General features: G+C 40.5%; 1 protein-coding gene across 1 annotated transcript; it reads right to left on the reverse strand.

The window, feature by feature from the left end:
* Positions 1-5,923: 5,923 nt before the first annotated feature.
* On the reverse strand, positions 5,924-121,155 carry LOC149202321 (urease-like). The gene is made up of 9 exons (XM_089399945.1): positions 120,971-121,155; positions 102,982-103,119; positions 102,810-102,901; positions 40,072-40,201; positions 39,765-39,923; positions 38,598-38,768; positions 38,240-38,374; positions 6,402-6,473; positions 5,924-6,304 (listed from the first exon to the last, which is right to left on the reverse strand). Exons 1-9 carry the CDS (start codon positions 121,145-121,147, stop codon positions 6,083-6,085), a joined length of 1,296 nt encoding a protein of 431 aa, XP_089256071.1. The 5' UTR covers positions 121,148-121,155; the 3' UTR covers positions 5,924-6,082.
* Between the last annotated feature and the right edge of the window lie 23,024 nt (positions 121,156-144,179).

Below are 144,179 nucleotides of genomic sequence, written 5' to 3' on the forward strand. Positions count from 1 at the left end.
TAAATTTTCATTGTAAGACATGTAACTGTATATTGAATTGATGTGGGATATGAGATGGTTTACAAATGAGAATGAAAGCTTGCTTATATACCCTAGGCAAGTGCCCTTTCATGAATGGTCATGTCTCTAAGACATGCCTCTTTATTACTAACTAACTAACCATTAATTAATTAATTATTAATTATTATTATTATTATGATATTTATTATTTTTACATCAATTATATTCATAACATTGCCTCTCTCTTCAAGAAGCTTTGTCCTCAAAGCTTACTGAGAATATCTTCTTGTCTCTGAATTTTCATCTTCGTTGATACAAGATGATACGATGCTCTGAGTGATAGAAAAATTGTTGTACTGAGAACGAATCGGACCATCCTAGATTAATTTTCTGTGGATTCTTCTGATCTTTGGAAATTTGTGATGAATAGTTATCATAGGATTGGATTTTGCAAACTTCAGTATTCTTGGGAACATAAATTTGTTGTTTATGTTCTGAGAGACACTGGTACGTAGATTGATTGGAAAGTCTACTCTTGTGATTTAGATGTCGATAAATAGTTCTTTTGGTTGGACTTTCCCTTATCATGTTAGTGGTTGTTTCCTGGTTCCTTTCAGGCATTGTTGTTGTTGAGTTGGCTACTGAATCATCACTTGGAATTTCCATTGTTTGAACTGCAACATCTGCATAAGCTTTAACTTTTATTGGTTTCTCATCTTTTTGAGTTATGATATTGATAGGATCAATATTTGTTCCTTTATCTTCAAGTTGGTCTGAAGGCTTCGATGCTTCTTATTGTGTAAGTCGTTCAAACTTGTCATTTAGTGACTTCTTGTCACTTTTAAACTTCTTTATTTGCGTAAGTAGAGCTTGGTTATGATTCCTTAGACGTAAAAGCTCTTCGCTTTCTGGATTGTTGGTTTTATGTTTATTATTCTCTTCATCTTGTAAATTTTCGATTTGTTCTAATAATGTTTGATTACGGTTCTTTAAACGTAAATTTTCCTCTTCTTGTTCTGATAAGTGCTTCTTGAGTTCCTTCTTTGTGGCTTTAGCTTTTTTGACTTGTTCGAGTAGTTTTTCATTGTGCTCTCTGAGGCGCAATTTTTTTTGTCTTTACTGGTGATGACTTCTTCAAGCTCCTTTTGTTTTTTCTGATGGGATCTCTTGGAACACCAATTTCGAAATCTCCTTAAGGTTTTGTGATGAGTGTGTTCTTGATTCTAACTTTATGGTCATATCATGGAATGTGATCATCTTCTTCTTATAAGGGAACATCATAATTTTGTTTTCAATGTTTAAAAAAACGTACCAAATTCTTTAAACCAAGGTAATCAGAAAATTATGTCAATCTCTTCTCTAAGCATAGTTGATAAGAGGCTTCTTTATTCTCAACTATATTTGATCGTGAAATTAATAATTGATTTGCTAAATTCACATTAATGTAATTTTCTTGATGATTATCGTTGATAGTGATATTAATATATTTTCCTTGGATATTCCCTTTAACATACATAATACATAACATGGGATCATGCCACATTTACAAGAGAATCTTCCATTATTTTCAAATTAGACTTCATTCTTTTCTCTTTAATGATTGACTCCACCAATGTAACCTTGTAATCTTTTATGTAGCCACGATTTTTAATATAATCCCTTGAACTTTGTACTTCAACTTGTCTTTTAACTTCTATAATAATATTTTTTCAAATATAGAATTATAATATTTTTTTATTGTTTAATGGCCAAAGCCCTGAATGATGAAACTGACGAAACATAGAAACTCCAACTTCATGTAGCGAAACACTTCAATTGTGATGACAACAAGGTTGACGAAGGATTAATGGCCAAAGGCCGGATCAAATTGGTTCTCTTCAGCGGTTGAACATCTAGAGGATCGAACAATTTTGATACCAATGTAACGAACAAGGTTTGTACACTCAGAGGAATGCTCTGATACCAATGTAATGACCAAAAGTCATATACGCAGTGGAAATCTTTAAAATACTTCAAAGATGTAAATATCCATTGTAAGACATGTAACTGTATATTGAATATTGTATATTGAATTGATGTGAGATATGAGATGATTTACAAATAAGAATGAGGGTCTACTTATATACCTTAGGTAGGTGCCCTTTCATGAATGCTCATGTCTTTAAGACATGCCTCTTCATTACTAACTAACTAACCATTAGTTAATTAATTATTATTATATTTATATTTATTATATTTTTATGAACTATATTCATAACATTGCCTTTCTCTTAAGACACTTTGTCCTCAAAGCTTACTGAGGATATCTTCTCGTCTCTGAACTTTCATCTTCGTTGATACAAGATGATACGGTGCTCTGAGTGATAGACAAAATTGTCATACTGAGAACAGATCAGACCATCCTAGATTAATATTTTGTAGAATCTTCTGATCTATGGAAATTTGTGATGAATAGTTATCATAGTACTAGATTATGCAAACTTTAATATTCTTGGGAACATAAATTTGTTGTGTATGTTCTAAGTGATACTGGTACATAGATTGATTGGAAAGTCTACTCTTCTGATTCAGATGTCGATAAATGGTTCCTCTAGTTGGACTTTCCCTTATCATGTTAGTGGTTGTTTCCTGATTTCCTTTAGGCGTTGTTGTTGTTGACTTGGCTATTGAATCATCACTTGGAATTTCCATTGTTTGAACTGCAACATCTGCATAAGTTTTAACTTCTATTGGTTTCTCATCTTTTTGAGTTATGATATTGACGGGATCGATATTTGTTCTTTTATCTTCAACTTGGACCGAAGACTTCAATACTTCTTCTTGTGTAAGTCATTCTAACTTGTCATTTAATGACTTCTAATCACTTTTCAGCTTCTTTATTTGCATAAGTAGGGCTTGGTTATGATTTCTTAGAAGTAAAATCTCTTCGCTGTTTGGATTGTTGGCTTTATGTTGAGTATTCTCCTAATCTTGTAAACTTTAGATTTGTTCTAATAATGTTTGATTAAGGTTCTTTAAATGTAAATTTTCCTCTTGTTCTGATAAGCGCTTCTTGAGTTCCTTCTTTGTGGCTTTCGCTTTTTTGATTTGTTCGAGTAGTTTTTCATTGTGCTCTCTGAGGCACAATTTTTTTTTGTCTTTATTGGAGATGACTTCTTCAAGCTCCTTTTGTTTCTTTGATTGGATCTCTTGGAGCACCAATTTTGAAATCTCCTTAAGGTTTTGTGATGAGTGCATTGTTGATTCTAACTTTATGGTCATATCTTGGAATGTGATCATCTTCTTCTTATAGGGGAATATCATAAATTTTTTTTTTTAATGTTTAAAAAAACGTACCCAATTCTTTAAACCAAGGTAATCAGAAAATTATGTCAATCTCTTCTATAAGCATAGTTGCTACACCAAATTGAGATACATACTCATATTCATCAATTATTATTTGCAAGTTTTTAATTTTGTATTCGACATCAAAATAAGAGGCTTCTTTATTCTCGATTATATCTTATCCTGAAATTAATAATTGATTTGCTATATTAACATTAATGTAATTTTCCTCATGATTCTCGTTGATAATGATATTAATATATTTTCCTTGGATATTCCCTTTTAATGTACGTAATCCATAACATGGGATCATTCCACGTTTACAAGAGAATCTTCCTTCCATCATTTTCGAATTAAACTTCATTCATTTCTCTTCAATGATTGACTCCACCAATGTAACATTGTAATCTTTTATGTAGCCTTGATTTTTAATATAATCCCTTGCACTTTGTACTTCAACTTGTCTTTTAACTTCTATAATAATCTTTTTTCAAAAATAGAATTATAATATTTTTGTTTGTTTGTTTAATGGCCAAAGCTTTGAATGATGAAACAGAGAAAATCCAACTTTGTGTAGCAAAATGCTTCAATTTTGACAACAACAAGGTTGATGTAGGATTAATGGCCAAAGGTCGGATCAGACTGATTCTCTTTAGCAGTTGAGCATCCAGAGAATCGAACAACTATAATACCAATGTAACGAACAAAGTTCGTATACTCAAAGGAATGCTCTGATACCAATGTAACGACCAAAAGTTGTATCCGCAACAAAAATCTTTAAAATACTTCAAAGACGTAAATGTCCATTGTAAAACATGTAACTGTATATTGAATTGTTGTGAGATATGAAATGATTTATAAATGAGAATGAAAGCCTGCTTATATACCCTAGGCAGGTGCCCTTTCATGAATGATCATGTCTCTAAGACATGCCTCTTCATTACTAACTAACTAACCATTAGTTAATTAATTATTACTTATTATTATTATATTTGTTATTTTTATATGATGGTTTTTAAAGGCAACCATGGTTCATTGTCATTGAGTGGCCGCTACATCCATGGGCAGTAATCCACACAGATCCATCAAAAACAGCCTAATATATCGGGTGCAACCCCAAGTGCATCGAGGATATTTAACCTTGTGACCTCCCAATAGACAAGGTACTTAGCAATGAGGGCTTGACCAATTAAGCTATCCCTTGGGGCTATTATTATTTTTATATGAATTATATTCATAACATATCTTTTGCCTGCATTTATATCAATATATGAAACTCCACATTGTGGTGTATAAGTTTCAATAGTTGACCCATGAGGTGTAGAATAATTGGTTTTTGTGGGGTTTAGTTCCTACCAAGTCATTGATTCAAATCTCATAGAGAGTGGTTGAGGGTAGGAGCCACTATCAGGGATAAAAGTTATCCCACTAGACATCACACAATCCGGGTGACAACATTCCACAAGTGGATAAATCATTTTTCCATTCAAAATATATAGAGACTGACACTAACCTAAACTCAACTTGATTGGTAAAGACTTAAAAAAAAAAAAATTCAAATCCTCAAAATGTGAGGATGTTGTAAAAAGTGCTACATAAAAACCAATGACCTTCTGGAGTCAACTTATACCTACCTATAAGGTGAAATAAAAACCATTTTATTAAAAAGTGCTACATAAAAACCAATGACCTTCTGGAGTCAACTTATACCCACCTATAATGTGAAATAAAAACCATTTTATTTATCATTGAATTTAAGAGATAAACCCTTAATTCATAAAAATTTAAGTGCTCTTTATTTGTCATCATTGAAAAAACTCTCACTAACAAGCTATAAAGAAATGCAAACATAAATGGTCAAAGCCAACTTATACCCACTTATTAGGTGAAATAAAAACCATTTTATTTATCATTGAATTTAAGAGATGAACCCTTATTCATAAAAATTTAAGTGCTCTTTATTTGTCATCATTGAAAAAGCTCTCACTAAGCAGCTATAAAGAAATGCAATAAAAATTTAAGTGCTCTTTATTTGTCATCATTGAAAAAGCTCTCACTAAGCAGCTATAAAGAAATGCAAACATAAATGGTCAAAGCAAACGCCATATATTTGCTTGAACAACCATTCTCATGCTATGTAAACTGATATTATATTTTGACTTGCCGTGTTAAACATAACATATAAACGCTTCTTTGAGGTCAAAATAACTTGTAAATAAACCAAAGAAAAAGAATAAGTAGACAAGGATGGATGCATATTTAACCACAAGTCCCTCCAAAATCCAGTAATTATAGGATATATGGGCTTCATGTAAACAGTAAAATTATATAATTAACAATTATTCTTAAGCTGTGTCGTTAACTTAGCCTCTTAGCGATTAATTACACGTTACAAGATAACAGTGAATAGGTCTTGTGTTTTTCTTGCACCATGAATAACCAAATCAATGCTAGGACAAAAATAGATACAACGGACAAAATTTAATGCATAAATATTTACTGGCAATAAATTTTTATAAGTAGATTATATATCGAAAACTTGACCTTCTAAACTGCATGGGAAAAAGGGTAAAAATCACTATGAATCCAAATATTCAAATAAGAATCCAACTTAAAGCAATAAAAAACATTCATATGAAAGAGCCGATACAACATTTATAAAATACACTTCGAAGTGACTTGTATTTCCTGTTATCCAACTATGCAGAAGATATTGAATTTTTGCTACATTATTTGTGTGACTAAATACCTTGAAAACTTAGAAAAGAAAATAATTCTTTGACAAAGGAAGTGTAGTAGCAGCTGCACAGTTTAGGGTCTCTCCATCTGCGGTAACTACGAAATGCTCAGGATCAACTTCAATCTTAGGAGTTGCACTATTCAATTTCATGTCCAATTTGGTCAAGCTACGGACATTTTGAACTGCTTCAACTCTCTTTTGAAGTCCATATTCTTTTTCAACTCCAGCTTCTTTGGCAGCCTGCTAATATTGAAGACAGGCAACAAATGTTTAATCCCATTTCAAGCAGCCAAAAAACGCATTAACTTTGAGTTTCCAAAGGATATGCATAGTTTACCTTGCTTACGAAGGCAATTGAACAAGAACTTCCAGCCTTTCCAAAGGCACCAAACATAGGCCTCATCAAAACCTGGAAGCAAAGCATAACAAGGTATTAATTCATGTATTATCTTCATAAAATCTCTAAAATATCTCCGAGACTCCGAATGTTACATATGAGATTGACTGAAAGGTTGCGGAGAACAAGACGATATTGGTCCTTGCATTTATTTTTTGTAGGTAGTGAAAATATATTTAACTTAAAATAGAAAAAAAACCAGATTCATATCTTCAGGCCTGCAATACAGGCGATGGACGTCTCAAAATCACAACGTGATTTATACGAGATACAGAAATGGCAATGAACATAATATCTGATGTCAAAACGATTGATGTGTCCAGGGGCTTAAAATCATATTACTGGTTTGTTTGGTTGTCATTTGAACTGCTAACCTATAGCAAATAGTGCTTTATACCAATATCAACTAGTGCTTTATACCAATAGCAACTAGTGCTTTATAGTGGACCCATTCACCGTCAATTCAAAGCTTCATGGACTAAAATCATATTACTATTACAATTCAATCTCATGTACATTATTTCAAAGCTTCATGGACTAAAATCATATTACTATTATAATTCAATCTCATGTACATTATTTCAAAATGGCACTGAATTGCATTACAAATTTGCTGTTGAAACTGCAGTTTTGGAATACTCTGTATCGGATAAGCAAGAGGCCATCTATCTTCTGTTTAAAAAAAAGGGTGGGACGAAGATAACTAAGGATGGAAATAATCTTCTTTGCAAGGTTTTGAGAAGAAAGATCTATATAATGAAATTAAAACTGGCACTTGCAGTGGCAGTGCTATATTGCGGCAGAATGTGCAATCCTTCTAAGAAGTCCATGAATGCGAGGCTTTAAATTGGTGATTTCTATTCACTCTATCCCACTTACAGATTCTTGAGTATAGCTATGATGCTCAAAAATTCCAGCATTTAGCAGTTAGCACCCAAGAATGAATATAAAGCGAAGTCAAGATCTGCAGTAAAAGCTCAACTTGCTTCGATACCGACTCAAGCTCCGTGCACATTCCCTCTGATAATACAACTTATGTCATCATAAGGAAGCAGCCATCCACCATGGAAACTTTAAATGTCGTTTAACTTTCATACATAACATATATTTTTTATAGTCCAGCGGGTTATTTTCTAGAGGTTGGGTGCTTTGAACTTCATACAGTAGATCTTATGGTTGATCTACTAGGCTGGCTTCCTTGATGTTTATAATGGATCAGTGGCTGCAATCGATGCCCGACAGCTTTACACTGGCTACCATATAGTATATATAAAATAGAGGAAGTGTGATTTCCCAAATCAATGCTGACAGCATTACACTGGCTACTACCATATGCAAAATAAAGGAAGTGTGATTTTTCAATGTGATTTTCCTTGAAAATGTTTATCCTATACTTAAATGTGTATTTGGAAAAATAAATATATCTTACATATTACGTATTATCCAAATGACTGTGTTTAATACAATCATGACTTATTTTATGAAATGTGTTGTCTGAAAAACAAGAAATATAAACATTCTTAACCATTTTTTAATGGGAAGACAACTTGTTGAGGGTGTACACTGTATATGTTTTTGCTTCTTTTTGGGTACAGTTTTCCTATGAACTAAAGATCACTATACAATTAGAAAATGAATCGAGAGAAGTATAGTACAATCGGTTGAACACACTTGCATGGTAATAGTATCAGTACATGAACCGATTTTGAATATGCTGGAGTTTGTGCTTGAATCCTTATATCCCGGTTCTAGTAGTCATCTTGTAAGCGTATACTCTCCAGATAACTCTGCTTTGTCTTTATCATTTTTTTCAGTGTGTTTTTATTGGAGTCGTCTAACGAGGCGGAGGAATTGCCTGGACAGTCAAAAGTGGCTGGAATCTGAGCAAAAAAATTTCAAAAAATCTTGTAGAGGCAGTCTTTGAATCGTGTTTTTGATCGTGGAAATAGATTCAGCACCATCAAAAACGTCTAGAACACCTAAAATTTTGAAGTTTAACAACTATAACTTGGATTTACAAAAATCCTTACCGGATTTTCTCTAAATATGACCGGAATTTCTGTAACTTTCCGAACAACTCCTCTGCCTCATTAGACTACGCGGTTTTTATTCCCCTCAAATTGTGCGGTACAAGTGTGTTGTCAATGCTTGTTGCTTTGTGATCCTAGTGATGCTTGTTGATTGGGCTGCTACAAGGGCTTGACTTATCTGCTAATTGAATGGATTCCAAGTAAAAGGGGCAGACTATGATATTATTTCTTTTGAAAGCTAAATTTGGCATCTAGAGGAAGTTGTTTACTGCTGACACTGGTTCACTGCGTAACCGCAGAGAAGCCTAACAGAACTGGCCCGATATACTTACCCAACCCAAATGAGAATCCACTGTCTTGTATCCTTCTGTTCCTTTTCCCAACTCTTCGTCACTATATGCAGTGATTTTGTCTTTTTGAAAAAAAAACCAAAATTCTGAAATCTCAGCTGAATTAAATTCTGAAATCTCAGTTGAATTTAATAGTATATAGGGTCGTCCAAGCAATTTTTTATTTTTATTTTTATTTTTATTTTTTGAAATTTAATTTTTTTCCATTTAATTTGGAAAACAAATATTATTATGTTTTGTAATTAAACTTAGCCTTTCGTAGTAGCCGTTAGTATAACCTAGTTATCCAGTCAAATATAGCCGTTTCCCAGTGAAATTTAACCATTTGAGATCCTGCTCTCTCTATTTAACATGCAACTATGATTTGGTTCTTCAACTTGTCCTGACGATGAACCACACTTGTGGGTTCGAAACGCGTCGACAAATAAAATATAATGTAATTTTTGCTGAAGACTACACTCATAACCCTGATATAGATCACAGAAACCTTAATTCAACAAATATTACCATATTTTGTAACTCATATAGTAATCTAATGCAATACAGAAATGATCTCAAATTTTAATAATAATGCAAAACGGAATTAATGCATTATTGATTTTCATTTACAAAAAGGAGTTCTTCGATTAGAAATTGGGTGCATCATTTGTATTGGTTAAATCTTTTTATTTACCACACCAACAATATTTTTTTAAATTTCTTTTTATTTACAACAACAACAATATTTTTTTTTTTAAATTTTCAAAATCTTTTAGTCGTTCTGCACATTTCATGAATGCTGTTTGGAGTAAATGGCACTAATATATTATTCACAATTTATGCTTGTTGCTTATGGTAAATGTGGTTGGTGTATTGGTGTATAGATTTCACCTCATAACCTTTATTAATTGTTACAGCTTTCACACATGGTAAGTCAAATCATTTTAGCCAACTCTCATAGTATATCAGATATGATATATTTAATGCATATGCCGATTTTGTAATTTTTTTAATTGGTCTATTTTAGAATAGGGTTTTGGAATTTTTATTTTTTAAAAAATAAAAAATTATTATAAATGATCTAGATTTAATAATTTGAAATTTTTTTAATTGGTCTATTTTAGAATAGGGTTTTGGAATTTCTATTTTTTATAAAATAAAAAATTATAAATGGTCTAGATTTAATAATTTGAAAATATTCTGTGTATACATAATTGAATTCACGAAATTAAAGATTTCCAAACACTTCCATTTTCTACCACTACTATTATGCTGTAGTCACAAATTCTTTTTAGTGTTACAAATAGCATATAAATATTTTGATTGCCTATTACCATTTATCGACCATTTAATTTATATGACTGGCATATAAATATTTTATTTTGATTGCGTATTAACATTTATGAACCATTTAGCTAATTTATATCGCTGTGCCAATAAATATGTGATTATAAAAAAAAGAATTGCAAACTTGCATTCTGCCATTGGTTTTTGTTTTTTTAAGCAAGCTTGTATTTAACTATTTGTTTGGTTTTTTAAACCACATAATGAATCCGTAACATACCCTCTATAGGGTAGGGCACCCACGGTTTGCCAAATTTTTTAGTCGACGGATTCAAACTTCAACAGCCCAACTGGCTCAAACACTGTTAGCAAGCTTGCTTGTGGCTTTTTGAGTTCAAGCTTTCTCTCACGAATTTCCTCACTACACTTTGTAAATTTGGCAGTTAAAGCTGAATCCACGAATGACGTTTCCAGCGCAGAGGGTCCGTGGAAAGGCATCTTCGTTTTTGCTTACAAAGGGCAACTTCAGTGGCTTGAGCCACTTTTGACGATCACGGCTTCCTTATTCAGTAGAGCAACCCTCCCCGCATCGGACTTGACTCAGTGCTTCATCCCGCAGGCTGAGCACTTGCACCTGCAAGGTTGAACACTTGTTATTGGCTCTCGCTGGCTCTGTCCTTGCCACTATAGGCTTGGCTATTGCAAGATGACCTCTATTTGTCGCGTTTTTCACAAGCTTTGCAATCTCCCAAGCCTCCTCTTTAGGCCGTCCTTGTTATGGCTTGGATTTCGACTCCAAGATGCCCCTTGCGGCTATCATAGTCGTCCCGCAACTTGGGTTTTCATGCCGTTGTGATCACATCCTCTTTGGACGTGACGTCCTTCACGCATCACCTCTCTTCTTCAGTGCCGTATACCTCCACCGTGGCACTGTGCTGATCATGTGGCTCTGCACTGGGCATGTGCAGACTAATTATTATTTATTTAATCATTATTATTATTATTATTATTTATATTATTTTGTATATATTATATTCATAATACTATACCCAACCATACACTGAACTCATCTTTGACTCTTCCTGCGTGGACCTTTTCTATTAAATCACATTGTCATTCCCTTCTTCAGGCGCAACTACAAAGGTATTTTATGTTGTGTGTAACCTATTAAAGAAAAATGTTGCTTTCTAATTGTGCACTCCTATATGGGAGTTGGTGTAAATATTTTGCAAGAGGCTTTAGCAGTTGATCTTCAATGTGCAAATTGAAGAAAGCCCTTGTTGGGGTGAACCTAAAAGCCCCATGAAAAGCCCTTGCTGGGGTGGAGGAACACCCAAGCAAAAAGAAGGCCAGGTACATGTGGAATGATAAATTAGGGCATTACATTTGTTATGGATGAAACGGGCTCTAATGAGACAGATTCCCAACTTGAAGAAAATTGCTTTTAAACAAAAACATTTATTGTTGAAAGTGTTGGTCCTAACCCAGTGAAAAAAAGGTCATTTATTGGAGTGCTCATGTGGAGAAGAGAAGAGGTGCACGCAGGTTCAAAAGAGCCTTGCGAGGTGTGCTTTAGCTTGAGGCACTTCCATGTGCCCATATGTGGACTTGTCGAACTCTAAAAGGTCATTTTATTGGAGTGCTCATGTGGAGAAGAGAGGAGGTGCACGCAGGTTCAAAAGAGCCTTGCGAGGTGTGCTTTAGCTTGAGGCACTTCCATGTGCCCGTATGCGGACTTGTCGAACTCTAAAGAAGCATTATGGAGGAGTGCCCTAATTAGGGCTTGTTTAAGGTAGACTCGTATAAAAAACAAAGAACTACTTCGAGTGTCCATGTGTATTATTTTCTTTATCCTCAACATTTTGGGCTTGATAGCTCAACCCATCATTAGGGGACAAGTTCTCAAAGAAAGAATGAGGCAATGACCAAATGTAAATAGTAGAAAACCAATGCATATTATTTAAAAATCACAAGTCGTCTTGAAATATTGGCAGTTGCATATTATTTTACAACGGTGTTGCCTTTGCTTTTGATATGGTTTATGATGAGGCACCAATTCCTACTTAATCTTCAATCATCATCTTTATTGTTGTTAGCAGGGTGCTTCTTTATTTCCATGGCCTTTCTTTTTGTGTAATGATCAATTTTTGCAATAAACCTAGCTTTATCAAGGCAAATATGGTGTTTGGCGTTGTTTGAGTGCTCTGCGAGATCTGATTTTTTGTGTGTGTCCATATGAGATGTTAGTGCCATGTTCTTTAAACCTAATCTGAAAAGTCCTCTCAATTTCACTGATGTAAATCTTGCCACAATCACAAGGGGCAAAGTAAACACCTTTTGATTTCTTTGCCAAATGGTGTAAAAAAAGATGCGAAGAATATTTAAAATGTTTTTTTCGCATTCTCTAGGAAATGAACTCAGGCCTTTGAGTCTCTACCATATCTAACATTACTTGCCAATGCATAGTACCTTACACCCTTTAACCAAACAGTGTTGCTCAAAGGAAAAATCACATCCTTCTTGTGTCAGCAAAGTGGACCCTTCATTGAAAAAGGCTTAATTATAAGTTTAGAACTGAAGCAAGTACTTGTGCAACATATATCCTTAATCACATTCATACTAGGGTTGTTAGGAATGTAACTATGAAAGAAGCTTGGAGTGATAGGGTGTCCATTGTAGCTCATTTCATGGTTTTTGGATATGATGCTTGGGCCCACATTGCATATGAAAAGACAAAGATGTTGGAGCCCAAGAACCTCAAATACATCATTATGGATTATAGTGAGGAATCAAAGGCTCACCACTTTATGATTCTTCTATCAAAGACATGATCATTAGGAGGGATATTGCATTCAAAGTGAAGACCTTTACTTCAGGTTTTCTTCTTCTTGTATCTTTTGATTATCACGATCTTGTTTTACTTGATGATTTGTATGGCCTCATCCATATGTTTATACCAATGGAAAAACTATTGAGAAGCATCTCATGATCTTCCCCCCTTAACTCCATCTTCTTCAAAGAACAAAATTTGTCTCCCTAGAAACGTGGACAGTTGCATACTATTTTACAATGGTGTTGCCTTTGCTTTTAATATGGTTTATGATGAGGCACCAACTCCTACTTAATCTCCAACCATCATCTTTATTCATATCAGAAGGTGCTTTCTGATTTCCACGGCCTCTCTAATCTATCTTTTTGTGCAATGATCAATTTTTGCAATAACCCTGGCTTTATCAAGGAAAATATGGTGTTCAGAGTTGTTTGAGCGGTCTGCGAGAGCTGATTTATTTGTATGTCCATGTGAGATGTTAGTGCTATGTCTTCAAACCTAATCTGAAAAGTCATGTCAGTGTCACTGATGTAAACCTTGCCACAATCACAAGGGGCAAAGTAAACACCTTCTGGTTTCTTTGCCAAATGGTGTAAAAAAATGTGAAGAATATTTAAAAGGATTTTTTCACGTTCTCTAGGAAATGAACTTAGGCCTTTGAGTCTCTTTGTACCATATCTAACATTACTTGCCAATGCATAGTACGTTACACCCCTTAACAAAACAGTGTTGCTGAAGGAAAAATCACACCCTTATTGTGTCAGCCAAGTGCACCCTTCATTGAAAATGGTTTGATTGTAGGTTTTGTACTGAAGCAAGTGCTTGTGCAACATATATCCTTAGTCACATTCGTACTAGGCTTGTTAGGAATGTAACTATGAAAGAAGCTTGGAGTGATAGGGAGTTCACTGTAGCTCATTTCAAGGTTTTTGGATATGAAGCTTAGGTGCACATTTCATATGAAAAGACAAAGGTGTTGGAGCCCAAGAACCACAAATGCATCATCATGGATTGTAGTGAGGAATCAAAGGCTTACCATTTTATGATTCTTCAATCAAAGACACTATCATTAGAATGGATGTTCCATTCAAAGTGAAGACTTTTACTTCAGGTTTTCTTCTTCTTGTATCTTTTGATTATCACGATCTTGTTTTATTTAATGATTTGTATGGTCTCATCCATATTTTTATATGGTCTCATGATCTTCCCACCTTAACTTCATCTTATTCAGGGAATGCAATTCATCTCCCTAAATGGGTTACAAAAACCCTTGTCATTGTAGCTCTTAATGTAGGTGATCCTTTGGAGCCTCAACAATCTCGTGACAATAGGAAAATGACCAATTTTGCTCTTATGTCAAGAGTCCTAGCCACTGATGATTCTTAGTCTTATGCAAAAGCTCATAACAACCCAGAATGGGAAAACACTATGGTAGATGAGTACAATTCTCTAATGAAAAATTAGACTTGGGAGTTGGTACCTCTTCTCACAGGGTATAATATAGCTGGATGTAAATGGATCTGCAAAACCCAGTTCTTCTTGGATGGTAAAATTGAGAAGCATAAAACTCAGTTGCTAAGATGTTTTGCATGAAGGTATTGATTACACTAAGACTTTTGCCCCTGTTACCAAGATGAATACTATTCACATCATTCTATTGCTTGTTGCTAGTTTCCGTTGGGATATTCATTATAGGGATGTCAAATCAGCTTTCTTGAATGACAATATTCTTGAGGAGATCCATATGCAATGACAACAAGGTTTTTTAAGGATGACACTTCCAAACTTGTTAGGATATTCCGACACATAGGATATAGTTAAGTTCAACTTGGTCTAGTATAGAGTTAGGTAAAGTGTCTTTCTTTACCGTTGTACATTTTGTAACTTACAATCCGACGGTCACAATATGTAGTGATCCGACGGTTCACTCTCACCTCGGTATTACCGACACTTGATCCGTGGCTTGACACCCGATTGGTCCATGAGTTCTATTTAAAGCGCATGGAGGGTCATTGTTCGGGTAATCCGTGCATGAGAGAAGCTTATGTAAATTTTCATTCTTTGATTAATAAATTGCCTGTAGTACCCACGTTGGGACAGGCCGTGGACTGTTTCCCTCCTTGCACTTTGAGGGTTTTAACCACGTCAAAAATACTGGTGTATTGATTTGAGATCTGGTTGTGAGCGGTGTCCTTTTGGTGTTCTTTCTGAGGAACTTACCCTGTAAATTCCTACAAAACTTGTGTGTAAATTGAAGAGGTCATTATACGGGTTGAAGAAAGCCCCGAAGGCATGGTATGAAAAAATTGATAAATTCTTTCTTTCTAGTAGTTTCTCTTGTTATTTTCGTATATCTCAAACATGTCCATGATGAATTATTTATAATTATATTCCATGTAGATGATTTGACTCTTACAAATAGTGGTTTGGACACAATATTAGACATGAAGAGGGACTTATGAGCAACTTTACCTTTTTGCTTATGGTATAATGTAGCTGGATGTAAATGGATCTACAAAACCCAATTCTTCTTGGATGGTCAAATTGAGAAGCATTACACTTGCTTAGTTGATGAAATTTTTTACATGAAGGTATTGATTACACTAATACCTTTGGCCTATTGCCAAGATTGACATTGTTCACATCATTCTATTGCTTGTTGCTAGTTTCCATTGGGATATTCATCAAAGGGATGTCAAATTAGCTTTCTTGAAGGGGGATCTTCATGAGGAGTTCCACAGGGAACAACGACAAGTTTTTTTTAAGGATGGCACTTCCAAACTTGAGTGTAAATTGAAGAGGTCCTTATATGGGTGGAAGCAAGCCCCCAAGGCATGGGATGAAAAAAATGATAAATTATTTCTTTCTAGTATCTTCTCTTGTTATTTTGATCCTAACCTATATCTTGAACATGTCCATGATGAATTATTTATAATTATATTCTATGTAGATGATTTGACTCTTACAAATAGTGGTTTGGACATGATTCTAGACATTTGGACATGATAATAGACATGAAGAAGGGCTTATGAGCAACTTTGAAATGAGTGGTTGTGTTTTTTCACGTTACTTTCTGGGATTTGAGTCTTGTAATCGATGTTAATAGTGTCATTTCACAATCAAAGTATGTTCTTTGATCTTATTCAAATGCTTTACATGGAGAATTGGAATTATGGTACCCCATTTCAAGTTGGAGTTGGCCAGTTGTCAAATGTACCTCACCATTAATCAATGGAATGTTGTATTGTCAAATTGTTGGGAGTCTCTTGTATTTAACTCATAGCAAACCCCCCATTAACTTTGTAGTTCTTTTTCTCAATATATGCAAGACCTTAAAGAAAGCCACTAGCTTGCGATATAGTGGATTTTGAGATATGCTCATTGTACTTGTCAATTTGGTATTTAGTGCTCTCATTGGGGAGAGAGGATGTTGGTTGGACACTTGATTTAAATTGGACTGAAGATTAGTAAGTTTGAAAGTCCACTATTGGTTATGTTTATTTTCTTGGCTTTAGTCATTTTGCATGGTCAAGAAAGAAACAATCAACAATTTCCCTTTCTTCCATTGACGCTGAACACTAAGGTCTTGTCACTATTGGGAAGGAAGTTATATGGATTTAGGCATTTTTGGAGGATCTTGGACTTTGTCAAGAGCAACCAGCATCACTTTGTTGTGAAAATCCAGGTGCCATTCAAATTGCTTGTAACCCAATGTATCACTCAAGGACACTTGAGTTGGCTTGGAGACCATTAGGTTGTGAGAATGTTCATATAGGGGGGTGTACCTAGTGGTGTACATGGCTTAGGAGAAGTGATGGAGACCATGTGGGTTCATGGCAGAGGAGGTGTGGTAGCTATATCATCGTACAGCTTGACTCGTGTACCCTTGGAGTGAAATAATTCACTTATGTGAGCCTATATGTGGTTATTGAAGGTTGCTTGTAAGGGCATGGGTCCACATTGTATTGTTTGCCTCCCTCACCTCCCATATATATAATATATATATAGAGGAAGGAGAGAGTTCTTCATCAATATTCATCATAGCTAATTATGCCACTCATGTTAGAGATTTGATCAAGTGGAGTGCACTAGTCATCTTCTCTCGCTCTCAGATCTTCATTTGTACTTAGTCTCTTTGTTTTTTAGAGTTCCTAAGGTTTCTTAAACTTTTTGGAGCATTTTGAAGTCTAGTGGCAGGCCTTCATTCCTTGGAGAATTGGGACTAGGGATTTGAAATGAAATCGTAGGGTGTATTTGGTGAAGGAAAAGAGGAGGAGGTGTGTTGCCTTGGAAGACTTGTTTGAGTGTGATTCATGCATGTTGAAGCTCCTTGGTTGAGTTAAGGTTTTCATTGTTTTCCCTAACTAGGGTCTTGAAGAGCTAATGGATTGTACTAGTCTTGTGATAAGGCTATGATATGCACAACAACTTCATCTTTTGCATATTAATGAAGTTTTCAGCTGTCCAATATTTGTGTAAATTGCAGATTTGATTTTCAGCCATTTATGTTTTCCATGATTTATAATTTACATCTATATATGTCTCACTGATTTGACATAAGTAAAGGACAATTATATCAAGTGATTTAACATTGCGATTGAAGAAGACAAGGGCTGTTTTACCTATTTAATTACCACTGTAAATAAGTGTTTTCAGAGCTGGTTTATGCATGATAATATTGCCCTAGAGGGCTGAAACTTTTCGAACAATCTAGCATCTTTTCTTCTTGGATTGTCTGGAGGTTTGGGTTGCTAAAGATTGAAATATTGTCAATTCACACGGTTTAGATTGAAGAAACCTTTAGTTAGGAGGTCGAATTTCTGAATTCTGAATTCCATGAAATTTAAACATAATGAAGACCATAAGCACACATACCAGCGATGCACCACCTCTTTAAGGTTTTTTTTTGATATAGTTAAAAGGATTAAGTTGTAGAGCACTTTGATTGTGGAAGTGACAAGTGACAATGTGGACCATGTCAAACATTCCGACCAATCAAAATAGGCCAGTGCCTATCTGGCAGGTTTCTAGCACATTCCATGAATATTTTATTCATAGGTTGGTTAGGATTGAAGCATAAAAAAGTAGGGCTTCATTTGTAGATTGTCATTTCAGCATGAGAGAAAACCTTAGAACAATTGTGGTGACTGCTGAGGAGCTATTTTGAGCAGATTTGGAGATTGATCTATAATTGTTAAGGGTTGTTACATTCAAGTGAGGCTATTATTCTATACTTACTGCTTCGTTGCTGTTCATGATAGTCTTGACTCTTGACTAGCAAATGAAGTGCTGAAGGAGAGACCTGTTTGTCCGCTTCACAACTGCACTGATATCAGATCTGGATATGTAATGTTTATGTCCATTATTCAATAAAAGACTATCCTATTACTTCATGTTTTCATGTGTGCCATCATACATTTGATGCAAGTACTTAATAACTGTTCAGGTATATACGTTGGTGCATTTGTACTTCACTGTATATTGTTATTGCAGGCCAGTTATGACAGGTATAACAACACAGATCTGTGGGTTGGCTGAAGTTATTTTGTCTTGTCTCCATGTTCTAATTGTTTCATATAGCTCTCGACTCCATACCCATTGATCAAGGCATTTGTCTTAAAAAAGTTACCACCAAAATATATTGCGAAAAAACCTTTAAATTTTTCTGTTTTGCCAATCTGAAATTTGTTCCAGGGCTTAAATGGCAGATTGGCAATTCTAACAGAGAATCCCCCCTGGTGCTAGAAAAGAACCAGCCTAAAGAGAGGGAAGCAACCACCGGGTGACAGTGGGTAATGCTTCTGTGCCTTGTGAGAATTCTATCAATAATTGAAACCTTGTCAATAAACATAAACTCAAGAATACTCCAAACACGAAGTCTTTTTTTTTCACATTTGGCCATCTTCCACTTCCATTGAACAACAAGAGTAAGCTCAATACAAAAGGGAATGCCCAAATAATGAATGATCTCCCCAGGTTTTATAATCTTCCATTTATGATTAATCCAACTAGGTGGCTCATCTTGGCCAATAAGAATCACCTCCAACAGCTTCTGCAAATTTGTTGAAGTAAAAAAATGGCACCTTCCATAGATTTTTGAATTGATTCAAGGGCTAAAGTTGAGTCCTCCACAAAATGGACATGGAAAAGTTGGTTGCCACCAGATAAAGAGATTCTTCTGATTTTCCCTTGCACTCTAGTTACCTCCAACAAATAAACTAAAACATATGCTGCAATCACATAGAGATAAGAAGAAATATTGAAACCTTGCTAAATAAATTGTTGTGGAAGAACAAGATTGAAAAGTACCATTCACACTAACTGTTGTCGAAGATTGCACAGAGAGAGTCCCCACTAATCTATGATAGAGGAAACCAAACCTCGACTAATCCATCATGTTAAGGATGAAGTATCATTCAATCCTATTATAGGCCTTATCAAAATCAATTTTCAAAACAAGAGCTTTTTGACCAGTCTTTTGAGCCCAATCAAGACTTTCCTAGGAAGTTCTAAGATCATCCAGAACAAATCTTTTCTTAATAAAACCAGTTTGCTCCTTTTGGAGTATTTGGGAAAACAACAACCTAATCCTCTCAAGCAGTTCTTTTGCTATGATTTTGTACGAAACATCGAAGAGAGTGATTGGACAGCCACTGCCTACCGAATTCCGTTTAACACCTTTTGGGATAAGCTTGATAAGACTTGCATTGAGAGGTTCTGCATGATGCCATTGCTGAGTGTGATCCCTTATTTCCTGACACATCTTCAAATATGTCGGGCTAACCACATGCCGCATCGTCTTGTAGAATTCCACCAAGAGAACATTAGGGCTTGGAGATTTATTCTTGAGGTATTTCATAGCTGCCTTGAATTTGTCCTACTTGAGTTCCCTCGAAAGATTCACTGATGCAGGAGCATCTGACCACGCTGAATCAAAAGTCAAAGTTAAAGTTGTGAAAGGGGAAACGTGGACAATCATTGGAAACCGGGGCAAATTCGGTTTAAACATAGCAAATTTGGTGGAATTGATAAGTCTCGAGAAGACTTAATTTAATGTAATTATCTGCCATGTATGTGAATAGAGAGATTTAGGCAATTTGTGAGAGGAAATCGTGGATCTGAGATGATCCACACTTATGTAATTTCCTATATAAAGAGAGTCCGTATTGTGAGATAAAGGGAGCATAGACAGAGAGTGAGAATACAATGCAGTCGAAGGAGAATTTGTGCCTAAGGCTGAAATAACTTAGATTGTAATCTAGTTTTGTATATATATAATGGAAATATTGTGTGAATTTCGTGTGTCTGTGTTTACAGATATTGTGAGTTAAATTCCGTGTTACGAGTTTGTTGATTGACCATCGATCACTATAAGGATCGATGGCGATCTAATGTTTATATGGTATCATAGATTGAGTGCTGTATGGAGTATGTGAGTGCTTTAATGAGTATGGTAGAGATAGACTATGTTTTAAAGCGAATTCCATAAATACACAGAGGATCAATGGTGTAGGCAGAAAAGAACAGGAACCATCAGATCATTTAGAGAGGAATCCGGAGGAGCCATCGCAGCCATCTGATGGGCGAAGATCTACGGTCATCGTGTGGCATAAACACATGGGCATTAATTAGTGGAAGAGAAGTTTTCGTAAGCGGAAGCGGATTCTCGCGTAGCCTCAAAACCATAAGTGGTTTCCAGAAAACGTACCCGATGAGGTTTATGAACCATATCTTAATTAGTTGAAGTCCGCAGGTGATCAGGACTGTCCGTTGAATTCTCGAAACATGCACAAGCGATAATTTAGAAATCGGACGCGATGAGCATTTATTCAACGGGCTTAAACCCTCGTTGAGATCCGGCAATCTGGACCGTTCGTTGCAGGACTGATCGGACGGTAATCGCGCGCGAACATGTGCGGAGGTTAATGGCATTTTCAGACCCGATGTGTTTATCAACGTGGGTTAATTTTATTTGAGATCCAGTCTAAAGTGTTCAGAGTGGGACCGACATTCATTGATGGGTTTTCTTTGTATTTCTGCTGTTTGGTTGTATCTGGGTTTTAGGGGAAGTCCGCCTATTATAGAGCTTCCGACGTAAACGTGGGCCCTTAACCCACAGGTCCACATACAAATTAAGCAAAAATGCAACTTTACTGCATAATTGCAGTTTTGTTTCCATCATTAGTGGTATCAGAGCAGGGAAAGGTTTCCTGTGAGAAGAAAGAAGATTTTATGTGCGAAAGAAGGAGGTACAGTTATGTTGAAGATTTGTGAGTTTGTGGTATTTAGAAGAAGGTGAGAAGATTGTAGCAACCTAGAGCATAGAGTGCTCCAATGGTTCACAGAAGAGAGAACTGGAGAGATGCCGAAAGAGTAAGCCAGGAGAGAAGCTTGGTGAGGTATCGTGTAGCAGAGAAGACTGTTACTGCAGAGGTTTTGTTGTAGCTCACAGAAAGATCATGAAGGCAGTTCCATTGAGTAGGTGGGTAGAATTGCTAAGGAATGAAGGAGAAGCATATGACCAGGAGGTCATAAATTTTTGTACCTTGAGAGTCTGATGTAGGAGCATCTGACCACGCTGAATCAAAAGTCAAAGTTAAAGCTGTGAAAGGGGAAACGTGGACAATCATTGGAAACCGGGGCAAATTCAGTTTAAACATCGCAAATTTGGTGGAATTGATAAGTCTCGAGAAGACTTAATTTAATGTAATTATCTGCCATGTATGCGAATAGAGAGATTTAGGCGATTTGTGAGAGGAAATCGTGGATCTGAGATGATCCACGCTTATGTAATTTCCTATATAAAGAGAGTCTGTATTGTGAGATAAAGGGAGCATAGACAGAGAGTGAAAATACAATGTAGTCGAAGGAGAATTTGTGCCTAAGGCTGAAATGCCTTAGATTGTAATCTAGTTCTGTATATATATAATGGAAATATTGTGTGAATTTCGTGTGTCTGTGTTTACAGATATTGTGAGTTAAATTCCATGTTACGGGTTTGTTGATCGACCATCGATCACTATAAGGATCGATGGCGATCCAATGTTTATATGGTATCATAGATTGAGTGTTGTATGGAGTATGTGAGTGCTTTAATGAGTATGGCAGAGATAGACTATGTTTTAAAGTGAATTCCATAAATACACAGAGGATCAACAGCGTAGGTAGAAAAGAATGGGAACCGTCAGACCATTTAGAGAGGAATCCGGAGGAGCCGTCGCAGTCGTTTGATGGGCGAAGATCTATGGTCATCGCGTGGCATAGAAACATGGGCGTTAATCAGTGGAAGAGTGGTTTTCGTAGGCGGAAGCAGATTCTCGCGTGGCCTCAAAACCATAAGTGGTTTCCAGAAAACGTACCCAATGAGGTTTATGAACCATATCTTAATTAGTTGAAGTCCGCAGGTGATCAGGACCGTCCGTTGAATCCGAGATCGGATGAATATCGCGTCGAAACATGCACGAGCGATAATTTGGAAATCAGACGCGATGAGCATTTATTCAACGGGCTTAAACCCTCATTGAGATCCGGCAATCTAGACTGTTCGTTGCAGGACTGATCGGACGGTAATCACGCGCAAACATGTGCGGAGGTTAATGGCATTTTCAGACCCGATGTGTTTATCAACGCGGGTTAATTTTCTATTTGAGATCCAGTCTAAAGCGTTTAGAGTGGGACTGGCATTCATTGACAGGTTTTATTTGTATTTCCGCTGTTTGGTTGTATCTGGGTTTTAGGGGAAGTCCGCCTATTATAGAGCTTCCGACATAAACATGGGCCCTTAACCCACAGGTTCACGTAAAAATTAAGCGAAAATGCAGCTTTACTGCGTAATTGCAGTTTTGCTGTCATCATTTACTCTCCACTAAGTCTTTAACTTCCAAGGAACAACCTATTTAACAATCTCCATAGAACTGTCATGCCAAGGATTTGAGCCTACGGAAGTGAAGATTCTTTGGAGACGTTTGTGAAAAATATGTTGGATTTCCATCACACCCTTTATATGGTTGCCAAAGGGATCTTGCAAAACTAAATCCACTAGGATTTATGCATTCTATTTAGGTGCTTAAAGTAGAATTTAGAAGGCACATCCCCATCAACTATCCATTGCATGCACCCTTTAATCCTAGCCCCTTTTGCCTTACAATCTTGAAATCCTTGGAGTTGTGCTTTCAACTCATTGGCTAACTGTTGATATAGTTCCATTAAAATGGTCTAATTTGACCTGTTTTCCATGCTTGTTGAAGCTGATTCCAAACTTGGTTTTTTAATTGTCTTTCCTAAAGGCGTATCTTTCCCTAACCCATAAGAAAATTTAGTTGTGCATTGTATGACTGTTCCACCATTAATATAAACATTAAATTTGCATTCAACTCAAAACATAAAAGACTACTCTACTCTTTTGTATTTTCCATTTCCAGCTGAGATAAGAAAATAAGATGTAAGCACACACCAATAAATGAGACACTTATTTTTGGTCCAATAACCCTGGAAAAACCCACAAGGGGAAAACCAGTCTTCAAGGAGGATTCAATTGCTTTTTAAGGAAAATAATTACACAGCAAAATATTGACAGACTTATCTCCCTTTTGCAGATGAGATATTACTGCCCTTGTAGCATGAAAATTTTTGCCACACAGTTGACTCTCCCAGCCACTAATTCTGCCTCTGTTCTCATGCTGAAGGTGCCTTGAAAAACAGGTCAAACACAGCAGATTCTTCTTAGAAAAATGAATGCTTCCATTCAGACCCTACAGCCTTGGGGTTCATGCTGAAGGAGCCTCTAAAATTGTGCTACATTCCATGAATTTGCAGCAGAGACTGTCCTTGGAATTCATGCTAGAATTCCAGTCTATATCTGTGTGCCCAGCCTGCTGACAAATGGCCTCAAAATCTGTGCCTGGAGACCTCCTGTAGCAGCCTCGAAATCTGAGCCAGCAGTCTGATTTCTCTACCAGGAAAATCGGTCTGTCTAAAATTTGTGCCAGCAGATTTATCTCTCCCTCTTCCTTGGGATTCGAGCTCCTTGCTGAAAATTCTCCTCCTGCAATAGCTGTAGCAGCCTCCTTGTTCTCTCCTCCTCTCCAAAACTCTCATGTGAAGAATGAATGAGAGAGTCACTTCCTTTTTCCATTTGTCTCTTCAAAATGAAGATAACCCTAATGAGATCTAATGGCTGAGATTAAATATCAGCTCATTAGATCAAGGGTGGAGATCATTCCCTCTCTTGACCCTTCTTACATATGTCCCCCTCAATTAATGACACCCTTGTTAGTTTTTGTAGCAAAAAATGATGTTCTAGTCTCAAGACTTTGTGTAGAGGCTAAAACACAAGAGTTCTCCAAAACCCAGAAATCATTTATGGAAATTCCACCTAGAGATGACTCAATTAAATTAATTGACCATAATTAAAAATTTCCTAAGTCTAACTTAGGAAAAATGGTTAATTAATAGGACTTAATTGAGAAATGTGTGAATCATCTAGAAACTCACATAGATCGACTAGGAAATAATCTTAGCCATTGAATAAGATTTAATCTTGGCCATTGGAGCCCCAACTGGAGATTATAAGAAGAGGTCGATGGGTAGATGGAGAACACACACATTGTAGATACTCAGTGATCTAGACAGTTCAATACTCCAGTGTGGGTGATTAACAGGAGAGATTGAGTAGCAAGTGTCAGAGGGGTAGAGATAGTGATACGAAGGAAGATTTCCAATTTCGAAGAGGCAATAGTAAGTGACAAAAGTATTCCACGGTGAAGCTAGCGCAAAACAACCGCAAGGTTCACAAGGACTTTTCTAACGGGTCACAATTAGGGTCGCACAAGTTTTCCTAGTACAGTCGGGAGGATCACGTGGTTTTTCCTACCACAACTGTGTAGATTGCCAAAAGAAAAAACAATCTGCGTAGCGGTTTGTCAACCAGTTTTTAGAGGGAGGCAAATGTGGGGGTTTGTTTGTGGAGGGAGAGAATTTTCTCTCCAGATATTGTTGTCAGATTCTTGCTGCTTGGATAGTCAGCTGGGCTTCCAAAGATTGTACTAAGAATTCATTGTTGTATAATAAAATAAACCCTCGGCTGCTGCATCGATTTTCCCACATTGAGTTTTTCCGAGGACATTTGTCCAGAAATAATGGTGTCATTATTTTTGTGTATGTGCTAGCATTTCTCAGTTCATATTTTTGCTTCCATAGTTAATTTTTATGCTGAAAAAATTACAGTGTGAATATTTCGTTATTTTGTTGTAAACAAAAGAAATTGTATAATTAATTTAACAATTAGAAGAAATATTTCTAGTTGTTGCATTTCAAGAAATTTTCACATGGAATCAGAGCGATTTTGATCAAACGAGGAAGCTCAAAAGCGGAAGAAGAAATTTGCTGTTCAGAGGGAGAAGCATGACAAATTTTTGGGGGTTGCGCAGTGCCTAGCTAGGTAGTGCGAATTGTTGGGCAGTTCAAATTTTCAGTGCAGTTTGGCAGAAAAATTTGGATTTCCTATTTGAGTGATTCCAACCGGCAGAGAGGGTAGCAGCTCAATTATTTTCGCTGAGCAAATTCCTTGTTTTGGCGCATAAGTGTTTTGCAGCAGCAGAATCAACGCTGGGTGGAAGAGGAAGTGCACACACAGAGATACATTACTCTCAGAGGGTTTCTAGCGTAGAAATCCAAATTTCTAGTTGTAGTCGACAGTAGCTACAAATAGATTTTCTCACTCCAGAAGGGAGTGCGAATAACAGATTCAACAATTGAGTAGGTGAAAGAGAGAGTTTTTGTTCCAATTTTAGAGATGGCCACAACTGGGCTTAGAGATCAGGATAGGTTGGAGGGAGTCTCAAACTATGTCATCTAGAAGGCTAGGATGTCCTTCCTACTAAATGAATTTGGCCTAATGACCTATGCAGACAATGTTGTGGCACTACCAAACGATGTAGATTAGCTGAAGGAATACATGAAAGAGATGGAAAAGGCGAAGCGGATGATCTTAGATGGATTCTGTGACCATATAGTCTCGCGAGTCGCATATATCGACCAAGAATACAACCAAGGAGATGTGGGATGTGCTCTCGCTTCGCTATATCAAAATCCTTCCGAGCAGCAGAAGATGTTCCTGTAAGAGACGCTGAGAAACATCAGGGTGCAAAAGGGTGAAGGCATAGATCCCTTCCTCACCAGAATTCAGGAAATCCAGGATCAACTTGCAGTCATTGGGGAGGCGCCTCAACCTACAAAGCTTGTGTGTTTGGCCCTAAACAATGTCTCAGAGGAGTGGCAAGTCTTTGTCCAAAGCATCTTGGGACGAGACACATTACCTCGGTGGGATAGGATGTGGTTAGACTTGCAACAGGAGGAAATAAGGCAAGCTCTAGTAAAGAGCTCCATCAGCGGAAGTAGTAGTAAGGGTTCGAAGGGTGAGAAGAGGAGAATGTGGCCCTTGCATCAAAGGGTCCCAGTCAAGCACAGGGGGAGAAGAAGAAGAAGAAGGACCTATCTAAGGTCAAGTGCTTAAGGTGTGGCGAGTTTGGCCACTATAGTACTCAGTGTTCTCTTAGGAAGAAGGACAAGCAAGAGAAGCAAGACTAGGTGGCAACATCCGTAGAGATAGACAAGTTGTTCTCCAGGCTAGAGGAAGATTTCGCCATGATTGTAGCTATACCTCCAAGAGTGAGGTGGGGTGATATGGAGCTGTAGTCCCAGAGTTGCGCAAAGGTTTAGGCAGGGTCCATTGAGGTGTCTTCCTCATGGATCATTACCTTGCTACATGGGCCCACAAGTTTCAGTAGCAGGATGAATCAATGTCAGTGATGTAATCAGATTCTAGAGTGATAGTTACAGTCAGGTGCTGAGGAGCGCAGAGCAGGAGGCTCAGTAGCAGAGTCAACAACAATGCAGATTCCTCAATGGACAGTGCAAAAGCTAATAGTAGTCAAATGCTCAAGAGACAAATGCAACACAGAGACACAATTGATTCAATATTTCAGATGCTTCTCAGTTGCAGTAGCAACAACAACAATTGAGAGGGAGTTGTAGTGTTGGCAACAGTATAGCAGTGTTAGCAGCAACATAGATGCAACATTAGAGTTGCACAGTGGTTGGTGGGAAATGGTAGGCAGTCACAACTTATGGAGGATGATGCAAAGACAGGGTGTTGGAGCAGTTCAACACTAGAACACTTTCCTCGCTAAGAGGGAATGTTAGTTTTTGTAACATCAGATGGTGTTCTAGTCTCATGACTTTGTGGAGAGGCTAAAACATAGGAGTTCTCCAAAACCCAAAATATTTTCTAGAAATTCCATCTAGAGATGGCTCAATTAAATTAATTGACCATAATTAAAAATTTCCTAAGTTTAACTTCGGAAAAGTGGTTAATTAATAGAAATTAATTGAGAAAGGTGTGAATAATCTAGAAACTCACACAGATCGACTAAGAAATAAACTTAGCCATTGATTAAGATTTAATCTTGGCTGTTGGAGTCCCAACTGGAGATTATAAGAAGAGGTTGATGGAGAACACACATTGCAGATACTCAGTGATCTACACAGTTCAATACTCCAGTGCAAGTGATTAGCAAGAGAGATCGAGTAGCAAGTGTTAGAGGGGCAGAGGCTGATTTGGAGGAAGATTTCCAGTTCCGGGGAGGTAACAACAAGTGACAGAAATATTCCACGGTGAAGCTACCCTAGAACAACCGCAAGGATTGCGTAGATTTCTCTGACGCGTCGCAATTAGGGTTGCACAGATTTTTCTAATGGGTCGCAATTAGGGTCGCGTGGGTTTTCCTAGTAAAACCGTGAGGATTGTGCTGGTTTTCCTAGCACAACTGGACGGATCACAATAGTAGAAACGACCTGTGTAGGGGTTCAACTACCAATTTTGAGAGGGCGACAGAGGCAAGAGTTTGTCTGTGGAGGGAGAGAATTTTCTCTCCAGATACTTTTGTCAGATTCTTGTTGATTGGATAGCTAGCTGGGCTTCTAAAGATTGTACTCAAAATTCATTGTTGCATAATAAAATAAATCCTCATCTGCTGCATCGGTTTTCCCAATGGGACATTTGTCCAAAAATAATGGTGTCAATATTTTTGTGTGTGTGCTAGCATTTCTCAGTTCATATTTTTGCTTCCACAATTAATTTTTATGGTGAAGAAATTGCAGTGTGAATATTTCGTTATTTTGCCGTAAACAAAATAAACTGCATAATTAATTTAACAATTAGAAGAAATATTTTTAGTTGCTGCATTTCAAAGAATTTTTAGAACTCCTAGTCATTGTTAATATTTTTGTACCATGTGCACTTTTTCTCTCATAAAGTCACTTTAATAATAAAGTGTACCTTGTACTTTATCATAAAGTCACTTTATGACACAAGTGACATTGATATTAAAGTACATAGTACATAACCCACTAGCAGTAATTATCCTCCATGACATTAATATAACTCATAATATCACATGACAAAAAGACACTAATGTGTCATCCTAGGCCAAAAGGATAAATGCACTAGGAAACACCTCCAAAAGGATTAATATTAAAGTACATAGTACATAACCCACCAAAAGTAACTCTCTTCCATGACATTAATATAACTCATAATATCACATGACAAAAAGACACTAATGTGTCTTCTTACGCCACAAGGATAAATGCACTAGGAAATGTGAAAATTCCTACATTGAAGGAACCCGTACTGCAACAAATATGAATCTACTTCACCTACTTGATTTTTAACATACATTAACCAAGTTATTCTTCTGAATACTGAAGCAAATTAATTCTACAGCCTACACTAATTAAATATTTGATTTCATGAAACAAAAAATAGAACAAAGAACAAGATACATAGGACACACTTATTTTTGGACACAATAGTCCCCGGAAAAACCCAATGCGGTAAAACCGGTGCAACAATTCTGAGGGTTTATTATTGTGCAAGAGAAATATCTGAATACATATCTAGGATGCTCATCTAGCAATCTTTTACAGAGAAAATACTAGCGGAAAATCTGAGTGAATTTCACCTCACTTCATCTGGCAAAATTCTGGTTGATCCAGCACAACACTGGCTAACCCCGGCTATTTCTATGCTGGCTATACGTCAGCCCTGCGTCACCTTCTCTGCCCTCTGCGTCAGCTCTCCTGGCAGTTCCGATAGTTCCCGATAGTTTCGGCTGTTCCGACAGTTCTGGATTGTGTGTGACAGGCGACTTTTTTGCGTCAGCTCTCCTAGCTACTGCGCTGCCTCTGCATCAACTCTCTCAACAGTTTCGGCTGTTCCGGCAGTTCTGGATTCTATGTGACAGGCAAATTTTCTGCGTCAGCTCTCCCGACTACTGCGCTGCCTCTCTGCAAGCTCTCTCCGCCTCTCTATTCTGTATTTTCCGGAAATTCCTCTCGGATTCTCTCTGCCCCTCAACTGCAAGATCTCCCCAATTGTTTTTCCTCGTAAGAACTTCTCACCTCAGAAGATCGATTTCCTCAATCTCTCTGTGTGTTTTTCCAAATGAACCCCAAGCCTCCATTTTATACTTTTTCTGTTGAGTCTTCAATGACCAAGATTAAAACATGACTTGATCCACCTTCTAGATCATTCTCACCCATATTTTGATTAATGCACATTAATATTTTAATTTCCTTAAGTTTAGACTTAGGAACTCCATTAAAAGTATTAATTATTTTAATAAAATACAATCTGGGTGGAATTTCACCAAATGGTTCCTGGGTTCTCTAGAACTCATGTGCCTTGGCCTCTCCACCAATTTTCAAGGCTAGAGCACTTCCGATGCTACCAAAAACTAACACTCCCTCTTAGCGAGGAAAGTGCTCTGGCAACAATGTCCACCTGGATGCTACTTTGTTTCTAAAGCACGTCATTTCTGCACTGCTACTGCCACCAACACTATTAGGACCACGAGCTGGGTGCGCTCATGTGCAATGAGCGACAGTGGGAGACAAACTTTGGTTATGTGTGACAAGTCGAGTTTGCGACGACGAGTGGGTGTGTTTGGTTAAACGCGCCTCGATGAGTGTGCGACGAGTTACTTGGAGAGTTGAAAAACCGAGATTGGGAAAATCGACTAAGTATGGTCACATGCGACGAGTTTATATGAGGTGTCGAAAAACCGATGAGTTGGTGGGCCGACACATCATTTGGTATTTTCATGGGCGGATTGTGTGGTCGGCTTGGGCAGGCCGACCCACCTTAACCATGGAGGACACATATATGAGTGGTGACTTGGTGGAGGAGGCATCAATCAAAGTTCAAGTGAACAAGTGTGGAGCAACACTTGGGTGAGCAAAGGACGAGCAATAGAAGAGTAGGCAAGGTGCAGGCGGACCGAGGGCCACAATACCGAGTCGAGACAAGATGAAAGGAACGAGTTACAAGAAATTCGTGTGAACTGTTATGGGCAGGTCTACACGGCGGGCGGATAGGCGAGTTGCAGGTGGGCGCTCCTGCCCGACCTGACAGGCAAGTTACAGGTGGGCGCTCCTGCCCAACCCGGCGAGCGAGTTACAAGTGGGTGCTCCTGTGTGACCCAACAGGCAAGTTGCAGGTGGGCACTCCTACTCGGTGAACAAGTTGCGGTAGGTGACCCGACAGGGTGGGTGCTCCTGCCCATCGGACAGGTTTGCGTTGTGGACGAGCTGTTGGTGCAACGAGTTGTGGGCAAGTGCTGAATTGTGATGAGCTGCGGAGGGACGACCCGCGGTGGGCGCCTCTGCCCAAGGGCGAGCTGCCCGACACGACACGGGCGTGGGTCACCCTGAACAACAAAAGTGGGCGCTACTAAACGAAAGGGCGACCCGACACAAGCAAGTTGAGTTGTTGAAAATTGGAAAGCTTTGTCAAGGTGAAATTTGGGGTTTCTTGGCAAAGGCTGAACTTGTAATTGTATTTGTAAAATACTGAATTATTATTATTGGGAAGACTCTAATGTGGGAGTTGCCCCTCCCATTAAAAGAAAGCATTTCCATTGTGCATATCTATGATATGATGATGATGAATGTTATTTCCGCTGTGTAAATGATGAATGCTTAGTAGAAGTAAAGAAAAAGAACTAAGTGTTGAATGTTAGGCATGGCCTGTACTCATAAATATTGGTGAAAAGAAAGTGGGTAGCGGTGCCGCACCTGCCTATGTGCAGTTGAAAGACCACCACCAGGATAGGGGCATGACAATTGGTATCAGAGCTGATTTGGAAAACAAGGTGAAACAAATACCATTGCACTTCGTGACAGATGGTATCAGAGGTTGATTCAGACGAATCAAGATTTGCAAACTGAAGTGAAAACTTCATGACAATTGATATCTTTTGGTAGCAGTTGGTATTGGGTTTTGAAGCTGATGATCGTTGAGGGTAAAGCAGGTATTGAAGACTTGCCGAACGGATGAAGATGGTCGAAAGAGCATTTCAAAAACTTGAAGACATGACAGATTATTGGAAAGACGAGACGCAGAAACGTTATGAAGCTCTTGTGCAAGAGTGGGAACTCTTGATACACATGGGGGACAAGATAGTGGACATGCGGAAGGACTTGGGTAATCTTCATGGAAGGACTATTGAACTCGATGAACTTGATGAGAAGATACGACAGGGTGATCGAAGACTCCAAGAACTCATGGATGAACGAGTTCGACTAAGGGAGAAAAGCACCATGTTGCAGGCAAAAGTCAAGGGACTTGAGGACGACATTAAGAGGGACTTTCTTGGTAGAAAGCCCATTGTGATAGAGCAAGATGAGCTCGATTACATTGACAGACTTGGGGACTATCACCAAGACATGAAGGAAGATGTTTGGATGATTGGGTCACTTCGAGTGGAAGAAGTCAATGTGTGCCAAGTAGGTGCACTTAAGCAAAATGCGATGGAGGAGAAGCTTGATGGAGCTCAAGCTAGACCAAGATCGAGTTGCTTAGATGAACCGAACAGAGGGTTGAAGTACCTTAAGAAGGAAGTCAGGTCAAAACATAAGTCGAAAGACTCTTCTGAGGTTGAGTTATTGAAGAAGGTTGCAGAGATAAGACGCAAGATCAAGCCTAGAGAGGATGGAGATGCCTTAAGGCTGAGTTTTGTGCAGGTAACCGTACATGGCAAGAAGTTTGCTGCATTGGTGGACACGGGGGCTACTCATAGCTTCCTTAGCAGGAAAGAAACAACATCTTTTGGGAAGAAAGCTGAAGTGGGGAGAGAGTCGAGTGCTTTCAAAGCAGTGAACTCTACCATGAAAGCTGTGACAGGTGTTTTGAAGGACACTCAGGTGAGAGTGGGTTCATGGTTTGGAAAGTTGGACTTGAGGGTGATCGACTTGGATGATCATACTATGGTGCTGGGGCAGGATTTTCTGAAAGTTGCACAAGCCATACCAATGGTGGACCGAGATATTCTCTTGATTACAACTGGAGGACAAACTATGATGGTTCTGATGAATAGGAGGAGTTGCTTGGGATATAGACCAAGGATTGCTTTGATGGCTTTGTATCCAAAGGATCTGAATGTGAAGCATGATTATGTGGAGCAAAGGGGACTTGGATGTATGACTCAAACAACGAAGGAAAGGAAGATAGTTGACTTTGTTGTGAGAGCTAGAAGGAAAGATGAAGGTGGAAAGGCAGTTTCACACATCTTGAGGCACTTGACAGATGCATCTTCTATGAAGGGTCTTCACCATGGAGTTGCTGATGAAGGAAGTTCAAATACTTCTTCAAAGGCAGTGGTTGGGGAAGATTATGCAGGTAGAGATCCAGCTGGCATAGTGGATTTTTGCAGGTATGCCATGGGCATATATGACTTTCAGTTGACGAAAGACAAGCTTGAGAAGCTTGGATGTACACATGAGGAGGTTGAAGCTATGCACAAGTACTTGAGGACGCAGTATCAATCAGATACATGGGTGGATGAGAGTCAGGGAGGAAACTTCCTGGCCCTTCTTTCTAGATAGACCTTGGAGGATAGGTGTGTGCAGGTCCTTGATATCTAGGAGGATTGCACCACCCTTACAAGGGGCCTTGGGGATGAGGCTTCTTTTCTTGACAAGTTGATGATGCTTGGATGAATGTGACTGTATGACAACACATTGGCATTAGCATCATGGGAAGCATGTTGCAGATGAGATGATGGACTATGTCATGGACCTGAGCATGGCTTATTTTCACATTGGAGATGGATTCTTGATCGAGTTGAGATTGTGACAGGATGCTGAGAAACAACCAACGGTGACCTGAGGAGGTTCATTCTCATGGGTTGAGCGCTACAGTTGGATTAGCTACCCAACTAGTTTGATGACATGGGGGCATGCAGTGCACCGAGTTTGTGTCAGATAGATGTCTTGGTTACCATTGAGATGTTGTGTTGGATGGAGTATTATGTAGTGATTCACATGATGACGATACATGATGAGGTCAGACACGATATATGTTGCAGCGATGGCATGTAGTCGAGTTGGAGGGACCAACCTTACATGATGGGGCAGCATGTAGATTTGCGACAAATGTGGATTGATGATCATGGATTGAGGAGACTTTCTGGAGTCATGAACCTTGGTGGTTTATGCGATGATGGAACAGAGATGGGCAACATGGACATTTTGTAGATGTTGGAGCTAGCGACAATTTGCGATGATGTATGATGGCATTGTCGAGGATGACAACTGTTTAAAGTGGGGGAGTATGTCAGGTCCCAGGACCATGAGCTGGGCGCGTTCATGTGCGACGAGCGACGGTGGGAGACAAACTTCAGTGATGTGCGACGAGTCGAGTTTGCGACGACAAGCAGGTGCATTCGGTTAAACGTGCCCCGACGAATGTGCGATGACGAGCGGATGCGTTTCGTTAACACACCCCGATGAATGTGCGACGACGAGTTGCGACAATGCGACGAGTTACTTGGAGAGTCAAAAAACCAAGATTGGGAAAATCGACTAAGTATGGGCACATGCGACGAGTTTATATGAGGTGTCGAAAAACCAACGAGTTGGTGGGCTGACGTGCGGAGCCAACGAGTTGGCAGGCCGACGTGCGAAGCAGACGAGTTGATGGGCCGACACATCATTTGGTATTTTCATGGGCAGATTGTGTGGTCGGCCTGCTAAGGCCGACCCACCTTAACCATAGAAGACACATATATATATGAGTGGCGACTTGGTGGAGGAAGGATCATCGAAGTTCAAGCGAACAAGTGTGGAACAACACTTGGGTGAGCATAGGCAAGGTGCAAGCGGACCAAGGGTCGCAATACTGAGTCGAGACAAGACGAAAGGTACGAGTTGCAGGAAATTCGGCAAACAATTATGGGCGAGTCTGCATGGCGGGCGAATAGGCGAGCTGCAGGTGGGCGCTTCTGCTCGACTTGACAGGAAAGTTACAGGTGTGCACTCCTGCTCGACCCGACAGGTGAGCTGTAGGTGGGTGCTCCTGCCTGGCGGATGAGTTGCGGTAGGCGACCCAACAGGGTGGGCGCTCCTGCTCGACGGACGGGTCTACGGTGCGGACGAGTTGAAGAGAGCTGCTGGTGCGACGAGTGCCGAATTGCGACGAGCTGTGGAGGGAAGACCTGGGGTCGGCGCCTTTGCCCAAGGGTGAGCTGCACGACACGACACGGGCGTGGGTCACCCTGAACGACAAAAGTGGGCGTTGCTGAACGGAAGGGCGACCCGACACGAGCAGGCCGAGTTGTTGAAAATTGGAAGCTTTGTCAAGGTGAAATTTGGGGTTTCTTGGCAAAGGCTGAACTTGTAATTGTAGTTGTAAAATACTGAATTATTATTATTGGGCAAACTCTAATCTGGGAGTTGCCCCTCCCATTAAAAGAAAGTATTTCCACTGTGCATATTTATGATATGAGGATGATGAATGTTATTTCCGCTATGTAAATGATGAATGCTTAGTAGAAGTAAAGAAAAAGAACTAAGTGTTGAATGTTAGGTGTAGCCCGTACTCATAAGTATTGGTGAAAAGAAAGTGGGTAGCAGTGCTGCACCTGCCTATGTGCGGTTGAAAGACCATCGCCAGGATAGGGGCATAACAAACACTGTGATGCTGCCCATGACATTGCCACTGCTGCATTCGTACTACAACTCTCTCTCAAACGCTGCATTTGCTATGTTGCTATCATTGCCACTACTAACATTGCATTCTTACTGCAACTCAGTTGCTGAGAGAATCAACTAAAAAACATCCAAAATTAACTGAACTTAACTGTGTTCAACATAATACAATGAATGTTGGAATCTAACTGCTACTAGTCTTTGACCCTCTGAATCTTCTGCGCTGCTGCTGACTTTTGCACTGCTGCCAACCTTGCTCTACGTTGATCAGTCTCTGGTCCCAAGCTACTGCATCTGTCCTCCAAACAATCCACTGCATCATCTGACACTAAGTCCATCTCGCTACTGCTGAATCTTGGGCTCCCGTAGCAAGGAATTGATCCAAGAGGTGGACTCCTCAAGGATCCTACCCACATGTAGTCCTCTCGACTACAACTCAATATCGCCCCATCTCCCGCCTAGAGATGCGTGGGCACTCATGGCAAACTCATCCTCGTCAATCTTTGCTGAAGCAACCTTAGGATCATGTTTCTCATCCTTATCCTTTTTCTTCAAAGGACACTGGGATGCATAGTGGCCCATCTCGCCACAACTGAAACATTTCACCTTCAAAATGTCCTTTCGCTTCGGCTTCTGTTGTCCCTTCGATGCTAGAGCTGCATTCTCCTCCTCCTCCTTCGTCTTTGTGCCACTCCCACTGCTGCCACTGAGGTTGACCTTCACTAGGTCCCTCCTTAACTCCTCCTGTTGAAGATCCACCCACGTCTCCTCCCATGAGGGTAGTTTTTCTTTGCCCAATATGCTTTGGACAAAAACTTGCCATTCATCTGAGACTCCATTCAAGGCTATCCTCACCATCGTGGTTGGCTGAGGAGTGGACCCCATTGCAGCAAGCTGGTCTCTAGTGTCCTAAAGACGTTGAAGATAGAGGTTCACCCCTTCTCCTTTCTGCATCAAGGTTCGCTGCAACTTTTGCTCTAAGTACATCTTCCACTGTTCGAAAGAGCCTTCATACAGAGAAGACAAGGCTTCCCACATCTCTCGGGCTGTATCCTTGCCTTGCAAATGTGAGACCACATGATCTTGAACTCCATCGAGAATGAGCCTCTTTTCCTTCCCCTGCTCGGCCTTGTACTTCTTTTGATCGTTGTCAGCAGGAACAACTACAAAACTATTGACATAGGCCTCGAGATCATATTCCTCTAGAACAGCTAAGATTATGGTCTTCCATATGACATAGTTGGAAGCACCTTCCAACCTGTCCTGATCTTTGAGCCCATGCGATGCCATCTCACCCAACTGTCGAACTGACTCCTCTAGTCACTGCTTAGTACTGCTTAGCAAGTGAGAAATTCGAACTTTCTGGCGGAAAGTTCTCTGAGGAGAAAATTCCCCTTCTACGTGTCTTCGTTCTTTTCTAGCGGATTTCTACCCCGACAGAAACTGCACCCTTCAAGCACTGCGCTAAGGCTCTGCGTCACTCCCTCTGCCTTTGCAAACTCACGAACTGGAAATTGTACCTCTTTGTCGTCTCACTCAGAGAGAGATTTCCTTTGATCTTCTTCCGACAAGGACTGCACAATCCCTTCAAGGGGATTCAAATTGCTGCCAAGTGCAACTTTCGGCTTCACTGCTTAGCACTGGATCTGCTCTTCCTGTTTCAAAATCAACGCTCTGATCCCATGTGAAAATTCCTACACTGAAGGAAACCCTATTGCAGCAAATCTGAATCTACTTCACCTATTTGATTTTTAACATACATTAACCAAGTTATTCTTCTAAATACTGAAGCAAATTACTTCTGCAGCCTACACTAATTAAATATTTGATCTCATGAAATAGAAAATGGAGCAAAGAACAAGATACATAGGACACACTTATTTTTGGACACAATAGTCCCCGGAAAAACCCAATGCGGGAAAACTGGTGCAACAGTTTTGAGGGTTTATTATTATGCAAGAGAAATATCTGAATACATATCTAGGATGCTCATCTAGCAATCCTTTATAGAGAAAATACTGGCGGAAAATTTGAGTGAGTTTTACCTCACTTCACCCAGTAGAATTCCGGCTGATCTGGCACAAGACTGGCTAACCTCGACTATTTCTGTGCTGGCCCTGTGTCAGCTTTGCGTCACCTTCTCTGCCCTCTGTGTCAGCACTCCCGGCTATTCTGGCAGTTCCGGCAGTTTTGGTTGTTCTGGTAGTTCTGGATTCTTCGTGATAGACAAATTTTTTATGTTAGCTCTCTTGGCTATTGCGTTGCCTCTGCGTCAGCTCTCTCGGCAGTTCTGGCAGTTTCGGCTGTTCCAACAATTTTGGATTCTGCGTGATACAACTTTTCTGCATTAGCTCTCCCGACTACTGCGTTGCCTCTCTGCAAGCTCTCTCTGCCTCTCTGTTTTGTATTTTCCGGAAAATCCTTCTCCCGGATTCTCTTTGCCCCTCAGCTGCAAGATCTCCCCAATCGATTTTCCTCTTGAGAACTTCTCACCTCAGAAAATCGAATTCTTGAATCTCTCTCTGTGTGTTTTCAAATGAACTCCAAGCCTCCATTTTATACTTTTCCTGTTGAGTCTTCAACGACCGAGATTAAGTCTCTAATCAACGACTAAGATTAAAACATGACTTGATCTGCCTTTTAGATCATTCTCACCCATATTTTGATTAATACCCATTAATATTTTAATTTCCCTAAGTTTAGACTTAGGAACTTCATTAAAAATAATAATTATTTTAATAAAATACAATCCAGGTGGAATTTCACCAAACAGTTTTTGGGTTCTCTAGAACTCACGTGCCTTAGCCTCTCCACCATTTTCAAGGCTAGAGAACTTCCGATGCTACCAAAAACTAATAGGAAACACCTCCTTGGTACCCCTCATTTTTCAACACTTCCGAATTTAACATTGTTGTATTTTTCAAATAAGTCTTCTATATGGAGTACGTGTTAGACAAAAGACCTGAGGTGAGTCATTATGTTGTCGATTTTGTTATAACATACTCAAACTTTTCTAGTTACAAAAATCACTTTACCTTTGAAAACATAAAAACCTGAAAGATTGATTTTGACCTTCCCCCTAACTAACTAACATATGGGATTCAATGAAAAATCATCTCTATTAAGTGACAATGTGAATGGGTGTGTTAAATCTATGAAGGTATACAAGAAAAGTCATTTTGTCAATAAAGGATCACCAAACCTAAAAGTTCATTCACACAATAAGTAAATAAAAAATTGAAAGTCACAATTAGTTACCGGTTCAGGGGTTGAGATGCTTGCATTGGGATCTCCCATTTGTGCCCAGGCAATCACACCACCTTTAATAATCATTTCAGGTTTTGCACCAAAGAACCCAGGGTTCCATAAAACAAGATCTGCCATCTTTCCAACCTGCATGGTTTTATATTAATAACTATAGTTATCGAAACACTTGTAATGAAGGACTATACTTTTTAAAGCAAGAAATTCACTAGAAGAGAAAATATAGTCCTAATTAAAAACGAACGATAAATATAGCATTTAAGGTAAGCTACTTTGAAACATTGTTTAATAGCATCTACTAATTTGTGTTTACAAAAGGTGAATACACAAATTATGAAGAATGGTTTTGTACCTCAATTGAACCAAGAATTTGAGAGATACCATGAGCGATAGCTGGATTGATAGTGTACTTTGCTATAAATCTCTTAATTCGGAGATTGTCATTCATATCAGACATAACTTCTGGGAGTTGTCCCCTTTGTAACTTCATTTTATGAGCAATTTGCCATGTACGAGTTATAACCTGCACAATAGATCATTAGTAAATGGATTTTCTCTTTCAACAATACACCCTTCAAGTAACATAATTTCATTTTAAGCTATTTGAAAAGAGATTAATAAACAAGTCAACCTAGACTAAACTTCAAGAACACATTGTACAACCACTTCACAGAATGTAGAATAAGGATAGTGCATAAATTATTTTCGTTTTAGAAAAGGAGATGGTTGTTACATGTTATATAGGTCAAATCTAATGAATATTCTTTACACTCTCAAGTTCTACATGGTATTTGAGATTTTGGAGGATAGTTTAAACTTTAGACTTAGGAAACAGTTCATATAACTCCAAAAAGGCCCAATAAAGACAAGCTAAGTAACACAAATTACACTACAGTTTCAAACCCAAAGAGGAACAAGTGAAGAGGCTCCATAGTCGGAAAAATTCACAGGAAGACAAATAAGGGGTTTGGAGGTAAGTGTTTGGTTATCCCTCCATGAACCCAAAGAAATTGAGAGCATATAAAATGTCTCAAAGGCTCATTTTTAGAAGTAACGTATTTTGAAGATATAGTGTGCACAAGAATACCTGTTTATGTCAGGCAGTTGTAACAAACATTTCTCTCAACTTATGATAGCTTATTGCATTGCATTTAGGGTGCATTTATGATTTCAAATTAGAAATGACATTGTAAGATTGTACTTGAAGGTCTTAGTTGTTCTGTTTCCTCTTTCAAAAGATGTATTCAGATGAGGTATGTGCTCAAGTCATTTCTAAAGGATACTTGTTAGAAATAAAAGAGATATATCAGCTTTGGCTTACTCTGAGACTGACTTTATTGAAACCATAAACCTGATAAGGCAAAGATGATTTTCTTTATCTATTCTCCTTTTTACATGTTTTTTTAATGTTATATAAGAAGTATTTCCCTAAAAGCATCTCGTCTATTAAAATAAAATTCTAATTTTAAATCTTAATGGAAATGCAGCAAAAATAACTAGTCTATAGTGACTCTTATACCTCTCCTACACGACCCATAGCTTGAGAATCAGAAGCGATCATACTAATAGCTCCCATATCATGTAAAATGTCCTCAGCAGCTATTGATCCTTCTCGTATGCGTGACTCAGCAAACTTGACATCTTCTTCATTGTCTTTGTCCAAGTGATGGCATACCATCTATGAGAAATGTAGAAATTGACTATTTAGTCAAATGAATCTCTTTTTGCATCGTTCCACCTATTACTAGTTTAGAATAGTGAGAATAAGCATATACAAATGATGACCATAAGATGTTATTCACTTAAAGTTTGACCATGAAAAGTACCAGCATGTCCAGGTGTTCATCAACAGTGTTGTGCGTGAATGGATTTGTAGGATTAGTTGAGGATGGAAGAACATTCATCAAGCCACAAACTTTGATAATATCTGGAGCATGACCACCACCTGCACCTTCACTGTTTAGACAAACTTAGTTAATAATAATTACAGTGCATCAAATTAGTACCATTCTCTAATAGTGCTTATGCTAAGTATTGAATATTATAAACTTATGTAAAAAATTGGATATATGTGGATGTGTGTGTGTGTATGTCCACTACTGGCCATAATTTTAAAATTTGTCAATGGGATTATCAAAAAGTGCAAAGAGGAGTGAGCGTTGGGAGTGGTAAAGCATCTCTGAGAGTTATAAATGAAATAAGACGTTGCAAAGTGAAATAAAAAACAAATACAGTTGAGCCCAAGGAAGCCCAACGTAGAAAAATGGCCAAGGGTCTGCAAGACATCAAGGAAAATTAGTAGCATGCTCCAACATAATCACTCTTAGGAACCTATGTCAAAAATTGGCTGTATGTATGTGCATGTGTCTAATTTCAGGAGAAAAAAGTCACATTACTTCATATTACTTCAAAACATTATTACATCCAAAGCACTACATTTCCAAGATGAGAAATAATCAATCATGTAAAGAGTTGCTGGAGGACTCTTCATGTACCAAGATCAAAGCTAAATTCTCTTTATTCCTTAGGAAGCCTAATCCCGAAGTCTTCAAATAAACCTTAAATAAAATCCAAGAACCAATTCTCACATTGCGTATTCTAGACAATAGTCCATCATGAATCATAACAATCTTAAGAGGCAAAACCAAAGCCATAATATAAAAACATATCCTTAGAATAGTACCTTTTGAAGCTGTTTGGATAATCTCCTTAGTAATAGAGAGACTGCTCGTTAAATAATCATGATGTTCTCTTGATTCTAGCTCCCCGAGTATGGGAGTTGGGAGGCTAAAGATTCAAAGGAATACATTTTATCTTCTTACCTTTACTTCAATTTGTAACTTTTGCACACAATCTTGCTTGATTTGGGAACCAACCCTGGCATCATCTGAAGGAATAGATCCATTATGAACCATTGAGAAGGACACATGGGTCACACAACCATTCATAACTAAATTAGCTGCAAAACCAACAAACATAAGATCTTTCCCATCAACCCTTTGGACTTGAATTCAGCCTCACATTTTTTAGATGTAATGAAAAAAGGTTGACAAAAGAGGAAACCATTGATTGGATAAGGTGATCTCCATTGAGTTGATAGTGCTGGAATATATCCAACTCCACAAGAAGCACCCAACCATTTGCTTGAGACATATCCCCCAAAATAACAATGAGGCCATCAAGTAACCCCTTGACATCATCTGCTAAAGTCGACACTATTGTAGACATTGCTTGGAAGGCATGAGTGCTTTTAATAAGTAGTGACAAAGCACCTAACTTGGTCCATCTTCAAAGTGTCCATCCATCGAATAGAGAGATTTATGTGCTAATTTAGGTGATAGGAATATAGATCCAATAGACTCAACATTGAATTACCCCCAAGATTATTACACCCACCTAATTATGGCCATGGGAGATTAAGCGTCAATTCTTCCTTCAACATCCCTCCTCTTCATATATGCCTCTACCTTGAAAGGGCAATCCCAAATGTTGTGTCCATAAAAATGATATTTTATCTAAATCTGGAATTTATTTCCATTCAGAATCTCCACAAACTATAGTAATCATGTTTGGAATGCCACCATTGGTGTCCATAAACATCAACAATCTCAACATCCAGTCACAATTTAAGGATTCCAAGGCTAATTATGAAATAAACTTAGGCCTTCCCCCACACCGTGAAGTATCCTAGGGTTCCAAAAATGCAAGGAGAGACCTATAAGACAAATACATGTATAGTGGTGAGCTGTCAATGCCATGTTTGAGTTGAAGTTCACATTGTAAGGTTTTAAGCAGTGTTGTGAAAATCGCGATTTTTATACGAAAAAATCGCCGGTATTTTTTTTTGCCGATTTTTACTGAAAAAATCGCGATAAAAACGAAGAAATCGCGATAAAAACTTAAAAAATCGTCAGGGGTCGCGACAGCATAGTTTTATAATGCTTTTTTGGGTTTTTTCATGCAATTTTTTTTGAAAGAAACAAATAATTTTTGAGTGGGGCAGCTTAATGATAAAGTCTAGGCCCTAGTATGGATATGCTATTCATGGTAATGTTAAATTCTTAAAGTAAAAGTGAAATGAAAATGAAGATTAAGGAGAAATGTCACTTTTACTTAAATTTTTAACATTACCATGAAATGACTCAGGATGTTTGAGAGTGGTTCCAGCCTCATTGGATTTCATATGGAGAAAGTAGAATTTTAGATTTCATTTAAAATCTAGCAGACTTATCAGTTTTTCAGGATTTCAGGATTGGGAGATTGTAATGTTTCCAGGTGACACCACCTGCCCGGGCTACCCCTGCCACCAGTAGAGGACGTGGTCTACCTCCTATAGCTCCTACTTCTAGTTCTTCAGCTTCCAGAGCACATCAGACTCCACTGCCATCTCCACCAACACAGGCACCAGCATCTACATCTAGAGGGAAAGGGAAAGCTGTGGCATTTTCTCGCAAGAGGGGCAGAGGAAATCAATAGGATTAGACTTTCATTTTATTGTATATGACATTATGACATGATGAGATACATTATCATATTTTTTGTTGATATTTTGAGGTTGAGTTGGGATTCAGGAGTCAGGACTTACTATTCAGGACATGATTCAATGTTATGTGTGATTTTAGCACTAGAAATGATATTAAACATCTTATATATTAGTTTTTTTATCATATTTATGTGTCAATGTATTTATTTTATGTTGTAGATGGTTTAGATATTAAAAAAATTGAAAAAAAATGAATATTTTTGTACCAAACGATTTTTTTCCGATTTTTTCCCGATTTTTTCCGATTTGTTCCCCGCGCCGATTTAATCCCGATCGCGATTTTCACAACATTGGTTTTAAGGTCATATTCAATCCCTTGTACAATCAAAGACCGCCCAAGAAAACATGTTTATTTGAAGAAGATTCAAAGAGGAATACGAAAAAGCCTTTGTTAAGAGGGGATGTGTGGATCTTATTCTATGCTATTCCATACCAAGTCGTACCAAGCTGTGAAACTAGAATTGAGAGTGATAACTTCTCTAGATAAAGTAACCCATTCGGGCTCTCTACGACTTTGAAATGCCATCCAAAATCCACTCAGTACTAGTAGGCACTGAAATCGATTTCTCACTATCACTCATTTGAATACATTTCATTGAGCATCTAGGAGGGGAGCTTGGGGCTTGAGTCTTTTGAATGGATCCCCCACCACCAATCTTTATAGTCTATTGGATGCCATCTTGAGATATTAAGTCCAAATACCCTTTGATTGAGATGATTTATTGATACCTTTAGTGGTCTCAATTATACCATCACTTCGCTTTTCCAAGAGGTGACCCTTTTTTTAGAAACCTAAACCTCCCTCGCCATCCTTTTCCTTCTCCATATTTCATTTAGGAATGATATATTTTCTAATGTGACTAATAACTATCAAAAAGTACAAAGAGGAGTGAGCATTGGGAATGTTAAAGCATCTTCAACTGAAATGTAAAAGAAATAAGAAAGTACAAAGTGAATGACAAAACAAATATCGTTGAAACTTATAATGCCCTACCTAGCAAAATGTGAGCAAAATAGCCAAGGGTCTGAAGGGCATCAAGAAAGAAGCCCTAAATTAATGACATTGTCAACCACCAACTATCCTAAGAAAAAAGGATGAGAATAAGTGGTGATTATATTCTTGATGCTGTTAATTTTAGATAACAATGGTATGTTCTATGCTTGCAACAATTACTTCAATATCTTTTATTAGCCCAATGTCAATTCCACTTTAATTTCCAATAGCAATCACATAAACCATTATTTCACATTGACAGTAACTGTAGATAGAACATAAACAATAAATGCAGAAGACAAGACAAGAGAACACCAATATTTGGCTAAAGCCAGGGAAAAACCCCAAGATAGGGAAAACCCTTAATCAATCCTTCTTATTATCAAATATCAAATGTTCAGCAGAGAGAGAATGTCCAATAGAGTACAATGATGAGAGTCAAAGTCAATGTGACTTGACTTTCGTAAATTACCCAAACCAATGAATATTTGATCAGTTTGATGAAGGATTACAATTCTGAAAAGTCAACAACAGTCAACTTGCCCTAACCAGTCAGCAGTCAATGGTCAAAACAACAGTAAAAAAAATCAACAAATCAGCGGTCAAACCCAGTCAAATGATGAAGTCAACCTGTGGTCAAAACAGTCCTGCAACTCTGTGGTCAACCTTCGTCAAACAACTCCTTTTGCCTCGGTTTCTGTGCCAGATAACATGGCCTGTTTGGACAGACCTATCCCTGGTCAAAATGTAATCAAACAGTCCCTTAAGGTCCAAAGTCAACGCTGGTCAAAGTCTCCTCAAGAACAGAAAGTCAGCGCAAGTCAAATCAACTCCAAAACTTGCATGTGTGGAAGAACAGGATGCCTCAGACTTGTATGACCCAATCAATGAAGGAGAGAGAAGAATATGTTGTGTTGATAATGTGCCAAATGAGGATGAGGGTCTTCCTATATTTATATGCGATGATGGGGGTTCAATTTGTCTAATTGACCCCAAGCCGACCTTGAACAATTGTGTTCTCGTGGTGTTAAAATTGGCAACTAGGGCCAAAATTCCACTTCGGACAACTCATTTGATGAAGGTGATGATTGCATTGTATTCCTCTTTTTGAGTGGACCAAAATTGACATAACGATCACTAAATTTGGATAAGGAGAAATATTTATTTATTCAAAAGAAATTTTATAAGACACGACCTTATCAAGGTGGGAAAAATTGAAAAAATGAAATTTGAATTTGCCTCCTCAAGTGCCCAAGTCGGCCTACCATGAAGGATATAAGTAGTCTATTCAAGATACCTCATCACTCATATTTTTTCTCTGAAATAGCCGCAGAAGGAAGATGACCCCAGCGAAGGAGCAAAGGCAAGGTTGACGTTATGGTTGGGCTGTTTGATGGGCTGAGTTTCTTAGGCAGGAGGCCGAGTATGTTAAGGGAAAGTCTGGGCTTATTTGAGGGTTGTTCTAGGCATATCTTTCTCCTATTTGCAGGTCCAAATTATCCTCGAGGCAGATCACAGAGCTGGAGTGTTTTTGGGTGTGTTTCTATGATGTGTAAATCTCTTCTAGGTTGACCGCATCTACAAGAAGCCCCTCTCAAGCAGGCCGCAGTCCCTCCTATAGCAACAGTAGGTTTGGATTCTTGTTTGAAGTGGCCAAGAGGCCTAGAAGACAGTTCTGCCTAGGCTGCAGTCATGAAGGATCAGCGAAGGTGTTTGGAGCCTGTCACGAGGGTGAATGCAGAGGTTGCAGCCGTAGGTTAGGGCTGGCATGTTGCCCTAACCAGGTCTATCATAATCTCAGAGATTTGCCTAGCACAAGACGGATTTTGGGCCCATCATATTTAGCAAAGAAAGCCACATTATTTGATCCAGCTCCTTTAGAAGATTATCTTGTAAGTACTGTTGACCACTGATTAGGGCAGAACTTGTCTGCTACTGTTCAAAGGCAGAATTGCATACTTGTCTGGGCAGTTTCTTTGACGTTTTGACATTGGCACGGGTCATCATTTTGGCAAGTCAGTTTTGACTTTGATTGTACTCTCTCTCTCTTTCTCTGCTGATCATTTGATTATAATAATAAGAAGAATTGATCAAGGGTTTTCCCCATCTTGGGGTTTTTCCCTGGCTTGAGCCAAAATCTTGTGTCCTCTTGTCTTGGCTAGTCTCTTACGCTTGATGTTTATGTTCTTTCTTCAATTACTGTCAATGAGATAATGGTTTATGTGATTGCTAAGAAATAAATGGAAATGAAAATTGGGCTCATAAGGAACATTGAAGTAATTGACCTAAGCAAAGAACATGTTATCTAAAATTAACATGGTATCAGAGCTCAGGTAAGGACAAGCCCAAGCAAGAGTGAAAGAGAAAACAATCACCAAGAGAAGTCTGTTGACAAGCCTCCTTGATCTCTTCTCCCTGCAAGTCTGAAGGTAAGTCAAAATGAAGTAGAATCCTCAAGAAAGAACTCACATACTTCAACAGAAGGAAGGACGGATTCCTATATTTGTTTTTGACTCTGGCAGTTGCTAAGTTTCTGTGTGATATTTAGCTGTAATGATCTTACAAGGCCAAGATTTCTATTTATCTTTCTGGGCAACCTTGTGCTAGACCAGGACTGTTTTAAGACTCCTACATTTGGAGAATATGCAAGTTAGAAGGCATGGAAGGATACAATATTTGTTGGTGACAATGAAGCAACCTCCATAAAGGATTTGGATCTGTGATTCCTTTAAGTTTCAGAAGGCAGAAAATAAGGTCACTTTCCACAGAAATTTAAAGGAGGACATTTCAGCCCTATTCAAAGGAACCTCAAAGCTAATTTAACAACCCTCTCCTGATCGCACTTATTGGGAAGTATTTCGATTTCTGCATCAAAGGTTACAGTCTCAGTTTATCTAAGCAATGAAGCATCTAGTGCACAGTTGTGAATAACAGCGAAAGAAAGACCATCAGATCTGCATCTTGCTTCGATTTTTTTTAATGCTCTGGTATGTACATTAAAATCATTATTGAACAAGTAAATATATCAAAGTTTTTGTGAAAGGACTGTTCTCGAGTATTGCAAGGCATTCAAGGCCTTCCTATTCGACCATCAAATCAACTCTAGAAGAAAGGAAAATTTATAAGTGTATGGTCCAAATTCTATGACATTGTTCATATGATAGCCTGTAAAGGACAGTCCTCAAAAGAATTAAAATTCTGAGTTTACTCCTACGTAAATATTTAATCCAAAGTTGACTTTGCTGAAAGGACATTTTGAGCATGAATCTGTACTCAACCTTCTACACATTCCTGAGCGTGAGGCCCAAGCTACTCGTCAAAATTCTAACTAGAAGCAACCTAGATCTCCTGCTCTGAGCTCATTTCATCTCAAAAGAACTTAACCCGAGTCTCTGTTATAAAGAAAGAGGAGCCGAGACTCCTATCATATTTTTCTTGCATAAAGGAGACCTAGATCGATCTCATAAGTGTTTTTAAGAAGGCTCATCACCTTGATCTCAGTCTTGGATCATAGCATAAAAGGTGTTAAATCATCTATACATATTATGTACGCTGACCTGTGGAGACAGTATGAGCACCTGGGAGATGAGATCCATGATGTGTTCCTTCATCAGTGTCGTAATCAACACATATATAGATTCACAACTTGAATCTCTTATGTCAGTCAAGCCGACCTATGAAATTTTATTTATTTACAGTGGCAATATTGTTAATCTATATTAACTCCCTTCAATATAGTCATCAGTAATATTTGGTTACATTGAAAAGGAAGAGATCTATAGGTATCAAGCAGTATCGATCCTTAATCATTTTTTTTGAAGAAGAATCAGTCACTTATCCTGAAGCCCTCTAGTAGCATCATTAAAAGTAGCAGACCTGGAGGTGTATGTTGATTTGGGGTAGCATCGGATGTGCTCTAGCCATGAAAATTGGTAGAGGCTAAAGCAAATGAGATCTCCAAGACCCAGAAATGGTTTGGGCAGATTCTAACCGGTTTGGGAGATATTAAAATAATTAATATTTTTAATGTAGTTCCTAAGTCTAAACTTAGGAAAAATAAAATATTAATGGGTATTAATATAAAACTGGGTTAGAAGGTTCCAAAAGTCATGGATCAAGCCAAATCTAATCTTAGCTGTTGATTAGAGATTTAATCTCGGCCGTTGAAAGACCAATAGGAAAAGTATAAGAAGAGGCTTGAGGGTTAGTTGGAAAACACACTAAGGGAGATCAATTAGTTCGATTTCTGGAGTGGGGTTAGTTGAGAAATTCGAATTAGTGGTCTGGAGAGAAGCAAGAGGCAGCAAGTATGGAACCAGAAAGTCGGAAACAACACCAGAGGACCAGCGCAGAGGTTGGAAAGGCAGACGCAAAGTTTCTTAGACAGACGCAGAGGCAATAGACTGCGCAGTCACTGGAGGGCCTGTGTGGGTGACATAGAGAGGCCCAGTGCTGACACAGAGAGGCAAGAGCTAACACAGAGGACCTGGGAGCTACGCAGAGGTCAGCTAGCCTGACGCTGAGACTAGGAGAAGTGTTGGAGAATTTTCTCTCTGTTGGGTAAGCCAGTTTGGCACCCAGTTGTACTGAAGAATTGTTGAATAATAAAATCCTCCCTTGCTGCACCGGTTTTCCCACATTGGGTTTTTCCAGGGACTGTTGTCCAAAATATTTGTGTCGATGTGTTGATTATTGTGCATGTGTTTGTTTCTGTATTATGGTGTGATATCTGCAACATAATTTATTTTAATGTTTACTGAAGGATTTTCATAAGTAACTTATTGGGAAATAAGTAGGTAAAATAAATCAGTTGTTGCAGTGATGAGATTTTCACATGGTATTAGAGCAAGTAATCAGAGACAGGAAGGGAAAATCAATTATGGGTCGAGACCATGATGCAGAGGCATCTACGTTAGGAGACTCGCACAGATTTTCAGAAAATTGCACAAGAGAAAGTAATTTTGATTTCTCTATGTTGGCTTCCATGCTGAAAGAAGAAGTGGCTTGTGTGACTAGCTCTGCATCATCAGAGGTATGGTATATAGACAGTGGAGCCTCTTGGCATATGACGGGAATCCGGGAATATTTCTCAGATTATCGGGAGGAGAAGATGAACTTTCAGATCACCGTGGGGAACAAGGCAAAGTGTACTCCAGTAGGGAGGGGTACCATAGTTTTTCAAACTGAAACAGGAGAGCGGTTCCGTGCTACCAATGTGCTGCATGTACCAAGATTGGGGATGAACTTACTTTCTGTGTCGCAACTTCAAGGAAAAGGCTATGACGTCTTCTTCATCAAGGAGAAAGTATACATCAAACACTTGAGCTGGAAAAAGAAAGTGCAGATCGGGATCAAAAGTAACAGGTTGTACAGACTACAACTAGAATCACCAATGGCACTAATAGGCAGTCATGGAGACAAGGATTTGAATGAACTATGGCATAGAAGAATGGGACATTTGCACCATGGGGCTCTGAGAATTCTCAAGAGCACTGTAACAGGAGTTCTGGATCTTAGTACGGAACGAGATGATGTATGCAGAGGATGTGCTCTAGGAAAGTATGCCAAAGCAACATTTCCTAGAAGTAAAAACAGGGCCAAGAGTGTACTAGGATTGATACACTCAGATATCTGTGGACCCATGTCCACTAAAGCTCTTAGTGGTGCCGAGTACTTCCTTACCTTCATTGATGACCACTCAAGGAAAACTTGGATTTATTTTCTGAAAACCAAGGACGAAGTTAACTGTCGATTCAAAGAGTTCAAGGTTCTGGTGGAAAATCTGACTGGGAAGAAAATAAAAGTTTTGCGTTCAGATAATGGTGGAGAGTTTGTCGATTAGGACTTCACTGATTTTTGTGCTAAGGAGGGCATCAAAAGAGAGTGGACAACTCCTTACAATTCGGAGCAGAATGGAGTAGCAGAAAGAAAGAACAGGACTATTATAGAAGCAGTTAGGGCCATGATGTATGATCAGGATATGCCAAAATTCTTGTACGCAAAAGCATGCAACACAACAGTTTATGTTCATAATAGAACTCCTCATCAAGCATTGGGCAAGATTACTCTAGAGAAAGTCTTCACAGGGAAGACGCCTGAAGTCAATCATTTCAGCTTAGCATATTGCCGCATACCCAAGGAAAAGAGGAAGAAGCTGGATCAAACTGCAGAGAAAGGATATCTAGTCGGATATAGCGAGAACGCTAAGGCATACAAAATCTATCTTCCAGGGAGTAGGAAGGTAGTAGTTTGACGAGATGTGAAGTTCATGGAGGATAGGGCTTTCAGAAAATCTCGAGAAATGCCTTCCGAGGAGCAGTGAAAAGAGGAACTGTTGGTCAAACCTCTTCAACCAACGAAAGAAAAGAATTCTTCCTCGGGCCAGGAAGAATCACAAGATGAGGAGGAGCTAATAGAAGCACCTGCTGGTAGAGGAAAAACGACCAAGGAACTTCGTCAGATTCTGCGAGATGCAGAGGACTTCATTGGTGCGCTAAGGAACAATAAGAGGGAGCGAAAACAGCCAGATAGATATCAGACATTAGTAGCTCAGGATGGGGAGTCTGCTAGTTTTCAAGAGGCAGCTCAACATCAGGTTTGGCTAGATGTGATGGTAGAGGAGTACAACTCCATAATGGTAAATGATGTCTGGGAGGTACTATCAAGACCTCATGACAAATCAGTGGTAGGTTCGAGATGGATCTACAAGATCAAATACACTGCAGACGATAGTGTTGAAAAATACAAAGCCAGGTTTGTGGCTAAGGGGTATGCTCCGAAGAGACCTTCGCCCCAGTAGCCAGGTATACATCTATCAGAACCGTGATATCTCTTGCAACACAGATGGGGTGGGAGATTCATCAAATGGATGTCAAACAACATTTCTGAATGGAGTGATAGAAGAAGAGGTATACATTGAACAACCAGAGGGCTTTGAGACATATGAGAAGAAGTCTAATGTATGTAGATTGAAGAAAGCCTTGTATGGGCTGAAACAGGCACTTAGAGCATGGTATGGTCGAATTGATGACTACTTGCAGAAAATGGGATTTGTCAAGAGTGACGCAGATCCAAATCTCTACTATTTGGTTGTAGAGAATGAGCTTCTAATTTTAGTATTATATGTGGGTGATCTCTTCCTGATAGGATCATCCAGGCTCATCGGGGACTGCAAGAAGAATCTAGCCACGAAATTCAACATGAAGGATTTGGGACGAATGCATTATTTCCTGGGGTTGGAAGTTTGGCAACAAAAGGGGGAGATCTTCCTTGGGCAAGGGAGATATGCTACAAAAATCCTGAAGAGATTCAGGATGGAGGACTATAGACCCATGGCTACTCCAATGATCACCAACTAGAAAAAGATTGATGCATCAAAAGACAAGGATGTTGATCCCACCTTATACAAGCAGCTCATAGGGTCCTTGATGTATCTGGCCAATACCAGGTCGGACATTTGCTACGCTGTCAACACCCTCAGTCAGTTCATGGTGGAGCCGAAGAGGGCGCACTGGGCAGCAGCTAAACATGTTCTCAGATACTTACAGGGAACAGTCGATTATGGACTCTTGTACACCAGGAGTAAGGATATCAGATTTAGTGGATTTATTGATGCAGATTGGGCGGGAAGTTCAGTGGATCAAAAAACTACCTCGGGTACTGTTTCAACATTGGATCAGGAATGACCTCCTGGTGCAGTAGGAAACATAAATCCGTGGCTCTAAGCTCAACAGAGGCAGAATATATGGCCGCAAGCACAACTTCGTGCGAAGCCATATGGCTTAGAATACTGCTTGTGAACCTATTCAGAAGAAAGATGGAGGCAACCAGGATCATGTGTGATAATCAGAGTTGCATCAAGCTCTCTAAGAATCCAGTGTTTCACGATCGGTCAAAGCATATTGATATCCGATGTCACTTTGTCAGAGATTGTGTCCAACAAGGAGCTGTACAGTTGAGCTACACTCCTACAGGAGAACAGGTGGAAGACATCCTTACCAAGGCCCTTGGAAGAACCAAGTTTGATTATTTCAGCGATAAGATGGGGATGATAAAGAATCCATTTCAGTAGCAGAAATGGGTATGATGTTGCAGTGCAGTAGCAGTCAGCAGTAGCACGATGCAACATGATGAGAAGAAGTTTGCAGTACAGATGCAGTGTTGGGAAGAAGGACCAGTAGCAGCACAAATGCATAGGGAGTTGCAGTGCAGATGTAGTGTTGGAAAGACGGACCAGCAACAACACAGATGCAGAGGGAGCTGCAATGCAAATGTAGCAGTGGCAGTGATAGAGCCATGGGCAGCAGTACAGGATGCAACAGTGCAGAGGATGTTGGGCAGGGAGGCTTAGCATCGGTACAGGTACCGATGCTGTATGATCAGAGTAATACTCAGTGTTGAGTATTACTAGAGCACAGTCCTCACTAAGAGGGAGTGTTGATTTGGGGCAGCATCGAATGCGCTCTAGCCATGAAAATTGGTAGAGAGGCTAAAGCACATGAGATCTCCAAGACCCAGAAATGGTTTGGGCAGATTCTAACCGGTTTGGGAGATATTATAAAAATTAATATTTTTAATGGAGTTCCTAAGTCTAAACTTAGGAAAAATAAAATATTGATGGGTATTAATATAAAACTGGGTTAGACGGTTCGAAAAGTCATGGATCAAGCCAAATCTAATCTTAGCCGTTGATTAGAGATTTAATCTCGGTCGTTGAAGGACCAACAAGAAAGGTATAACAAGAGGCTTGAGGGTCAGTTGGAGAACACACTGAGGGAGACTAGTCAGTTTGATTTTTGGAGCGGGGTTAGCTGAGAAATTCGAATGAGTGGTCTGGAGAGCAGCAGGAGGCAACAAGTACAGAACAGAGAGTCGGGAACAACACCAGAAGACCAGCGCAGAGGTTGGAAAGGCAGACGCAGAGAGGCAACAGACTACGCAGTCACTGGAGGGCCTGTGTGGGTGACGCAGAGAGGCCCAGTGCTGACGCAGAGAGGCAAGCGCTGACACAGAGGACCTCGGAGCTACGCAGAGGTCAGCTAGCCTGACGCTAAAACTGGGAGAAGTGTTGGAGAATTTTTTCTTTGTTGGGTAAGCTAGTCATCCAGTTGTACTGAAGAATTGCTGAATAATAAAATCCTCCCTTGTTGCACCGGTTTTCCCACATTGTGTTTTTCCGGGGACTGTTGTCCAAAATATCTGTGTCGATGTGTTGATTCTTGTGCATGCGTTTGTTTCTCTATTATGGTGTGATATTTGCAGTAGAATTTATTTTAATGTTTATTGAAGGATTTTCATAAATAACTTATTAGGAAATAAGTAGGTAAAATAAATGAGTTGTTGTAGTGATAGAATTTTCAGTGTATAAATCTGTGGACACCTGAAGGTTGTTTCATCAAAAACCACCTCGCTTGCTTTCCTCACATTATATAGTTGATAACCTCAAGAAGTTTGTTTGGATCGTCCACTGGCCTAAGAAATAAGTCAAGTTGTATTGCACTGTGTCATTGATACTAAGCTAGAACAAGTGTTCATAGTCTTTCATCTTCGTCATTCAATGTCAAGCACTAGAACCTGGGGGGCAGAGGTCAGTTTCTCTTCATCAGTTTAAAGTGCATTCTTTGCAATAACACTGAATCCTGGAAGTACTTCAGTACATCAGCAACCATACATATTCCAAGTATATTGATAATATATTTAAATATCTTGGCATAATTTGGCCCATGTTATCTATTGCTTGGATTCTCTTTGAGTATGGCATAAGATGTTAAGATCAGTGTTAATAAGGGCTAGGACTCTGGATCTATGATGCAGAAGACACCTTGGCATAATCAGCCTTGGAATTCAGAACAAGTCCCTTGATATCTTCATTCAGTCAGTCATATCTGTGATATCAGTAATAAAGTTCTATTGATACACTGCTGTTAGTGTCTGTCAGTTGAACGGGCAGAGCATGTGAGAATCTTTAGTTGTGCATTACTGAAGTTTGATAATTGGAAGTTTGCTGAGTCAGTTCCAGCATGATAATATCTCATCTTAAAGATGAGGAGCAAATTAATAAAAGGGCTGGATGTCCAACTGGAGCAAGAATTCAGAGGGAGCTATATGGATGACTTTGCCACATGGACCAAAGGAATAAAGTCAAGAAAAGTAGCAGGTTGCAGATAGCTCAATGATTATGATGTGGGCTAAGTCACTTTCCCAATATTTAGAGGGAGCCATGATCGAAGATGCAGATGATGTCCCTCTCGTTTAAAAGTTAAGATGGATAACTCAGCCTTGATACACTATTTCCTGCACTTAAAAGTCTGATGTGATGGAGAAGCTGTTGATCCCTGGTATTCCTGATAATCACCTATCATATGCCTCGCTATCAAGACTCTGAATCAGTCTATGAATGAGCCTCATAAATGGATAACTGCTTGTTGAAATATCTCTATTATCTATGATTGGAAATACACTGCTGAAATTTAAGATTCCATGGATGCTGGCTCAATTGACAGTATGATGAGTAAAAAGGGCACACCTAGTGCTATATTTTCTTGATTCTGTTGCTTTAGGAGCACAATTGAGGTTGAATGTATAAAGCAACATGCATGATTTATTATTATTGATTAAGGAAGCTCTTTAGTGAAGTCATTTAAGCACGTGTTGGAACCTCTATTGTATATTGCAATAACATGTGTGGGATTTGTGTTTCAAGGAATCCATGTTCCTCGACCACTTCATCCATGATTAGCACTAGGTACCCACTTTATTTAGAATATGGTAGAGCTAGGAGAAATCAAGCTCCGTCATTTCAGGATGGATGTGTAGGTTATCGACACCCTCTCAAAGCTTCTTGGTAATGTTTATCTTCCTTCAGAGAGAGGCAATGTTAAAATTGGCAACTAGGGCCAAATTCCACCTTAGGACAACTCATATGATGGAGATGATTATTGCATTGGATTCCTCTTTCGGAGAGGTACAATTTTGATATAAGATCATCTCATTCTGACAAGCAGAAATGAAATTATGAATTTATTTCTCTTATGGACAAATTGTCAAGGTCGGCTCCAGTCAAATGTACGCTCATGAAGCCCAGTAGATGTGTCTCTTCACCCTCAACGAAGTGTATAAATAAGAGAGACCTTTTCCTCATTTGGACATCATTTCATCACATCTTATCTCTCTTGATTGGGCTGTACAACAATAGAAGCATCTCTTCTTCTTCACACGTGTGGCAACTCCTTCTCTCTCTACTTCGCACGTGGCAGGGGGTTGAGTTTTTCTGGGTGAAACAGGTCGCAGATTTCAGGGCGTTGACCAATGTTGACTTTGAGTGATTTGACCAGTGTTGACCTTGATTTTTGTGCCAAAAGATTGATTTTAGGAGGCCGCATTTATTGGCACAAAAATCAAGGTGTTTGGGGACAGTTTGACCAATGTTGAGTTCAGGTTGACTTCTGTTTTTACCATAGAAAATTACAGTAAACTTTCTCTCTCCTTTGACTGGGTTTGATCGAAGAATTTGAGCAGATTTGAAGGTCGAATAGCACTGCTGTTTGGAGGATGTTTTGGGGCAGCTTTGACCATCATTAACTTTCTGGTTAGGGCTGATTTGACTGCTAATTTGGTGGATTTGTTTTGGGCTTGTATTTGTACTCTCTCTCTGCTGAACTATTGAAGAATAATAAGAAGATTTGATCAAAGGGCCCCACATTGGGGTTTGTCCCTGGCATCCGCCACATCTTGTGTCCTCTTGTCTTATGAATATGATTTTATGTTCTATCTGCATTCACTGTCAATGTTTGTAAGTTAATGTGATTGCCATTGGATATAATTGGAATTCATCATTGGGCTGCTAAAGGAACATTGAAGTAAATTGTCTTGAGCATAGAACATACCATTGTTATCTAAAAATTAACATGGTATCAGAGCTGAGGTAAAGACAAAGCCCAAGCAAGAGTGGAAGCAAAACAATCACTAAAGGAAGTTGTTGGACAAGGACTTGGAATTAGTCCCAATGACGACTACATCTTTCTTCAAACCCGAGGACAAGCTTAAGGACAAGTCCGACTATCATGCATGGAAAATGACTAGGGATTTGACTTTGGAAGAAAATGATGCCATGGACTATGTCAAAGAAAGAATAACCAAGACTCCTTCAAGTGCATCTGCGGCTGTGCAAACCAAGTACAAGAAAGGTGAGGTAAAAGCTAAGAAGATTATTGTTGATTCTATTCATAAGCCTTTGGTTGCATATATTTCTGATTTGGAAACATTTAAGGAGATATATGAAAGGCTGGTTGGGATGTTCAAAGTGAACAATGCAAATCAAATTCTCTTTCTCAAAAACACGCTAAAAGATATCAAGAAGGATAGAGGAGAATCCATCCAATCCTATTTCATGAGGATTACTGGGATCAAGAATGATCGCCTATCTATTGGAGAAATCACTGGTGACTGGGAACTCTCTCTTATTGCACTTGGGGGCCTTACAAGAGATTGGGATGTGTTCAACACCACCATTCTCAACAATGACAAGATTTTGGGATTTGAGGAACTATTGGCCAGATGCACTCAAAAAGAAATAAGGATGATGGAGACAAGCTCTCAAATGGAAACAATCCTATTGCCTTCTCCGTTCATTCTAGAAGAAGGAACAATGCTGGTCCAATGAATCAAGGACAAGGGTTCAAACTGGGATTCAAAGAAAGAAGAAAAGGAAGGTGGTTCAATTGTAATAAGTTTGGCCACTTTGCTAGAGAGTGTCCTCACAAGAAGGATATTCCAAGAGATGATGACAACAATAACAACAACTACTTCAAGGGCAATGACAATCAAAGGAACAACAAGTTCAATAACAAAGCAAAGAGGAATGCTCCCCTTGCTCAAAATGGAAGTGGTCGTCCTCCCAAGAAGTCGAGAAACTCCAGGTAGGATGAAGTTAATGTTGTAAAGAAAAATTAATTTTATCTTATTGCCGCCCTCTCCACCGCCTCTCCTCTCGATACATTGGACCATTAGTTGATTGATAGTGGTGCCTCAAGGCACTTCACTAGGTACGAGGAAGCCCTCTCAAACTTGGTTGAAAAGAAGACAAATATGGAGATCATACTTGGGGATAATGCCACTTATCCTGTGAAAGGAATTGGGACCGTTACTCTTCACTTAAATCAAGGTCAAACCCTTCACTTACAAGAAGTGCTATATGTACCTAATTTGAAAAGAACTTGGTTTCTATCTCTGCGATGGAAGACAAAGGTTTTAAGGTGCCATTCATTGATGGGAAGGTTCGTCTTTGGCAAAGGAATCCAAGAGATGCATTCACTCTAGGATTCAGGGTTGAAGGTCTCTATCAAGTTGGAGGAAGTCTGTTGGGAGCAATGATCTGTGATACCTCTCTTTAATCCGAATTATGGCACTGAGGATTTTCACTTTCATTTCAAAGCCTTACCTGATGTAAGGAAGATGGTCAAAGGGATGCCTGAATTCAACTTGAATCATGAAGGTGTTTGTCAGGAATGTGAAGCTGGAAAACATAAAGGGGACCATTCCCCTCAAGTGAGACTCAAACCATTGATATTCTTCAATTGGTCCATTCTGATCTAGCAGGTATGATGCCCATTACATCTTTGGGTGGATATTTGTGGATGACTTCTCTCGTAAGACATGGATCTATTTCTTAAAGAAGAAGAACGAAGCATTCAAATGGTTCCTCTCCTTCAAAGCCTTGGTCGAGAATCAAACAAGGAAGAAGATCAAAATTTTGAGGACCAATAATGGGACCAAATATGAGTCTAATGAATTCAAAGACTATTGCAGAGAAGCTGGCATTAAGAGGGAGACTACAACTGCTTATACTTGAACAAAATGGTGTTGCCGAAAGGAAGAATCGTACTATTATTGAAGCTATCCGGGTTATACTTCATGATCAAGGTCTTCTAAAGTTCTTATGGGGAGAAGCTGCCAACACCGCTTGTGTATGTCCAAAACCTATGCCCACATCAAGCTTTGGACTTCAAGACACCTGAAGAACTATTCACTGGCAAGAAACCTAATGTTTCTCATTTTAGAATTTTTGAATGTCTCGTATTCTTTCATGTGCCAAAAGAGAAAATAAGCAAACTAGATGCATCTGGGAAGAAAGGAACATTTGTGGGCTACAGTGAAACTTTGAAGGCATATAGAATCTAGGTGCATGGTCAAAGGGAAGTGGAATTAGGTTATGATGTCACTTTCAATGAAGAATGGAAGTGGAATTAGGTCATGACGTCACTTTCAATGAAGATTCTGCACTTAGAAAGATTTGAGATCTTCCTATTCCTAGGAAGGCCAATGCAGAAAAGTAGGATGAATTTTTGTCTGACAAACCAATGCTCGATGTTGAAGGTCCGATGGATCCCATTGATCCACCTCCTAGTGAGCCCTCTACTACAAGGAAGAGGCCCTTGTGGCTCAAAGATACTCTTGAAGATGCTAAGAAACATAGTGCACTGAGGGGGACATTTCGTGAAAGCAAGAAGCCAATAGGTACCAAGGGTACTTAGCTTCCATGAGTACCATTGTACAATCTGAGCCTTGTACATTTGAAGAAGTCGTGAAGCAACAAGTTTGAAAGGATGCGATGAACGAGGAGTATTAGTCAATCATGAAGAATGATGTTTGGGATGTGGTTCTTAGACCCAAGGATAAGTCCGTGGTCACTTCGAAATGGCTCTACAAGATCAAACATGGAGTTGATGGGAGTGCTGACAAATCCAAGGCCAGATTTGTAGCTTGAGGCTTCTCTCAAAAGAAAGGAGTAGACGAGAATGAGATATTTGCACCAGTTTCCCGATATACCACCATCCGTTCGATCATAGCCCTTGCTGCCTCACAAGGATGGAACCTTCATCAGATGGATGTAAAAAATGCCTTCTTGCATGGTTCGCTTAAGGAACAAGTATATGTGGAACAACCCGAGGGGTTCGAAGTTCAAGATCGTGAGACACATGTATGCAGGTTGAAGAAAGCCCTCTATGGGTTGAAGCAAGCCCCTAGGGCTTGGTATGAGAGGATTGATAGCTATCTTATGAAGTTGGGATTTACAAGAAGCGATGCTGACCCGAACCTATACTTCAAGGTTGAAAAGGACAGACCTCTCATTTTGGTCCTTTATGTGGATGATCTCTTTTTGATAGGTGATGACCCTCTCATTCATCAATGCAAGAGGGAGTTGGCTTCCGAGTTCAAGATGAAGGACCTAGGGCTGATGCATTATATCTTAGGGTTGGAGGTCTGGCAAAAGGCAGGTGAGATTTTCCTTTCTCAGGGAAAATATGTTGTGAAGCTACTTAAGAGATGTGGAATGGTGGACTGCAAGTCTGTGGCTACTCCGATGGAACTCAACTTTAAGAAGCTATGTGGAAGAGCTGTTGGGCCCAAATTGGCGAACCCTATTGAGTATCGTCAACTTGTGGGAGCTTTGATGTTCCTGGTCAACTCCTGTCCTGACATATGCTTCGCTATGAACACGTTGAGTCAATATATGGTCAAGCCTCATCACATTCATTGGATTGCTGCCAAGAATCTCTAGAGATATCTCCGGGGCACTATCCACTATGGACTGAGATACACTGTTGGGGATTTGAGGCTACATGGATATTCAAATGCTGACTGGGCTGGCAGTGGTGGATCGTAAGAGCATGTCTGGGTGCTGCTTCTCTTTGGGGTCTGCTTCTATATCTTGGATGAGCAGGAAGCATAAATCGGTTGCACTAAGCACCGCCAAGGTCGACTACATTGCTGCGAGTATGACCTGTTGTGAAGCAGTCTAGTTGAGGAAGCTCTTCAGTGAGCTATTTGAGCACGTGCTAGATACCACCGTGATCTTCTACGACAACCAGAGTGGGATTTGTCTATCAGAGAATCCCATGTTCCACGACCACTCTAAGCACATTGATATCAGGTACCACTTTATCCGAGATATGGTACCACAGGGAGCAGTTAGGCTCCAACACATCAAGACAGAGGCGTAGGTTGCAAACATTCTCACGAGGCCTCTTGGGAAAGTCAAATTATTAACCTTCCGAGAGAGACTTGTATTCGTGGAATGACCCTCTTATGAGGGTCTCGTATGAGTTGGACACAGAGCTCTGGGAGCTCTTAGGGGCATGGGGTACTTTTTGGAGCTAGCTATGAGCGATCATAGGGTGAGTGGTTCACCTTCCCCTAGTGGTGCGTTGGATACAGGGTGAGTGGTTCACCTTCCCCTAGTGGTGTGCTGGATACAGGGTGAGTGGTTCACCTTCCCCTGTGATACCCCATTATGGTTGACATGTGTGTAGGGTGAGTTGTTCACCTTCCCCTACCTAGACACATGCATGTAGGGTGAGAGGTTCACCTTCTCCTAAGATTGACATATGCATAGGATGAGTGGTTCACCTTCTCCTATGGCATATGAGCAGGATGAGTGGTTCACCTTCTCTCGCTAATGCCTCGGTACACATCCTACCCATAAGAGTCCGAGACTCATGGGAAGTACCTCTCATCTGGCCAATGAGTTGGGAAAAGCTGGTTAGGGACCATAGCACTACTGATAGATGCATTGTGTATTGCCGTACTCCCTATGACTAGGATGCATGGTGTTCAACAACTTAATTTGGGATTAAGGACTGACTTTAGTCAATGGAGAGTGGTATGATACACTCTCGATCAATTCTTCATTATTACTTCATGGTTCAACAGAGCAGAGTAGGGCAGTGATGGCATGATGGTACATGATGGCATGATGATGGATTGGCAGGTGGAATTCTCCCTAGTTGAGAGGGAGTGTTAAAATTGGCAACTAGGGCCAAATTCCACCTTAGGACAACTCATATGATGGAGATGATTATTGCATTGGATTCCTCTTTCAAAGAGGTACAATTTTGATATAAGATCATCTCATTCTGACAAGCAGAAATGGAATTATGAATTTATTTATCTTATGGACAAATTGTCAAGGTCAGCTCCAGTCAAATGTAGGCTCATGAAGCCCAATAGATGTGTCTCTTCACCCTCAACGAAATGTATAAATAAGAGGGACCTTTTCTTCATTTAGACATCATTTCATCACATCTTCTCTCTCTTGATTGGGTCGTACAACATTGTAGGCATCTCTTCTTCTTCGCATGTGTGGCAAATCCTTCTCTCTCTCTACTTCGTACGTGTGGCAGGAGGCCGAGTTTTTCTGGGTGAAATAGGTTGCAGATTTCAGGGTGTTGACCGTTGTTGAATTTGGGTGATTTGACCAGCATTGACCTCGATTTTTGTGCTAGAAGTTCCATTTTAGGAGGCCGCATTTATTGGCACAAAAATTGAGGTGTTTGGGGACAGTTTGACCAACATTGACTTCAGGTTGACTTCTGTTTTGACAGCAGAAAATTACAACAGACTTTCTTTCTCCTTTGACTGACGAATTTGAGTTGATTTTTAGGCTGAATTGGACTGCGGTTTGGAGGATGTTTTGGGGAAGCTTTGACCATCATTGACTTTCTAGTTAGGGCTGATTTGACTATTGATTTGGAAAATCTGTTTTGGGCTTGTATTTGTACTCTCTCTCTCTGCGGAACTATTGAAGAATAATAAGAAGATTTGATCAAAGGGTTTCCCCACATTGGGGTTTGTCCCTGGCATCCGCCACATCTTGTGTCCTCTTGTCTTGGCTTGTCTTATGCATACAATTTTATGTTCTATCTCCATTTACTGTCAATGTCTATAAGTTAATGTGATTGCTACTGGATATAATTGGAATTTGTCATTGGGTTGCTAAAGGAACATTGAAGTAAATTGTCTTAAGCATAGAACATACCATTGTTATCTAAAAATTAATAGGCAAGGAGTCATGGATAGACCATACTAAGAGGGTCTTGATTAAACATTGAGCTCCTGGGGGCCTGGGGTACTTCTTGTGCAACCATAGGGTGAGTGGTTCACCTTCCCCTGTGATACCTCATGATGATATATGACACATAGGGTGAGTGGTTCACCTTCCCCTACAATTGATGAGATATGCATAGGATGAGTGGTTCACCTTCTCCTATGGTATATGAGCAAGATGAGTGGTTCATCTTCTCCTGCGGATACCCCAGTGAGATGCATATAGGCATATGTCGGTTGTCACATGTGGACATGTTAGTGGGAGATGGTTCATCCTTTCCCCACATGTAGGATGCTCATTCCCTACTGATGGTTAACATGTCGGTGGGACGTGGTCCATCCTTTCCCCATGTATCCTTCCTACGATTGTTGATTGGCATGCATGTAGGACGTGGTTCATCCTTTCCCTACTCTCAGTGGTTTGCATGCATGTAGGATGTGGTTCATCCTGTCCCTACTCTCAATGGTTTGCATGCATGTAGGATGTGGTTCATCCTTTCCTTACTCTCGGTGGTTGCATGCACGTAGGATGTGGTTCATCGTTTCCCTACGAAAATTGTGACATATGACTATAGGATGTGGTTTATCCTTTCCCTACGTGTGGTTGTGAGCAAGATGTGATATATTCTTTCCCTGATATTGTATCATCCTACCCATGTAGTCCAAGACACATGGGAAGTACCTCTCATCTGGCCAATGAGTTGGGAAAAGTGGTTAGGGACCATAGCATTACCGATGGACGCATTGTGTATGGCCATACTCCCTATGTCTAAGATGCATGGTGTTCAATGACTTGATTTGATTGGGGTTCTACCCATGGTTATGTGGACTGACTTTTGTCAGTGGAGAGTGGCAAGGTCTTGTGACTCACTCTTGATTGATTCTTCTTCATTATTTATATTAGTGTTCAACAGAGTTGAGATGGGATGCAAAGATGGCATATGATGTTAGGGTGGCATGATGATGGATGGCTTGGCAGGTGGAATTTTCCCCAGTTGAGAGGGAGTGTTAAAATTGGCAACGAGGGCCAAAAATCCACTTTGGCCAACTCATTTGATGAAGGTGATGATTGCATTGAATTCCTCTTTTCGAGAGGACCAAAATCGACCTAAATGTTGATTTATGGTACCATCGGATGTGCTCTAAGCCTCAAAATTTGTAGGGAGGGTAGGACCAAGGTTACTTGGGAGCGGGAGTGGGAGTGGGAGCGACATTTTCAAAAGCTCCTGGTTTGGGAGTGATTCGGGGAGTGATTTTTTATATAACATATAATTTTTTATATTTTTTATATTTTGATGCATATATGTCAACAAAAGCATGTAGAATGATGAATTAGATATAAAAAACATGAAAAACATAGATTGAACAATATAACAACAATCATATAGAAGTTATAATCTTCATCAACCACGTCCACAAGTTAGTAACATACAACATATTGAGTCTCACAATTCATCAATATTAAAGTTTCAAGCTTTCAAAATTCAATATATAACATTTAGCATCATTGATCACCAAAGTTGTACTTGTAAGCTAAGTGTAACCATTACAACAAATAATATCTAACATGAAATGAAATGTTATAAAATGAAATGAAATGAAACAACTTTCAACTTTCACGAAGCATCATATTCATAATTCATTACTGATGAGTTATAATTGCCAACTTCAAACTTCAAACTTAAATTGTCTTATATTGTTTTCAAAAAATATCATAATAAATATGAAAGAGTCAACAATTATAGAAACTAGAAAAGACAAGTAAATCTACTATCTATTGCTAATTGCTCGGGCCTCTTGCTACCACTAGAAATGTCTAATTTTTTAGTCTTGTTGGAAAACCAGGATCTTTGTCATTAATATCACCCTCTAGGCATTAATATCCAGAGGTATCTTTGTCATTACCTCTGGATCTGTATAGGGATCTTTGTCATTAATATCACCCTCTAAGCATTAAAATAAGATAGAAAAAACATAGCATGTCAAGTCAAGATTTTGTTTGAGTGATGGGTACATTCTTAGTAGGGTCATGATAGAGGAGTTCGACAACCAATGTCACTAACATCAAGGTACATAGAGGGATTGATGCTCTTGATTAAATACGAATTCCATACCCTAATACATGACAAAATCCAATGAAAACATAGCAATCCCCCCAATCCCGAAATCCTAAAAAACTGATAAAGTCTGTTGAATTTGAATGAGATCTAAAATTCTACTTTCTCCATATGAAATCCAATGAGGTTGGAACCACTCTCAAATATCCTGAGTCATTTCATGGTAATGTTAAAAATTTAAGTAAAAGGATGAAAATGAAGATTAAGGAGAATGTCACTTTTACTTTAAGAATTTAACATTACCATGAATCACATATCAATAATAAGGCCATACGCTTGATCATTAGGCTGCCCCACTAAAAAAATATTTGTTTCTTTAAAAAAAAATTGCATTTAGAATGCTATTGCAATTTTTTTTTGTAAAAAAGACTAGGGAGCTCCCCTAATTGCTCCCTAAAAACTAGGGAGCGTTTTTTTTTAAAGAGAGCGCGCTCCTGACTAGCTCCTGAGCAGAGCGCGAATTGGGAGCGAGTACGTGGGGGCAAGAGGGGAAGGGGAGCGGCGCTCCCCCACAACCCTAGCTAGGACACACTTACTCCACAATACACAAAAATTGTTTTGGGAAATTCTACCCGGAGACAGTTTTATTAAAATAATTGATTATTTTTAATAGGTGCCTAAGTCTAAACTTAGGAAATCAAAATAATTAAAGGGTATTAATCAAACTGAGGGTGAAACTTCTAGAAGAAGACTGAGATCGAGTCCAAATGATCTGAGCCATTGATTAGAATCTAATCTGGGTCATTGATTATTCAACTAGAGGATTACAAAAAGGAGTTCGATGGGCATTTGGAAAATACATCGGAGAGAGATCAAGAGATCGAATTTCTCAGAGTGTGCAGCGCAGCAGTTGCTAGAGAGAAGATTGAAGTGATTTCTTGCGGTGAGGGGCAGGGACAATTCCGGTTGGAGAGATTTCCTGATCCGGGAATACATCACAGAGGAGGCAGAGAGAGACCCAGAAGAGGCAGCGTAGAGGCCATGCTGGGCAGCGTAAGCTCACACAGAGGCAGCACAGAGCTTCAGAGAGAGTCCGAAATTTAGCTGGGAAGTTGAGTTCCAGTGCCAAAAGCCGGGGTGTGAGATCGGAGAGCTAGAGGAATGAAGCTTCAGACAACAAGAGATCCGGGAAGAGGTGATGCAGTTCCCTAGAGAGGTTGACGCAAAATTGCATAGGCTGATGCAGTAGTTGCACAAAGCTAGCGTGGGGCCAACCATTCAAGGCTTGGATCAGTGTTAGATCGCCAATGATAGTGTGAGTTATTTATCACTAATCTTCTGCTAGTCAAATTCTCTGCATTGGATAGCTAGTAAGGCATCCAAAGATTGTTATCAGAAAACCACTGCTTAATAATACAAACCCTCAACTACTGCACCGGTTTTCCCGCATTGGGTTTCTCCGGGGACATTTGTCCAAAAATAACGGTGTCATGTGTTGTGCATTTCTTTCTTGCTCAGTTTCTTGTTTTCACATTTAATTTAACTGGTGAAGGCTACAATGTATTAGTTTTGGTATTCGCTGTAGGATGCAGTAAATAATTTGTTCAGCAATTTAACAAATAGAAGAAACTTAATTAGTTGTTGCAGTAGAAATTTGGGACTTCCAAATTTTCACATGGTATCAGAGGACAGGTGAAACAAGAGAGTAGAGCCAGAAGAGCCCAGCGCTGAAGAGAAGGAGGGAAGTCGAAGTGCTACATAGGCAGCAAATCGAATCCCCAAAAGGATAGTGCAGTCTAGGCCAAGAGCGAAAAAATTTCGTGGGAAAATCTCTCTTTGAGTGAGTCGACAGAAAGAAAGATTTCTAGATCGAAGTTTGCCAGTGTCAGATGTTGAGAATGCAACAAGATGATGGAGCTTAGTGGAAAGGAGTCGCCTTCACTAAGTGGGCCCGCAGGCTATTTTTGGCGCGAAGTCTATTTTTAGACATATGGATCATGGTCTATGAGTTGCAGTATGTTATTTGTGGATGATTGGTCATGTTGGTAAAAATAGATGGACTTCTATTTTTAGACATATGGGCTGTTTCTATTTTTAGACTGCCAGGGTAGAAATAGAACAGTCGAATATTATTAGTTCATAATAATATTTGGACTATAAACATTATCTTATCCTCTTGGAGCACTTCAGTTTGCGCTACAGATGTGGCACATGCATCTGTCAGAAGGAAATACGCTTTTCTTGCGGGTCAGTTGAGCTATTGCATGCAGGACTTCAGTTAGAACTCATGTGGTTGAGTTTGGTGGAGTTGATTGTGGAGTTGATGGAGTTGTGTTCAGTTTGACTTGGTTAAACTAGTTGTATTTTAGTCTAACTAAAGAATACACTAGTGATGAGTTGTGTGAATTAATTATTAATTAATTCACTAATTATTAACTCATAAAGAAACTAAAGAATACATCAGTTAACTCAGTGCATGGACAGTTTAATAGAGACAGGTGTTAGAGGTGAGTGAAAGGGCAAGACAGCTGTCAGTTGTGACTATAGTTGTGCATGAGATTTTGCACATGCATGGATTGAGTAATGCCAATGAGGATTGCGTGGTTCAGCTAAGGAAATACGAGTTTGCTTCAGCCATTCATCATGATTCTCTTGCAGGATTGTGCAGTGGAGGCAGGGAAAGCAACGGAGGAGATTTGAACCTGTGACTTGTTCGGATCTGAGCTAGTTTTGTGTGTAACAGGTGGAGATAGTACTGAGTACTTGTGAGGAGTATTGTACTATGTATTGTTACATGTTCTCAATCATTATAATATACAGATAGTGTGGGGTTTTCAGCTGTATGCTTTCCCCGAGTTACATACTGTGTTAATGTGTGCATGCAATTGATGTTTCATTGTTTTTAATTCTGCAAAATTGATGATCAACGTAGAGGAGTTTATGTATTATGCATGTATTCCGCAATAGTGTATAATCGGGATAATCTCTGTGAATAAGTGTCATATTATTCAAAATTTCTACATGGTATCAGCGCTCTTTGATTTGTAGAAAAAAGTTCTACAGGATATCAAAGCGAGGATTGATCATTAGATCTATTATTCAGAAAGTGATTACATTTTATTTCTTCAGGCAGAATCTGTAATCGGGCCAGGTAGCCTTTGGATTCATCCTTCCTTTGGAAGATGAGATATCCGGTAAAAGCCCATACAGTCAATCTCTGTACGAGAAATACCTTGTTCTCACGAATTTTAGATCAGAAGCGGTTGAGTTTTGAGCTGGTGGAATGGCGCTCAAGGATAAACTTAGAAACATCTAAGTGTGAGAATGGAGACAGTATGCCCCAGTATCTCACGAAGTTCACCCAATGCCGGGATGAGCTGGGAAGTGTGGGGGTGACTGTCGATGATGAGGACTTGGTGAGCTTGGCTCTCCTTGGTCTTCCGAAGAGTTGGCATTCCTATCAGGACTCTGTCAATGGTCGGGAGAAATTGCCAGGATGGGAGAGACTTTGGTCGGATCCTGTGCAAGGAGGAGATCAAACGGAGCACCAGAGACAGTTCTTCATCTATGCATGATGAGGAGAACTGTGCCTTAGCGAGTAAGGTGAAGAAGGGGAAGGAGAAGGGTTCTCTTTCCGAATCCAGTTCTTCCAATGATGGGAAGAAGGTTGACAAATCGAAAGTGAGATGCTTTCGTTGTCATGAGTTGGGCCATTATGCTACTAATTGCCTAAAGAAGAAATCCAAGAAGGGATACGGGGAAGGATCTGAAGGTGAGGCACTTGCTTCACAGTTTGAGTTGGATTTCACACTCTTCGCATGCATGGTTTCATCCATGGTGGGAAGTGGTTGGTTTCTTGACAGTGGAGCTTCTTTCCACATGACCGGTGACAAAAGTTTGTTCAGTACTTTGGAGGAGAAAGATCTCCAGATACACATAGCGATGGGTAATGATGAGAAGTATAGTGTCTCAGGTGTAGGCACGGTTATTTTTCAGAGGGAGCATGGAGCTTGCCTTACCTTGACCGATGTCAAGAATGTACCAGGACTGAAGAGAAACTTGGTGTCGATCGCGATGCTGGAAAACAAAGGCTGTGATGTAGTCTTAAGTAAGGGAAAGGTTTTCCTTAGACACATCATCACTAGACAGGTGAAGCAAATTGGTTCACGGGTCAAGAACCTGTATGCTCTTGAGGTTCAAGATGCATGCAAACACTTGAGCAGCGAGGCAACTGATGGAGACTTGGTGGTGAGAGGGAGCGTATATTACCTCTCAACATGTAGAGCCAGAAGAAGTCTCAGACGATTGTGGAGGAGCCACGATTGGTGCAGCAGCTTCAGGAGGTTGTGGAGCAGTCACAACAAGGGAAGCTGAGAGGAGATCGAGTAGAGACATCTACTCATGCAGAGACCTCCAGTAGGGGGAAACTTCGAGCCAGGTGGGCTGAGGGATCGCATGCAGCCATACCTCCAGGTAGGAGGTGGGGTGATGTGGATTGATCGTCCCAAGGAGGAGGGGCAGGATCCTTGAGGTACCCAACCTCTTGGATGAGACCTTGCTACGGGAGCCCCGATGTGGAGTAGCAGGAACTCACTGATTGGGTAGAGACAGATGCGGATGGAGCAGCAGAGAGAGCGACAGTGTAAGGAATCCCAAGACAACGCATAGCTAGCAGGCTGCAGCAATGCGAGAGGCACAAGTGTTTTGCATAGTGCTAGGTGGCACAGAGAGGTGTGCAATGGTGTGAGATGCATTGAGATGTTGCAGTAGCGCAGATGTCAGAGAGGGAGCACTTGTCAGTAGCAGGTAGAGCTTCAGCATCAGAGTATGTTCCTAGCCCAACAGAGTGGTCAGTTGGGAGTGTTTTTGTTCCAAGTGTTGTTGGAGCAAGTGGATTGGGCAAATGTGTTGCATGCAGAACATTCCTGAGTTGCAAGATAGGGGTTGCAAATAATCCATATCTTGTTGAGAGGGAGTGTTGAGAATGCAACAAGATGATGGAGCTTAGTGGAAAGGAGTCGCCTTCACTAAGTGGGCCCGCAGGTTATTTTTGGCGCAAAGTCTATTTTTAGACATATGGATCATGGTCTATGAGTTGCAGTATGTTATTTGTGGATGATTGGTCATGTTGGTAAAAATAGATGGACTTCTATTTTTAGACATATGGGCGGTTTCTATTTTTAGACTGCCAGGCTAAAAATAGAATAGTCGAATATTATTAGCTCATAATAATATTTGGACTATAAACATTATCTTATCCTCTTGGAGCACTTTAGTTTGAGCTACAGATGTGGCACATGCATCTGTCAGAAGGAAATACGCTTTTCTTGTGGGTCAGTTGAGCTATTGCATGTAGGACTTCAGTTAGAACCCATGTGGTTGAGTTTGGTAGAGTTGATGGAGTTGTGTTCAGTTTGACTTGGTTAAACTAGTTGTATTTTAGTCTAACTAAAGAATACACTAGTGATGAGTTGTGTGAATTAATTATTAATTAATTCACTAATTATTAACTCATAAATAAACTAAAGAATACATTAGTTAACTCAGTGCATGGACAATTTAATAGAGACAGGTGTTAGAGGTGAGTGAAAGGGCAAGACAGCTGTCAGTTGTGACTATAGTTGTGCATGAGATTTTGCACATGCATGGATTGAGTAATGCCAATGAGGATTGCATGGTTCAGCCAAGGAAATACGAGTTTGCTTCAGCCATTCATCATGATTCTCTTGCAGGATTGTGCAGTGGAGGCAGGCAAAGCAACGGAGGAGATTTGAACCTGTGACTTGTTCGGATCTGAGCTAGTTTTGTGTGTAACAGGTGGAGATAGTACTGAGTACTTGTGAGGAGTATTGTACTGTGTATTGTTACATGTTCTCAATCATTATAATATACAGATAGTGTGGGGTTTTCAGCTGTATGCTTTTCCCGGGTTACATACTGTGTTAATGTGTGCATGCAATTGATGTTTCATTGTTTTTAATTCTGCAAAATTGATGATCAATGTAGAGGAGGTTATGTATTATGCATGTATTCCGCAATAGTGTATAATTGGGATAATCTTTGTGAATAAGTGTCATATTATTCAAAATTTCTACATCAGAGGGAGCAGTGTAGAAGCATCAACGCAGAGCAGTTTTCTGCAGCAGTTGCTGGGGCAGAAAAGCGTCAGAAGGAAGAAGGAGACGCTGTTGAGGGAATTTCTTGCTAAGAGAATTCCTAGCTAGGGAATTCAATTTCTCTATTGCTAAGCAACAATAGAGAGGAGCAGATCTACTAACTCTAGCAGGGAGTGCGTAGGCCAGCCTAGTGCTGCGCAGAGAGAGGAGGCAGTTCGACATTTTGTTGGCAGAGATGGCAGCTAGTGGGTTAAGAGATCAAGATCAGTTGGATGGTGCATCCAACTATGTGATATGGAAGGCAAGGATCTCATGCCTTCTGGATGAGCACGATCTCAAAACCTATGTTGACAGTGTGGTAGCTGTACTCGTGGATCCAAATCCGCTCAAGAAGTACAAGGGTGAGATGGCAAAGGCCAAGCGATTGATCCTCAATGGAGTGAGAGATCACGTAGTGTGTCACATTGCCGACAAGGATACTGCCCGACAAATGTGGGAAGCATTGGCTATGCTATACGAAGGATATTCCAAGCAAAGGAAGATGTACTTGGAGCAAAAGATGAGATCCATGCAGATGCAGCAGGGGAACGCGTTGATCCATTCCTAACAAAGCTTCAGGAAATTCGAGACTCGTTGGCAATTGTGGGGTTAACACCTCAGCCTACTGAGATGGTGAGGCTGACCTTAAATTCTGTTTCAGAAGAATGGAAAGTATTTGTCCAGAGCATCCTGGGCAAAGAGAGATTACTAGATTGGGAAGGGATGTGGGCTGCTCTTCAGCAGGAAGAGATGAGGAGAGACTTAGTCAAGTGCAAACTTGATAGCAGCAACAGTAGTGGGACGAAGCCCAAGGAGGAGGAAGAAAATGCAGCCCTTGCATCAAAGGGGCAGTAGGAGCAGCGGAGAAAGAAGAAGGACGTCTTGAAGATCAAGTGCTTCTAGTGTGGTGAATTTGGTCACTATGCTACACAGTGTCCTCTCAAGAAGAAGGACAAGGACGAGAAGCATGATCCGAAGGCTGCATCCGCAAAGATCGAGGAGGAGGAGTTTGCCATGGTTGCCCAGATACCTCCAGGGGAGAGGTGGGGTGATCTAGAACTGTAAGTTCCAAAGAACTACATATGGGCACGATCCTTGAGGAGTCCACCTCTTGGATCGATACCTTGCTATAAGAGCCCAGATTAGAAGTAGCAGGATGGACCAGTGTCAGTTGGTGCAGAGGAGTGTCGGAGTGACAATTCTAGTGGGTAGGAGCGCCAGAGATTGAGCAACGTAGAGTAGAATTGGCAGCAGTTTAGTTTGCACAGTGCAGAGTCAGCAGCATCACATGGCTTCAATGACAACGCAAAGACTAGCAATAGTCAGAACTCCAGCAATAAGATGCATCATACTGAACCCCTGTTTAGTAATTTTGGATGCTTTTCTGTTGCTGATGCAGTAGCAGCAGTAAATGGAGAAGGTTGCAGTGCGGATGCAATGTTGGCAGTGGTAGGGCCAGCGACAGAACATATGTAGAATTTATGAGGGTTGTAGTACAGATGCAGTGTTGGCAGTGGCAGGGTCAGCGGCAGTACAAATGCAACATTTGCATAGTAGTTGGTGGGCAGTGATGTCAGACATCAACAATGCAAAGGGAGATGTGACAGAGTAGGGTGACGCTACAACAGATTGCATTACTAATTCCTCGCTAAGAGGGCGTGTTGATTTCCGGTAGCATTGGATGTGCTCTAAGCCTCAAAATTTGCAGGGAGGCTAGGACACATGTACTCCACAATACCCATAAATTGTTTTGGAAAATTCCACCCAGAGACAGTTTTATTAAAATAATTAATTATTTTTAATGGGTGCCTAAGTCTAAACTTAGGAAATTAAAATAATTAAAGGGTATTAATCAAACTAAGGGTGAAACTTCTAGAAGAAGACGGAGATCGAGTCCAAATGATCTGAGCCATTGATTAGAATCTAATATGGGCAGTTGATTACTCAACTGGAGGATTATAAGGACTTCGATGTGCATTTAGAAAATACATCGAAGAGAGATCACGAGATCAAATTTCTCAGAGAGGGCAGTGCAACAGTTGCTACAGAGAAGATCGAAGTGATTTCTTGCAGTGAGGGGTAGGGATAGTTCTGGTTGGAGAGTTTTCCTGATTCGGGAATACATTGCAGACGAGGCAGAGAGAGATCCAGAAGAGGCAGCGCGTAGGCCACGGTGGGCAGTGTAAGCTCATGCAGAGGCAACACAAAGCTTCAGAGAGAGTTCAAAATTTAGTTGGGAAGTCAGGTTCTAGTGCCAGAAGCCGGGGTGTGAGATCGGAGAGCCAGAGGAACGAAGCTTTAGACAGCAGTAGATTTGGGAAGAGGTGACGTAGTTCCCTAGAGAGGTTGATGCAAAACTGCGTAGGCTGACGCAGTAGCTGCACATAGCCAGCATGGGGCCAGCCATCCAGGGCCTGGATCAGTGTCAGATCGCTAGTGATAGTGTGAGGTATTTCTCACTAATATTCTTCCAATCAGATTCTTTGCATTGGATAGCTAGTAAGGCATCCAAAGATTGTATTCAGAAAACTACTGCTTAATAATACAAACCCTCAGCTGCTGCACTGGTTTTCCCGCATTGGGTTTTTCCGGGGACATTTGTCTAAAAATAACGGTATCATGTGTTGTGTATTTCTTTCTTGCTCAGTTTCTTGTTTTCGTATTTAATTTAATTGGTGAAGCTTGCAATGTATTAGTTTCGGTATTTGCTGTAGGATGCAGTAAATAATTTGTTCAGTAATTTAACAAATAGAAGAAACTTAATCAATTGCTACAGTAGAAATTTGGGACTTCCAAATTTTCACACTAAAGATCACTATGGATAAGGAAAAATATTTATTTATTCAAAAGAAATTTTATGAGGCACGGCCTTATCAAGGCGGGAAAAATTGAAAATTTGAATTTAAATTTGCCTCCTCAAGTGCCAATTCGGCCTACCCATGAAGGATATAAGTAGTCTATTCAAGATACCTCATCAATGATCATTCATATTTTTTCTTTGAAATAGCTGTAGAAGGAAGATGACCCCAGCGAAGGAGCAAGGGCAAGGTTGACGTTATGCTTGGGTTGTTTGATGGGCTGAGTTTTTTAGGAAGGAGGTCGAGTATGTTAAGGGAAATTTTGGGCTTATTTGAGGTTTGTTCTAGGCATATCTTTCTCCTATTTGCAGGTTCGAATTATCCTTGAGGTAGATCACAGAACTGGAGTATTTTTGTGCGTGTTTCTATGATGTGTAAATCTCTTCTAGGTTGATCGCATCTACAAGAAGCCCCTCTCAAGCAGGCCGCAGTCCCTCCTATAGCTACAATAGGTTTGGATTCTTGTTTGAAGGAGGCCAAGAGGCCTAGAAGACAGTTCTACCTAGGCCGCAGTCATGAAGGATCAACGAAGGTGTTTGGAGCCTGTCATGAGGGTGAATGCAGAGGTTGCAACCGTAGGTTACGACTGGCATGTGCCCTAATCAGGTCTATCATAATCTCAAAGATTTGGCTAGCACAAGACGAATTTTGGGCCCATCATATTTAGCAAAGAAAGCCACATTATTTGATCCATCTCCTTTAGAAGATTATCGTAAGTATCGCTGACCACTGATTAGGGCAGAACTTGTTTGCTACTATTCAAAGGCAGAATTGCATACTTGTATGGGCAATTTCTTTGACGTTTTGACATTGGCATGGGTCATCATTTTGGCAAGTCAATTTTAAATTTGATTGTACTCTCTCTCTCTCTCTCTTTCTCTGCTGATCATTTGATTATAATATTAAGAAGAATTGATCAAGGGTTTTCCGCATCTTGGGGTTTTTCCCTGGCTTGAGCCAAAATCTTGTGTCCTCTTGTCTTGGCTAGTCTCTTACGCTTTATGTTTATGTTCTTTCTTCAATTACTGTCAATGAGATAATGGTTTATGTGATTGCTAAGAAATAAATGGAAATGATAATTGGGCTCATAAGGAACATTGAAGTAATTGACCTAAGCAAAGAACATGTTATCTAAAATTAACATGTGGGCTTGAATTCAAAAACATATTTCTCCTTATCAGAATTCAATGCTTCCAGGGTCGATTTTGGTCCTCTCGAAAAGAGGAATTTTGTCCAATCATCATTTTAGGTCGATGAGTTTCCCAAAGTGGAATTTTGCCCCAGTTGTACATTTTAATAGATGTCCACTAGCCATGAGTCTTGGACATTGCGTTAGGCCTAACTTACCTAGTATTCAAGATTTTCTCTTGATGCTTCTTATGATTAGAGCCATCTAGAGGTTAGAAGAAAGAGGTAATGAGCCTAGAATTGGAAAACAAAAAGATTTGTTTCTTAGTTTTCCACTAGAGGTAAAGCATCTTATGGAGGAGGGAAATATCTCTCTAGTCTTGTATTATGCAAAAGTAAAGAGTAATGCAAGGCTTGCAACTAGTGAAAAAAAACACAAATTTCATAATAGATAGAGCCTTTGAAGATGAAGTGGTCCTCTGACTTAGGTATCCATATACACAAATGCAATGCGTTGAAGATGAGGATTTGTCTCTATGCATAGTTGGTGGGAACTAATCCAGAGTTAGATAAAAGGGATTGTTACTTTTTGTAGCATCGGATAGGTGTTCTAGTCTTGACTTTGGTCAAAGCGGCTAAGAAGCACAAGATCTCCAAAACCCAGAGACGACTCAATTAAATTAATTGATTGATAATTAAAAAATGCCCAAGTCTAACTTAGGGAAATCGATTAATTAAAGAGAATTAATTGAGAAAAGTGAGAATGCTCTAGAAACTCACATAGATTGAGTTAGAGATGATCTTAGCTGTTGATGGAGATCTAATCATGGGCGTTGGTTCACCAATGAGAGATTATAAAAGCAGGATGATGGGTTGGAGATAGACACATCGAGCTAGTGGGTGATCTACGCAGATCGAATTTCCCAAAGAATAGAGATTCAACTGGGAAGAGAATTCAAACTAAAAATTAGGAGCAGAGGCAAAGGAGTAGAAAAAAAGATTCTGGTGGAGGTTTCTGGTGTCGGAAGAGTCACTGAGAGGAGGTCGAGTATTCCACAGGAGGTTGTGTAGAGCTTCAAGAACGCAGTTCGAATCAGCCAAGGAGAGGTTGATTCTGTTGCCAGAGACCAAGATAATTTTCCAGAGGGTCGGGGAATCACTTCTAGAGGCGGTAGTAGGCAGGACACATGCTTTAGAGGTAGATCCAGAGAGTGCATGTGACAGACTACACAACATCTACATAGAGGCCTATGTAGAGGTCTAGGGTTGCCAATTTCTGAGGCAAGGTTGAGGCAAGATTGCTTGTGGAGAAGGGAAAAATTCCCTTAATAATTTTGCCATTGATTTCTCAGAAGAGGATTGCCAGTTTGGCATCTAGGTATTGTACTTAGAATTTTACTGTTGAAGAATAATCATAAAACCCTCATTTGTTGCACCGGTTTTCCTACCTTGGGTTTTTTCGAGGACTTTGTCCAAAAATAATAGTCATTTTATTGTTTGTGCGCTCTATTTTCTAAGTTCCAGTTTTATTTTCCACAATATTTTTATTGTGAAGAAATTGCAGTGTGATTTATTCGTTATTTTGCTGTAACAAAATAAACTACATAATTAATCAGTTAGAAGAATAAATTCCAGTTGTCACATTTCAAGGAATTTTCACATGGAATCAAAGCTATTTTGATCGGATCAGTAGCTTAGTAGTGAAGAGGGAGAAATTTTGCAGTTCAGAGGGAGTTTTGATAGAATTTCTTCCAGATCTGCATAGAGACCAGGCAAGAAGTTCAAATTGTTAGGAAGAAATTTGATTTTCAGATCCAAACAGGAAGAAAAGTTTGATTTGCCCAGTAGCAGTGCCAACAGGCAGTGGTGTTGACGGAAAGCAGTCCTGGTGAGTAGATCAAAGAATTCGTTGAGTAGATCTGGGCATCATGATTTTACAACAATTTTGCAATATCAAATCAATGCTAGGTGGAAGAGAAAAAGCACACACTGAGGAAGGAATTTCTAGATTTTCCCTGAGGGTTTTTAAATTCAGTTTTATGGAGGAAATTTGAGATATCCATTGCAGGTGGCAGTTGCAACAGGCAATGTGAGTAGCAGAGCAAGCAACCAAGCAGGAAAGGAAGGAGATTACTGTTTATTTTCCTAGATTTTGAGTTTTGCAGAAATTGCTTTCGTAGGACTTCAAGATCAGGATAGGCTAGATGGAGCCTCAAATTATTGTATCTGGAAAGCCAGAATGTCTTTCTTGCTAAATGAGCATGGTTTGAAGACGTATGCAGAAAGAGTTAAAGCCATACCTACAAACCCATAGCAACTAGAGAATTACAATAAGGAGATGGCCAAGGCGAAGAGGTTAATCCTTATGGAGTTTGAGATCATATAGTCTCACATCTAGCTGCCAAGAATACAACAAAAGAAATGTGGGATGCAGTCGTTATGCTTTTCCAGAATCCTTCCGAGAACCGGAAGATGTTCTTGAAAGATAAGTTGAAGACCACCAAGATGCATAAGGGTGAAGGAGTCACTCCTTATCTCACTTGAATTCAGAATGTCCGAGATGAGCTTGCAATAGTTGGAGAGATGACTCCCGAGAGTGAGATAGTGCATACAACTCTCAATGGTTTCACTAAGGAGTGGGAAACTTTCGTCCAAGGTAAAACTGGACAAGATAACCTACTTGGATGGGATCGATTGTGGGCCATTTCACATAGGAAGAGATGAGCCTTCCTCTGGTCGAGAGTAATATCAGCGACAACAATAGCAAAGGTCCAAAGTGTGTGAAGGACGAGGAGAATGTAGCCCTTGCAAAGGGGAAGGCACAGAAAGGTCCCAGTCAAGGATGTTAATTGTAGATAACAATGGTATGTTCTATGCTTAAGAGCAATTTACTTCAATTTTTTTCTTATTAGCCCAATATCAATTTCCAGATTAGCAATCGCATTAACATGATAGTAAATGCAGATAGAACATAAATAAAAGTAGAAGACAAGCCAAGACAACAGGACACAATATTTGGCGGTTGCTAGGGTAAAACCCCAATGTGGGGAAACCCTTTGATCAATTCTTCTTATTATTCTTCAAAAGTTCAGCAGAGAGAGAGAGTACAATATACAAAATTCACTTGCCCAATCATAGTCAAACCTGTCCAGTCAAACTGTAGTCAACAGGATGCCCTAACCAGAAATTCAACGTTGGTCAACTTAGCAAAAATCTTCCTCCAAATCAGCTCGGTCAAACCCAGTCAATTCGGCCTCCAAGGACAGTTCGAATCAGCCCCAAATAGCCCTGAAAATATCGGTCAAATTTGGTCAACGCAAAGTCGAACCTGCGGTCAACTTCTCTATGGTCAACGCTGGTCAAACAACTCATAATGCCTCGATTTCTGTGCCTAGAAATGCGGCTTGCCCAAATAGAATTTCTCCAAGAAAAATCACAGTCAAACAAGGTCAACTGTTGCCCAGTCAATGTTGGTCAACCCTTCTGCAATTTGGTCAATGCATAAAACAAAAAATCATAGACTTGTCCTTCGCATGTGTGGAGGAGAGAGGCTGCCCATAAATCCATACACCCAATCAAATGAGGAGAGAGAGATATCTGAGTGATGATGACTGCCTAAATGAGGTAGATGCTCCTTCTATATATGCAACGTTGAGGGTGAAGAGACGTGACTTTTGGGCTTCTGAGCCTACATTAGATTGCTGGTCGACCTTGACAATTTGCCCATAAAATAAATAAATTCATAATTCCATTTGTACATGTCAGAATGAGATGATCTTTAGATCAATCCTACACCTCTCAAAAAGAGGAATCCAATAAAAATATCAGCTTCATCATATGAGCTGTCCAGGGTGGAGTTTGGCCCTAGTTGCCAAATTTAACACAAAGCTCAAAGGGAGAAGAAAAGAAGAAGAAAGACCTGTCAAAGATCAAGTGCTTCAGATGTGGTGAGTTTGGTCATTATAGTACCCAGTGTCCTAAGAAGAAGAAGGATAAAAAGAAGAAGCAAGAGCAGGTAGCAACTTCAGTAGAGATCGATACTTTGTCTTCCAGGATGGAGGATGGATTCGCTTTATATGCAGCTATACCTCCAGGAGAGAGGTGGGGAGATCTTGAGCTCTAGTTCCCAGGGTTGCAGAGATTTGGGCAAGATCCATGGAGGACAACATCAGACTATTGTTTCCTCACGGATCAATACCCTTGCTGCAGGGGCCCACAACAATGGATCAATGTCAACTTGGCGCAGTCAGATTTTGAGGGACAATTGCAAGACTAGTTGTAGTCAATTATTGAGGGGCACAGAACTAGTCAGGGTGCAGAGAATTACTCTGTAGATAGTGTAAAGGCTAGTTGCAGTAAGAGACTCGAGAGACAGTGGCAGTACATGGACACAGTTGATTCAGAGTTTATTTCTCAATTGTAGTAGTTGAAGCAACAACAACAACAACATGAGATTAGTTGCAACGGAGAGTAGAGTTGGTAGCAGTGTAGGAGGCACAATGCAGTGTCAACAACAACACAGATGCAGGGTGGTTCAACTACAGAGTGGCGGATGAATCAGAGTATGCGCAGTGGCTTGATGGGTAGTGGCAAGTTGTCTCAGTTGTCAGACATCAACAACGTGAGGGAGATGTTATGGGAGATAACACCTTCTTCACTAAGAGGGAGTGTTAGGTTTTGTAGCATCTGACAGATGTTCACCAACGAGAGATTATAAGAGCAGGATGATGGGTTGGAGATAAACACATCAAGCTAGTGGGTGATATAAGCAGATCAAATTTCCCAGAGAGCAGAGAATTAGCCGGGAAGAGAATTCCAGACAAAGATTAGGAGCAAAGGTAGAGGAGCAACAACAGAGATTTTGGTGGAGGTTTCCAGTGCCAGAAGAGTCAGCCATAGGAGATCAAGTTATTCCACAAGGGCCTGCACAGAACCTCAAGAAGGCAGTTTGATTTAGCCAGAGGATACGTTGATTTAGTTGCCGAAGACAAATATAATTTTCTAGAGTGCCGGAGAATCAATTCCATAGGCAGTCGCAGATAGGACGTCTGGTTCAGAGGCAGATCTAGGGAGTGCGTGTGAGGCACTGTGCAACATTTGCGTAGAAACCTGCATAGGGATCTAGGATTGCCAGCTTTTGAGGCCAGGTTTAGGCCGGATTGCTTGTGGAGAAGCGAAAAATTCCCTTAATAATTTTCCCAATGATTACTCAGGAGAGGATTGTCAGTTTGGCATCCACATATTGTACTCAGAATTTTGCTGCTGAAGAATAATCATAAAACCCTCATCTGCTGCACCGATTTTCCCACATTGGGTTTTTTCTAGGGACTTTTGTCTAAAAATAATGGTGTCATTTTATTGTGTGTGTGTGCTCTATTTTCTCAATTCCAATTTTATTTTCTGTAGTATTTTTATTGTGAAGAAATTGCATTGTGATTTATTCGTTATTTTGTTGTAACAAAATAAATTACATAATTAATCAGTTAGAAGAATAAATTCCAGTTTTTGCATTTCAAGGAATTTTCATAGAGATCCTTGGGCTACAAGGTAACCACAATTTGGTGACTACTACACTTTGGAGTACAAATAAGTTCATCCTTAAAGTGCATGTATGTGTGGAAGTACTAATGAAATTACATAATACAGAAATTGATTTGCAAGTCTCTCGAGTTTGTTGACCCATTGATTTTTGCACTAAGTTGGTTGACCTAACAAAATTGATTATGGCCTAGTTGACCATCAAGTTTGGTTTCAAGTTATTCTAAGTTATCTACCAAGTTATTTTCAGTTAATTGACTTGCAAGTCCTGCCTACCACTGCCTTTTATACTATAGTTTGTTCTTGTGTTTTCTGAGTTTTTGATTCGTTCTTGAGTCTATGTTTGCCAATCTTGATTAATATACCTCTTAGGTAGGGAGGGAGCATTAGTGAATTAATCTAGGTAGAACTTCTTTATATCTAGGTTCAATTTCTAAAGGAAAGAAGAAGCTCTACTATTTGTGACATCTTGTCTAGCAAGTTGTGTAGAAGATGGGAGGGTAAGTTAGGATACTTGTTATAGATTTGTTAAGCTTGGATTTATACCCTTGCATTATAGGAACTCTCCCTTGTAGCATAGGTTTGAAGAACTCTACATTTCAAAGAAGGGCTTGGAAGACTTTTTGCTTCATGGAAATATTCCCAAAATCTAGTAGTTGTTATTTGAGAACAAGGGGAATGGTTAGTTGATGTACATTTTTGTCAATGAAAGCCCCATTGACAAAGGCCTTGTTAACAACTGTTTTATCCACATATGTCCCTTTGAAAAAGGTCTGGTTGATGGATGGCTTGTCAACATTGGTCTTGTTGATATATTTTCTGTCAATGGATTTTCTATCGACAAAGGTATTATTGACAAATGGCTTGTTGGGATGATTTGTCAAGAAAAGGCTTGTTCATGTTGTTCTATTGACAAAGGTCTCGTCGACAATACATCTGCAATTTCCTCATTAACTATTCTCCTTATTGATGACTCTCCCATTGGTCAATTTCCCATTATTTGCCTTCAACTTAGCATGGTTTGTGTTTAATGGCCAAAGAGTGGTTTATAATTAATGAAGACCACCAAATGCAACAAGAGCTGCAATGAATGATCTCTGGGAAAAACGAATGCAGAACACCTGTAATATTCCTGATTAGCTATGGCTAATTGGAATATTCGATTTTGTTCAATTTTTGCCTTCTATAGTTATTTGTAAATAAAAAGTGAGGAAGGGGGACATAACTCACTTTAGAATAAAAAGTCACTTCCTAGGTAGCACAATGTTGTGACTTAAAGGGGAGCCAAGGGGGCCAAAGGGGGACGCAGAAATGGAGCCCACGCAGACACATGGAGAGACTGCGCAGGAGGGAAGAACACGTGGCAAGAGGAGAAGCATGCGGGAGGAGGTGAGCCTAGGGATTGTGAGAGGCAGAGGCTATAAAATAGAGAGGAGCCCCCTCATTTTGGATCATTCAGTTATGTGCATTTTGAGCTAGTCGTTTCAACTTCTGAGCACGCTGGCTGTTTAGCTGGTTTGCAGCACTGTTTAGTGCATTGAGTGTCTCCGTTCGGAGATCTCACCCTTAGCCCCGGGGGACTTCGAGTGCTTGCTCGGGCAAGGTATTCCCATCGGTATTCCAGCAGTAGTTTTATCAGCATTTCAGCAGTGGTCTCATTAGCATTTTGGAGGACTGCGCAGCACTTGGAGAGGGACGCAGTTCTTTTGGTTGTAGTGTTGGATTGGGGTTTGCAGGTGGAGTTATGCTGGGAGATTGAGCAGGGGTCCAACTCTTGTCTCATTGGAGGATTTTTGGCAGGGTTTCAGGCAGTGTTTCAGGCAGAGTTTAGAGGGGTTTCCTTCAGTGGCAGTGCAGGGCATTGAGGAACTGCGCAGAACCCCAAGAGGGTGTTTTTCGGGGGTTGGCCATTCCAGGAAAGCTTTCTGGGTCTTTCTGGGTTTCTTGAGTAGAGCCTAAATCCAGAGTTTCAGCTTTTTCCGAGGAGGGGAGAAACCCAAATCATCATTTGTTTCCTAGCAGCACAGCAGCAACATCCACGTAGAGAGGCCATTCTTGTCATTCTGAGAGCATTTCTTCACTTGCCTTGTGCAAGTCGAGGTGCCATCTGTCTAATCACCTCTTGTACTCATTTTATTGTTCAGTATAATAAAATGGCTTAGCATTCCTCACTGCATTTCTTGTGTATTTGCTTATATTTCCGGTTTACATTATTATATGCTGTTCCACTGTTATTTTATGATTTCTGGGTTAATATACCATTTGCACATATTTGGTTGGAGTTTTTGCTAGGGTTTGAGGTATATTCTGGGTTAGGATATTACAGTGGTATCAGAGCATAGATCTGGCTCAGCGTGTGGAGCTAGCAATCTATGACACCAAGGGAAAAATCCTACATTTGTTACAGAGGTAGGAGGTACAGAGACACTGGACGTAGGTTGGAGAATACCTACGGGGAGGGAGACTGTGTTCTTGTGGTGGATGCAGAACAGGTGGAGCCTGTGGTAGATGCAGAACAGAGAGAGCCAGTAGTGGACGCAGAACAGATGGCCAACGAGGACAGGAAGAGATTTGCGGATATGCTCCTCAAATCAGTGCAGGATCTGTCGAGGCAGATTGAGGTGATGGGGCAGAGATTCACGGCAGTAGAGGCCAGATAGTGTGAGAGCCCACGAGTTTTTCAGATTGGTGAGGGATCAGGTGCATCCCATCACTTGCTAGAGCAACGTGATACTACGCAGCAGGTGGCCTCACATGCCCCTACACGCTCTACCATGCCCACTTTCTTAGGAGCAGACACGGGGGCCGTAGCCCAGCAGGAGGCAGAGCCCGGACATATGGGCGATTATTTTGCAGAGTACTAGGCCTATGGGTAGGAGTTTAGGGAAGCCCTCTCATTCAGAGATTTTGTTCAGCTCCAGCGGGATAGCAGACCCCGCGACCATCACAAAGGGTACTAGCATTACCATGATGGCGACACCCACCGTGCAACGACTAGATTCCACTTGCCTACATTTGATGGCTCATCAAACAGTTCGGCAAAGTCTTGGGTGGAGAAGCTGGACATTTATTTCCAGCGTAACCAGATGTTGGAGGCAGAGGCCATCAAGGTGGAAACATTACATTTGGATGGCGAGGCCCAGGATTGGTGGTTTCATGGGATGGTTACACTGGGGCACTCCACAGTGACGACGTATGCCGAGTTTACCAGGAGACTAATGGAGCGATTTGATCGGAGTGATCCAGAACAGCATTTCGTTGAGCTGACGAGGCTCAAATAGACAAGGAACCCAGAGACCTACATTGCAGATTTCTTGAGGGTCTCCGTGATGGTGCCAGACCTATCCATGGCACGGAGGATCTATATGTATGTTGAGGGGTTAGCAGAGCCACTTCGGGGTCTAGTCAGATCCACTAGACCGACCACCCTTCAGGATGCTATCAGCAAGACCCGGGACCTACAGGATGTCTTACCCAGGACCCGGACACCTTACCCCCAGAGACAGACTTTCTAGTCTAAGGGGAAGGATGTGAGGATTCCACCTCCAAAGGGGAATCCAGGACGAGTGCAGATTGACGATGATGTCAAGAGGGAGCTGAAGAAGAAGTGATTGTGCTTCACATGTCAGGAGCCATGGGCACCAGGGCATAGATGTGCTGCTGGCAAGGCACATTTCATTGAGGTCTTCTTCGAGAGCAGTGGAGAAGAGGATGACGAGGAGGATGTGGAGGCAGGAGATAGCCATGCCATACAGGGACCTTTGCCACCTCCACCACCAGTAGCAGGTGGTGCATCTTTTGCACCCACTGGAGGGGCCCTTGCAGCATTGCGAGGAGTTCCCAAGTATCTAACGCTACGCGTACGAGGGACAGTACGTGGCCAGCGCGTATCAATTTTGGTTGACATTGGGGCAACCCACAACTTCATCGATGCAAAGATGGTTGAGCGAAGAGGTATTCAGACAGAGAGCATCGATGGGTTTTTAGTATTAGTCTCAGGAGATCAGACCATGACGTGTGCTTGTTATGTCCTAGAGCTTTCAGTGATGATGGGCACCTATACATTGACTGACCACTTTTTCGTGGTCGATATTCCGGACACCAACATGATACTGGGTGTTCAGTGGCTTATCACTCTAGGGAAGGTCACGACAGATTGGAAGACCCTAGAGATGGAGTGGGATGATGAGAAGATAGGGAAGCATGAGAAGATACGGGGACAACACACATATCCGCCTCAGACTGTTTCGGCTCATCGAATGGAGGCAGTCTTCCGGAAGGGAGACATAGAGTGGGCAGTGGAATTGTGTGCATCAGAGGCAGGGACTACAGGGCAGATGGTACATCCAGAGATACAGTCCATCCTTGATCGGTATGTCATAGTGTTTAGAGAGATTCCACCAGGATAGCCACCGGATCGGGGGTTTGAGCACACTATCGAGCTTGAGCAGGGCATCCACGCAGTGATCACTACCCCCTATAGGCATCCCAAGGCCTATCGGGACGAGATAGAGCGGGCCATTTAGGAGTTGCTGTCTCTTGGGCACATCCGAATGAGCACGAGTCCTTTTGCTTCTTCTGTGGTGTTGGTGAAGAAGAAGGACGGTACATTGAGGATGTGCATTGACTATAGGGCCCTGAACAAGAGGACACTGAAGAACAGGTACCCCATACCCAGGATCGATGAGTTGATGGATGAGTTGAGAGGAGCACGGTTCTTCTCAAAGATTGATTTGAGATTAGGGTACCATCAGATTCGCGTGAGGGAGCAGGGCATTCCCAAGACTGCCTCCAGATGTCATTATGGGCACTTTGAGTTTTTGGTGATGCCCTTCAGGCTAACCAACGCCCCAGCTACATTCCAGTCTTGCATGAATCACATCTTCTGTAGTCACCTGAGGAAGTTTGTGTTGGTGTTCTTTGATGATATACTCATTTACAGCAGGACGTGGGAGGAGCATCTCCAGCGTATTGAGATAGTATTACGCATCTTGGAGGAGCAGCAGTTCTATGCCAAGCTCTGCAAATGTGAGTTTGGGTTGACGGAGATGTTACACTTGGGACACATCATTGGAGTGGATGGAGTGAGGGTCCACGAGGAGAAGATTAGGGCCATTAGAGATTGGCTGGAGCCGAGAAACGTGACAGAACTTCAAGGATTCATTGGCATTTGTACTTACTACCGAAAATTCATCAAAGGTTTCTCACAGCTTGCTACACCCCTGACAAATTTGACGAGGAAGGGGGCATTAAGTTGGTCGGATACAGCGCAGCGAGCCTTTGACAGGCTCAAGGAGGTTATGAGCAGCTGCCCAGTGCTTGCATTGCCAGATTTTACGCAGCCTTTTGTTTTGGAGTGTGATGCGTCGGGAGAGGGGATTGGCACAGTATTGATGCAGGGAGGTCACCCTATAGCCTTCGAGAGCCGGAAACTCCTTCCGCACGAGAGGTTGTATTCTATATACGACAAGGAGATGCTGGCCATCATGCATGCATTGGCTAAGTACCGGCAGTATCTGGTGGGTAACAGGTTCAGGGTGAGGACTGATCACAACAGCCTCAAGTTCTTTTTGGAGCAGAAGCAGCTACAGGAGAGGCAGCAGAAGTGGATCAGCAAGATCCAAGCATATGACTTTGACATTGAGTATGTCAAGGGTAAGAACAACGTGGTAGCAGATGCCCTTTCATGTAGACCAGCCACGTTGTCTCTTATGAGCTTGGATACAGATTGGAGGGCTCGACTCTTAGTAGAGTACTCCAAAGACAGGTTTGCATGTGAGATTCTGGACGGACAGGTGGCAGATGACAGGTTTAGGGTGATCGATGAGATCATCTATTATAGGGATCGGATCTTCTTGACTGAGGGGTCTTAGCTCAAGAAGAAGATACTCCATGCATCACATGATTCACCATTGGCAGGCCATCAGGGGTTTACCAAAACCTACAGGGCCATTAGAGAGAGGTTCTCCTGGAAGGGCCTCAAGGAGGACGTACTTCGGCATATCAGGGAGTGCGATGTTTGCCAGTGGAACAAGGGAGAGATGAGCCATTCCGCAGGTTTATTGCAGCTGCTACCCATTTCGGAGGGGAAATGGGAGAGCATTTCGATGGGCTTCATCACAGGATTGCCCATGGTACAGGGCAAGGATTGTATCTTTGTCGTTGTTGACCGACTGACAAAGTATGCGCATTTTTTTGCCATATCCGCACACTACACAGCAGCACAGGTGGCCGAGCTGTTCTTTAGGGAGATCTTCAGGCTACATGGTCTTCCTAAGACCATCGTCAGTGATAGGGATAGCCGTTTTATGGGCGGGTTTTGGCAGGAGCTTTTCCGGTTGGTGGGGACGGAGTTGACACCGAGTACCAGTTATCACCCACAGACGGATGGGCAGACAGAGATAGTTAACAAGTGGCTAGAGGGCTACTTGCGTAACTATGTTAGTGGGCAGCAGCGAGCATGGTTGAGGTGGCTACATCTAGGGGAGTACTGCTACAATACTTCACATCACATGTCCATTGGTATGTCACCATTCTATGCCTTATATGGGTATCATCCTTTATCTTTTGTTGACGTGATGTTTGGTGATAGCAAGGCTCCTAGAGCCAAGATTTGGATCCAAGAGAGTCAGGATATTCTCCGAGCTCTCAAGGATAACATGGCTACAGCACAGAATCAGCAGAAGTTGTATGCCGACAGGGGTCGGGTGGAGAGACAGTTCGAGGTAGGGGACATGGTCTACCTACGATTACAGCCATACCGACAGTCGTCACTAAAGCAGAAGGGGGCTGAGAAGCTCAAGCCCTGCTTTTATGGGCCGTACAGGGTGATACGCAGGGTTGGACAGGTTGCATATGAGTTGGAGTTGCCCCAAGGTAGCAAGATTCATAATGTTTTTCATGTATCATGCCTGAAAAAGGCATTGGGGCAGCATGTGACAGTGACAGATGAGCTACCACCCATGGATGACGAGGGGCATTTGGTATGGCAGCTGGAGGCTATCATCGATACCAGGGAGAGGCCGCTGTGGAGCAGGATGGTCCGAGAATTCTTGGTGAGGTGGAAGAATTTGCCGGATGAGGATGCCACTTGGGAGAGTGAGAGGATCTTGCAACATCCATCACTTCAGTTGCTTGAGGACAAGCAACATTTTGCCGGGGGAGACTGTAATATTCCTAATTAGCTATGGCTAATTGGAATATTCGATTTTGTTCAATTTTTGCCTTCTATAGTTATTTGTAAATAAAAAGTGAGGAAGGGGGACATAACTCACTTTAGAATAAAAAGTCACTTCCTAGGTAGCACAACGTTGTGACTTAAAGGGGAGCCAAGGGGGCCAAAGGGGGACGCAGAAATGGAGCCCACGCAGACACATGGAGAGACTGCGCAGGAGGGAAGAACACGTGGTAAGAGGAGAAGCACGCAGGAGGAGGTGAGCCTAGGGATTGTGAGAGGCAGAGGCTATAAAATAGAGAGGAGCCCCCTCATTTTGGATCATTCAGTTATGTGCATTTTGAGCTAGTCGTTTCGACTTCTGAGCACGCTGGCTGTTTAGCTAGTCTGCAGCACTGTTTAGTGCATTGAGTGTCTCCGTTCGGAGATCTCACCCTTAGCCCCGGGGAACTTTGAGTGCCTGCTCGGGCAAGGTATTCTCATCGCTATTCCAGCAGTAGTTTTATCAACATTTTAGCAGCAGTTTCATCAACATTTTGGAGGACTGTGCAGCACTTGGAGAGGGATGCAGTTCTTTTGGTTGTAGTGTTGGATTGGGGTTTGCAGGTGGAGTTATGTTGGGAGATTGAGCAGGGGTCTAGCTCTTGTCTCATTGGAGGATTTTTGGCAGGGTTTCAGGCAGTGTTTCAGGCAGAGTTTAGAGGGGTTTCCTTCAGTGGCAATGCAGGGCATTGAGGAACTATGCAGAACCCCAAGAGGGTGTTTTTCGGGGGTCGGCCATTCCAGGAAAGCTTTTTGGGTTTTTCTGGGTTTCTTGAGTAGAGCCCAAATCCAGAGTTTCAGCTTTTTCCGAGGAGGGGAGCAGCCCCAAATCATCATTTGTTTCCTAGCAGCAGCAGCAGCATCCACGCAGAGAGGCCATTCTTGTCATTCTGAGAGTATTTCTTCACTTGCCTTGTGCAAGTCGAGGTGCCATCTGTCTAATCACCTCTTGTACTCATTTTATTGTTCAGTATAATAAAATGGCTTAGCATTCCTCGCTGCATTTCTTGTGTATCTGCTTATATTTCCGGTTTACATTATTATATGTTGTTCCACTGTTATTTTATCATTTCTGGGTAATTATATCATTTGCACATATTTGGTTGGAGCTTTTGCTGGGGTTTGAGGAATATTCTGGGTTAGGAATATTACAACACCATTGGTGATTAATGTGACAGTTTTTTAGTTTATGGGGAAATGAGCAATGATGTCAAAAACTGATAAATGTAGTTGTCGAGACAATTTATTAGAATAAATAAGGACTCGGTAGAGATGATGGATGGTGATCAATACAACCACTCCTCTCAGGATTATGGAGCATAATTAATGTAGCCCAAAATGTGAACAGTTGCATACAAGATTTTCAATTTGGACATAGAAGACAGATGAGGGGTTCACATTATTTACAAATGGTTACTTTTTATTGACTCTATGCGCTAGCTTATCTTCGCTAGTGCTTCATTCCCGATCTGCGTGTTATGGATTTACAATCATTTTAACCTGGCAACTCAATCTACTTCTATCTCCTACAATAAATTTGTATCCACTAGGAGTTTTATGTTGATAGCAAACAAGTTGTGGATTTGTAAACCCGCGAAGTTTATTTTCACTAAAGGAAATGGGAACTCATTTCTCAAACTGTTCCATTTGGAAGCAACCCCATTTAATAGAACAATTAATTGATCCAGCTATTGTTTTTTTGGTTTCAAGTGGTTGTTTAATGATGTTTCCTTCCGTATCTAATTATGTTCACTAAATTTGTGATTTAGAATCTAAAAAGTATTTAGCACGATTCTTTTGACACATGATTGTTTTGTTGTAGCTCTTATGCATCAAGTTGTTGAGAAATAGTAGTTTCACCATGAATGAGATCTCTTTCCTACGATGTGGAATACAAGATGGCAGAACCATCTTTGCCATCCTCCCACAGGATAAACTATTTCATTGTAGATTCATATATTGGGTTTAGAGCTTGCAAAGCTTCTCATAGAGAAAAAGTTGTGGGGTATTTGAATAGTTGGCAATATGTTCTTGGAGAAGGTAATTCTCAAAATGTTGGCAATGATGAGCATCATGTACATGATGTGATAATGTCCAATGTGACCAAAAATCTGGTATTTAATGTTTGCTTCAATTTCAAAGATGATGAGGTTGATATGCTCGCTGTTCATCTGAATATGTAGAGGATTCTAATGAAGTTGTAAGGAATGAAGATTCTTATGGGACCTATGAATTAATTGAAAATGATTTGATGCTAAGTGAAGAGCGTGCATGCTCGCAAGAATGAAAGACTCCAAAGATACAGGTACGCAGTTATAGGTGCAATAGACGTATTCAATGCATTTGGTATAGAGGCGGCGCCTAGATCTATGAAAATAATAGTTGATTCATTGGCAAAGTCTGCCGCAATCATGTAGCCGTGCCTAGATTTGGAGAAGGGTGGTCGTATAGAAATCCTTTATAGACCCTCGATTTCAGATAATGTTGAGACCTGGCAGGGGTTCGGAGACAATGATCAAATTGTGACGTTTCTCAAGGGCATTGAAGAATTCAAGGGAAATGAGCTAGACTTTAGGGTTGAAGACTCTATGGAACAGTTTCCCTCCAACAAGATTCCCTCTAGTTTGATTCCACTGGAAGCATCTTTCAGTCAAGATGATGCTTTCAAAGATGAAACAATATGACCAGCCTAGATGAGTATAAAGAGATCAAGGTGTGAATCAACATTGATCTGAAAATGATCAAAGCAATAAATCACATCATCCCTGAAGAGAAAAGTAACATTAAGAAATTGGTGATGGTCTTTAGGAATGTGTTTGCGTGGTCATATGATGATCTCAAAGCGTACAAAGATGATGTCATTCAACATACTATCTGTTGATTTGAGGTAGCATCAGATGTGCTCTAGCCATGAAAATTGGTGGAGAGGCTAAAGCACATGAGATCTCCAAGACCCAGAAATGGTTTGGGGAAATTCCACCCGGTTAGAGAGATATTAAAATTCAACTCTTGGAGTTCCTAAGTCTAAACTTAGGAAAATTAAATATTAATTAGTATTAATATAAAATTGGGTGAGAATGTTCTAAATGACATGGATCAAGCCAAATATAATCTTAACCGTTGATTGGGGATTTAATCTTGACCGTTGAAGACTCAACAGGAAAAGTATAAGAGGAGGCTTGAGGGTCAGTTGGAGACACACCAAGATTGATTAGTCAGTTCGATTTTCTGGAGCGGGGTTTGTTGAGAAAATTCGAACAAGTGATCTGAGTTGCAGCGAGGGGCAGTGAGTGCATAGCAGAGAGGCAAAGATAGTGCCAAAGGACCAGCGCAGAGGCAGAGGAGGCTACGTAGAGCCAGCAGGAGCCACGCAGAGGGCCAAAGTGACTACGTAGAGGCTAGCAGGGTCTGCGTGGGTGACATAGAAGGCCAGAGAGCCAGCGCAGAGCAATAGAAGGCAGACGCAGGGGGTTTCAGAGTGACGCAAAGGCCAAGAGGGTTGATGTAGAGCCTCAGAGAAGCATTGGAGAGATTTTCGTGGAGCAAACTTGCTGAATTTTTGCTTCCGAAGAGTTGTATTACTGCCAGATAGATATCTTTGTTGGGTGAGCCAATTTGGCACCCTAGTTGTACTCAAGAAAGCTGCTTAATAATATAAACCCTCAGAACTGCTGCATTGGTTTTCCTGCATTGGGTTTTTCTGGGGACGATTGTCCAAAAATAACAGTGTCCCTTGTGTGTTTGTCTGTTATTTTTAGTTGATGATCTGTAGATGGTTGAGACTGCATTTGTGTTTATTTTCAGTATTTATATGGTTAAATAACTTGTTAAGAAATAAACAAGTAGGTGAAATAAACTAGATAATGCAGTAGGGATTTCTAATGAGTAACAATTAGAAAATTCAACATGGTATTAGGGCCATAGATGTGTTGCAGCAGTGCGAGAGGCATAGAGGTGTTGCAGCAGCGTAGAGGCAGCAGAGGGAGCACAGGATAGTAGCAGACGTAGCTTCAGCATTAGGGGGCTTCTAGCCTAACAAGGATGTCAGTAGTTGGGTAGATCAGTTACTTCTCGGTAACTGAGTTGCAGTGCAGCAGTGGCAGTGATAGTGCTATAGGCAGCATGATGAGAGAGAGTTGTAGTGGAGATGCAGTGTTGGGAGGAGAGAACCAACAACAACACGGATGTAGAGAGAGCTGTAGTACAGATGTAGAAGTGGTAGTGGAAGAGCCATGGGCAACAGTACGAGAGGCAGCAGTGTAGTGGATGTTGGGCAACAGGCCAAGCATCAACACAGGTGCTGGTGCTGGATGATCAGGGTGATGTTCAGTGGTGGAGCACTACTAGAGCACATTCCTTGCTAAGAGGGAGTGTTGATTTGGGGTAGCATCAGATGTGCTCTAGCCATGAAAATTGGTGGAGAGGCTAAAACACATGAGATCTCCAAGAGCCAGAAATGGTTTGGGGAAATTCCACCCGGTTAGGGAGATATTAAAATAATTAATATTTTTAATGGAGTTCCTAAGTCTAAACTTAGGAAAGTTAAAATATTAATGGGTATTAATATAAAACTGGGTGAGAATGTTCTAAATGACATGGATCAAGCCAAATCTAATCTTAGTCATTTATTAGGGATTTAATCTCGGCCGTTGAAGACTCAACAAAAAAGTATAAGAGGAGGCTTGAGGGTCAGTTGGATCAGTTCGATTTTCTGGTGCGGGGTTTGCTGAGAAAATTCAAACAAGTGATCTAAGTTGCAGCAAGGGGCAAAGAGTGCATAGTAGAGAAGCAAAGATAGTGTTGAAGGACCAGTGCAGAGGCAGAGGAGGCTACGCAGAGCTAGCAGGAGCCATGCAGAGGGCCAGAGTGACTGCACAGAGGCTAGTAGGGCCTGCGTGGGTGACGCAGAAGGCCAAAGAGCTAGCGCAGAGCAATAGAAGGCAGACGCAGGGGGTTTCAGAGTGACGCAGAGGCCAAGAGGGCTGACATAGAGCCTCAGAGAAGCGTTGGAGAGATTTTCGTGGAGCAGACTTGCTGAATATCTGCTTCTGAAGAGAGGTATTACTGCCAGATAGATATCTCTGTTGGGTGAGCCAGTTTGGAACCCTAGTTGTACTCAAGAAAGCTGCTTAATAATATAAACCCTCAGAATTGCTGCACCGGTTTTCCTGCATTGGGTTTTTCCGAGGATGATTGTCCAAAAATAACGATGTCCCTTGTGTGTTTGTCTTTTATTTTCAGTTGATGATTTGTAGATGGTTGAGACTACATTTATTGAAAAATGTGCATTGAAAAGGGAAGTGCATACTGAGCCTTGGCTAGTTCAACTGGCCATAGGGATGAGGAGAGTGGAGCACATAATAAGGTCATGCCTGATTAACCTAAATGGCTTTCCAACTGTCACCAATTTCAATGTACTACCACTCAGAGCATATGACACATTGTTGGGGACGGACTAGTTGTATACACACGACACCAAGGTTGATTGTTTTGAGAAGACCATCGAATGCCTTGATGAAGCCAAAGAGCATAGAATATTGCGGGGAAAACTGAAACCTACTTCTGTGAGATTAATTTCGGTTATGCAAGCCAAGAGAAGCTGTAGAAAGGGATGTATTTTATTTGTTGTGCAAATGTCTAGCAATGCTGAAACTAACTGCAACATTGGGAATGACAATAGTGATGTTCTAAGGAAATACCCTGTTTTAAAATAGTTTCAATGTCTTTCTTGAGGAAATACCTGGGTTGCCTCCTCATAGAGAGGTGGATTTCTCCATTGGATTAATGTTAGGATTAGCTCCAACATCAAAGGCTCCATATAGAATGAGTACTCTAAAATTGATTGAGCTAAAGTTACAACTCAAGGAGATGTTGGGCAAGGGCTACATAAGGCCAAGTGTGTCTCTATGGGGAGCACTAGTTCTATTCATGAAGAAAAAGGATGGCACACTCAGGTTGTGCATTGACTATAGACAACTGAACAAAGTGACCATCAAGAATAGGTATCCCTTGCCAAGAATTGATGATCTATTCGATCAGTTAAGGGGAGCAACATTCTTCTCCAAGATTGAATTGAAATCAGGCTATCATCAAGTGCACATTAAAGACGAAGATATCCATAAGACAACATTTAGAACTAGGTATGGGCATTACGAGTTTGTGGTAGTGCCCTTTGGGCTTACTAATGCCCTTGCAACTTTCATGTGCTTGATGAATAGTGTGCTGCCTTACTTGGACAGATTTGTGGTAGTTTTTGTTGATGACATTTTGGTCTATTCAAAGACCAAGGAGGAACATGAAGAGCATCTGACCGTAGTACTACAGTTGCTAAGAGAACATAAGCTTTATGCAAAGCTTAGTAATGTGATTTCTTCCAATCACATATCCATTATTTGGGACACATTGTCTCAAAAGAGGGAGTAGCAATTGATCCAGAAAAGGTTAAGGCCATCATGGAATGCCAACACATAAGAATATGGCTGAAATTAGGTCCTTTATGGGATTGACAGGCTATTACAAGAGATTCATCAAGAACTTCTCCAAGATTGGCCACCAAATTACTACATTGCAAAAGAAAGGGAAGAAGTTCGAATGGACAATTGACTGTGCAACAAGTTTCAATTAGTTGAAGCAATTGTTAACTAATGCACCAATGCTAAAAATAGCAAAACCTGAGAAGGATTGTGGTTTGCACAAATGCTTGCAAAGAGGGGCTCGATGGAGTCTTGATGTAAGAAGGCCAAGTGATTTGTTATGAATCTCGAAAGTTAAATGAACATCAACGAAATTATGTAACTTATGAATTGGAATTGGCTACCATTGTCCATGCATTGAAGATGTGGAGGTACTACCTCCTTGGTAGAAAATTTACTCTAATGACTGATCATGGAGGGCTGAAATATTTGTTTGATCAACCTAAATTAAATGCAAGGCAAGCCAGATGGCTGGGCACGCTTAGTGAATTTGATTTTGAAATCAAGTATATAAAATGCAAGGAGAATAGAGTGGCTGATGCACTCAACAAGAGAGTACAAATGAACTATATAGCAGCCATAAGTTCTTATGAGACTAATCTTGAAGAAAGGATCAAAAGTGCAGGGCAGCAAGATGAAAAACATCAACAGTTAAAGGAGAAATTGCTACAAGAGTCCAAGGGTGAATGAGACAAGGAATATTGCCTCTCAAAATATGGGTTTATTAGATTCAAGAATAGAATCTATGTGCCAAATGAGGGCAATCTAAAGAAGCTGATATTGAAGGAGTTTCATACTAAACCATACTCCAGTCACCCAAGTTATGAAAAGACTCTAACAACCATCAAGAAATTTTACTATTGTCTTGACTTGAAAAGGGAGGTGGTTGATTTCATCTCGAAATGCATTGAATGCTAATAGGTGAAAGTTGAGTGCAAGCACCCAACTAGCTTATTGCAGTCTATTCCCATTCCAAAATGAAAGTGGGAGGTGATTTCTATGGACTTCATTACAGGGTTGCCAAAGACTTCTAAGCAACATGATGCCATCATGGTAGTGGTTGACAAGTTGAGTAAAGTGGCTCACTTTGTAGCTCTTAAGTCTACAAATTCAACGAGTGAGGTGGTTTAAATTTTCGTAAAGGAAATAGTGAGATTGCATGGAGTTCCTGTTGACCACACTTAGTCAACAATCCAAGGAAGCATAATCCAAAGATATGATTTTTTTTTTGTTTGTCAGAAGTTAAAAGTCATCAACCAACACTATTGTATCATTGTAAACCCAATTTCTGTAAGTTATATTGTAAATGATGCTAGTATGGTCGTTTAATTATGTAACAACACCTAGGTAAGCCTCTGATTTTGGCAACGGATTTCATCCTAGGAAGTTTTTTAACCTCATCGAATTATGTGTGTTTCTAAAAACGATAATTGACAAAGTTTTTCTTCCAGCGTAAACCCCAAAGCTAGGGTGGAATCCCTTGACAAGGTCTTAGGTGAGTCCTAGTGTTACATTGAGTCTTTGTAAAAGTGTGTTTGGGAATAATTTAAGGACATTTGGCTAAACTATTTTATTAAAAACACATTTGGTCTATACTAGATCATATTAAGTCGCAAAATTGAGTTACTTGTTGAGGGTCGAGTCTAAAAGTGTTTTCCCCTTTCAAAGGTTGATATTATGATAATTTGATGTAAAAAATATTTTAGTGCATGGTCCCTCATATTTAGATACCATGGCTAAAATATTTGAGGGCGGAAAAATTATTAATTCCCTTTAGTGTCAATTATTTAATTTTTCTAGCAAAATTAAATTAAATCCTATGCCAAAAAGTTAATTATTTATGAGTCAAAAAATAATTATAGAGAAATTAATTTCTCTCCAAGTGGAAAATAATAAAAAAATTATGGGTCAAAGGAAAGCCAATTTTTGGAGGTCCCCCACCAAGGGAAAAATCGATATTTTAAGAAAATTTGAGCCCTTAGACTTTGGTGGTTAAGTCAAAGTCAAATTTTTGAGGAAATTAATCCAAAAAATTAATGTTTGGATTAATTAAAAGTGGGTTTTAAGAAAAAATCGATTTTTTCCTCAAAATTAAAAATTTGACGATGAAGATTAAAAATGATCATGATATTTTTGACGATCGAGATTATTTTGACGAGGATCAAGCCAACTAGCCTTTATTTTCACTTGGAAGGGTTTCTCTATATAAAGAAGTCATTTTGCTTCTATTGAATATCTTTGGATGATGTAATTCTTGAACGCTGGTATTGAGATGGTACTCTGCTGGGTGTATAATAATAGAAAGACTTTGGGGTTCAGTTCATGGTGTTCCCCCGCCCCCCGCTGATTTGTGGTATGTGTTAGCTATGTGTAATCCTACATTGTGCTGAATATTGCTAAATAATTTTTATTTCATTTGTCGGTGATAAGAACATTCTATTAGTACATGCTATCTTAGGTGATCTGATTCACCATATGATCTAACAATATTCTTGAGAATATTATTACAGGTACGCTACCCCTTGGGCTCCAAGTTCACAGATTGTGGGGAAGAGTTGATTGTATTTGGGTAAGGAGATTTCTTTATGGTACTTGATTTTGTAGGGAGGGTTTTGGCCAATATTTATTTTTCGAAATTTGCTCATCCATTGTTATTTATCCAAAATTATTTCTCCAAAAAATTTTGAATTTGTAAATATTGTATATTTGTAAATTATTTCTAACCCATTTGTTTTGCAGCACTTGGGGTTTTATTATGTTTTGGGATTTTATATTTTTGTATATATATTTGGGGTTTGACATTCTTTGATTTGTTTTTTTGCAGGTAAGCTTCAAGTTGATCAAGAGAATTTTGTTGGGGTTTTGAGGCAGATCTAGGCCTAGGAAGGCAAGATCTAGCCTCCAAGCTAAACGTCCAGCCTTAAGAGGAAGTCGTCCAACCTTTTTGCAGTGAATTTCTGGACAAATTTTTGTTTGTAGAGATTCAATTTTTTTTGAAGCCTTTGAGCCTAGCTGTCCTCCATTTTGGCCTAGCTGTGAGGCCTGATGGCCTCCTAGGGTCCTCGACCCTCTCTTTTCTCTTGGACGCAGCCCTTTTAGGGCTGGCAGTGGCCTCTTAAGGCCCTCGACTCCCCTCTAGAGGAGCTATCTAGCCCTCAAAGGGCCTCAGCCCTCCTCCTTGCCAATGTTATCATAATCGAACTAGTGATCGAACCGAAAAACCTTGTGGACCAGGGAACCAGTCGGAACCAGACCGAAACTAAAAAAAAAACCGGTTTACCAAAAACACATAAAATATTCATATTTTAAAGAAAAACATATATATTCATGTGCATCCATATGAATCCAAACCATTTATACACAAATATGCAAAAGTTCTCATTTATATAGCAAGTAATAGTGCATATAACCAAAATAGCACTTAGTGCAAAACATCGTTGAACCAAAAAACATCAAGCAGCAGGCTCTAAAAGGCCTTTATAGTCCAAAATAACATGATAGTATGATACTATAGTCTACAATACTACAACTACAACCTACAAGTGCTAATTGTCAATGTTATCATCAGAATCATCATCCTGATCATCCTCCTCATCCTCATTTGAAGAATGAGTAGCATCCAAGTTTGCAATCATTGCCTATATTGGGATCTTTATCATCAATATAACCCTCTAAGCATTAAAATAAGATAGAAAAAGCGTAGCATGTCAAGTCAAGATTTTGTTTTAGTGATGGGTACATTTTTAGTAGAGTCATGATAGAGGAGTTCGACAACCATTGCCACTAACATCAAAGTACATAGAGGGTTTGTTGCTCTTTATTAAATACTAGTTCCTTACCCTCGTACATGACAAAATCTAATGAAAATGCTGCATCGTACTTGATCTTGTAGATCCATATGGAACCTAAAACTAATCTATTCTCTGGTCTAAGCACCACCTCCCAAACATCATTTGTCGTGATAGAACTATATTCTTCTACCATGGCATCCACCCACACCTGATGTTGTGCGGCTTCTTGAAAATTGGAGGGTTCTGCAGCTTGAGCCACCGAGGCCTGGTATTTGTCAGGTTGCATGTGCTGCCTCTTGTCAGTTCTAGGATATCCAACAAACTCTTCTGCATCCTTTAAGGTCTGACGCACTTCCCTACTGGTCCTACCACTGGTGGTGGGAGGTTCAATCTGTTCCTCTACCTGTACTTGTAGCTCTGTCTGCTAAGAACTTCCTAGATCTCTTGCCCCTGAGGAGATGTTGGTACTAGTCATTGTACTCGAATAATGTGATTGTCCCCTTGTTTGTTCTACTGGCAGTCCCTGCTATTGTTGGACTAAAGGAACATCTGATGACTGATCTCCTATAGGCATCTCTCGAGATTTTCTGAAAGCTCTGTCTTCCATGAACTTTACATCTCGCCTCACTACAATCTTCCTGCTGCCAGGAACGTAGATTTTGTATGCCTTTGAGGTCTCACTATATCCCACGAGATACCCCTTTTCTGCAGTCTGATCCAACTTACTACGCTTCTCATCTGGAATGTGACAATAGGCCACACTTTCGAATATCCTCAAATGACTACCTCAAGTTTCTTCTCGGTGAAAACTCCCTCTAGCGTTTTCTTCCCCAAAGCTCTGTGAGGTGTCCTGTTTTGAATGTACACTGCTGTGTGGCATGCTTCTGCCCATAGGATTCCAGGCAAATCCTGATCATACAACATGGCCTTTGTTGCCTCGACTATAGTTCTGTTCTTCTGCTCCGCTCCTCCATTCTGTTGCGGATTGTAGGGAGGTGTCCACTCTCTTTTGATACCTTCCTTTGCACAGAAATCTGTGAAGTCTTTATCCGTGTATTCTCCACCATTATTTGAATGTAGTACCTTGATCTATTTCCCTGTCATGTTTTCTACGAGAGCCTTGAACTTTCGAAACCGATCAAAGACCCAATCCTTGGTCTTTAAGAAGTAGATCTAGGTTATTCTGGAATGGTCATCAATGAAGGTGGTGAAATACTCGCCACCGCTAAGAGCTCTGGTGGACATAGGGCCGCAAATATTTGAGTGTATCAATCATAACACGCCATTGGCTTTGCTGTCACTTCTGGGAAACGTTTCTTTTGCGTACTTTCCAAGTACACATCCGCGACATAGATCATCGTGTTCGGTGTTGAGAGCTGGAACTCTTGTTACTGTCTCTCTGAGCAACTTGAGTGCTCCATGGTGCAAGTGTCCCATCCTCCTGTGCCATAGTTCATTCCTCTCCTTCCTACTGTTGTTATCACTGCCTATCAATGCCATTAGAGAATCGATCTGCAATTTATATAGCCTGTTGCTTCGAGCTCCAATCTGCCTCACCTTCTTCTAGGTAGGATGCTTGACATATACTTTCTTTTCCACAAAGTATACATCGTATCCCTTGTCCTGCAATTGAGACACTGAAATTAGGTTCAACCCAATCCTGGCACATGCAGTACATTCATGGTGCTAGTACTAGTTCTTGCTTCTGTTTGAAAATCTATGGTGCCTCTCTCTACTGGAGTACACTTAGTTCTGTTGCCCATAGTTATCTGGAAGTCCATTTGCTCCTCTTGATAGCTTGAGAAATATCCTTACTCTAGTCATGCGAGCTGAAGCTTCGCTATCAATATACCAGACATCAGCTAAAGCCGATCCTAACAGATACACAAACTCATCTTCCAATTTGGAAGATAATTCCGAGACTTCTTGATTATCCATAATTTTATGTGTTATTTCCTTCCCAGCACTGAATTTGCTGCTCTGCATGGAAACTGCTGCACTACCCCCTCTGCGTCTAACAAATCTCGATCCAAAATTTTTTATTCTCTGTCGACTCACTCAGAGAATTATTTTTCCACGAAAAATTTGCTCACCTAGCAAATGGACTATTCAGCCTCTCTGGGGTTTCGAATTGCTGCCTAGGCAGTTCTTTTTGAAATCCTTCTCCCGTTTGCAACCAAGCTCTTCTTGCTTTACCAGTGCTCTAATACCATGTGAAAATTCGGTGATCCCAAATCCTACTGCAGTAACTGATAATATTTCTTCTATTTGTTAAATTACTTAAACAAATTATTTGCAGTTTTCTACGACAAATATCAAAATACATACACTACAGCCTTCACAAATAAAATTCTGCGGAAAGTAAATACAAGGAAAATACTAGCACATATATAACCATAGTGACAGTTATTTTTGGACAATTGTCCCCAGAAAAACCCAATGTGGGAAAACTAGTGCAGCAAATGAGGGTTTTTTTTATTAATCTTCAACAATAATTTTTGTACAAGACAAAATAGAGGAAGAGTCACTAAGAGAAATTTACTGGTGAATTTCTCACACTCCACAACGTTTCTCTGACCCTGAAGAGGACCTCCTGCCCCTTTTGTTGGCCTTTCTGCGTCACCCTCTGCGCAGTGACTGTGTAGGCCCTGTGTCAATCCTTCTGTGCTGATGATTTGCATCCCTCCTCTGTGTTGCCCCCTCCAGATTTGTCCTGCACTCTCAGACTATGTTGATGCCCTCTCTCTCCCACGTGCAACTCACTCTTTGATTCGATTTTCTCTTGCCGAACTTTAGCCACTGAGAAAATTGATCTGCTTGAGCAACTGAGTATCTGATCTGGTGTTTCCTCCATCTACCCATCGACTTCTTCTTATAATATTTTGTTGGAGCACCAACGACCAAGATTAAAACATAATCGATGGCTAAGATTAACTAGAAATCAATCCATGTTTTCTTCTAGAAGATTCTCACCATGACTTAATTAATACCCTTTAATTAACCAAATCTCCTAAGTTTAGACTTAGGAACCAGGGTTGCAGGAATCGCCCCCCCCCCGATCCTAACCCGAAACCGCGACCCGTGCGGAATCGTTCCGGAATCTCCAAAAGAAGCGCGATTCCGAATTTGAGGTGGCGCGATTCCTGGTTTTAAAAACGATTCCTGCCATATAGGTTGCGTTGCCCCCGGAATCGCGCTTCGGAAGGCGATTCGGGCAAGAGGTGGCGCCACGCAACCTGCCCGGAAGCGCACGCCACCCGCACGCCACCCGGGCGCAACCCGCACGCAACCCGGGCGCAACAGTTCATTGAGTGCTGGAACTGAAGACAAAATCAAACTTGGTTGAATTAGACTATGGTATAATCCTGAGAATAAACCTTCTATGGACAACAACAGAAGTTAGGAAGGTTCATAATATTTGCAAAAGCTTACTAAATGTAAATTTATATTCCGGTTGGTACAGAACAAAATGTAAATTTATATGCCTGGGAGTGGGGCCTTCATAAGGTGTTTGAGTTGACCTTTGTAGAAGCCCTAAAGAAGTATGTTTCATTGAGTGCTGGAACTGAAGACAGAATCAAACTTGGTTGAATTAGACTATGGTATAATCCTGAGAATAAACCTTCTATGGACAACAACAGAAGTTAGGAAGGTTCATAATATTTGCAAAAGCTTACTGTATATCAAGTCTTGGTTTTGTGAGTAAGGACTTCCATCACCTTCAGTGAATTATTCTTGACAGTATTACCAGTCACAATCATTGTTGCAAAGTAGTGAATCCAAGCAGTTTGTATGGTATTCAGTCTTCATTACTGTCATTATTTCTTTGCACAAAGTCTGTAGCAAAGATTGAGCAGAGCACGTGAAATATATATATATATATATATATATGGATACAGTTCTGGGGTTTCCACATCCATGAACAGTGAAAAGCATAGAACAGTGATAGAGATACCTAATTCAGTATACATCTGTAATAATCTTGCTGGCAAATTAAATGATGATACAAAGACATCTATAGTATTGCAACCTTACTTTACTCTTGCAAGCAGTAACATGATGATGACAGAATGCCAAAGTAACCTTGAAACAACAACCTAGTTGAAATCAGTATTTTGTGGACTGGACTTTGAAGTCCTGTTGACATAGCTTCTTTTGACAACATCTAACAAGAATGGAGTCCACACACACAACACTTGCATAATTATTCAAGGATAATCTGAAATCTGAAGTTTTGATTACAAAGACTGAGCTGGAGGGACGCACTGTATTAATTGTTACCATCATCATTTTGAACAGAACATATACATCATTGAGTTAGACTGAGACTTGTAGACTTGTGAATTTGAATTTTGAACCTTTTTGGCTTGGCGGTGACCAAGTGACATATTTTGTAAACATTATTATTTGAATTTTGGACATGACAAATGTTGACAGTTGCTCACTTGCTAGATAAATCATAATATGCTCTATGTTTTATGTTTTATAATATGCTTAAATGTTTTATGTTTTATAATATGCTTAAAAATTTGATGTATGTTTGTAATAGCTAGAATATAGATGATTGTTGTACATACTAGTAACTACAATGGAATCATGGATGCCATATCTATCTTGATTTATGCAAAAATATGCATGTTTTCATGTCTTCTACAATTAATTTGGTATTTGGGATGTTTGTTTTGAGTATAAATGCAAAAAAATATAAATATATATATATATATATAGCAGACGCTTCCGCGGACGCTTCGCTTCCTAGATTTTTGGAAAATGACGCTTCCGCGCTCCGCGCTTCCGCTTCGCTCCCGCTTCGTGCAACATTGTTAGGAACCATTAAAAAAAAGTTAATTATTTTAATTAAGTCATCTCTAGGTGGAATTTCCAGAAACGACTTCTGGGTTTTGGAGAATACATGTATTCTAGCCTCTCCACAAATTTTCATGGCTAGAACACATCCGATGCTACAAAAATCAACACAAAGTAGTTCAATTGTGACACCTTCATGCAATATTTCATGATATCATTAGCCCAAAGGTTGATAGGCATTGGTTCCATATCATCTCATTTCGTTGTTCCTTCTCCTTCCTTTGCTTTCATTCCCATTTCCTTTTTCCATTTCACTACACCATTTGTTTTTCTTAGACTAGCTCTTTACAAAATCACCTTGAGCCTCCACTCCACAGCCTTGGCGATCCTATCTTTAGGGAAGCTCCCCTTGAGTTGGAGAAGAGCCAACCAAAACTGTGAGGAGGAGCTAGCGAGGTGACAATTTGTAGCATTCCTAAGTTACAGAAACTAGCCCTTTGATGCTTGGAGCTTTACATCATACATGGGTGCTAGATTTTGTTGTAACAAGGCCTTATCATAACTAAAATAGTAAAATATGTTTTAGATCCTTTATTAAACAATAGTTAATAATGAAAAACATTTAGTCATATTAAATACCAAAGACTTCATCTAAGCATTCTTAGTAGTATTATGTACACAAGTATCTAGAATATAACAAAATAAATTAGCCTTTTTATAAAAAGTGCTATAAGTTTGAAATGATTTACAACGAAGGAAACTCCTCTATAACTGATATACTATTAGTAGCCAAACAGATTCATGATCAACTACATACATTTTTTCATTCCAACTTAGCATTAACATGCAATTAATCTATTATTCAATTACATTATGATAGCATCAAGTGAAATGAGTATAATAATTCCAGGACTCTGGTAACCTATTATATTCATTCATGACAATCTCATTATATTATAAATTGGTACCATAGTGGCATGATTTGACCACATCCATCACCATATCACGTCATGACCCGACTCTTTATATCGATACAACTCCAAGATCCATAATCATTTTGATGGAAATGCAAACTATCACTTGATTGCAAATATAATAATGGAATACAGATTATAAGTCTACCTGTGGTAGGTGTGTATTGTTCTATCATGAAATGCACCAATTGAATGCTCAACACAACCAGCCTCATTCAATGTATCTGTGTGAATGGTCACCTATAATTGGGGAAAAAAGTATTATTTATCCATTGAAATCAGTTCTAGAAGAAATTTTGAAAGTCCAAAACATTACTTACCTGTACATCATACATGTCAGCCACATTTAGACACGTGTCAATAGCAGCAGGAGTGCTTCCCCAATCTTCATGAAGCTTTAAGCCTATAGCTCCAGCCTTTATAATTTCATCTAAACCTGCTGCACTAGAAGTATTTCCCTGAATTTGACATTCAGAAAAAATTACAATCAAGAATAACACTCTTTGACTTTGATCCTTCTCTATTTTATACTTGTGGAAGAAGCTTTTCTTTGAGATTTCACATTTTTGACTTCAATAACGTTAAATTTTTAGATTTATAAAACATGTTACATTAATCAAAATGTTTTGTTGATAGTTATTTCATTAATTGCCTAGAGAAAACCATTGAGCATGTGTACAATATATAGCTATGCTCCTATGGCACCTCTTGGTTCAGATATAATAGAGTACTAAGCTAGTGGTGATGAGCCCAAACATTAACTAGCTAGGAAATTGACTACCCGCTAGAAACGAGATGCAAATAACAAGGATGGGCCTTGTTACCTACCATATAAACCTATCAGCAAATGAAGACTCCATGGCCCAATGAACAAAGTGCTTGACAATTTTTTTCAAATTCAGTAGTCAAGCAGGGCAATTTTGCCCCTTTCGCTTCTCTCTCCTTCTCTCATTTTTTCTCTATGCAAATTCTGTACCCCCACGGGGGAGTTGTAAAAAATGTCACTAGCATGATGAACTTATGTAAAAGATTTAGACCCTTGGGACCTGGTTACTAAGGAAGTTTCTCTAGAGTGTTTTTTCACTTAGTTAATTATTTCTGCTTTTTAGCGGTATATAATTAATTTAGTTTTTTCACTCACAACCTCCAAAGTTAGAGTGCCTTAATAACTAGGCCTTGAGTGTGTTTTCTAAGTCTAGGGTCAATGTATATTACCATGCTAGGCATTATCTTGAGTCTCGCAAAATTGCATTAGGTTTTAATAGGATTTTTTAATAATTAAAAATTTCTTGCAAAATGAAGTTTTAAATTAATTTTTATGCAACAAATAAAAAAGTGGTACTAGGAAGACTCATATGGCATGTGGGTACCTGATTTTTATGCTCAAAGCACCAATATTACCCTAGTATCCATTTTGGGGTGGAAAATATTAATTTTCCCTCGTGAAAAATCACTTTTACTCAAAAGAGTGAGAGAAAGACATGAAAAATCAGAATTAAAGCAGTCTTTTGAAGGAAGCCCTAAATTGATATCAGAAGTGTTTGTGACAGAACAATACTGATTCATGTGCAAAGATCGATATTTTTTTTGGAGTGTGTATTTGTGCTTCAGCCCTCTGACAAGGAGTTTCCAAGAGCTAAGGACTATTGAAATTGTAGCTATGGTCTGTCTTCATAAAATTATTTATTTTCATTGTATTCGAGAAAAACAAAATTATTATTTCAAGTGGCTCCACAAGTGCTAGGCTGGCTCTTCTAGATGATCAAGATGACTTGCCTAGAAGCTCACATGATGGCTAGTTGGCATGCCTTGAAACTCTCTCATTTGGATCACATGATGGCTAGTTGGCTTGCCTAGAAAATCACTCATTCGGATCACATTAGTCATGGTCAAGACAGTTTTCCTAACAACTCACCAATTCAGATCATCTAATGGCTATATAAAGAACTCAATTCGCACTCCCTAAAGTGTAATTCGATCACTCACTCACATCTGATCTGATCTCCTATGCAAAGGACTACAAGGAAGAGCATATGGGCATATCAAGGCAAGAAATCTTCTTTTTACCTCTCTCTAAGATTTGATCCAGTTTGAGTTGAAGGCTGAAGTTTTGTAGCTTCTGTTGGAGGGTCCGAAGTCTAAGATCTATGATCACTACAGTCTGCTTCTTGTCCAAGATAATTATCATCCTAGTTCTTCTTCTAGGCCGAGTTCTAGAAGGTTGTATCAAAATACTTTCTGAGGTTCGAAATCATATTGTTTTGAGATCGTTAACATTAGTTCAAGGTCTGGAAGGAGATCAAAATCTGCTCTAGTCCGAGATCATTGGCTATTAGTCTCTAGGCTGAGCCCTAGAGAAGTATCATTTGTGTTTTGTTCTGTGATCCAAGCTTGTATTTAGTCTGAGTTTGAGGCTTCCTTAGATCTACAACTAGGCCGAGACCTGAGACGAGATCCAAGTCATTTAAAGACTGTAATTGGTCTGATTTTTGTGTTTCCTCAGGATTGCACTCTATTAGAAATCCGAGTTTCAGAAGGAAAGTGTTATCCAAGCTTGGGTATAGTATTATGGTAAGAATATCAACTTGGATCGTGTTGGATTTCTTGTTCACATTGTATTGGGGACAGTCTGCATTGGTAACTTAGCACTTGTGGGAGCCTTCTTGTGGCCAGAATAGCCCCTGTCTTGATGTATTAGTGAAGGATCTCTCTAAGGAAATAATTTGTTGGGTTTTCCCCTTAGTGGGGTTTTTGCCCTAGTCTCTGACCTAAACATTGGTGTCTTATAGTGATCTCTTCTTTCTCCTTACTGTTTTTATTTGATGAAGAGAAAGTAATTGCAAAGAAAAACCTAATATATTCACAAATAAATATCAGAAGTTCAGAAATCTCGCTTGAACACATTGTACTTGGATTTTCAACAAGGATGACAAAGAAGTTTGTGCAAGAGGTGTTGGTAATTGTGTGACAAAAGGCAGAATGTAACAAAGAAGAATTGTGCTTGTATATAGATCAAAATGAGCCAAGGAGTCAAGCTAAAGAGCTAAGACAAGTTAAAGTTTACATGTCAGGTGGTTGTAATCAAGGTTAAGGGTGAAAATCTGAAGATAGTATGGTAGGGTGACAACCCCTACTGAAGAAGGGCAGTTTGTATAAACCAGGAGTTGTTACTGACAGGTCTAAGGATCTACGAATTGCTGAGTTGGTGCTCAGCTAAGGAGATTGGAGTCTCTTGTAGGTTGGTGCGTATGAAGTTGTTGAGTTGGAGCTCAGTTAGGGGATTGAAATCTCTTGTAGGTTCTTGCCTACGAAAGTTGAAAGTCAATGATCGCTGAGCAGTGAGGATTGGTGTCCTCATCTTCTTGACAAGTTCGATTGTGAAAAATCCATGATTGCAATTGTTGATTTGTGGTAGCATTGGATGTGCTTTAGCCATGAAAATTCGTGGAGAAACTAAAGCACATGAGATCTCCAAAACCCAGAAATCATTTGGAGAAATTCTACCCGGATGAGGAGATATTAAAATAATTAATATTTTTAATGGGGTCCTAAGTATAAACTTTGGAAAATTGAAATATTAATGTGTATTAGTATAATTTTGGGTTAGAAGGTTCCAAGAGACAAGGATCAAGCCAAATCTAATCTTAGCCCTTGATTAGGGACTTAATCTCGGCCGTTGAAGACTCAACAAGAAAAGTATAAGAAGAGGCTTGAGGGTCAGTTGGAGATACACCAAAATTGATTAGTTAGTTCGATTTTCTAGAGCGGGGTTTGCTAAGAGAATCGACAGATGGGTAAGGGACCACAAGGCTGGCTCAGGTGACGACGAAATGGCATAATCAGCTAGTTGGTGGCTGCAATGGGCTGTTGGCTGTCGGCTGAGGACCATCATGGAATTTCCCATAGGGATATCACCCACAAAATGGTGGGTAACAAGTGCATCTCATGCAGATCCCAAGGAGCCATTGCCTTGAGTCTTGCATAACACCCAAATGGAGAGTTTCCAAGGTGAATTCAAAAATGCCCTTAAGAGATGCTTGCTTCACCCTACGGGCATTGAAATGTTGAAGCTCAATGAAGAACTAGATCTTCATTCTTCCAATGGAGTTGCTAGATGACTAGATTTATCCTTCTCAGTGGGATGAGCTCAATCAAGGAAATGAAGCTTAGAGTTTGGATTTCGAGGAGGTCGACTCTAATACTCCCTCGACAGTGGCATTGGAAGATGTTGCCTCAAAATTTAGCAGGCCTTGTGAGGGTATCTTGTTGACAAAATGTAACTAGGTTTGGTCTTCATAAATGTAATTTTGATCTTTGTAATTGTAAAAGAAAAGAAATATTATTTTTGTAAATTATAAAGTGAGTTTCTTGCTCATTACATAGGTCCAACACATGTTGAAGTGCTATAGGAAATTCAAAGAGTCAAAGAAAATGTTAACGAGCTCTTCTTGAGCATATATGTAATGTATATGAGTCAACCTAGTGTCTAAATCAACCCTCCAAGACAAGTACAATCCTCCTGAAGAAGGCAACAAGCAAAACGATGAAGAAAGTAGTTATGTCGGCCTCAAAATGTATATAAATATCAAGTCGGCTCACATATGGAGACACAACGGTTCACTGGTTCATGTCGGCTTGAATACATGGACAAACAACTATAACTAGAGTCACCACAGAGAGACAGAACTTTGGACAAGCCTCTGCAACTTTGGATGAGGACAGAACCTTGACATACCTCTGAAATCTCGGTAACAATTACAGTGACATCTTCGAACACCTCTCTGAAATCTCAGACAAGTGAAATGGTACAAGAATCTCGGATGAAGACAATATTACAGTGTTTCGGTTGGAGAAGGATTCTATGGTTTTCGGATGGGTATGACAGGGGTATACACTCTCTCACAGTCTCAGCATAACTATGATAAGAAGGAACTCAGTAATCCCACAATGATATACTCTCAGCATAACTGTGATCTCGGTGCAAGGAGAATATAATTACAGTCTCGGTGAAGATATCAGTAAGAAAGACAGTCACATTCTTGGCATAACTATTATGATGAGGATCTCAGTGATACTCTCTCGACATACTTCTAGATGTTGTCATAAGTCTTAGTATAACAGTGTTGCAACAATAGTGATCTCAGTAATGACCTTGATAGTACAACAGTAGTGAAGACCTCGGTGAAGCAGTAGTGATGATGATGAACTCAGAAGTGACAAAGAAGAGGATTGGTGTCTTGGTCTTGGAGTGGCCTAATAGGTCAAGGGTCATGGTCTTGGTATTCGTCAATTGGAATCTCTATAAGAAGAATTTTGTGCGGGTTTTCCTCTCAAAGAGTGAGAGGTTTTGGCCCTGGTAGATGTTAAAGTTTCTAAGTTTACTTAGTTAGAAACCCTCCATGCACTTTATCTGATTTATTCCTACCTACTTGTTATTTTCCTTAACAAGTTATTTACAATGTAAATACTGAAAATAAACACTAGTGCATGCTCAACATATTACAGATCAACAACTAAAAGAAACAAGAACAAACGAACCACATGACACCATTATTATTGGACTAATGTCCCCGGAAAAACCCAATGTGGGAAAACCAGTGCAGCTATCTGAGGGTTTTCTTATTAAGCAATATCAGAGTACAATCTTGGTGCCGAAACTAGCCTACCCAACAGAGAATTTCTTGAGCAGTAATACCTCTCAGTTTCTGACAAATCTACTAGCTGAAACCTTGGATAATCCTTTTGGCAACTACTCAGCACCAATCTGCCCTAGAAACCCCAGCGTCTGCCCAATCTGGACTGCGTCAGCCTCTCCTAGCCCAACGCTGGCCCTGCGTCAGCATATCTTGGCTTGCGTCAGCTCTCTGAGCCTCTGCATCAGCTATGTTGGCCCCTCTGGTGCTCTACGTAGCACTTAGCTGCCTCTACGTGAGCACTGGCTACTCCTGCATCTCTCTCTTTGGCTGCTCTGTTGCTAACCCAACACTATCTCTGCCTCTCTGTCTCTCTGTACTCAATGCCCCTCAGCTGCTCTCCCGATCACTGATTCTATCTCTCTTAGCAAACCCTGCTCTAGATAATAGAATGACTGATCACTTTGGTGTATTCTCCAAGTGACCCTCAAGCCTCCTCTTATACTTTTCCTGTTGACATCTCAATGACCGAGATTAAGTCCCTAATCAACAAGTAAGATTAGATCTGGCTTGATCCATGTCTTTTGGACCATTCTAACACAGATTCAAATTAATACACATTAATATTTTATTTTCCCTAAGTTTAGACTTAGGAACTCCGTTAAAAATATTAATTATTTTAATATCTCTTAATCTGTTTAGAATTTGCCCAAACCCTTTCTGGGTATTGGAGATCTCATGTGCCCCAACCTCTCCACCAAATTTTGTGGCTAGAGCACATCCGATGCTACCCCAAATCAACACACCCTCTTAGCGAGGACTATGCTCTAGCAATACTCCTCTCTGAGTATTACTCTAATCATCCGGCATTGGTACCTGTGCTGATGTTAGGCCTTCCTACCCAACATCTGTTGCACTACTGCCCATGGTTCTGCCACTGCCACTGCTGCATCTATACGACAGCTCCCTTTGCATCCGTGCTGCTGCTGGTCCTTCCTCCCAACACTGCATCTGCACTGCACCTCCTCTCATCATGTTGCATCGTGCTGCCCACTGCTGCACTACAACTCAGTTACCAAGAAGTAAGTAACTGATCTCCCAACTGACCTCCTTGTTGGGCTAGAAACACCCATTGATGTTGAAGCTCCCTCTGCCGCTGACAAGTGCTCCCATTCTGACCTCTGCGTTGTTGCAACAACTCCTTGCATCTCGCACCGTTGCACACCTCTATGTGCCTTCCTGCATTGGTGCAACACTCCTGTGCCTCTCACACTGCTGCAACTTGCTAGCCTTGCGCTGTCTCGGGATTCCTGCACTGTAGCTCTTTCTGCCGCTCCATCCGCATCTGTCTCTACCCACTCAGCCAGTCCTGCTACTCCTCAATGGGGCTCCCATAGCAAGGTCTAATCCAAGAGGCTAGGTACCTCGAGGATCCTGCCCCTCATCACCTGTAGTCCTCTTGACTACAACTTGATGTCTCCCCACTTCTATTCAAGTGGTGCATGTGCACTCATGGCACAGTCATCGTCTGTCAAAATTTCCTTCTCTGCCCATGCTGGCGCTGCCTTAGTCTCGAAAGACTCTCCCTTACTCCTCTTCCTTAGACACTGAGTCGCATAATGACCTAGCTCCCCACAGTGGAAGCACTTGCTCTTGGAGAGATCCTTCTTCTTCTGCTTCTCCTGCGTTCCCTCAGATACTAGGGCCACATCTTCCTCCTCTTGCTTGACTTTGATCCCCTTCCTGCTGCTACCTGTCTTTGAATGTCGTCTTATCTCTTCCTCGTGAAGAGCTTCCCACATCTCGTCCCACGGTGGAAATGTCCCTTTGCCTAGTATACTTTGGACAAACACTTCCCAGTCTTCGAGACAACATTCAGGGTTGTCCTCACCATCAACTCATGATCTGGTGTCATTCCTATAGCAGTCAACTGGTCTCGTATCTCATCCAGTCCTCTGAGGAAGGTGTCAATCGATTGCCCCTTCTTCATCTGATATGACCTCATCTGATTCTCAAGCAACATTCTTCTTTGCACAGAAGTATGCTGATACAACTTCTTGAGAGCCTCCCACATCTCAAATGTCGTTTCCTTCTCAGCTATATGTGGTACCACATGATCCTTGACCCTATCAAGGATAATGCACTTGGATCTCGCCATCGCCTCCTCGTACCTATCATTATCACTGGGGTCAACTGGAACAGTTATTACCTTCAAGGCGAAGTTCTTAACACAATTCCTATCAAGCACTGATAAGATTTTGGCCTTCCAGACTGCGAAGTTTGATGCTCTGTCCAGTCTATCCTGATCTCTTACCCCATGTAGTGCCATGATGCTCCTCTACTTCCCTCCTAGAAGTTCTCTGTTCGACTCTTTTGAGTCTCTACTTCCCGTCTGGAAATTCTCTTCTGGACTCCCTCTGAGTCCTGATTTCCCTCCTGGAAATCCTTTTGCCACTTGTCAAGATGCCCCCTACTCTGATCGACTTGTGCAGCTGCACTTCTGATCCGGGTTCCTCGGCTAGAAACCCTCGGTAACAACTCCTTTGGCCCTCCTCTGTCAGGTACTGTTCTGACTACAGTGCCTCAGCAGCTCCACTCTGCAATATTCCTGTAGCCTTCTAGACCCCAACAACTGCCTCATGTTGGCTCTGCATCAGCCCTGGGATGCCCTGCATCAGCCCTCTGGCCCTCTGCGTCAGCAACGCTGGCCTTTCTGGGGGCTTTGCGCAGCTCCCGACTTCCTTTGCGTGTCCCTGGCTGGCTTTGTGTCACACTCCTTGGCTTCTGCGTTAATAGAAACAGCTTCTGTCACCTCGGGACAACTGTTTTCTGCTGCTATTGCTCCGCTCAGCTGATGTCTCTTAGTCCTCCTGTGATCTGCAATCACCCTCTGATACCATGTTGAAGTTTCTAAGTTTACTTAGTTAGAAGCCCTCCATGCACTTTATCTGATTTATTCCTACCTACTTGTTATTTTCCTTAACAAGTTATTTACAATGTAAATACTGAAAATAAACACTAGTGCATGGTCAACATATTATAGATCAACAACCAAAAGAAACAACAACAAACACACCACATGACACCATTATTTTTGGAATAATGTCCCCGGAAAAACCCAATGTGGGAAAACTGGTGGAGCTATCTGAGGGTTTTCTTATTACGCAATATCAGAGTACAATCTGGGTGCCGAAACTAGCCTACCCAATAGAGAATTTCCTTAGCAGTAATACCTCTTGGTTTCTACAATCTACTCGCTGAAACCCCGGATAATCCTTCCGGCAGCTACTCAGCACCAATCTGCCCCAGAAACCCCAATGTCTGCCCAATTTGGATTGTGTTAGCCTCTCCTAGCCCAACGCCAGCCCTGTGTCAGCTCTTTGAGCCTCTGCGTCAGCTACACTGGCCCCTCTGGTGCACTACGCAGCACTTAGCTGCCTCTGCGTGGGCACTAGCTGCACCTGCGTCTCTCTCTCTGGCTGCTCTGTTGCTAACTCGACACTATCTCTGCCTCTCTGTCTCTCTGTACTCAATGCCCCTCAACTGCCCTCCCGATCACTGATTCTATCTCTCTTAGCAAACCCCGCTCTAGAGAATAGAATCACTGATTACTCTGGTGTATTCTCCAAGTGATCCTCAAGCCTCCTCTTATACTTTTCCTGTTGACATCTCAACGGCCAAGATTAAGTCCCTAATCAACGGCTAAGATTAGATCTGGCTTGATCCATGTCTTTTGGACCATTCTAACACAGATTCATATTAATACACATTAATATTTTATTTTCCCTAAGTTTAGACTTAGGGACTCCATTAAAAATATTAATTATTTTAATATCTCCTGATCTGTTTAGAATTTGCCCAAACCCTTTCTGGGTATTGGAGATCTCATGTGTCCCAACCTCTCCACCAGATTTCGTGGCTAGAGCACATTCGATGCTACCCCAAATCAACAGCAGAAAGCCAACATTTTGTGTTCTTGTCTCTTGTATTTTGATAGCTATTTGATGAACTAAGGAAGATACACTCTAATAATAAGGAAAGATTGTACTAATAAGAAAAACCTCACAAATAGTTATCATGCTAAGAAGAATCTCATTAAATGCGCTTGCCCTAGATTCTTCAACATATCTCACAAGACAAAAAGCTAGACCAAGTGACAACACTACGAGGTGTGGTACATTGTCACCAAAACTAGCACCTATTTTGTAGTGGATTCTCACCATAAGGGAGGCTTCCCTATGTAGGTCACCTAATGGATACATAAAGTCTAAGGTTTGGAGGTGACAAGGATAGGCTTATGATAGGTACTCAACTTAAGGATGAGGCTCAAACTAGCTTAGATAAGGAAAAGCGTACCATCCAAAAGCACTATCTAGGGCACACGTGACCTAGGGTTTGTGAATAGGCAAGGTTAACAGGCTTATCTAAGTACACAAGGCCAAGAAAAGGCTTGAATTGATGAATATGATCAATTTTAGCAATAATAAGCCTTTAAAAAGACCCAATTTGAAACCTAGGGCTAGATTAGGGTTTGGCTAGGGAAAAAATTTCCTAGGGCTTATGACATCAGCCTTGAAATGGAAGAATTATCCATGGGAAAATGATGATTTTGAGGTAATGTGCTACCAATCACATGTAAAACCCTTCCACAAGCACAGGGACCCTAGTTGAATTTTGACACTAACCCTAGCTTAGCAATTTACCTCAAAGGGCCAAAAATTTGAGAGGAGAGAGAAATTAGGTTTATGGAAAATTTATGGTGTGATCAACAATGTGGGAAGACTAGTGCTTGATCTTGGGTGATGGAGTCTAGAAGAAGATCTACTGAGGAGAAAACCAAACTCTAGAATGGAGTAAGGGAATATGAAAAACCCTAGTTTCATACCTTAGCTACGAGGGAACAAAATCATTGAGAAGAGCTTAACATGAAGGATCACTCAAGGGATTGTCACACAAGTCTTAAAAGGGTAATGCATACAATACAATTTCTAATATTTCATAGAATTTTTTTCAATAAAAACTAGCACATAGAAACCCTAACAATATCCATTCCATGCAATAGCCATAAAGATATTCAAATACTTAGAATACTTGCAAGAAAAAAGCATGAATCAAGCCTTTATTTTTTCAAATGACATCTGCAAAGCAAGAGAAAAGCTACATAAGAAAATACTCCACAAAAGATCACATCTCTACAAGATACAAGTCAATTTTAGCTAGGCTGAAATCCTTTGAGGAGGATGAATTGATCCACAAGTGATGATCTAAAATGAAAGTGACGTGACCTCTATTTATAAGATGTCTACCTCAATAATTTCTAACTAATGACACCCCTAAAACAAGTTTTACATTAGGTAACCTTGGGTTACACGCCAACCCACTAGCTAAGTGACAAAATAAGCCATAATTCCCACAAGTGTGAGCCATAGCCTCATGAAATACTGACATCATGCCCTTTTAGGGCTCCAAATTCCATGTCATGGTGTGATAAGGGGTGACAAATTGTCATAATGCCAAAATAACCCAAAATTTGAGGAATGTCCCTCAAAGCCACCTCAAGTCATCCCCCGAGGTTCCACATCCAGCTGGGGTGTCACCATGTCATCTATATGGGTCTCCAACTGTTAAAACATGGCCTTCTCTCTCCCATGTTAGGGCTTCTCCAAGTGCAACAAGCCCTCCCTAGTCCCTCAATGGATGGCCATCGCCATTTAGGCTCTGAATCAACTCCTTCCCATCAGGTTGTGTCAAGGCCAGCCTCAGGGCATACTGGGTCTAGTGGTGCAATCATAAAAAATCCTCTAGGGGAAGTGGCATGTCTGAGTTCAACCCCTCAATCAGAAGATGTTAGTGTCATGGCCAAGTGCCATGATTAAAGGGACTAGCTGATGGGGAGTCCACATCCTGAGTGTATGAATGTAAAGGAGGGAGCAATCATGGAGGCATGAGTAACCTTGCTCAGCCTACTTTTTCCACCCCTTTAGTGCGCCTTTTACTTTTTCTTGATAATGCTTTGTATTATGATGCATAGATCAAGGGCTAGAGCTTTCTCTTTATGATGTAGCATTTTATATTACCCCTTAAGATGAGATAGTGCATCGCTCACCAAGGTTGGGACATGCAAAGGTTCCTTTTGATGTGAAGGAGCATTAGGTGTTCAGGAACCAAGTGATGGCTAATGAGGAGGGTAGAGCTCATGCTAGGCTTTTGCCTATGTGTTAACCTTTTAGCTACATCAACCTCCAAAGCAATGTTTTTTGTCCCTACTCAAGGAGTGTAGACATGTCGGTGCCTAATCCCAAAGAACCAATGACAAGATAGATTCGAAGAATGGATGTGTATATGGGGCTTTTAATGTGCGACTGAAAGTGTGAAGTATGGTATAGGGGATAATGAACATGTTATCTCAATTCAGGTTTCCAATTACTGCCCCTCCAATAACCTTAAGGCCTTAAGGGAGGTCCCATTGGACTAGGGCTAAATATTAACCCCCTGTAAGGTGAAAGAACAAATTTACAGTCACGATTGGCCAATCTTACAAATCACCCCTTTATCTATTCTAAATGCTCAAAACAAGTAAGTATAAGCACCTGATTGCAAAATGATCAAAGTACCTTTCGCATAGCAGTCCACCTTCATCCAAGTGTAAATGCTAGATGGGTAGAGGCACATGGTTGATGCAAATGGCAGAGGCACATAGAAATCATCATCAAATAATGGCTTGTCAGGGGTTGTTGACTGACTAGTTGCTTGGCTAGCTATCAAATGTAGGAGAAAAGTTTTCTCCTATGGGGTTACCCATTTTGGTGGGTAATAGTCCCTATTTATATAGGTGTAAAGTTATTTGTAGAACAGTGTCCCAAGACATAGGAAGAGGAAGAGGACATGTCCTGTGTTCCTTATGCTAGTACAGTTGGAAGTTTGATGTAAAAAATGGTCTGCACTAGACAAGACATTGTACATGTAGTGGGGAGTGTTGAGCAGATATATGTTAAAACTCGGGAAGTAGCATTTGACAACAATAAAGAGTATTTTCAGGTATCTGCATGGCACTACTAGTTAATGATACAAAGGAAGACCAAAGTTGGATAGAGTGTTGGGCATACATGGCTTTGTTGATGTAGACTGAGCTGGAGATTTGGATTGGATAAGATCTACAAGTGGGTATGTGTTCAACCTATTTGGAGGAGCAATCAGTGGGATGATCAAGAGACAATTGTAGTAATACTCTCAACTATAGAAGCTGAATACATGGTAGCCACTCATGCAAGCAAGTAGCAACCAATTGGATGATTAAGAGACAATTTGTACTGGCACTCTCAACTATATAAGCTAAATATATGGTAGCCACTTAAGCAAGCAAGGGAGCTCTGGTTACAAATATTGTGTTCAGGTACTGGGTTGGTATAGCAAGCGGTGACAATATATTGTGACAGTCAAAGTGCAATTTTCTTAGCGAAGAACCTATCATGTCATTCTAAGGAAGGCGAAAAATATTTTTTGATATCGACTTCAAAATATCGGAGAAGGAAGAAAAGGACATATATGACCACGTCAAAGCGTACCAGCAAACCTGGTTTGAGAATTTATTCTAATTATCGAGAAATTCCAAAAGTTCTAGGTGGAATGGGGATCGTAATTCTTTCTACTTCCCAAGGAATTTTGACGGATCGAGAAGCTCGACAGAAAAAAATTGGAGGAGAAATTATATGTTATGTATGGTAATTAATCCAAATGTTGTCCAAAAATATTTATTCTGTAAGATATCCCCATAGTATGAAAAGTCGGAGCAAGTCGAGACACCATTCATATTCATTATCACTTTCTGAGAGATATGGTTGAAGAAAAGAAGGTGCTACTAGTGAAGAACATGTTGAAGGATGTTGTAGATTCGTTAACAATATCTGTGAGCACTGAGAAGTTCTTTTGGTGTAGAAAAACAATGGGCATTATTGCCCTTGATTGTTGATCAAGTACTCCTTTGACCCTCTGTGTGTAAAGAAAATAACAAGTGGGAGAATGTTGGGTATGTGTTATATTTTTTGCATGACTATATGTGTGTGTTGTATGTTGCGTCAGGTGTAGCCCCCTCTGTTTGTGGGGGTTACAAGGGGTAGAAGCCCCCCTGCACAGTGGTTCAAGGACAACGCCCTCAAAAAAAAATGGGCAACTTTTTGCGTTTGATTTTGGTCGTTTTCGGCACATGGCTTTCATGTTGAGTTGTTTTGTGGCGCATAATGGTTTAGTGCATGGTTTTGTAGTTTTGGTTAAGGAACGGCAGTTGTATTCTAATCCAGGGTAAAGGATTGGCAGTATATATTATAGTATGTATATATATCGTATTGTAATATTGTAAAAAAAAGACACATATTAAAAAATCTTTCTAATTTCCTAGTTTTGGGTTTTCAAGATAAAATTTGTCTTTATGTATGTGTTTGCCATTGCGTCTTTTCTATTTGATTAAGAATATAATTGCAGCAATTAATTGTACAGGGTTAAAACCCACAATTGCAAATAATAAAGTCACTAGTCATAATGTGGAACTATCCGACTGAGTTTGTCATCATTCAATTGAGGAGGAATCAAGAGACCTATCTAATCATCCTGTTGTCGCACAGATTGTCACGGCAACACTCAAACCGGGCGCTGTCACCCTGATCCCCGATCTCTCCATTTAACCCTGTCTCCCGCGGCTAAGGGGGGTAGACCCTATGGGACAATGTATGACCAACTGTGGACCAGTTGGGTTGGGAGACACAAAGGGAAACTAGCACTAAATTGATTTTATTAAGTTAATAGACCAGTGCCTTAAGGAGCTGATGATTAAATGATTATTTATTGAATATTGCAGAAATATAAACCATGTAGAACAATCATTTATCATCAAATAACCCAAGAGATGCAAGATATTCGATAAACGCACAAGGCTTTAATAGTGATCCAACAATTAAAACTCAATAATGACATTCCAGCAATTAAAATTCGAAGGATTAAATGCTTGAAATAACCACATAATTTCAAATGCTAACCAGTTATCACTTTTACATAGCTAACTTCAAAATGAACATTAAGTACATTTAGCTATAGGAAAATATCACAAGAGTCACCAAAATGATTTGCTAAAATTTTTAACCTAAAATATATACATATATAACCTAAGTAAAAAGAAAATAAAAATGAAATTCAATATATATCTAAACTTAGGCCTGAACGAATGAAAATAACAAACCTGAGCTAACACCACGCATATCAGATATTTACAACGAAATAAAATTTACACTAACCCTAAGCATATAACAAAAAAAAAGGCATATTGCGTGTACAGGTTTGCTGGAGCGATGCGGCGGAAAGGGACGAGGCTGTTGGAAGGAAGCACGCAGTTGGCAGCAGATGAAGGGACTGTAGGGATTGAGGGTGGCCAAGCAACTCACGTGGAGAAAAGGAGACAGCGTGGGACGTGTATGCAGCAGACAAGGAACTGCGTTTTTTTGAAAGGCTGAAGTATGGACGCGTGTGGCACAAGAAGGAGGATGTAATGGCAGCGTTTGTCTTGCAGGTTGTGAGGTCGATGCTGCATGGAAGAGTGGCAAGGGAGCAGATGCTTTCGATGGTAAAAAAAGAAACGTAAACGCAGAAGCTGGACAGGGAAACACAATAATGGCAGCGTGAAGAGGGTTTCAAAAGCTGCGTGGAGATGAGGGCAGCGAAGTGAAAACGCGGAGAAGCCGTTTTTGATGAGGAGGGACTGCAAACAGCGAGGAGGGAAGATCTGAACGATAGAAGAAGGGACAGCGTAGGAAGCTGCGTGGAAGTTGGTTTGAGTGCAGCGATTTATTTTTTTGCAGCAGCGTACAGGCAGCTGGCCAAGCGGCAAGGGCTTTGCCCAGGTCACAAAAATTTTCGAGAAATTTCTTCCTGCAATACAATCGAAACCCTCCAGATCTGAAAACAACTGAAATTTGAAACCCTTGGACAGCAAAATAGCTTAGACAAACCCTCGGAAATCTTCAGAAAACCCTGCAACCTGTAATGGAAAGACAAACACCCAAAAATAATATGTGCAAAAAAAACGAAACTAAAAACCCTAACTAAATAATTACAGCATTTACAGAATTTTTGACTCTTAAGCAGCCAGATTTATCAATAATCACAGTGATATTATCAGAATTTGATTTTAATGTGAGATACTTCAGAAAACCCTGCATGCATTCATAAAAAATTTCAAATGATAAGCCCGGGATCAAGAACTGGATGGGCTCTTTCAGAAAACACAATCTGGGAGTTGGCTGGTTTAGCCGAGAACTTCCCCTAACGCCCAGTAATCTAAAAAAAGAATTTCCTGCACAGCTTAAAATTAACCATTAACATAGAGGGAGAAAACAATAGTGAAATCCATATCAAATGGAGATATCTGCCACTATATTTCAGAATCTACACTATCATTCAAACCCCAGAGATCAGACAAGATACCTGTGCCTAAATCAATCTTCATCAAGCTATTAACAATCGCTGAAAATAAAATTATGCAGAAAAATAAATCATCTCACAGCATTTTCAGAAGAGTAACACCAGCAAGATTTTTAACCCCAAAGTCTTTCTTTATTGCACAAAAATGACTACAAGAGAGCTTTCTTTAGCACCAGACTCTCAGATCTCATCTGATCTCAAATGACCCCTAGCACCCTATTTAAAGGAAAAATTCCCAACAGCTAGTTCGAGTGATCCATGTCAAACTAATCTCGACCGTCGATGAGGATCAAGATTTCTTTTAATCTCATCCGTCGAATTTTTAAATGCATTTTAATATATTAAAAAATTAAAATTCTGCATTTATTTACTCAAAAATTTGACTTATTATTATTTTATTATTTTTTAATTTTTTTTATTTATTTTTAAAATTTTATTTTATTTTATTTATTTATTTTTTAATTATTTTTAAAATTTTATTATTATTTTTATTTATTTTTTAATTAATTCTTTTTTTTTTTTTTTTTCTAATTTTTAAATTTTTATTTTTGGATCCTCGAACTTAGCCTTTGGAAAAATCACCTAGGACCTAGGACTTAGGACTTAGGACTTATGAGGGGATTAAAACATTTTCTAACCCTCAAGACACTTTACATCATGACTTTTACAATTTTACATCTCAAAGGGGAAAACCCATTTGACATAGACCCTCATAGACCACCCAGTTCTGCGACCAAATATAATCTAGCAGATCAACACACTAGGATTCGTCTAAGATTCTAATGAAAAAATTCATTCCGGCTTTGGGGTTAAGCTGAAGGAAAACTCTGCCGATCATGGATCGGTGAGACAAAAAACCTTTCGGAACGTAGATTATCACCAGAAAATTAGGTCCACCTAGGCAATTTACATACATGACTCAACTCTGCTAAGATTATTTACAATTCACACATGCAGACTGGGTTTACAACATAAATTAATCAAGTCGACGATGACTGTTGAATGACACGGACACGTCAATCAAGCGCTATCCCTTTTGCGGAAAAAAGGGGGTGTACTGCTATGGGAAGTTGACATGTAGTGGTCAACACATCCCACAACAACATTGATTGGCAATGACCAATACCATTTTAGGAGTTACAGGAAGATGATAAATTGTGTAGGAGAAAAGTAGAAGCATATCTGCATCTATGCTCCAAGCAAGATAGTAACCAAGCATTGGACGGCATCAAGGAAGTGCAACATAGGGAAAGAGAGAGCCCAACATAGGTGGATCATCAGTTTCCTATTTATATAGGGGATTGATCAGATTCCCTGAAGGTGCATTACGAAGGATGCGCATTTTACATCTTATAGGTTTATGGTTCTAAGCCTAGTGATGGACATTATAGAGGAAAGGGAACATCTCTCAATATTATGAATGTGGAATATTATTGGCCAACCATCTTTTCAATCCCATATCCCATTGCAACAAGCATGCACCTTCCCAATATAAGACTATATTCAATGTTGCACTAGGATATGGAATATGGGATTGACATGAGAGATAAACTACAAATGAGGATCCAAAAGAGGAAGGTTAGTGTTGTCCTCTTAGTCACATCTCTAAAACAAGAGTAATAAGAATGAATGAATATGAAAAGGCTCTCTCCTTCCTCTGTATGTATGACAGGGAAGGGAGGCCTATGCCATTACAAACAATCTACAAAGCATTTGACTGATTTACAAAAGTGACAATACTACAATTATTTAAACAAACTGAAATCATAATAGTACATTATTGAAATAGTATAAGCGAAAATAATCAGTTCACAGATTTCTGTTTCTAAATGAAATAGATTAGCATTCACCAAACAATAGATATAGGAATTTCAAGAAAAAAGTGACCTACCGCACAACTAAATTGCTAAAGCTGTTTCCCTTTCACATTTTGAAATTATAAAAGTGAATGTTCTGAGATTTGAATAGTAGTTGAATACTTTTTATACTTTTAAAGACAGCAAACAAAGGTTCCCAGTAGAAACTATACTTCTGCTCTTTTCTAGTTGTGCAGTTACCATAGTTCTTGTGCAGCTTCACTACAGGTAGCTAGAGAAGATTTATACTGATATTATGGTAGCTTTAGAAGGACAAACTATAAACCTCTCTATTGCTACAGTAATTAGAAACAAAATAAATATATCAACAAAATTCTAACAAATAAAGATACCTTCCCAAGGAAACCACAATTAATGGGCAGATCATCAGTTGCACCTAACATCATCTGCATTTGACTTGGTGCTGGAGTGCAAGTTGTTGCACATGTACCAGTTGCTGGCCCTATTCCACCACCAATCAAAGTTGTAACACCTTCACAGATAACAGGATGTATTAGGAATGGGGACATGGTTTTATAAATAACCTCTGTTTCTTTAAATGACATCTATCCAACACTATCCATGAAGATGAAACATGACAATAATTATATGTCTGTAAAAAGAGATTGTATTTCCCACTTGCATGGAGTTTAGGGTAGCTACTAGCTACCTAGTTAATACTATACCATGTAGTAAGTATCAAAGCAAAATAGATATCCATGATGGAAAAGGAGAGAAAAAACTGCATTCACTTTTCTGTGAATTGTGCGTTTACATATGCACATATATAATAAACAATGTCTTAGTAGATAGATCATAGAACTATTTTAACAGAATGGAATCATACTTTGCTGTTGAAGCATAGCAAATAGAATTATACCAATTAGACCAAAGACTAGATATAAGAAAAAGAGAAGTTCCCAAAATATGATATCCGTTTCACAAAATGATTGGTTTTGTCTAGTGGTCTGTAGTAAACTGACCCCAAAAGATATGGAAAACATTTTCAATCCCTCCACAATGAGGACATGAAGCATTTGTGAATCCCATATGAGACAGTCACTCCTTGGAGGGTGATGTTTGTTAAATCAGCAGTGATGCACATTGCAAACACCCACATTGTTGGCTTTCGAGGTTACTCCGAAAGTGTTTACACCATGTCTGGGGATGCTTCATGCAATGTGGGGTACATGGTGCATGGTTGACCCTTGGTTATTCCATGATGGAGATGCACATTGGAGGTGTCTTACACATTGATTACTAGTCCTTGTATTGATGATAGTCTCCCTTGGAGCATTGGAGACCTATGGGGTTTGGTGACATTCTTCATGTAGCATGCACATGAGAGGAGGTTGCTTGCTTGGTAGATGCATTGCATTGGGCATTCCAGAGGATGGTGTTGAACCCTATATAGCATGGGGTTGCTTGGTTGCTTGCATGGAGGTTTACACTTGACTTGAGGATGCTCAAGTTGAGGGAATAGGCATGTAAGTGGGTGGACTTGGAGGAAGCACATGGCCTAGGAGATGTGTTTCAACCTTGGAGCACTTGGAGGAGGTGCATTGGACCATGGATGAGCATTGACAAGTGCCCTTACCATGAAACCTTGCATGTGGATTGTCAACACCTCAGTGCTTGAGATGTGTCACTTGTAAGGGAAGTGATTCACTTGTGTGAACATATTTGCATTTTGTGGGTTGCTTGTAGTGGACTAGCTTTTTTGCTTTGAGGTCTGCTTTAGAATTTTAGGATGACGACTCTTGGTATCAAAGAGAGTGACAAGGTAGATAGTGCTTCCAATTTCATATCTTTGAAGATTATACTACAAATGCTTTTGGGGGAAGTTGAAATTTGAGAGCACACTGAAAAATGATCGCTACCCCTACCAATCTGGAATTATTGGTCATTCATGACAAGGAGGTCAAGGAAAAGAAAATCATTCATGATTTGATAAAGGACCATTTCATCGCTCATGTTGTAGAGAAGATGACTAGTAAGGATATGTTTAATACTTTGGTTGGTTTTTTTCAAAGTACTTGTGTTTCTCGGCAGATGCTCTTGGGGAACAAGGCTTTAGTAGTTCGCATGAGTAAAGACAAATATAATGGTGAGTGACCTTACCAAGGTCACAAATTTGAGAGATCAATTGTTTTCCATAGGGACAATGGTGGAGGACAAAGAGTTGGTGTCCATTTCTTTGAATAGACTTGCTCCATCATGGATGCCTTTTGTCCAAAGTGTTTGTGCTCATGAGACTTTGCCAGATTTTGTGAAGCTTTGGGATAATCTTGTGTAGGAAAAGATCAAGTTAGAAACCTATTCAATACAACAAAATGGAGTAGAAGAAGTTCATTGGAAGGACAAAAAGGTGCAAGAAAGGATACAAGAAGGGTAAGATGGAATATTCAAGTACAGAAAATGAAGACTTGAGTCAAGTGAAATGTTTTAGGTGTCACCATATGGGACATTATGCCAACAAATGTCTAGATAAGAAGAAGGGGGAGGACAAAAACATTGCAACAAATACTATAGTATGAGTGTGTGATGAATCATCCTAGTTTAAGACTATTTTCTCTAAGGACTCTTAATTGTCTTTTAATGCTATGTCAAGTGTTGGATGGTATATGGATAGTGGGGCATTGAGACATATGAATTGTGACAAGAAACTCTTCAACATTTTTCAAGAACATGAGAGAGGTATTTGTGTGGAGTTGGGTGATGAAGGTACTTAGCCCGTGAGACGATTGGGCTACGTTTCTTTCTAGATTCCATCAGGTGGCATTTATCCAATTGAATGATGTTTTGTTGGTTGGTGGTGTTGACCACTGGAGTGGTACTTGAAGAATTTTTTAAGATTCCATGCCCCAAGTGTGTATCAGAAGCTTCAATGTCCCATTAGAGTTCACCATATCTTCAAAGTTTTTCAACTCTACTTCTTCTCATCTTTTTCTGTTATACTCAAATTCCACAAGCCCTGCAGGAACAATGTAAAAGTGATAATAGTCTGAGGAGTCGAGTCATGTAACAGGCCTAGGTAACTTTGGACCTTGTCATCAAGTGATTTTACTTTGGGAGGTCCTTTTCACGTAGTTAATTATCATATCCTTATGAGGACTTAATAATTAATTGAGTTTTTCCTCTAAGCATAACCCCAAAGCTGGAGTGCGGCTTGATGGTGAGGCCTTAGAGGAGTCTTAGTGTCTAGGATCATTGTATATTACCACACTAGATCACACAAAAAATCCTATGGAATTTGATTAAGTCTAAGGGGTCCTTTTTTAATTTTTAAAATTTCCTGCAGGGTGGAAATTGGAATAAATTTTGTATATGAAATGTAATAAGTGATTTCCAAAGAAGTTGTATGGGGTATGTGTGATAAAAATTACACCTCTCACCCTCACCTTTCTACTATGACACACTTTGAGGGCTTTAAAATGTGTTCTAGACCCTCAAAATCCACTTTTCCTAAGTTTAGTGAGAAATCTGGCAATAAGTTAAACCAAAAATAAATTAAATGGAGAAAAATAAATAGCTTCATTTGACAAAATGACATAAAAATGACTTGGAAATTATCTCAAATCAAAGGAATGAGTCAAAGGACAAGTGGAGGATGATTTGGCACCTTGCGTCATAAAGACATGGCACACTCAAGGAAATCAAATTTCTGGCAATAAATGAGAAAGTTGCTTACTTGGAAAATACGAATTTGTGGAGTTAATGCACATTTGGGAGGATTGGGAGAATATGTGGCAGATATTCTTGTGGGAAATTGTCCCCACATGGGTCCTACATTTCTACACTTGTCATTTCATCATGGAATTCAATTTTGCTCAAGGGATTATTGATGCCACTTGGGAAATTCGAATTTGCATGAAGGAGCATTGGGATTGTCACCCATTTGCTTTGGGATTGTCACCATTTGCCTTGGAATTGGCTCCCAAACTTCTATGTAATAGAGCCATGGGCTCTCACTATGTATCCATTGAAAAAACGAGCTATTGTGCTTGAAAAAGCTCTGCTCTTATGTACACTCATGTTCTATTGCAATAAAATACTTTGGGGTTCACGTATGAGGTGTTGTTTTTCTTGAGCATGGTAATATCTTGATCATTGTACTTCATGTTTCTACTTATGTTATTATTTCCATGATTTCCATATTGCTTTTAGAGATTTGTTAATGTGTAGCTATCTCACATTGGCATTTGGTTTTGAGAACTTGCTCTAGATAGAGAAAACTTTAGTTGATTTTCCAATAAATCTCTAAGCTCTCTTTATCACTATGTTTCTTTTAACCCATGCAGATCTAATGTGTATTTGAAGTTGTGTAGAGACATATCTCGAATCAAACCTCAAGCGTGGAGAAATTCTTGGAGGAATCATCCCACTCTTGAGCAAGTTCATTGAAAAACCCACATTTGTCATCTCCCAAGGCCTCATCTTACGATTTTGTGTTGTAGGGATCCTTGGCTTTTAGCTTGTATTTCAAAATCCACTTTCATTTAAAATCATTTGTCTCAATTTCTTGTGCTAATAATGATTTTATTTTGCTATTAAAGAACATGTTGAAAATTAGGCAAGAATTGGAGTTTTGCTCCAATTCCTTAATCTAAATCTTATAGAATATTTGTAGATTATATTTGCCAACATTTCTCTCTCCTTTCCATTAAATTTGAGTGTTGGTTTTGCAGAGAAAATTTGGATTTATTTATGGACTATGCTCACCCTTTGTGTTGACAAGATTGAGGAAGCTAAAGCTTGAAACTCTAACTATTTGTTGTAGGACCTCAAGAGCACTTGAGCATCAACTTTAAAAAGGTTGTGGGCAATCTTGGACAACAACAAACTAGCTTGGCCGTGGGCCTTAGGGCACTTGAAATTTTCAGATTTCAAGAGTTGTTCATTGGCCACTGTGGTTGCCACTTCTTGGAAGGAGATCTTGGCTCTCCTATAGACTCCTATTTTGTAATTTTCCCTTCCATATTTTGGGCAACCTATTAAAGGGCCTTCTACTCATTGTAACAAAGCTAATAAAGATCTATTTTTTTATGAGAGCTTCGGTTTTACCCATGGCATCCATTCTCTCCATTTAGGGAGAGAAATATGTGGGTGGATTAACTTTTGCATTCTCTTGGTTTCCATTTTAACTGCATGCTTAAAATTTATACAACCTCACTCATCACCTTTTTATTTTTGTTTAGATAAGTTTGCCACAATTCAACTTGAGGCTTTGCATTCTCTATTTATATATTGCTTTGAGCTATAAACAATTTACTTTGAGCAATCTACTCTTCACATGCAAACATTTTAATTTCTAGCAAACTTTAATTTTGTTTATTAATTCATTTCCATTTAGTATAACAAATTGTTTCATGTATACTTGAGTGCATGATTCATTTCTAAATGCTATATTTTTATATTGAGTATTGGAGCATTCTATTGTCTACTTGAAACAATTTTGTTTTTCAAGCAAATTGATTGCATTATTCTAATTTACTTAGAGGCTAATCTCCATTTGAAAGTTATAGTTGCAATATATTGTTGAGCACCGATTCCTTATTTTGAAGCATTCAAATTTAATATTTCTTTGGGAGAACTTACGTGCATTTCATTTAAGCATTTTATATTAGCTTACATTTTTAATTTACCTCCAAGCATAAGTTATTGATTTTGGGTAGCATAAGATGTGCTCTAGCTCCAAAATTTTGTGGAGGGGCTAGAATACATGAGATCTCCAAGACCCATAAATCTTTTGGAGAAATTCTACCCAGATGAGGAGTTATCAAAATAATTAATATTTTTAATGGGTTCCTAAGTCTAAACTTAGGAAAATAAAATATTAATGGGTATTAATAAAGATAAGGGTGAAAAGCTTCTAAGAGACGAGGATCAAGTCTGTTTTAATCTTAGCCGTTGATTAGAGACTTCATCTCGGTTGTTGATTCATCAATAGGAAAAGTATAAGAGAAGACTTGAGGATCATTTGGAGATACACTAGCGGATACTCAGTATCCCAAGGAAAATCGATTCTCAAAGAGAAAGAGATCGATTTCAGAGGGAGAGTTGTAGGGTGGAGGAAGAGGAGGGCATCAACAGCAGTTAGTGACTGAGGAGGAGGTGACGCGGGGGTATTGAGAGACAGCACAGAGGGAAGACGCAGTCCTCACGTAGGCTGATGCAGAGGGACGCAGAACCACGCAAAGTGACGCAAAAGTGATGCAGAAGTGGGAGAAGGGTCTCCAGGGTGTCAAAAAGTTTCCAGGAAAGGGATGAACCTTGTCTCAAGTGTTTTCTCTCAGTAGTGTCTCAGTTTCTCTATAAAATCATTCCTTGTAAAGCGATTATTGCTGAAGATTAATAAAACCCTCATCTGTTGCACCAGTTTTCCCACATTGGGTTTTTCCGGGGAAAATTGTCCAAAAACAACTGTGTTGATGTGATTGGTTCTTGTGCTTGTTATTTTCTCTATGTAATTATGTGATAAATGCAATAGAATTTATTTTAATGTTCGCTGAAGGGATTTCGTAAATAACTTATTGTGAGAAATAAGCAGGTGAAATAAATCAGTCACTGTAGTAAAATTTTGGGTTAGAAATTTTCACATGGTATAGAGCAAAGATCCGGCAATAGGAGAGAAGAATCAGCTATGGGTTAGGAGCATGATGCAGAGGCATCAACTCAAAGGGACTCATGAAGATTTCCAGAAGAAAGCACGAGGAACATGGATCACGATTATTCTATGTTAGCTTCCAAACTGAAAGAAGTCGCTTGCCTAGCAAGCTCTGCCTCTTCTGAGGTTTGGTATATAGATAGTGGAGCTTCTTGGCATATGATAGGAAGTCAAGAATGTTTTTCAAATTATCAGGAAGAAAAGATGATTTTTTAGATAACCATGGGAAATAAGGCAAAGTATACCCCATAGGAAGAGGTACTGTAGTTTTTCAAACCAAAGCAGGAGAGTGGCTTCGAGCAACCATTGTGCTGCATCTACTTGGATTGGGAATGAACTTACTCTTCGTATCTCAACTTCAAAACAAGGGCTATGACGATTTCTTCATTAAGGAGAAAGTATATACCTGAATTGGAAAAGGAAGGCCCAGATTGGAATAAGAAGTAACAGGCTGTATAGATTACAGCTAGAATCTCCAATGGCACTGATAGGCAGCAATGGAGACTATGGCATAAGAGGATGGGACACTTACACCATGGGGCTTTGAGAATTCTCAGGAAAACAGTATTAGGAGTTCCGGAATTAAGTACCGAACGAGATGATGTATGCAGAGGGTGCGTTCTAGGCAAGTATGCCAAAGCAGCGTTTTCTAGAAGTAACAATAGAGCTCAGAGTGTTCTAGGATTGATACACTCAGACATCTGCAGACCTATGTCCACAAAAGCTCTTAGTGGTGTCGAATACTTCATCACCTTCATCAATGACCATTCCAGGAAGACTTGGATCTACTTTCTGAAAACCAAGGATAAGGTTTTTGGTCGATTCAAAGAGTTCAAGGATTTAGTAGAGAATCTGACAGGAAAGAAGATAAAAGTGTTGTGCTCAGACAATGGTGGAGAATACATTGACAAGGACTTCACTGATTTTTGCACTAGGGAAGGCATCAGAAGAGAGTGGACAACTCCCTACAATCCAGAGCAGAATGGAGTAGCAGAAAGGAAAAGCAGGACTATTGTGGAAGCAGCTAGGGAGATGTTGTATGATAGAGTTATGCCCAAATTCTTGTGGGTAGAAGCATGCAACACGATAGTTTATGTCCAGAACAAGACTCCACACATGGCATTGGGCAAAATCACTCCGGAAAAGGTCATCACCGAGAAGACACCTGAAGTCAGTCATTTCAGGATATTTGGGAGTTTGGCATATTGTCGTATACCCGAAGAAACGAGAAATAAATTAGATCAAACTGTTGAGAAAGGATATCTTATGGGATATAACGAGAATGCTAAGGCATATAGAGTCTATCTTCTAGGGAGTAGGAAGGTAGTAGTTCGGCGGGATGTAAAGTTAACGGAGGACAGAGCTTTCAGGAAATCTCAAGAAATGCCTTTCGAGGAGCAGTCAAAAGATGATCCATTGGCCCAACCACTTTGACCAGCAAAAACTAGTACCAATAATTCTCATAAAGGCAAAGCTTCAGAACAAGAGGAATCTCAAGAAGAGGAAGAGCTGATAGATGTACCCACAGTGGAAGAACGAGCCAGGAACTTCGACAAATTCTACAGGATGCAAAGGACTTCATTGGTGCACCCAGGAATGATAAAAGGGAGCGAAGACAACCAGACAGATACTAGGCCCTAGTAGCTCACGTTGGGGAACCCTCTAGTTTTCAAGAGGCTGTTTAGCATCAAGTATGGGTAGCTGCTATGGTGGAGGAATACAGTTCTATAATGGTCAATGATGTCTGGGAAGTGGTACCTAGGCCACAGGATAGGTCAGTGGTAGGTTCGAGATGGATCTACAGAGTCAAATATGTTTTTTTTCAACCACATGGTGAATTGGTAACTGCCAGGCCTAATCTATGGGAGACCCAGGATCAAACCTCATAGCTGCCACTATAACACCAAGAGCATAACCAACCACCTGCAAGTCGGGTATACTAAGTTCCTATGATTTTAGCAAGAGCAGACTCACGGGAAAGGGGAATCCGCCCCTCTAGCTGCCACCACAGCAGGTCATTGTACTCAATGAGATTTGAACTTCGGTCTGCCACCATAGCAGGTCATTGTACAGAGTCAAATATGTTGCAGACGACAGTGTGGAGAAATACAAAGTCAGGTTTATGGCTAAGGGGTATGCTCAGAAGGAAGGGATAGGCTACGAAGAAACCTTTGCCCCAGTAGCCAAGTATACTTCTATTAGAACCGTGATATCCCTTACATCACATATGGGGTGGGAGATTCACCAGATGGATGTCAAGACGACGTTCTTGAACCGGGTGATAGAAGAAGAAGTATACATTGAACAGCCAGAGGGTTTTGAGACACATGAGAAGAAATCTCATGTATGCAAATTAAAGAAATCCTTGTATGGGCTTAAACAGACACCTAGAACATGATATGGTCGAATTGATGGCTACTTGCAGAAGATGGGGTTCGTTAAAAATGACGTAGATCCCAATCTCTACTATCTTGTCGTAGAGAGTGAGCCTCTAATCCTGGGGTTATATGTGGATGATGTTTTCTTGATAGGATCATCCAGGCTCATCAAAGACTGCAAGAGGAACCTAGCCACAAAATTTGACATGAAGGATTTGGGACATGTGCATTATTTCCTGGGGTTGGAAGTTTGGAAGCAGAAGGGTGAGATCTTCCTTGGACATGGGAGATATGCTATAAAGATCTTGAAGAGATTCAGGATGCAGGATTGTAGACCTATGGTTACTCCAATGATGACCAACTGGAAGAAGATTGATGCATCAGAAGATAAAGACGTTGATCCCACCTTGTACAGGCAACTTATAGGGTCCTTGATGTATCTGGTCAATACCAGGCCAAACATTTGTTACGCTGTCAATACCCTTAGTTAGTTCATGGTGGAACCCAAGAGGGCGCACTGGGCAGTAGCCAATCATGTTCTCAGGTATATTCTAGGAACAATTGAGCATGGACTATTGTACACCCAAGGCAATGACATCAGGTTGAGTGGGTTCATCGACGCAGATTGGGCTGGAAGTACAATATATCAAAAAAGTACAACTAGGTACTGTTTCAACATTGGATCAGGAATGACCTCCTGGTGTAGTAGAAAACATAAATATGTGGCTCTGAGCTCAGCTGAAGCAGAATATATGACAGTTAGCACAGCTTCGTGCGAGCCATATGGCTTAGGAAATTTCTTGTGAATCTATTTAGGAGAAGGATGGAAGCGACCAGGATTTTGTGTGATAATCAGAGTTGCATCAAGCTCTCTGAGAATCCAGTATTTCATGATTGGTCGAAGCACATTGATATCTTGTGTCACTTTGTTAGAGACTATGTCCAACGAGGGGCAGTACGATTGAGGTACACTCCTACAGGAGAACAGGTGGCAGACATCCTCACTAAGGCCCTAGGAAGAACAAAGTTTGTTTATATCAGGGAGAAGATGGGGATGGTGAAGAATCCATTTCAGTAGCAGAAATGGATAAGTATAGGGAGTTGCAGTGCAACAATTAGCAATGGCAGTGCTATGGGCAGCATGATGCAACATATTCAGAGGGAGCCGAAGTACAGATGTAGCAATGAAAGTTGCAGTGTCATGGGCAGCAATACAGGTTGCAGCAGTGTAGTAGATGAGGGGCAGAGGATCGGTGCAATGGATCAGTGTGATGCTTCTATTGGGAAACACTGCTAGACCACATTCTTTGCTAAGTGGGAGTGTTGATTTTGGGTAGCATCGGATGTGCTCTAGCTCCAAAATTTTGTGGAGGGGCTAGAATACATGAGATCTCCAAGACCCAGAAATCGTTTGGAGAAATTCCACCCGATGAGGAGTTATTAGAATAATTAATATTTTTAATGGGTTCCTAAGTCTAAACTTAGGAAAAATAAAAATATAAATAGGTATTAATAAAGATAAGGGTGAGAAGCTTCTAAGAGACGAGGATCAAGTCTATTTTAATCTTAGCCGTTGATTAGAGACTTATCTCGGCCGTTGATTCATCAACAGGAAAAGTATAAGAGAAGACTTGAGGATCATTTGGAGATACACCAACGAATACTCAGTATCCCAAGGAAAATCGATTCTCAAAGAGAAGGAGATCGATTTCAGAGGGAGAGTTGTAGTGGAGGAAGAGGAGGGCATCAACAACAGTCAGTGATTGAGGAGGAGGTGACGCAGGGGTATTGAGAAACAATGCAGAGGGAATATGCAATCCTCACGCAGGCTGACGCAGAACCACGTAGAGTGACATAGAAGTGGGAGAAGGGTCTCCAAGGTGTCAGAAAGTTTCTAGGAAAGGGATGAACCTTGTCTCAGGTGTTCTCTCTTAGTAGTGTCTCACTTTCTTTGTAAATCATTCCTTGTAAAGCGATTATTGTTGAAGATTAATAAAACCCTCATCTGCTACACCAGTTTCCCACATTGGGGTTTTCCGGGGACAATTGTCCAAAAACAACTGTGTTGATGTGATTGGTTCTTGTGCTTATTATTTTCTCTATGTAATTATGTGATAACTGCAGTAGAATTTATTTTAATGTTTGCTGAAGGGATTTCGTAACTAACTTATTGTGAGAAATAAGTAGGTGAAATGAATCAGTTATTGCAGTAGAATTTCGGGTTAGAAATTTTCACATAAGCTTGGTTGATAGACATTATAAGGAAAATATTTTTTTGGAAAATTCTTCCAATGCAGTTATGGAGGTGGCTTATCCCCTTGTAGGAACGAAGGCACATGCTGGCTCGTAAGACTGAGGGGAAGGGTATCATTAACGACACCATCATGTCTTCAACCCCTCTATTTTACAACCACCCTAATTTTTACCATTTGGCAAGAGTTCAAAAGGAGGATCTCTCATTTAGATTAAGCATCTAGCTTAAAATTAACCAAGATAACTGCATCTAACTTTAGTTAGGTGCATTTAATATTAACACACTTTTCAAGTCATTTTATTTGCAAATTATTTATATACTTGTCATGATGAAAATGTTTTGAATTGATTCTCACTTGGGCAAGTACCATATTGTTCATTTTTCAAACTGAAGTTTTAGCTTGTTTCATGTTGCAAGTTATTTTATTTGCCTCCTTACATACTCTAGCATTGTGAATGATTGTATTTTGAAAGCAATTTTAAATCTTGCTAACATCTTCTCGATCGACAGGGTTACTTGTGTTTCACTTTGAAACATTTCATTTTAGAGCAAGTGTTATTTATTTTAAGGCAATATTGAAGGCACTGGTCTTATGTGCTCATCTTTGATTTATGTGTTGATGGTTATTGAAGTATATTTCATTTCATATTGCTCATCATATTTGCTCATAATCTCAGGTAATTTAAACTTACCTTGACATCTCCTAGAAACCTCACATCACCTTTTTAACTTAGCTTTTCATTTAGGGACCACCCCCCTTAGCTTGCCTAGGAGAGAGCTCAAACATAGAGAGTTGGGAATAGGTGACAACCCCATCTCTTAGTTTTGCCACCAACCACACCTTATGGGGTTAAGGACTTTTTCTCACTAACTTAGGTGTGTGTGACAGGCGACAACAACTGGGATGAAGAAAAATGTTTGTTCGGTTTCTTATATGGGGGAGCTTCATTTTAGAGTTGCATTTGAAGGACAATGTTGAACTATCAATGATTGTAGTTTGGAAAGTTTGATGACTTTGGCTAGAGGTGAGCTATATGGTGGCATTTACAAATTTCTTACTGATTTTGTGGCAAATGTACACTATAGGAGGAAGCTGGATTAGCATTCTAGCTTTGAGGAGGCATATATAGAGCATGCATGGAAAGATGCCATGGAGATAGAATCACGGCCTATTATGAAATTAGGGACTGATTCCAAGCTTGCAGTTGATGGGAGCGTTGTGGAGTGCAGAGATATGATTGTCAGATTCTATCATGTAGATAGAATTGACCTTGATGATACTCTTGCTTCAGGATTCTCTCAGAAAGATGAAGTTAACCTAGTTGAGGATGTTGCTCCAATTACCAGAGGTTTTGAAGTGCATGAGAGGGATTCTCATGTTCATGGGTCGATGATAGCCTTATGTGGGTTGTTGCTAGCACCATAAGTTTAGTATTTCCAGATGGATCGGATTTTTGTAGTTGTCTATTGTTGTGATTTTGATAGATGTGATCCACTGATCTTGGTCTTGCATGGAGATGTGATTATCTTTACAAGATGTCTTGGACAACACATGATATTGTGTGAGATGAATTTGGTCTGTGATGCCAACTCAAGGGATGTTGGAGTTTGGTAGGATTTTGATGATCTAGAGTTATGTTCTTTTGGATTCACGGGTGGTCAACATTATTCATAGGTTTTAGATGTTGTGATAACATCTTTTGTTATTGGACATAGTGAAAATTCTATAGCTTACAAGATATTCATTTTGGAAAAATGGAATACAACAGTGACCAAGGATGCAACATTTGAGGAAGATGTGAATTCTTCCAGTTCATAGGGTTCTCCTTCAGTGATTGAAGGAAGTGAGGAGGTTATTAATCCAAAGAAAGATTTAGAGGTAGAATGACGTGACATTGGGAGTGGATGTGTCCTCATCTTCTATTCCACCATATAGAGGGCCAATATGGCTTATTTAAACATTACAAGGTGCACAAGAGCGCATAAGAAACTCAGACCTTCAGTAAGGTAAAGCATACCTCCTAAGAGATATGCTAGTCATGTTGCATTGGTTTCTTCCATTTGTGAGCCTTCTAATTCTTTTGAGGAGAGGTGTGACACCTTCATGGAGGATGATACTTACTTGAATCTAAGACTACAATAGGTGCATATTTGTAGATGGCAAGTTTGGGTGAGTTGCAAAGCGAGATGACAGGTGTTGGTGAAAGCACTTTTCTCATAAAGATGGATTGTTAGCTTCCAGATTATTTTGGAAGTGTTTACACAACATCTGGAGGTGCTTCATGTGATTTGGGGTGCATGATATGGTTAACCCTTGGTTGTTCTAGGATGGAAATGCACATTGGAGGTGGCTTACTCATTGATTACTGGAATTTTTGTGGATGCTTTGATGACATTCTTCCTTGAAGCATTTTAGCACACATTTGAGAGAAGATTTCTTGTGTTACCACACAAACTAGCACTTTTAGCTTAAAATCCCAACAATAGGATACTAGCCTTGTGGATCTCAAGAGGTTGACCATTATTACTGTTATCCACCAAAAGTAGGTAACCCCATAGGAGAAAATGTTTCTCCTATCTTGGATGGTCAGCTAGCCAACAACCCTATGCATTGCTCAATTATGATGATATGCCACATTTCTCCACCATTTGCGAAGGTCATACACCTCTCGCCATCCGACATTCCTCTTCAATGAATGTTGGCTACCACTTGACAAGTACTTTAACCATTTTGCATTCAAGTGTTTTTACTTAATGTTTTGGGAATTCTAACATGGACAAAGGGGTGATCTGGATGATTGACCAATCTTGACTGTAAACTTGTTCTTTCACCTTACCAAGTGGGGTTAGTCTGTAGCCCTAGTCCAGTTGGACCTCCTTTGAGGCCTTAGGGTTATAGGAGGAGCACTATTTGGAAAAGTTGGATTGAGGTTGAGTGCCCATAACCATTCTATACTTACCAATTTTCACCATTCCCTTGATGTCACATCAATCCTTCAGAGTTGTGATCATTGGTTCACTGGGATTTAGCACCCTCACATCCACATCCTTGAGTCTGGACCATAAACATTTTCCATAGACGTTGATGGAGCTAAAAGAAAGATAAAAACATAAGATGACCACAACAAAAGAAAATGAAGGGTTAAAATGCAAAAGATGGTCGAGACATAACTAGATCAGTTTGTTTAGTTTTAAAGATTCTTGATGATGTACCTAGCAGACCCAACATGCCCCCAGGCTAGCCTTGACATTGTTTGATGGGCATGCCTTAATATGGAGTCCTAATGATGATGATCATCCTAGGATAATTAGGCAGGGCTTGTACCACTTCATGGAGCCTCAAGACTAGAGAGAGATTGCACCACGTTGTCTTGATGACAACCATGTGTTGTTTTCCCACGACACTGGAGTCTAGGTTAGAATCTTACAATCATTGACGCTACAAATCCCAGTATCACAACAAACTACTTTGCACAGCGGAACAATATACAACAGTAAATCAACTAGTGCACAAGTATAGACAACTTTTTGCAAAACCCAACTTCGTTATATTAACAAATTGATTATACAATTGTCTAGGGCTCCCATACGAGGGAATCACTGAGAAGGGAGGTGAATTAGTATTCCTTTTCAATAATTATTTTTACCAGCTAGATCACTTATATTTAGAACACAAAATGAACAATAAGAATAAATGCTTTTATTAATTTCTTCAATAAATCAAGTAAAATATATGTAGGGCTCCAACCCTAGATGAAGACACCAATTTTCAATCTCCTAGGGTCCAACCTGTATTTGCCAAGCACCAACTTGAACTTCCAAGGCTCCAACCTTGCCAATTTTGAGGCACCAACCTCAAGGGCTCCAACCCTATATCTGTTTCAGGCTCCAACATGGTTTCTTGAGGACTTTGATCCTCTAGGGCTCCAACCCTATATTCCAAGGCACCAACCTTTTCTTTTTGAGGTTCCAACCTCTTGGGCTCCAACCCTTAGCTTCACTTTGTCAAGATGTAATTGGTTTTACTTCACGGCTCCCAATGTCTTCTTCAACGAGCCCTGCCTATCTTCAACAATGCCTCCTCCAAATCACTTCATCAATGACAACCTTGGTCTTCTCATGAAGGTGTCACCACTGCTCTTCATCATACCCAAACACAATCTCCAAGGTTACCTCATGATGGCCTTCAACAATGTATCATGATCTCCTAAATGTCTTCAAGAATCTTTCGAAGGGTCTTCAATATGCTGCCTCAGGAATTCTTCAAGGGTGTCTTCAATATGTCTAAGAGTAACTTTGATTCTGCTCCAAAATTCTTTAGTGGTCGGGTGAAGGTGATTGCCAAAAAAGTATCTTCAATACTCCAGTTGTCTAGCCTGCTCCAAAGAACTGATCTGCACACCAAACTCTAAAGGATCTTCAACAATGCTTAGAGATGCCTTAATGAGGCCTTCAAATAATATCTTCCTCAAGAATGCACAATAGATCTACTCCAAGTAGTCTTCAAGGTCTAGAACAAGGAGTTTTAATGTGATATTCCTAATTAGCTATGGCTAATTGGAATATTCGATTTTGTTCAATTTTTGCCTTCTATAGTTATTTGTAAATAAAAAGTGAGGAAGGGGGACATAACTCACTTTAGAATAAAAATTCACTTCCTAGGTAGCACAACTTTGTGACTTAAAGGGGAGCCAAGGGGGCCAAAGGGGGACACAGAAATGGAGCCCACGGAGACACATGGAGAGATTGCGCAGGAGGGAAGAACACGTGGCAAGAGGAGAAGCACGAAGGAGGAGGTGAGCCTAGGGATTGTGAGAGGCAGAGGCTATAAAATAGAGAGGAGCTCCCTCATTTTGGATCATTCAGTTATGTGCATTTCTGATAGTCATTTCGACTTAGAGCACACTGGCTGTTTAGCTAGTCTGCAGCACTGTTTAGTGCATTAAGCGTCTCCATTCGGAGATCTCACCCTTAGCCCCGAGGGACTTCGAGTACTTGCTCGGGCAAGGTATTTCCATTGGCATTTCAACAGTAGTTTCATCAACATTTCAGCAACAGTTTCATCAGCGTTTTGGGGGACTGCGCAGCACTGAGAGGGGTGACACAGTTCTTTCTGGCAAGAGTTCTAGGTTGAGGGTTTGCAGTAGGATTTGCACTGAGAGATAGAGCAGGGGATCAGCCCTTGCATATTGGAGAGTTTTGGCAGAGGTTTCAGGCAGATTTCTGGAGGATTTCATTCATTGGTAGCACAGAACATTGAGGGACTGCGCAGAACCCCACGGGGGTGATTTTCGGGGTCGGCCATTTCAGAAAAGCTTTCTAGGCTTTTCTGGATTTCTTAAGTAGAGTCTAATTCCAGAGTTTCAGCCTTTTCTGAGGAGGGGAGCAGCCCCAAATCCTCATTTGATTTCTAGCAGCAGCAGCAACATGACAGTTCTTCAGCAGCTTGGACGCAATTCAGAGAGGGACTATTCCTTTGCTATTCTGAGTGTATTTCTTCACTTGCCTTATGCAAGTCGAGGTGCCATCTTTCTGATCACCTCCTGTACTCATTCTATTACTCAGTATAATAAAATGGCTTAGCATTTTTCTCTGCATTTCTTGAGTATCTGCTTATGGTGATATTGTTATATGTTGCACCATTATTATTTGTATCTCTTTGAGCATTCTCGGCTATTATACCACTTGTGTGTTTTTTCCAATACTCTTAGACAGAGTCTGGAAAGAGCCAGGTAGCCTCCGGATCTCGTCCTCTTTTCAGAGGCAACATATCTGGTAAATGCCCTCCCAGTCCATCTCTAGTTGGAATTTGCTTGTGTTTGAGGAATATTCCTGATAAGGGATATTACAGTGGTATCAGAGCATAGATCTGGCTTAGCCTGTGGAGCTAGCAATCTATGACACCAGCGGAAAAACCCTACATTTGTTACAGAGGTAGGAGGTACAGAGACGTTGGACGTAGGTTGGAGAATACCTACGGGGAGGGAGACTGTGTTCCTGTGGTGGACGCAGAACAGGTGGAGCCTGTGGTAGACGCAGAACAGAGAGAGCCAGTAGTGGATGTAGAACAGATGGCTGACGAGGACAGGAAGAGATTTGCGGATATGCTCCTCAAATCAGTGCAGGATCTGTCGAGGCAGATTGAGGTGATGGGGCAGAGATTCACGGCAGTTGAGGCCAGACAGCATGAGAGCCCACGAGTTTTTCAAATTGGTGAGGGATCAGGTGCATCCCATCACTTGCCAGAGCAGCGTGATACTGCGCAGCAGGTGGCCTCACATGCCCCTACACGCTCTACCATGCCCACTTTCTTAGGAGCAGACACGAGGGCCGTAGCCCAGCAGGAGGCAGAGCCCGGACATATGGGCAATTATTTTGCAGAGTACCAGGCCTATGGGCAGGAGTTCAGGGAAGCCCTCTCATTCAGAGATTTTGTTAAGCTCCAGCGGGATAGCAGATCCCACGACCATCACAGGGGGTACCGGCATTACCATGATGGCGACACCCACCGTGTAGCGAGTAGATTCCACTTTCCTACGTTTGATGGCTCATCAAACAGTTCGACAAAGTCTTGGGTGGAGAAGCTGGACATTTATTTCCAACTTAACCAGATGTCGGAGGTAGAGACCATCAAGGTGGCAACATTGCATTTGGATGGCGAGGCCCAGGATTGGTGGTTTCATGGGATGGTTACACTGGGGCACTCCATAGTGACGACATATGCCGAGTTTACCAGGCAACTGATGGAGCGATTTGATCGAAGGGATCCAGAGCAGCATTTCGTTGAGCTGACGAGGCTCAAACAAACAGGGAGCCCAGAGACCTACATTGCAGATTTCTTGAGGGTCTCCGTGATGGTGCCAGACCTATCCACGGCACGGAGGGTCTATATGTATGTTGAGGGGTTAGCAGAGCCACTTCGGGGTCTAGTCCGATCCACTAGACCAGCCACACTCCAGGACGCTATCAACAGGACCTGGGACTTACAGGATGTCTTACCCAGGACCCGGACACCTTACCCCCAGAGACAGACTTTCCAGTCTAAGGGGAAGGACGTGAGGATTCCACCTCCAAAGGGGAATCCAGGACGAGTACAGCTTGATGATGATGCCAGGAGGGAGCTGAAGAAGAAGCGGTTGTGCTTCACATGTTAGGAGCCGTGGGCACTGGGACATAGATGTGCTGTTGGTAAAGCACATTTTATTGAGGTCTTCTCCGAGAGGAGTGGAGAAGAGGATGACCAGGATGATGGGGAGGCAGGAGATAGCCATGCCATACAGGGACCTTTTCCACCTCCACCACCAGCAGCAGGAGGTGCATCATTTGCACCTACCGGAGGGCCCTTGCAGCATTGCGAGGAGTACCCAAGTATCTGACGCTGCGCGTACGAGGGACAGTACGTGGCCAGCGCGTATCAGTTTTGGTTGACAGTGGGGCAACCCACAACTTCATCGATGCACAGATGGTTGAGCGGAGAGGTATTCAGACAGAGAGCTTCGATGGGTTTTCAATATTGGTCCCAGGAGATCAGACCATGACGTGTGCTCGTTATGTTCCAGAGCTTTCAGTGACGATGGGCACCTACACATTGACTGACCACTTTTTCGTGGTCGATATTCCAGACACCAACATGATACTGGGTGTTCAATGGCTTATCACTCTAGGGAAGGTCACGACGGATTGGAAGACCCTAGAGATGGAGTGGGATGATGAGAAGATAGGGAGGCATGACAAGATACGAGGACAGCACACATATCCGCCTCAGACTGTGTTGGCTCATCGGATGGAGGCAGTCTTCCGGAAGGGAGACATAGAGTGGGCAGTGGAGCTGCGTGCATTAGAGGCAGGGACTACAGGGCAGACGGTACATCTAGAGATCCAGTCCATCCTTGATCGGTATGCCATAGTGTTTGGAGAGATTCCACCAGGACAGCCACCGGATCGGGTGTTTGAGCACACTATCGAGCTTGAGCAGGGCATCCAGGCAGTGATCACCACCCCCTATAGGCATCCCAAGGCCTATCGGGACAAGATTGAGCGGGCTATCTAGCAGTTGTTGGCTCTTGGGCACATTCGACCGAGCACGAGTCCTTTTGCTTCTTCTGTAGTGTTGGTGAAGAAGAAGGACGGTACGCTGAGGATGTGCATTGACTACAGGGCCCTGAACAAGAAGACCCTGAAGAACAGGTACCCCATACCCAGGATCGATGAGTTGATGGACGAGTTGAGAGGGGCACGTTTCTTCTCAAAGATTGATTTGAGATCAGGGTATCATCAGATTCACGTGAGGGAGCAGGACATTCCCAAGACCGCCTTTAGGTGTCACTATGGGCACTTTGAGTTCTTGGTTATGCCTTTTGGGCTAACCAACGCCCCAGCTACATTTCAGTCCTGCATGAATCACATCTTCCGTAGTCACTTGAGGAAGTTTGTGTTGGTATTCTTCGATGATATTCTCATTTACAGCAGGACTTGGGAGGAGCATCTCCAGCACATTGAGACAGTATTGCGTATCTTACAGGAGCAGTAGTTCTATGCCAAACTCTCCAAGTGTGAGTTTGGGTTGACGGAGATGTTGTATTTGGGACACATCATAGGGGTGGATGGAGTAAGGGTCCACGAGGAGAAGATCAGGGCCATCAAGGAATGGCCAGAGCCAAGAAACGTGACGAAACTTCGAGGATTCATTGGCATTTGCACTTACTATCGGAAGTTCGTCAAAGGTTTCTCATAGCTTGCTGCACCCCTAACAGATTTGACGAAGAAGGGGGCATTCAGTTGGTCCGATACAGCGCAGCGAGCCTTTGACAGGCTCAAGGAGGTTATGAGCAGCTGCCCAGTGCTTGCATTGCCAGATTTTACGCAGCCTTTTGTTTTGGAGTGTGATGCGTCGGGAGAGGGGATTGGCGCAGTATTGATGCAGGGAGGCCACCCTATAGCCTTCGAGAGCCGGAAACTCCTTCCGCACGAGAGGTTGTATTCTATATACGACAAGGAGATGCTGGCCATCATGCATGCATTGGCTAAGTACCGGCAGTATCTGGTGGGTAACAGGTTCAGGGTGAGGACTGATCACAACAACCTCAAGTTCTTTTTGGAGCAGAAGCAGCTACAGGAGAGGCAGCAGAAGTGGATCAGCAAGATCCAAGCATATGACTTTGACATTGAGTATGTCAAGGGTAAGAACAACGTGGTAGCAGATGCCCTTTCACGTAGACTAGCCACGTTGTCTCTTATGAGCTTGGATACAGACTGGAGGGCTCGACTCTTAGTAGAGCACTCCAAGGACAGGTTTGCATGTGAGATTCTGGATGGACAAGTGGCAGATGACAGGTACAGGGTGATCGATGAGGTCATCTATTATAGGGATCGGATCTTCTTGACTGAGGGGTCTCAGCTCAAGAAAAAGATACTCCAGGCATCACATGACTCACCATTGGCAGGCCATCAAGGGTTTACCAAAACCTATAGCACCATCAGAGAAAGGTTCTCATGGAAGGGCCTCAAGGAGGACGTACTCCAGCATGTCAGGGAGTGTGATGTTTGCCAGAGGAACAAGGGGGAGATGAGCCATCCCGCGGGATTATTGTAGCCTCTTCCCATTTCGGAGGGGAAATGGAAAAGTATTTCGATGGACTTCATCACAGGGTTGCCCATGGTACAGGGCAAGGATTGTATCTTTGTGGTCGTTGATCGGCTGACGAAGTATGCACATTTCTTTGCCATATCCGCACATTATACAACAGCACAGGTGGTCGAGTTGTTCTTTAGAGAGATCTTCAGGCTACATGGTCTTCCTAAGACCATCGTTAGTGATAGGGACAGTTGTTTCATGGGCAGGTTTTGGCAGGAGCCTTTTCAGTTGGTGGGGATGGAGTTGACATCGAGTACCAATGACCACCCACAGACAGATGGGCAAACAAAGATAGTTAACAAGTGGCTAGAGGGCTACTTGCGTAACTATGTCAGTGGGCAACAGCGAGCATGGTTGAGGTGGCTACATCTAGGGGAGTACTACTACATAGAATACTACTACACATCACATGTCCATTGGTATGTCACCATTCTATGCCTTATATGGGTATCATCCTTTATCTTTTGCTGACGTGATGTTTGGTGATAGCAAGGCTCCCAGAGCCAAGATTTGGATCCAAGAGAGTCAGGATATTCTCCGAGCTCTCAAGGATAACATGGCTACAACACAGAATCAGCAGAAGCTGTATGTCGACAGGGGTCGGGTGGAGAGACAGTTCGAGGTAGGGGACATGGTCTACCTACGATTACAGCCATACCGACAGTCGTCACTAAAGCAGAAGGGGGCTGAGAAGCTCAAGCCCCGCTTTTATGGGCTATACAGGGTGATATGCAGGGTTGGACAGGTTGCATATGAGCTGGAGTTGCCCTAAGGCAGCAAGATTCATAACGTTTTTCATGTATCATGCCTTAAAAAGGCATTGGGGTAGCAGGTGACAGTGACAGATGAGCTACCACCCATGGATGACGAGGGGCATTTGGTATTGCAGCCGGAGGCTATCATTGATACCAGAGAGAGGCAGCTGCGGAGCAGGACAGTCCGGGAATTCTTGGTGAGGTGGAAGAATTTGCCAGATGAGGATGCCACTTGGGAGAGTGAGAGGATCTTGCAGCATCCATCACTTCAGTTGCTTGAGGACAAGCAACATTTTGCTGGGGGAGACTGTGATATTCCTAATTAGCTATGGCTAATTGGAATATTCGATTTTGTTCAATTTTTGCCTTCTATAGTTATTTGTAAATAAAAAGTGAGGAAGGGGGACATAACTCACTTTAGAATAAAAAGTCACTTCCTAAGTAGCACAACATTGTGACTTAAAGCGGAGCCAAGGGGGCCAAAGGGGGACGCAGAAATGGAGCCCACGCAGACACATGGAGAGACTGCGCAGGAGGGAAGAACACGTGACAAGAGGAGAAGCACGCAGGAGGAGGTGAGCCTAGGGATTATGAGAGGCAGAGGCTATAAAATAGAGAGGAGCCCCCTCATTTTGGATCATTCAGTTATGTGCATTTGTGATAGTCATTTCGACTTAGAGCACGCTGGCTGTTTAGCTAGTCTGCAACACTGTTTAGTGCATTGAGTGTCTTCGTTCGGAGATCTCACCCTTAGCCCCGAGGGACTTCGAGTGCCTGCTCGGGCAAGGTATTTCCATTGGCATTTCAACAGTAGTTTCATCAATATTTCAACAGCAGTTTCATCAACATTTTGGAGGACTACACAGCACTAAGAGGGGTGACACAGTTCTTTCTGGCAGGAGTTCTGGGTTGAGGGTTTGCAGTAGGATTTGTGCTGAGAGATAGAGCAGGGGATCAACCCTTGCATATTGGAGAGTTTTGGCAAAGGTTTCAGGCAGATTTCTAGAGGGTTTCATTCAGTGGCAGCGCAGAGCATTGAGGGACTGCACAGAACCCCAAGGGGGTGATTTTCGGGGGTCGGCCATTTCAGAAAAGCTTTTTGGGCTTTTCTGGGTTTCTTGAGTAGAGTCTGATTCCAGAGTTTCAGCCTTTTCTGAGGAGGGGAGCAGCCCCAAATCCTCATTTGATTTCTAGTAGCAGTAGCAGCACAGCAGTTCTCCAGCAGCTTGGATGCAGTTCAGAGAGGGGCCATTCCTTTGCTATTCTGAGTGTATTTCTTCACTTGCCTTGTGCAAGTCAAGGTGCCATCTTTCTGATCACCTCCTATACTCATTCTATTACTCAGTATAATAAAATGGCTTAGCATTTCTCACTGCATTTCTTGAGTATCTGCTTATGGTTATATTGTTATATGTTGCACCATTGTTATTTGTATCTCTTTGAGCATTCTCGGCTATTATACCACTTGTGTGTTTTCTCCTATACTCTTAGACAGAGTCTGGAAAGGGCCAAGTAGCCTCCGGATCTCGTCCTCTTTTCAGAGGCGACATATATGGTAAATGCCCTCCTAGTCCATCTTTGGTTGGAGTTTGCTTGTGTTTGACAAATATTCCTGATAAGGGATATTACATTTAATGAGATATGTAAGACAATTTTCCTAGTAAATGCTTCCACTCTTCCAACCACGGTCCGGACAAAATCTGCTTCAAGGAGATATCAAGATTTGCCTTTTAAAAAACAACTCCAAGGTGAGGCCAAAATCTGTTCTCCAACAAAGTCTAAAATCTGCTCTGTCCATGTGTCATAAGATCTGCAATTTAAGTCCAAAATTGTGTCTCCACAGGTCTGCAACAAATGCTATAATAGATCTGTTG

The sequence above is a fragment of the Pinus tabuliformis genome, chromosome 2_1 (genome assembly GCF_031772625.1).
Source record: "Pinus tabuliformis cultivar Carrire ecotype Pingquan chromosome 2_1, CPIR1, whole genome shotgun sequence".
NCBI lineage: Eukaryota > Viridiplantae > Streptophyta > Pinopsida > Pinales > Pinaceae > Pinus > Pinus tabuliformis.

Bases quoted from the DNA above. Each gene is read 5' to 3' on its own strand.
- LOC149202321 (XM_089399945.1), bottom strand. From the start codon at position 121,147: ATGTCCCCATTCCTAATACATCCTGTTATCTGTGAAGGTGTTACAACT. The intron at 103,120-120,970 runs GTATCTTTATTT...TGTCAAATTCAG, and splicing joins ATTGTGGTTTCCTTGGGAAG to GGAAATACTTCTAGTGCAGC. The intron at 39,924-40,071 runs GTACTTTTCATG...CATTTCTCATAG, and splicing joins ATGAACACCTGGACATGCTG to ATGGTATGCCATCACTTGGA.